The 120,690-nt window shown below is 68.1% G+C and overlaps 2 protein-coding genes across 2 annotated transcripts; one reads left to right on the forward strand and one right to left on the reverse strand.

Moving 5' to 3' along the window:
- Window positions 1–3,033: 3,033 nt before the first annotated feature.
- On the reverse strand, window positions 3,034–98,808 carry TAF1B (TATA-box binding protein associated factor, RNA polymerase I subunit B). Its single transcript, XM_054180187.1, has 17 exons — window positions 98,595–98,808; window positions 97,894–98,258; window positions 40,871–41,371; window positions 39,897–39,995; window positions 38,994–39,081; window positions 38,547–38,644; window positions 37,498–37,593; window positions 36,436–36,568; window positions 34,877–35,033; window positions 27,498–27,597; window positions 18,779–18,926; window positions 14,264–14,426; window positions 12,835–12,881; window positions 7,356–7,446; window positions 6,878–6,948; window positions 6,073–6,298; window positions 3,034–3,376 (listed from the first exon to the last, which is right to left on the reverse strand). The coding sequence occupies exons 1-17, from the start codon at window positions 98,806–98,808 to the stop codon at window positions 3,184–3,186; spliced, it is 2,790 nt and encodes a 929-aa protein (XP_054036162.1). The 3' UTR covers window positions 3,034–3,183.
- Window positions 98,809–100,006: 1,198 nt separating this feature from the next.
- Window positions 100,007–112,512, forward strand: YWHAQ (tyrosine 3-monooxygenase/tryptophan 5-monooxygenase activation protein theta). The gene is made up of 5 exons (XM_054178783.1): window positions 100,007–100,332; window positions 107,561–107,684; window positions 108,933–109,096; window positions 109,452–109,547; window positions 112,357–112,512. Exons 1-5 carry the CDS (start codon window positions 100,039–100,041, stop codon window positions 112,414–112,416), a joined length of 738 nt encoding a protein of 245 aa, XP_054034758.1. The 5' UTR covers window positions 100,007–100,038; the 3' UTR covers window positions 112,417–112,512.
- Window positions 112,513–120,690: the final 8,178 nt, after the last annotated feature.

Here is a 120,690-nt window from a genome sequence, read left to right on the forward strand (position 1 = left end):
AGATGCTGCCGGGGTGGCCGCAGCCGAGCCGCTGCCGGGGTGGCCGCAGTCAAGCCGCTGCCGGGGTGGCCGCAGCCGAGATGCTGCCGGGGTGGCCGCAGCCGAGCCGCTGCCGGGGTGGCCGCAGCCGAGCCGCTGCCGGGGTGGCCGCAGCCGAGATGCTGCCGGGGTGGCCGCAGCCGAGCCGCTGCCGGGGTGGCCGCAGCCGAGATGCTGCCGGGGTGGCCGCAGCCGAGCCGCTGCCGGGGTGGCCGCAGCCAAGGCAGTCACTGAGGGGCCGGGGTGGGAAAAGCTCTCCAGGCTCATCCAGCCCATCCCCACCACGGCTCGGGGCCATGCCCAGCGGTGCTCCTGGCGGGATGGTTCTGTCCCTGATCAGTGCCAGCTGCTGCCCCCTCAGAGGGGATGGCTGCTCAGCTCTGGGCACCACAGTCAGCTGCAGGCAGTGACACAAACAGGATTGTGACACCACCCTGCTGGGCACCACGCTGCCTGCCACCTCCTCTGGCTGCACCTCTCTGATGTCACCCAGTTGCATCAGCTCTGAAGAGAGGCAGGCACGAAGCACACAGGGGCTAGCAGAGCCCTGGCTTGGGCACAGCACGGTGCCAGCCTGCCGTGGCAGCGCCCTGCCCCGTGCTCACTGGGGTTCCCTACAGCCTCTTCCCTCTCCCAGACCTTCCACTGCTCTCCCCCACCTCTCCCTTTACCTTTAGAACCACTGAGTAGCTCGGGGTGGAGAAGCCCTTTAGGATCCTCCAGTCCAGGTCTTCTCTAACCCTGCCAGGGCTGGGGCTGAGCCATGGCCCTCAGCACCACAGCTCTGCTCTTTGAGCCACCTCCCTGGGCAGCCTGTGCCAGGCTTGGAGACCCCTTCCAGTCAGGAAGTTTCTTCTTCTCTCCCACCTGAACCTCCCCTGGGGCAACCTGAGGCCATTGCCTCTCCTGCTGTCACCCAGGTCCCTCAGCTGCTGCCCCCCAGCCCTGTTCTCCAGACCCTTCCCCAGCTTTGCTGCCCCTTTCTGGAGCTGTTCCAGCCCCTCACTGTCCTCCTTGGAGTGAGGGCCCCAAAACCGAGCCCAGCAGCCAAGCTGTGGCCTCAGCAGTGCTGAATGCAGGACAATCCCTGCCCTGCTCCACTATGGCTGACCCAGGCCAGGCTGCTGGTGGCCTTCTTGCCCCCCCGGGCACCCTTCCCTCTGCCTCAGTCCTGCTGTCACCATTCTTCCTTCACATCTTTGTGTCCTCCTCAGTGAATCCCACCCAAAGCCCAGGCGGCTTCTGCAAGCACCTGGCCAAGCCCTGCCCTGCCCTGCTGCCCCTCTGGCTCCTGGCACAGCTGTGCAGAGCAGCATCCTCTGGAGGAGGAGCTGCAGCTCTGCCTCACCTCAGCTGTCAAACCTCTGACCTGATCTCTCTCTCTGCTGCTCTGGCCACTCACACCTGGGAGCACACAACCAACCAGCTGCAGCAGGGCTCCTGAGCTCCCCCAGTCTGTGCTGCAGGAGTGCTCAGGGGCTGGCACAGCTGCCCAGGGAGGTGGTGGAGTCCCCATGGCTGGAGGGGCTCCAGAGCCCTGGGGCCATGGCACTGGGGCCAGGGCTGGGTGGCTGTGGTGGGGCTGGGTTGCACTCAGTGACCTCAGAGAGCTTTTGCAACCCAAACCATTCCATGGCTCTGTGACCCCAAGGTCAGGCTCCAGTGGCCTCTCAGCTTCTCCACCACCACCACAGCTGGGGACTGCTCACCCCGGGCAGGCCCAGCACCGAGTGCTGCAGGGGCACAGCCTCCCCTTCGGCCCCTGCAGCAGGCACAGGGCTCTGGCAGGCACCTGCCAGCCCCACTCCAGCTGAGTGCAGCAGAGCCTTCCCCTGCTGCAGGCTGAGGCAGCTCTGCTGCACTCCCAAGGATGCAGCAGAATCCCTTTCAGTGGCTGGAGCTCGGCTCCTCCTCTTGCAGTGCTTCTCTCTGCAAGCTGCAGCTGGAACTGAGGGCAGAAGTCTGTCAGGTGAAGTCTCCTGAGCTCAGTGGATCCTCTCTGCCTGCCAAGGTGTCCTTCAGAGACCTGCTGCAAGGCTTCTGACAGACATGAGAGCGTGGCCATGGCACCTGGGGCCAGGCTTTGGGGGCCAGGGTGGTGCTGGGCTGCCTGGTCTCAGAGGGCTCTACCACTGTGACTGCAGCAAGTCAGACACCTTCAGCTCTGCTGCTCTGTGCTTGGCCTTGAGCTTTGCCTGCCACAGACACTCAGGACAAGAAATCATCCTGCCAAGCAGCCACAGACTTTCTGAGCCCACTCAGGCAAACTTCAGAGCAGGAAGAGATTCTTGGCAGTGAGGGTGGGGAGGCACTGGAACAGCCTGCCCAGGGAGGCTGGATGGGGCCTGGAGCAACCTGGGCTGGTGGGAAGTTGAAGCTCAGCCACTTCCAAGCCCCTGCCATGGGCACAGCCATGGGCTGGGAGCTGGCTGAGCTTCAACCTCCCCTCTGCCCCAACCCCCCCTGGGTGTCCCTGCCCATGGCAGGGGCTGGGAGCTGGCTGAGCTTCAACCTCCCCTCTGCCCCAACCCCCCCTGGGTGTCCCTGCCCATGGCAGGGGCTGGGAGCTGCCTGAGCTTCAACCTCCCCTCTGCCCCAACCCCCCCTGGGTGTCCCTGCCCATGGCAGGGGCTGGGAGCTGGCTGAGCTTCAACCTCCCCTCTGCCCCAAGCCCCCCTGGGTGTCCCTGCCCATGGCAGGGGCTGGGAGCTGGCTGAGCTTCAACCTTCCCTCTGCCCCAACCCCCCCTGGGTGTCCCTGCCCATGGCAGGGGCTGGGAGCTGGCTGATCCTCAAGGTGCCTTCCATGCAGCTGCTCCTCAGCAGGTACAGACCCAGACACTTTTATTCTGCAGCCCTCCCAGAGTCAGCAGCTGCTGCTGTGCAGCACCCCCAAAGCACCTCCAGTTCTGCCCCCCCCTCCCCCCCAGATGGTGATTTTGTGGCTTCCTCTGCTGCAGGGTGAGGGAATGGAGCCTGCAAGTGGTCTCCATGCTGGGGAGCAGTGGGAGGGTGGCAGCCCAGCAGCAGGGCTCAGCACCCATGCAGGCAGAAGGCTCAGCACAGGCTGAGCTGCACACCGGGGGCTGGGACCCACACAGCTCCTGCCCACAGCCCTCCTCTCTCTCGCTCCCCTCAGGCCTTTTCACCTCCTCTGCCTCCTGCTGGCCCTTGGCTTCTTGCTGAGCCTCCTGTGGAAGAGCTTGTGCTCCAGCAGGCAGACCTCCTGGTGCAGGGAGCTGGGCTCCACCCGCAGCACGAAGGAGAAGAACCTCAGCACGAAGTGGTAGCTCTGGGGGAAGTCCACTCCTCGGTAGTGAGCCAGGCGGCCACACAGCCTGCAGGCAGGGGGCAGAGCGGCTCCTGAGCGCCCCGCAGCTGCTGCCGGCGGCTCGGCTGCGCTCAGAGGATGCCCTGCCCGGGGGAACCCCCTCCTGCCAAACCCTGAAGCAGAGGACAGGACCCCCCGGGCCTGAGCTGCGGTCAGAGCTGGTGAGGAGCAGCCTGCACGGCCCAGGGAGCCAGGGCCGGGCCCAAGCAGCAGTGCCCAGGGGCTTGCCCTGCAGACTAGAGCCAAAGGGGCTCTGCCTCCAGCCCTCAGCAGCTGGAGCAGGCTTGGGAATGGCAACCTTGGGCTCACCAACCAGGTGAAGCTTGGAGTCAGCTGCTGGGGAAGGAGCTGCAGCCTGGAATCAGAGTGCCTTGGGCTGGAGCAGCCCTCTGAGAGCATCCAGTCCAACCCCAACCCGAGCCCTCCATGGCCACCTCTCCTCTCCTGCTGTCCCCTGAGCCTGGGGAGCAGAGCCCAACCCCCCCTGGCCCCAGCCTCCTCCCAGGGAGCTGCAGAGAGCAAGGAGGTCTCCCTCAGCCTCCTCCACACTCAACACCCCCAGGGCCCTCAGCTGCTGCTCACAGCCCTGTTCCCCAGCCCCTTCCCCAGCTCTGTTGCCCTTCTCTGGCCCTGCTCTTTCCCAGCACTTCTCCCACCCTGTCCCAGCTCCTCCTGTACAGAACCAGAGAACATTTAGGCTGGAAAAGAGCTTTAGGATCCTTGGGCCCAACCAGGACCCTCCCATCCCATCCCCTGCAGCCTTCTGCACTCTGAGTGCTGCTCTGCAAGGAAACTCTGAGAGCTTTCCTCCCCCCCCGAGTGCTGCCAGCTCTGCCCACTGCAGTCACACTGCTGCCAGGGACAGCAGAGGAGATGGCCTGAGGTGTGCCAGGGGAGGCTGAGGCTGGAGAGGAGGCACAGTGTCTGTGCTGCAGGAGAGGTCAGGGCCTGGCAGAGGCTGCCCAGGGAGGTGGTGGAGTCCCCATGGCTGGAGGGGTTCCAGAGCCCTGTGGCCATGGCACTGGGGCCATGGGGGGGCTGGGCTGGGGCTGGAGTGGAGGATCTCAGAGGCCTTCTCCAGCCCAGAGCATTCTGTGGCTCTGAGCTTTACCTCTGGCCCAGGGGCCATGGAGGTGCTGGGTGGGAGGTAGGGCTGGATGGTCCCAGAGGCTTCTCCAGCCTGAATGGCTCTGGGCTGCACTTCAGCCTGGGCTGGCTCCTGGAGCCAGAGGAGCTGGGAGCTTGCTGGGAGCTCCACAGCCACTGGCAGAGCACAAACCCTCCCAGCTGGGGAGGAGATGTTGTTTTCCACTCTCAGATGTGGAATGAGCTACTTGCCTTGCAAATGAGCCAGTGGGAAAGAGCTGCAATTCAAATGGGGCCTGGTGGAGGCTCTGCCAGTTTGCCATTACCATCCTGATGTGCTCCCCCAGGGAATGCCAGCCCCCAGCCAGCCTCTGCATGGCTCCCAGCAGCACAGCCTGGCTGCCCAGGGCCCATGCAGAGCTGTGCTGCAGGAGCCTGGCCCTGCTCTTCAGCCTCAGCTCTGCCACACAGCCCTCTGCCTGCTCCTGCCCTGCTGCAGCAGGGAGAGGTGATGTGACCAGCAGCAGAGAGCAGCAAAGAGCCCTCTGGCAGAGGAGAGGGCACAGAGGTGAGAGCCAGCTGCTGCCAAGGGCTTCTGAGTGCCTGGAAGATCAGGCAGGCAGTGCCAGGGCTCCTGCAGATGCCATCCAGGAGCTTGTGCCAGGGAAGGTTCAGGATGGCATCCAGGGCCCCAACACATTCTGGTCTCATGTGCAGGTGTCCTGAGCCCCCTGCCAGCTGCAACAGGAGGAAGCCAGGAGCCAGGCCCCAGCACAGCTCAGGCCCTGCCCTGCTGCCAGCTGGGGGCTCAGGGAACCATTTCAGCTGGGATCCTCCAGCCCAAGCCTGCTGCAGCCCCAGGGCTGGGGCTGAGCCCTGGCCCTCAGCACCACAGCTCTGCCTCTGGGAACCCCTCCAGGGAAGGGCATTCAGCCACCCCCTGGGCAGCCTGGGCCAGGCTCTGAGACCCCTTCCAGTCAGGAAGTTCCTTCTCATCTCCCACCTGAACCTCCCCTGGGGCAACCTGAGGCCATTGCCTCTCCTGCTGCCCCCTGAGCCTGGGGAGCAGAGAGCAGCAGCCTCACACCAAGGAAGTTTCTCCTCCTGCTGAGGTGGAACCTCCTGGGCTCCAGTCTGTGTCCCTTGCTCCTTGTCCTGTCTCAGGACAGCTCTGAGCCCCTGGCCCCTTCCTGCCCCCCACCCCTCAGACCTGTACAGACACTGCTCAGATCCCCTCTCAGCCTTCTCCTCTCCAGGCTAACCACCCCCAGGGCTCAGCCTTCCCTCCTCACAGAGCTGCTCCAGGCCCTTCAGCATCCTCATGGCCTCCCCTGGCCTCTCTCCAGTATCTCTCAGGCCCTCTGGAGCTGGGGAGCCCAGAGCTGGACTCAGCACTGCAGGTGTGGTCTCAGCAGGGGCAGGAGAAGCTCCCCTGCCCTGCTGGCCACACTCCTAATGCCCCCCAGGAGCCCTTTGGCCTCCTTGCCCCCAGCTCCCCAGGGCCCTTCCCCAGGGAGCTGCCTTGGAGCAGCTGTGAGCAGAGCTGTGTGCAGGGCTCAGCTGCAGGGCAGCAGCCCTGGCAGTGCCCTGGCAGTGCCCCCCAGCCCCAGCACTCACCTCTGGGAGCAGAGCTTGCCTGTGCACAGCCAGTAGTGGGGGTTGAGGGGCCGGGGGGGGCTGCAGCCCTCCTGCACTGCTGCCTGCAGGCTGTGCCCATGGAAGCAGCTCCCAGCTGGGCTCTCCTCAGGCCACTGGAACTGGAAGCTGGCAGGTTTGGGCTTCTCAGCTGCTGCAACCCTGCCAGCCAGCTTCCCAAACTGATGCTGCAGCCTCACAGCTGTCTCTGCAAGCAGACCACAGGCAGGGGCCTCAGCCTCTGGGGGGATGCTTGCTGCTGACTGCAGGAAGGGCTGGGGCTGGGGCTGGGGTTGGGGCTGGGGGCTCCTCTCTTCTGAGAGTCCTTTGTGTCTCTGACTTGGTCTATGGAGCCCTGGGGGGCACAGAGAGGCCCTGCAGGGCTGCATGCATTAACCTAAGGCTGCTGGAGCCTGGAGCAGGCTGCCCAGGGAGCTGGTGGAGCCTCCTGCCCTGCAGAGCTCCCAACCCTCCTGGATGTGTCCCTGGGGGCCCTGCAGGGGCTGCAAGCAGATGGTGGTCACCAGCAGCTCCACACAGGCAGCTGCCAGAGCAGGGCTGGGGGGGAGCTCCCCCTGAGCTGGGCTCAGCAGCTCCCAGGCAGGGCTGCAAAGGCAGCCCCAGGTGCAGAGTGCTGTGGCACAGGCTGCGGTGCTCCAGCAGAGGCACCCAGGGATGGGAGGCAGCAGAGGGGGGAGATGCTGCATGGGCAGGGCTGCAGCCTGCCCAGGGTGGGGGAAGCTGCAGCAGAGGCCTGCAGTGCAGGGGAGAAGCAAGCTGCACTCACCCCTCCTCTTGAGCACCCTGCACTTCTTCTGGGCTGAGTAGGAGAGAGGCTTCTCACACCTCCACAGGCACCTGCAGAGAGAGCCCAGCTGCTGCAGCACCTGCAGCACCCCTGCCAGGCTGCAGCAGCTGCTGGCAGCACTGCAGGGCTCCCAGCAGAGGAGCCCAGGGCAGGGCTGTCAGAGGCCCCCAGGGCCCAGCCCTGCTGCAGTGCCAGCTGTGAGCTGCCGCTCCCTGCACACAGCCAGGAGCCCTCCCAGCAGCAGCACTGAGCCCCTGGGGGGAAGGGAGGAGGTGAGCAGCACCAGCAGTGGGGAGGGCTCCACTGCCTTCACTGCAGGGATCTGCTGCATGCAGGGGTATGGGTGCAGGGATCCAGCGCCTCGGTTGCAGGGACCCAGTGGCTCCATGCAGCCCAGCAGTGGGCAGCAGCTGTGGCAGGCCTGCCCCAGAGCACAGCCAGCCTCAGCCCCTCTTACTTGGCTCTCTCTTCCTCCAGCCTCTGCTGCTTGCTGTGCAGGGCACTGCTGACCACCCTGTACCACCTCTTCAGCTCAAAGCAGGGCCCAGCTGGGGACAGAGCAGGGCCTAGGCTGCGGCAGCGCTGCGCCAGGCCCCGCTCGGCTCGGAGGCTGCACAGCCCTGCAGCAGGCACCCAGGCAGGCTCTGCAGCCTCCCCTGCAGCAGGCACCCAGGCAGGCTCTGCAGCCTCCCCTGCAGCAGGCACCCAGGCAGGCTCTGCAGCCTCCCCTGCAGCAGGCACCCAGGGAGGCTCTGCAGCCTCCCCTGCAGCAGGCACCCAGGCAGGCTCTGCAGCCTCCCCTGCAGCAGGCACCCAGGCAGGCTCTGCAGCCTCCCCTGCAGCAGGCACCCAGGCAGGCTCTGCAGCCTCCCCTGCAGCAGGCACCCAGGCAGGCTCTGCAGCCTCCCCTGCAGCATTCCCAGGGGCAGGGCAAGGGCAGGGCAGGGGCAGGGCAGGGCAGGGCAGGGGCTGGGATGGGGCAGGGCAGGGCAGGGCAGGGCAGGGGCTGGGGCGGGGCAGGGGCAGGGCAGGGGCTGGGATGGGGCAGGGCAGGGCAGGGCAGGGCAGGGGCTGGGGCGGGGCAGGGGCAGGGCAGGGCAGGGGCAGGGGCAGGGCAGGGCGGGGCAGGGCAGGGCTGGGGCGGGGCAGGGCGGGGCAGGGCAGGGGCAGGGGCAGGGGCAGGGCTGGGGCAGGGCTGGGGCAGGGACGGGGCAGGGACGGGGCAGGGCAGGGGTAGGGTAGGGCAGGGGCAGGGCAGGGCGGGGCAGGGGCAGGGGCAGGGCAGGGCAGGGGCAGGGCAGGGGTGGGGCAGGGCAGGGGCTGGGGCAGGGCAGGGGCGGGGCTGGGGCAGGGGCGGGCAGGGGCAGGGCAGGGCAGGGCAGGGCAGGGGCTGGGGCAGGGCAGGGGCGGGGCAGGGCAGGGGTAGGGTAGGGGCAGGGCTGGGGCAGGGCTGGGGCAGGGGCAGGGCTGGGGCAGGGCTGGGGCAGGGACGGGGCAGGGACGGGGCAGGGGCAGGGCAAGGGCAGGGGCGGGGCAGGGGCGGGGCAGGGGAGGGGCAGGGCAGGGGCAGGGCAGGGGCGGGGCAGGGGCAGGGCAGGGGCGGGGCAGGGCAGGGGTAGGGTAGGGCAGGGGTAGGGTAGGGCAGGGGCAGGGCGGGGCAGGGGCAGGGCGGGGCAGGGGCAGGGCAGGGGCAGGGCAGGGGTGGGGCAGGGCAGGGGCGGGGCAGGGGCGGGGTAGGGTAGGGCAGGGCTGGGGCAGGGGCAGGGGCAGGGCAGGGGCAGGGGCAGGGCTGGGGCAGGGCAGGGGTAGGGTAGGGTAGGGCAGGGCAGGGCAGGGGCAGGGGCAGGGCAGGGGCAGGGCAGGGGTAGGGTAGGGTAGGGCAGGGCAGGGCAGGGGCAGGGCAGGGGCAGGGCAGGGGCAGGGGCAGGGGCTGGGGCAGGGCAGGGGCAGGGACGGGGCAGGGGCAGGGCAGGGCAGGGGTAGGGTAGGGCAGGGGCAGGGCAGGGCGGGGCAGGGGCAGGGGCAGGGCAGGGCAGGGGTAGGGTAGGGCAGGGGAAGGGCAGGGCGGGGCAGGGGCAGGGGCAGGGCAGGGCAGGGGCAGGGCAGGGGTGGGGCAGGGCAGGGGCTGGGGCAGGGCAGGGGCGGGGCTGGGGCAGGGCAGGGCAGGGGCGGGGCAGGGCAGGGGTAGGGTAGGGCAGGGCAGGGGCTGGGGCAGGGGCAGGGCAGGGGCAGGGGCAGGGCTGGGGCAGGGCTGGGGCAGGGCAGGGGTAGGGTAGGGTAGGGCAGGGCAGGGCAGGGGCTGGGGCAGGGGCAGGGCGGGGGCGGGGCAGGGCAGGGGTAGGGTAGGGCAGGGCAGGGCTGGGGCAGGGGCAGGGGCAGGGCAGGGGCAGGGGCAGGGCTGGGGCAGGGCTGGGGCAGGGCAGGGGTAGGGTAGGGTAGGGCAGGGCAGGGCAGGGGCAGGGGCGGGGGCTGGGGCAGGGCAGGGCAGGGGCAGGGCAGGGGCAGGGGCTGGGGCAGGGCAGGGGCAGGGGCAGGGGCTGGGGCAGGGCAGGGCAGGGGCAGGGCAGGGCAGGGCAGGGGCAGGGGCTGGGGCAGGGGCTGGCACTGGGGCTGGCACTGGGGCAGGGGCTGGGGCAAGGGCAGGGGCTGGCACTGGGGCAGGGGCAAGGGCAGGGGCTGGCACTGGGGCAGGGGTTGGCACTGGGGCAGGGGCAAGGGCAGGGGCTGGCACTGGGGCAGGGGCAGGGGCAAGGGCAGGGGCTGGCACTGGGGCAGGGGCAGGGGCAAGGGCAGGGGTTGGCACTGGGGCTGGGGCAAGGGCAGGGGCTGGCACTGGGGCAGGGGCAGGGGCAAGGGCAGGGGCTGGCACTGGGGCAGGGGCTGGGGCAAGGGCAGGGGTTGGCACTGGGGCAGGGGCTGGGGCAAGGGCAGGGGTTGGCACTGGGGCAGGGGCAAGGGCAGGGGCTGGCACTGGGGCAGGGGCTGGGGCAAGGGCAGGGGCTGGCACTGGGGCAGGGGCTGGCGCTGGGGCAGGGGCTGGCACTGGGGCAGGGGCTGGTGCTGGGGCAGGGGTTGGCACTGGGGCAGGGGCAAGGGCAGGGGCTGGCACTGGGGCAGGGGCTGGCGCTGGGGCAGGGGCTGGCACTGGGGCAGGGGCTGGCGCTGGGGCAGGGGTTGGCACTGGGGCAGGGGCTGGGGCAAGGGCAGGGGTTGGCACTGGGGCAGGGGCAAGGGCAGGGGCTGGCGCTGGGGCAGGGGCTGGTGCTGGGGCAGGGGTTGGCACTGGGGCAGGGGCAAGGGCAGGGGCTGGCACTGGGGCAGGGGCTGGCGCTGGGGCAGGGGCTGGCACTGGGGCAGGGGCTGGCGCTGGGGCAGGGGTTGGCACTGGGGCAGGGGCTGGGGCAAGGGCAGGGGTTGGCACTGGGGCAGGGGCAAGGGCAGGGGCTGGCACTGGGGCAGGGGCAGGGGCTGGGGCAGGGGCTGGCACTGGGGCAGGGGCTGGGGCAAGGGCAGGGGTTGGCACTGGGGCAGGGGCAAGGGCAGGGGCTGGCACTGGGGCAGGGGCTGGCGCTGGGGCAGGGGTTGGCACTGGGGCTGGCACTGGCTGGGATGGTAAGAAAGGTGCCAAAGGCTGAGCTGAGCCCCACAGGCCGCTGGCAGGCTGGAAGGGGAAGCACTGCAGGCCAGCTCTGAGCTCCTCTCAGCCGGGGTCTCAGCAGGCCCTGGAAGCCCTCCCTGGAGGTCTCTGAGCTCTGGCTTGGCCTTTCTGCCCCCACAGCACCACCCTCACACCACCTCCTCAGCTGAACTGCTGCCAGCTGCCCTCTCCCCCAGGCTGCTCGGCCTCAGCACCCAGCCCGGCTCTCAGCGAGCCCCAAGAAGCCTGGAGCTGGCCCCAGGGTGGTTGGGGGCCCCAGGAGCTGCTCCTCACCAGCAGTGCTCTGCAGCCAGCCGTCCCCACCCGGCACCCAGCGCCCGGCACCCGGCACCCAGCGCCCGGCACCCGGCGCCCAGCGCCCAGAGGCAGCCATGGAGGGCAAGCAGAAGGTCCCCAGCAGGGTCTGCACCACGTTCCCCTCCCCAGGACAGCAATGCTGCAGGGCTTGGAGGGACAGGAGGAGCTGGGGTGGCTCTGAGCTGGCAGAGGGCAGGCTGAGGCTGGGCAGGAGGAAGGAACTCTGTCCAGAGAGGCTGGGGAGAGCCCAGCGAGGCCGTGGCTGCCTCCTGCCTGGGGGTGCTGAGGGCCAGGCTGGAGGAGGCCCTGAGCAGCCTGGGCTGGGGGAGCTGTCCCTGCCCAGGGCAGGGGCTGGGGCTGGAGGGGCTGGAAGGTCCCTGCCAGCCCAACCCCTCCATGAGCTGTGGGACTGAGATGAGCAGGAGCTGCAGGAGGGCTCTGCCCCGCGACCAGCCCAGGCCTGGGCAGCTGGCCCCAAAGCGAGAGGTCACTGAGCCGTGGGAGGGGCTGCAAGGGACCTCCAAGGGACCTCCAAGCTCAGCCAGTGCCAGCCCCTGCCAGGGGCAGGGCCCCCAGGGTGGGCTGGGGCAGGAGGGATGGCGAAGGGCTGTGCCCCTGGCAGGGGGCTTGGAGCTGGATCATCTGCAGCCTCCCCCCAGCCCTGGCTGCTCCCCCCCAGCCCTGGCTGCTCCAACCTGAGCCCCCCCAGGCCTGGCTGCTCCAACCTGAGCCCCCCCAGGCCTGGCTGCTCCAACCTGAGCCCCCCCAGCCCTGGCTGCTCCAACCTGAGCCCCCCCAGGCCTGGCTGCTCCAACCTGAGCCCCCCCAGCCCTGGCTGCTCCAACCTGAGCCCCCCCAGGCCTGGCTGCGCCCACCTGAGCCCCCCCAGGCCTGGCTGCTCCCCCCCAGCCCTGGCTGCTCCAACCTGAGCCCCCCCAGGCCTGGCTGCTCCAACCTGAGCCCCCCCAGCCCTGGCTGCTCCGACCTGAGCCCCCCCAGCCCTGGCTGCTCCCCCCCAGCCCTGGCTGCTCCAACCTGAGCCCCCCCAGCCCTGGCTGCTCCAACCTGAGCCCCCCCAGCCCTGGCTGCTCCAACCTGAGCCCCCCCAGCCCTGGCTGCTCCCCCCCAGCCCTGGCTGCTCCGACCTGAGCCCCCCCAGCCCTGGCTGCTCCAACCTGAGCCCCCCCAGCCCTGGCTGCTCCAACCTGAGCCCCCCCAGGCCTGGCTGCTCCAACCTGAGCCCCCCCAGCCCTGGCTGCTCCAACCTGAGCCCCCCCAGCCCTGGCTGCTCCAACCTGAGCCCCCCCAGCCCTGGCTGCTCCGACCTGAGCCCCCCCAGCCCTGGCTGCTCCGACCTGAGCCCCCCCAGCCCTGGCTGCTCCAACCTGAGCCCCCCCCCAGCCCTGGCTGCTCCGACCTGAGCCCCCCCAGCCCTGGCTGCTCCAACCTGAGCCCCCCCAGCCCTGGCTGCTCCAACCTGAGCCCCCCCAGCCCTGGCTGCTCCGACCTGAGCCCCCCCAGGCCTGGCTGCTCCGACCTGAGCCCCCCCCGGCCTGGCTGCTCCGACCTGAGCCCCCCCCAGCCCTGGCTGCTCCAACCTGAGCCCCCCCAGCCCTGGCTGCTCCAACCTGAGCCCCCCCCAGCCCTGGCTGCTCCAACCTGAGCCCCCCCAGCCCTGGCTGCTCCAACCTGAGCCCCCCCAGCCCTGGCTGCTCCGACCTGAGCCCCCCCAGCCCTGGCTGCTCCGACCTGAGCCCCCCCAGCCCTGGCTGCTCCCCCCCAGCCCTGGCTGCTCCAACCTGAGCCCCCCCAGGCCTGGCTGCTCCGACCTGAGCCCCCCCAGCCCTGGCTGCTCCGACCTGAGCCCCCCCAGCCCTGGCTGCTCCCCCCCAGCCCTGGCTGCTCCAACCTGAGCCCCCCCAGGCCTGGCTGCTCCGACCTGAGCCCCCCCAGGCCTGCCCCGGCAGAGCTCCCCCTGTACCTTCTGGGCTGCTCTTGTTCCTTTCTTCGGCAAGGTCCGAGAGCAGCCTGCAGGAAGGCCAAAGGCAGAGGCAGTCAGAGGCTCCCTGCAGAGCCCAGCACGGCTCAGGCAGCCCCTGGGCACCAGGGCAGCCCAGCAGCAGCCCCCTGGCTGCCCCCCTGGCTGCCCCCCTGGCTGCCCCCTGGCTGCCCCCTGGCTGCCCCCTGGCTGCCCCCAGCGGTGCCTGGGCTGCAGGGAGCCCCCAGCTGGGTGCCTGCTGCCGAGCTTCAGCGCAGCTCAGGCACTCTGCATCCCACGGTGCCAGGGCAAGGAGGGCCCCGGGCAGGGCAGGCTCTGCCTGAGAGGCTTTGCCAGGCCCAGGCCGCCAGGGCGCTGCTGCGGCCCCGGGGCTGAGGGCCAGGGCTGGGGGGGCCCCGGCAGTGCCGGGCCGAGGGCCGGGCCCGAGGGTCCCGCAGGTCTCTCCCCGGCTGGACAGAGGCCTTCCAGGCAGGACAGCCACAGAGCCGTGCAGCGGCTGGGCTGGACCCCCGAGACCCTCCAGCTCCAGCCCCCCAGCCAGGGACCCCTCCCACCGGCCCGGGCTGCTCCGGCCTGCCCCAGCCCCCCCAGCAGCCCGTGCCAGGCTCTCCCCAGCCTCAGTGCCACAGCCTCGTGCCCGCCCTCAGCCTGCCCTCCGCAGCCCAAAGCCCCCTCCCCACCCTGCAGTGCCAGCCCCTGCCCCGGGCAGCCCAGCAGGGGCTGCGTGCAGGGCCCCTTACCGCTCATAGCGATGAGCACTGCAGCCTGCAGCCCCCTCCCCGCCCTGCAGTGCCAGCCCCTGCCCCGGGCAGCCCAGCAGGGGCTGCGTGCAGGGCCCCTTACCGCTCATAGTGATGAGCACCGCAGCCTGCAGCCCCCTCCCCACCCTGCAGCGCTGGGCAGGGGCTGCATGCAGGGCCCCTTACCGCTCATAGCGATGAGCACTGCAGCCTGCAGCCCCCTCCCCACCCTGCAGTGCCAGCCCCTGCCCCGGGCAGCCCGGCAGGGGCTGCATGCAGGGCCCCTTACCGCTCATAGCGATGAGTGCTGCGTCCTGCAGCCCCCTCCCCACCCTGCAGCGCCAGCCCCTGCCCCGGGCAGCCCGGCAGGGGCTGCGTGCAGGGCCCCTTACCGCTCATAGTGATGAGCACTGCAGCCTGCAGCCCCCTCCCCACCCTGCAGTGCCAGCCCCTGCCCCGGGCAGCCCAGCAGGGGCTGCATGCAGGGCCCCTTACTGCTCATAGCGATGAGCACTGCAGCCTGCAGCCCCCTCCCCACCCCGCAGCGCTGGGCAGGGGCTGCATGCAGGGCCCCTTACCGCTCATAGCGATGAGCACCGCAGCCTGCAGCCCCCTCCCCACCCCGCAGCGCCCGGGCAGCCCGGCAGGGGGCTGCGTGCAGGGCCCCTTACCACTCGTAGCGATCGTCCAGCAGGAAGAGCAGCTTGAGCGCCACCACGATGAGCGCGGCGGCCAGCAGGTCGTGCCGCAGCCGGCAGCCCGGCCCCGGCGTCAGCGCCGCCGCCCCCAGCCCCAGCTTGCGCACCAGCAGGCAGGTCCAGCCGTGCAGCTCGTCTGGGGGGCACAGGGCAGGCTGGCACCACCCCCTGCTGGGGCTGAGCGGTGCCCAGTGCCCCTGGCACCACCCCCTGCTGGGGCTGAGCGGTGCCCAGCGCCCCTGGCACCACCCCCTGCTGGGGCTGAGCGGTGCCCAGCGCCCCTGGCACCACCCCCTGCTGGGGCTGAGCGGTGCCCAGCGCCCCTGGCACCACCCCCTGCTGGGGCTGAGCGGTGCCCAGCGCCCCTGGCACCACCCCCTGCTGGGGCTGAGCGGTGCCCAGCGCCCCTGGCACCATCCCCTGCTGGGGCTCAGCACAGTGTCCAGCACCCCTGGCAGCTGGGGCTGGGCAGGACTGGGGCTGGGCAGGACTGGGGCTGGGCAGGACTGGGGCTGCTCTCACCAGCACCCCTGGCAGCTGGGGCTGGGCAGGATTGGGCCTGCTCTCACCAGCACCCCTGGCAGCACTGTGCTTGGTGGCAGCAGCCACAGAAGCCAGGGTGGCTCAGCCTGGGAGGGACCTCCCAGCTCAGCCTCCTGCCAGGGGCAGTGCCACCTCACCAGACCTGGCTGCTCAGGGCCCTGGGCCCTCAGGCTCAGGCTGGATGTGGTGCTGAGCAGCCTGCTGCAGCTGGGGCAGTCCCTGCTGGGCCAGGGCTGGGGCAGGATGGCCTCTGGGGTCCCTCCCAGGCCAGTGCACTCGGTGGCCCTGGGCCTCTGCGCCCAGGGAGGGAAGCAGAGCCCACTCCTGGCACAGGCTGATGTCCCTCCCATGGCCACAGCAGGGCTGGGCTGGAGGGGACCCCACAGAGCAGCCAGCACTGGATGAGCTTCGACCTCCCCCAGCCCAGGCTGCTCAGGGCCTCATCCAGCCTGGCCCTGAACCCCTCCAGGCAAGAGGCAGCCACAGCCTCCCTGGGCAGCCTGGGCCAGAGTCAGAATCACAGAGGGGTGGGGGCTGGAGGGGACCTCAGGAGGTCATTGAGTCCAAGCCCCCTGGCAGGGCAGGGCAGACAGAACACAGCCAGGAGGGTCTGGAATGACTCCAGAGATGGAGACTCCACCACCTCTCTGGGCAGCCTGCTCCAGGGCTCTGCCACCCTTCAGTCACACAAGTTCCTCCTCATGGTCAGAGGAACTTCTGCTGTTCCACTCTGTGCCCCTTACCCCTGGTGCTGTCCCTGGCCACCACTGAACACAGCCTGGTCCCAGCCTCCTGACCCCCACCCTTGGAGGATTGATCAGCATTGATCAGATCCCCCTGGGGCTGCTCTTCTGCAGGCTCTCAGCCCCAGGGCTCTCAGCAGCTCTGCAGCCCTCTGCTGCTGCCCAGCACGGTGGGGGAGCCTGTCTGAAACCCACACAAGCAGAGCCTAGACAGAGCCTGGGAAGCCCAAATCTTGCTGCCAAGGCTCCCCTGGGGCTGGCCTAGCCCTGGGCAGGCTGCACTCAGGGCTGTGAGTGCAACAGGAGCTGCCTCTAAAGGAGGAGCTGGGTGTGAGGAGCAGCCCGGCCCAGCAGGGCAGAGCTTGCTGCCACCCCCCCAGCCTGGCTGGGGGCCAGCCCGGGTCAGAGCTGCCCTGCAAAGCCCAGCCCAGGGCAGAGCTGCTCTGCAAAGCCCAGCCCTGCAAAGCCCAGCCCTGCAAAGCCCAGCCCTGCAAAGCCCAGCCCGGGTCAGAGCTGCCCTGCAAAGCCCAGCCCAGGGCAGAGCTGCTCTGCAAAGCCCAGCCCTGCAAAGCCCAGCCCTGCAAAGCCCAGCCCTGCAAAGCCCAGCCCGGGTCAGAGCTGCCCTGCAAAGCCCAGCCCAGGGCAGAGCTGCTCTGCAAAGCCCAGCCCTGCAAAGCCCAGCCCTGCAAAGCCCAGCCCTGCAAAGCCCAGCCCAGGGCAGAGCTGCCCCGCAAAGCCCAGCCCTGCAAAGCCCAGCCCAGGGCAGAGCTGCCCTGCAAAGCCCAGCCCTGCAAAGCCCAGCCCGGGTCAGAGCTGCCCTGCAAAGCCCAGCCCTGCAAAGCCCAGCCCAGGGCAGAGCTGCCCTGCAAAGCCCAGCCCTGCAAAGCCCAGCCCTGCAAAGCCCAGCCTGGGTCAGAGCTGCCCTGCAAAGCCCAGCCCTGCAAAGCCCAGCCCGGGTCAGAGCTGCCCTGCAAAGCCCAGCCCTGCAAAGCCCAGCCTGGGTCAGAGCTGCCCTGCAAAGCCCAGCCCTGCAAAGCCCAGCCCAGGTCAGAGCTGCCCTGCAAAGCCCAGCCTGCAAAGCTCAGCCTGGGTCAGAGCTGCCCTGCAAAGCCCAGCCCGGGTCAGAGCTGCCCCGCAAAGCCCAGCCCTGCAAAGCCCAGCCCAGGGCAGAGCTGCCCTGCAAAGCCCAGCCCTGCAAAGCCCAGCCCTGCAAAGCCCAGCCCTGCAAAGCCCAGCCCTGCAAAGCCCAGCCCGGGTCAGAGCTGCCCTGCAAAGCCCAGCCCTGCAAAGCCCAGCCCAGGGCAGAGCTGCCCTGCAAAGCCCAGTCCTGCAAAGCCCAGCCCTGCAAAGCCCAGCCCGGGTCAGAGCTGCCCCGCAAAGCCCAGCCCCGCAAAGCCCAGCCCTGCAAAGCCCAGCCCGGGTCAGAGCTGCCCTGCAAAGCCCAGCCCGGGTCAGAGCTGCCCTGCAAAGCCCAGCCCCGCAAAGCCCAGCCCGGGTCAGAGCTGCCCTGCAAAGCCCAGCCCAGGTCAGAGCTGCCCTGCAAAGCCCAGCCCTGCAAAGCCCAGCCCGGGTCAGAGCTGCCCTGCAAAGCCCAGCCTGCAAAGCCCAGCCCGGGTCAGAGCTGCCCTGCAAAGCCCAGCCCGGGTCAGAGCTGCCCCGCAAAGCCCAGCCCTGCAAAGCCCAGCCCAGGGCAGAGCTGCCCTGCAAAGCCCAGCCCTGCAAAGCCCAGCCCCGGTCAGAGCTGCCCTGCAAAGCCCAGCCCAGGTCAGAGCTGCCCTGCAAAGCCCAGCCCTGCAAAGCCCAGCCCAGGTCAGAGCTGCCCTGCAAAGCCCAGCCCTGCAAAGCCCAGCCCAGGTCAGAGCTGCCCTGCAAAGCCCAGCCCTGCAAAGCCCAGCCCAGGTCAGAGCTGCCCTGCAAAGCCCAGCCCTGCAAAGCCCAGCCCAGGTCAGAGCTGCCCTGCAAAGTCCAGCCCCGCAAAGCCCAGCCCTGCAAAGCCCAGCCCCGCAAAGCCCAGCCCGCAGCGGCTGGGGCAGGCCCGGCCCCGCAAAGCCCAGCCCCGCAAAGCCCAGCCTGCAAAGCCCAGCCCGGGTCAGAGCTGCCCTGCAAAGCCCAGCCCTGCAAAGCCCAGCCCAGGTCAGAGCTGCCCCGCAAAGCCCAGCCCCACAAAGCCCAGCCCTGCAAAGCCCAGCCCGCAGCGGCTGGGGCAGGCCCAGCCCCGCAAAGCCCAGCCCGCAGCGGCTGGGGCAGGCCCGGCCCCGCAGCTGCTCCCTGCCCGCCTGGGCACAGCTCTGCCCCGTGCTGCGGAGCCGGCCAGGCAGGGGCCGGCCGCTGGCCCCGCCGGCAGCTGCCCCCCCGGGCAGCCAGGGCTGAGCAGCACAGCAGGCAGGCTGCAGCTGAGCCCTGCCGCCCGGGCAGGCTGCAGCAGCTCAGCTCTAGGCCCCTGGCACACGGCAGGCAGGGAGGAGCCAGTGCCCACTGCTGGCTCCCTGTGTCCCAGGCCTGATTCCTGCCCCCCTCAGAGGTGTCCCAGACCCCTATCCCTCCCTGACCCCCTCCAAAGTCCCTCCCCAGCTTTCCTGCAGCCCCCTGCAGCTCCTGGAAGGCCACAATGAGGTCTCCTGGGAGCCTTCTCCTCTCCAGCCTGCACAGCCCCAACTCCCTCAGGCTGTGCTCACAGCAGCTCCAGCCCTCTGCTCCTCCTCCTGGCCCTGCTCTGGACACCTTCCAGCCCCTCCAGAGCCTTCCTGGCACAGAGGCTCCAGAGCTGGCCCCAGAGCTGCAGCTGTGGGCTCAGCAGAGTGGAGCAGAGGGGCAGAATCCCCTCCCTGCCCTGCTGGCCACACTTCTCTTGCTGCAGCCCAGGCTCTGCTTGGCTCTCTGGGCTGCAAGTGCTCCCTGCTGGCTCCTGCTGAGCTTCTCCTCCCCCAGCACCCCCAAGGCCTTTCCTCCAGGGCTGCTCTGCAGCCAGCCCCTACCCAGCCTGGATCAGGGCCTGGCACTGCCCTGAGCCAGTAACAGCCATGAAGAGCTCAACAAGCACAAAGTGCTCCCCAAGCACTGCTGAGGTGCTCCCAGAGCCTGCAGAGCAAGCCAGGGGGGGCAGCACTGGCAGCAGGCTGTGAGCCCCCCAGCTCCAGCACTGCCCCCGGGGAGGCACTGCAGCTGCAGGGCCCAGGGGGCTGCAGGCTGGGGCAGCACTCACCTGGCAGGTTGGCCTCCAGCAGGTACCTGATGCACAGCATGTCTGGGTGCAGGAAGCAGCTGGGGGTCACCTCTGGGAACTGAGGCAGCTCCAGGAAGGCTGCCAGCTCCAGCATCCTGCTGTGCACCTCCTCATAGCCAGGCCAGGACTGCAGGGAGAGAGGCAGGGGTCAGCTCAGCCAGCACAGGGGCAATGGCTGCACACAGCCCAGCACTGCCCTGCCTGGCACAGGGGCGGCAGGAGCAGGCTGGGCTTGCAGGAGGCCTTGAAGATCATCCTAGCTCCAAGCCCCTGCCATGGGCTGGAGTGGAACTGAGATGATCCTCAACCTCCCAGCAGCCCTGGCTGCTCCAGGCCTGACCCAACCTGGCCATCAACAGCTCCACAGCCTGCTCCAGGGGCTCCCCACCCTCCCTGCAGAGAGTTTCCCCCTCATGCCCAGTCCCAGTCTCCTCTCCCAGCTTCAGTTCACTGCCCCAGGTGCTGCCTGCCAGCTGCTCAGGCTTCAGAAGCAGCCCAAGCAGGGATGCTCTGCCTCAGCTGATGCTCCAGCTCAGCAGAGCTCTTCAGCAGGGCCCCACCAGCTCAGGCTGTCCACAGGGCCCCTTGCCCTGGGGAGCAACTGAGCTCCAGGCTGGCCCTGCCCAAGGGTGACCCCAGGCTGGCCCTGCCCAAGGTGACCCCAGGCTGGCCCTGCCCAAGGGTGACCCCAGGCTGGCCCTGCCCAAGGGTGACCCCAGGCTGGCCCTGCCCAAGGGTGACCCCAGGCTGGCCCTGCCCAAGGTGACCCCAGGCTGGCCCTGCCCAAGGGTGACCCCAGGCTGGCCCTGCCCAAGGGTGACCCCAGGCTGGCCCTGCCCAAGGGTGACCCCAGGCTGGCCCTGCCCAAGGTGACCCCAGGCTGGCCCTGCCCAAGGGTGACCCCAGGCTGGCCCTGCCCAAGGGTGACCCCAGGCTGGCCCTGCCCAAGGGTGACCCCAGGCTGGCCCTGCCCAAGGTGACCCCAGGCTGGCCCTGCCCAAGGTGACCCCAGGCTGGCCCTGCCCAAGGGTGACCCCAGGCTGGCCCTGCCCAAGGGTGACCCCAGGCTGGCCCTGCCCAAGGGTGACCCCAGGCTGGCCCTGCCCAAGGTGACCCCAGGCTGTGTGCTGCAGAGCAGGCTCAGAGCAGAGCTGGGATCAGGAGGCTTTGGGCAACCCTTGGGTCTCACCTGCTTTAAGGTCAGCTATGGATAGAGCCAGGGAATGGTTTGGGCTGGAGAAGGCCTCTGAGAGCATCCATCCAACCCAACCCCCCCCATGGCCACAGGGCTCTGGAGCCCCTCCATGGGGTCTCCACCACCTCCCTGGGCAGCCTCTGCCAGTGCTCTCCTCCTGCCCCAGGCTGCCTTGTGGCAAAGCTTCTGGCTGCAGTTTGCATCCAGTTCCCTTCCCCCAGGGCCAGAACAGGCTCTGCTCTGCAGCACTGCTGGGGATCCTCAGCTGAAGAGCAGAGCCAGGTGGTGCCAAAGCTGCAAGAGAGGGAGCCAGGGGCTGTGGCTGGGCTCCTGCCAAAGCAGCAGGGCAGAGGAAGCTGCTGGAGGCTGCTGAGGCTCTAGGGTGGGCACCCAGAGATCAACCACAGCAGCTGCTGCCCTCACAGAGTGCATCAGGCTGGGAGGCAGCCTCCAAGGGGCTCCTGGCCAAGCCCTGCAGCCACAGGCACAGCTCCAGCTGGAGCAGGCTGCCCAGGGACCCAGCCAGGCTGAGCTGGAGTGGCTCCAGGGATGGAGCCTCAGCCATCCCTGGGCAGCCTGATGCCCTGCTCCAGTTCCAAACCATTGTCCCTGTCCTGCCCCCCACAGCCCCCTCTGGACAGTGCCTGCCCTCCTGGGGGTCAGGCCCTGGCCCAGGAGCTGAGCACTGCTGCAGGGCACTGCTGAGTCAGGGTGAAGCCAGAGCTGAAGGCAGCAGCAGGCTGCCAGGAGCACGCAGTCAGCTGCAAACTGCAGGCATCAGCTGGATGCAGCAGCAGCTGCCACCTCAGCAGCACACAGCACAGCCCTCACAGGCTGAGGCTGCAGCCTGGCTGCAGGGACCCAGCACTGGCAGCTGCCACCAGGCCCCCTGTGCCCTGCTGCTGCAGGGCTGCCTGCAGGGGGCTGCAGCGGCGGCCTCGGAGGGGCCCTTCCCACCCAGGGTGCTGAGTGTGCTGCTGAGCTCTGCAGAGCTGAGTCCACACAGCACAGCTCTGAGCCTGCAGCTCCACAGCCCCAGGAGGGCTGGCACAGAACCACCCAAGCTGCACACAGCCAACAGAGCAGCTGGGGGCAAGGAGGCCAAAGGGCTCCTGGGGGGCATTAGGAGTGTGGCCAGCAGGGCAGGGGAGCTTCTCCTGCCCCTGCTGAGACCACACCTGCAGTGCTGAGTCCAGCTCTGGGCTCCCCAGCTCCAGAGGGCCTGAGAGATACTGGAGAGAGGCCAGGGGAGGCCATGAGGATGCTGAAGGGCCTGGAGCAGCTCTGTGAGGAGGGAAGGCTGAGCCCTGGGGGTGGTTAGCCTGGAGAGGAGAAGGCTGAGAGGGGATCTGAGCAGTGTCTGTACAGGTCTGAGGGGTGGGGGGCAGGAAGGGGCCAGGGGCTCAGAGCTGTCCTGGCACAGGACAAGGAGCAAGGGACACAGACTGGAGCCCAGGAGGTTCCACCTCAGCAGGAGGAGAAACTTCCTTGGTGTGAGGCTGCTGGAGCCTGGAGCAGGCTGCCCAGAGAGGTTGTGGAGCCTGCCCTGGAGCCTTTCCAGCCCCCCCTGGCTGTGTTCTGTGTGCCCTGCCCTGGCAGGGGCTGGACTGGCTGAGCCCTGGGGGTCCCTGCCACCCCCAGCCATTCTGTGCCAGCCCTGTGCAGTGGTGCCAGGCTGGAGGTGAGGAGGAAATTGTACAGAGAGCTTGGCCCTAGGGCTGTGCTGCCCAGGGAGGTGGTGGAGTCCCCAGCCCTGGAGGTGCTGAGCAGCAGACTGGCTGGGTGCTTGGTGCCATGGTTCAGTTGTCAGTGGTGCTGGACTGGATGAGCTTGAGGCTCTCTTCCAACCTGGTCTGTTCCATTCTATTTTAAGTGTGAAGGCACAGAGGAACCACTGCAGCTTGCTCCTAGAGGCCTTCCCCTTGGTGCCCTTCAGGGAGAGGAGAGCATGGAGCCTGCAGGCTGAGCTGGGGCCCAGGCAGCAGATGCACCTCCCCAGCCCCTGCTGCCCAGCTGAGGGGACAGCCAGGCTGTGCCTGCAGCTGCTAGGAGGGACCCAAGGGACAAGAGGAGCACAGCTGAGGCAGCCTCCTACAACTCCCCCTGGCTCTCTGCTAAGAGATCTGCAGCTCCTGAGGCTTCTGCCCCTGCAGGAGGCACCAGGGGAGACCAAGCACAGCATGGAGGCTGCCCTGAGCTGAAGGAGTACCTGGCCAGAGCCTGGCACAGGCTGCCCAGGGGGCTGTGCCCTGGCTGGAGGGGCTCAAGGCCAGGCTGGATGGAGCCTGGGCAGCTGGGGGGAGGCTGGAGGCCACTGAGGCTTTGGGTCTGGCTCAAAGCCATCCCTGCCTCACTCTGTGGATGCCTCCTGCCAGCAGGGCAAGAGGTTTGCTGCTGCCTCCCAGAGTGCTCAGCCTGCAGTGCTAAAGGCCTCCTGCAGCCAGGGCCTGGCTCTGGCACAGCTCCTTGCTCAGGACCTTTCCCCAGGCCTGGCTGCCATCTGCAGGAGCTTCACTGCTGAGGGCTCTGTGCTGGAGGCTTTGGTGCAGCTGGGTGAGGAGTGCAGATGAGGCAGAAGCTGGCAGCCTGCTTTGGCTGCACTCCAACCCCCCCAGAGCTGCCAGACTGCAGCTGCACACAGCCTGCTGCACCCTCCCAGGCCAGACTGCAGCTGCACACAGCCTGCTGCACCCTCCCAGGCCAGACTGCAGCTGCACACAGCCTGCTGCACCCTCCCAGGCCAGACTGCAGCTGCACACAGCCTGCTGCACCCTCCCAGGCCAGACTGCAGCTGCACACAGCCTGCTGCACCCTCCCAGGCCAGACTGCAGCTGCACACAGCCTGCTGCACCCTCCCAGGCCAGACTGCAGCTGCACACAGCCTGCTGCACCCTCCCAGGCCAGACTGCAGCTGCACACAGCCTGCTGCACCCTCCCAGACCAGCTCTGCTCAGGCTGGGCTGGGCTTTGGAGGTGGCTCTGGGAGCTTGGAGCCAGGGAAGGCTTTGGGCTGGAGAAGGCCTCTGAGAGCACCCATCCAACCCCAGCCCAGCCCCCCCATGGCCACCCAGCCCTGGCCCCAGCTGCCATGGCCACAGGGTTCTGGAGCCCCTCCAGCCATGGGGACTCCACCTGGGCAGCCTCTGCCAGGCCCTGACCTCTCCTGCAGCAAAGGCATTGTCCCTAACCTGCAGCCTGGGCCCCCCTGGCACAGCCATCCCCTGGGAGGCTCTCTGCTGTCTGTGGAAGTTTTTCCCTCTCTCTGTGGTTTCATAGTCCCAGAGTGGCTCAGGCTGGAAGGGAGCTCAGAGCTCCTCTGCTGCCAGCTCCCCACCATGCCCAGGGACACCTCTCAGCTACACTCAGCTGCTCAGGGCCTCATCCAGCCTGGCCTGCAGCACCCCCAGGCAGGAGGCAGCCACAGCCTCCCTGGGCAGCCTGGGCCAGAGGCTCAGCTCCCTCCTGCTGCAGAACTTCTTCCTCAGCTCCAGCCTGACCCTGCTCTGCCTCAGCTCCAAACCCTTCCCCCTTGGCCTGGCTCCAGACCCCCTCAGGAGAAGTCTCTCTGCAGCCTTCCTGCAGGCTGCCTTCAGGTGCTGTGCATGGAGCAGGTGCCTGCAGCAGCCCTGCAGAGCAGAGGCTGGGGAGCAGCAGGGCTGAGGCTCTCACTCAGAAGAGCTGAGGAGGAAGCTGCCTGCTGCAGGCTTCCTGTAATCTGCTCCTCCATGGAGCTTGAGGTTGTGCAACAGAAACTGCAGCTTGCCCAAACCTGTCCTGAAGCATGACTGCATGGAGGCAGCCAGCAGCAGCCACCAAGGCAGGGGTGGAAGGCCACAAAGGCTGGTCCCAGACTCTGAGATCTCAGTGCAGGAGGGAAAGAGTTCAGCTGCCTGCTGCCCCCCCTGCCCTGCACCTGAGAGCAGCCTGAGAGGAAGCTGGGACAGGGGCTGGGGGTGCCAGGACAGGAGGCAATGGCCTGGAGCTGGCACAGGGGAGGCTGAGACTGGAGAGGGGGAAGAGATTCCTGGCAGTGAGGCTGGGGAGAGCCTGGCACAGGCTGCCCAGGGAGGCTGCCTCCTGCCTGGAGGGGTTCCAGGCCAGGCTGGCTGAGGCCCTGAGCAGCCTGGGCTGGGGGGAGGTTGAAGATCATCTGGTGCCAAGGGCCCTGCTGTGGAGCTCTCAGTGCAGGAAGGATGTTGAGGGCTGGAGCAGGGCCAGGGAAGGGCAACAGAGCTGGGGAAGGGTCTGGAGGAGCAGCTGAGGGCCCTGGGGGTGTTGAGTGTGGAGCAGAGGAGGCTGAGGGAGACCTCACTGCAGCTCCCTGGGAGGAGGCTGCAGGGAGCTGGGGCTGGGCTCTGCTCACATGCAACAAGTGACAGAAGGAGAGGAACTGGCCCCAGGCTGCCCCAGGGGAGGTTTGGGTTGGACATGAGAAGAAACTTCCTGGCTGGAAAGGTTCTCCCAGCCTGGCACAGGCTGCCCAGGGGTGGCTGAGGCTCCATCCCTGCAGCCATCCAAGCTCAGCCTGGCTGTGTCCCTGGGCAGCCTGCTCCAGCTGGAGCTGTCCCTGGGGCTGCAGAGCTTGGCCAGGATGCCCTGGGGGGTCCCTCCCAGCCCAGTGCAGCTGTGGCTCACCAGCACCAGTGACAGCAACAAGCTGTGAGCCTGGGCTGGCCTCAGGGGCTCAGTGCAGCCAGGGCTGGAGGAAGGTTGAAGCTCAGCCAGTGCCAAGCCCCTGCCATGGGCACAGCCATGGGCTGGGAGCTGGCTGAGCTTCAACCTCCCCTCTGCCCCAACCCCCCCTGGGTGTCCCTGCCCATGGCAGGGGCTGGGAGCTGGCTGAGCTTCAACCTCCCCTCTGCCCCAACCCCCCCTGGGTGTCCCTGCCCATGGCAGGGGCTGGGAGCTGCCTGAGCTTCAACCTCCCCTCTGCCCCAACCCCCCCTGGGTGTCCCTGCCCATGGCAGGGGCTGGGAGCTGGCTGAGCTTCGAGGTCCCTTCCAGGCCAGCCCAGAGGCAGTGACTGAGCAGCAGGGCACAAGAGCCACATCCAAAGCTTGGGCAGGGAATGAGACAGGAATGTGCAGCTCCCAGAGAGGAGAGAGCTCTCCACAGGCAGGCCTGGGAGGCCACCACCCTCCAGGGGAGGCTGCCACATCCCTCCTGGATCATGGGATGAAGGGAAAGCCACAGGAGAAGAGATGTCCATCCCCATAGCATCCCAGGTCAGGAGGGGACAGCCTGGGAGGGCCCCAGAGCCCTTGGTGGGGCCAGCAAAACTGCCAGCAGAATGGTTTTGCCTGTGCAGATCCACCAGAGGCATGGCCCAGGCTGGCACCCCAGAGCTCCTCTGCTGCCAGCTCCCCACCATGCCCAGGGACACCTCTCAGCTGCACTCAGCTGCTCAGGGCCTCATCCTGCTGGCCTGCAGCACCCCCAGGCAGGAGGCAGCCACAGCCTCCCTGGGCAGCCTGGGCCACCCTGGGACTGAAGAGCAGCAGAGGAAGTGGCCCTGGCACCTGGGGGCCGTGGTGGTGCTGGGTGGGTGCTCTGGGAAGGCTTTTCCAACCCACAGCACTCTGTGGCTCCCTGACCAAAGTCCCAACCTCACCCTGCTGCCCACCCAGGAGGCCTTTCCAGCCAGGCAGGCCTGGGGCTCTGAGTGCACAGTGCCCAGGGACCAGGAGAGGCAAGAAACAGCACAGCTCTGCGAAGAGGGAAGGGAGGCTGAGCAGCAGGGAGGCCAAAGGAAGCCAGCCCAGCCCCTGCAGTGCCACAGGGGACTGGCAAAGGGCTGCCTGAGGGCAGCAGCAGCAGCAGCAGCATTGCTGTGGGGCTGCAGCTGCTTAGAATCACACCAAGGAGGAGAAACCTTCTGTCTGGCAGGAAGCAGAGGCTGGGCTGAGGAGGGGCCCAGGTCATTTACACACCAGAGGCTTCAAGGAAGTGGCTGAGCAGCTCTGTGCCACAAGGCTGGTTTGTTAGCTCCTCTGAGGAGGCTGCAGCCATCAAAGCCTCCCCACACTCACCTGGGGGATGTAAGGAGCTGCTGAAAGGGAGCTGGGGGAAGGCTGGAATGAGGAGCCTGGCAGGGATCCTCAGCACTGCTGCAGTGGGAATGGGGAAATGGGAGCTAAAAATACCCTGGCAGCCAAGCAACCCTCCCCAGGTCAGGAGAGCAGAGCAGAGAGCTGCCTGCAGCCCCCCAGGAGGCTGCCCTGAGCCCCTCTAGAAGGACAGCCAGAGGGGGAGGAAATCCAGGCCCCCCCCCCCAGCCCCACTGCAACCCAGAAGTACCCTCAGAACCCAAGAGCTGCTCTGCTGGGGAGCACAGAGTGCAGCAGAGGGGGCAGGCAGCAGCAGCCCTGAGAGCAGAGAGGGCTCTGGGCAAGTCCTCAGCAATCAGCTGCCCACAGAGCAGGGAGGGCTGGCAGCAGGGTGGCAGCAGGGGCAGAGCTGCCCTGGGCCAGAGCAGCTGGCAGGGGTCAGCTCAAACAGCCCTGACAGAGGGGAGAGAGGGGCAGGAGAGGAGGGAAAGGAAAGCTGGGAAGCCTCTTGGCCACATCTGCAGCCCCTGGCAGCCCCAGCTGCCTGCTGCTGGCAGCCAGCTTCCCAGCCCAGGCCCCAGGCAGCCCTGCAGGGAGCAGCCAGCAGAGCAGGGGGCAGGCTGCAGCCTCACAAGCTGACCTCCTGCTCCTCTGCTGGGCCTGCCAAGGCTGGCAGCCAGCAAGCTGAGGGGCTGGGGAGGCAGGGCTCAGCAGCTCTCAGCTCAGGGAGCTGCTCCAGAACCGCCCCAGCTGGGCCTGCACTGCCAGGGCAGGACTGAAGGCACAGCTGGCAGCAGCTGCCCTGGGCAGGGGGAGCCCCAGGGGGCCTGCAGGGCACAGGGCACAGGGCTGGCCTGGCTGCCCTGCTGCACAGGGAGCTGGGGGTGGGCAGCCAGCACAGCCTGCAGCTGAGGGTGCAGCAGCCAGCAGGGAGCCAAGGGCTGCCCAGGCTCAGCTGCTCCCTGTGAGCCAGGCAGCAAACCACCCCAGGCACAGCCTCCCCTCAGGCACCACCACCAGCTGCAGGCCTTCAGGCTGGCCAGGGGCCTGGGCCAGCTGCTCTGGCTGGGCATGTCCCTGCTGCCTGCAGGGGGATGCCCTGGGGAGCTCCAGAGGTCCCCTCCCCCCCAGGGCACTCCATGATTCCCCTGGCTGTGGGCAGAGGCAATGCAGGACCCAGCCCTGAACCTCAGCCCCCTGAGCCAGCCTGGCCAGGGCCCCCTGCAGGCCCTCCCTGCCCTCCAGCAGACCTCCACTGCCACCCAGCTCAGTGCCCTCTGCAGCCTCCCTGGGGGAGCCTCCCTGCCCTCAGCCAGGCCCCTGATGGAGACACTGCAGAGGCCTAGGGGACATCCTGCTGCCCAGCCCCCCCTGGGCTGAGCTCCAGGGCCCACCCCTGCGGGGGGCTGGCCCCCTGCCCCCCCAGCAGCCCCTCCTGGCCCCAGGAACACCTCACCTCCACACTGAAGATCTTCAGATCCAGGCCACACAGCTTCATCCTCTCTGGGAAGTGCTGGAAAACGTTCAGGTATGGGATGTGGCCCTCAGCAACAAACCTGCAGGGAGCAGAGCACAGCAACCTGCAGCAGCCCTGCCAGGGGCACCCATGGAAGCCTGCAGCTGGGAGCAGCCTGGGCTGAGCACAGCCACCCCTGCTGCCTGCTGCCTGCAGCTGGAGCCAGCCTGGGCTGAGCACAGCCACCCCTGCTGCCTGCTGCCTGCAGCTGGAGCCAGCCTGGGCTGAGCACAGCCACTCCTGCTGCCTGCTGCCTGCAGCTGGAGCCAGCCTGGGCTGAGCACAGCCACCCCTGCTGCCTGCTGCCTGCAGCTGGAGCCAGCCTGGGCTGAGCACAGCCACCCCTGCTGCCTGCAGCTGGAGCCAGCCTGGGCTGAGCACAGCCACCCCTGCTGCCTGCTGCCTGCAGCTGGGAGCAGCCTGGGCTGAGCACAGCCACCCCTGCTGCCTGCTGCCTGCAGCTGGAGCCAGCCTGGGCTGAGCACAGCCACCCCTGCTGCCTGCTGCCTGCAGCTGGGAGCAGCCTGGGCTGAGCACAGCCACCCCTGCTGCCTGCTGCCTGCAGCTGGAGCCAGCCTGGGCTGAGCACAGCCACCCCTGCTGCCTGCTGCCTGCAGCTGGAGCCAGCCTGGGCTGAGCACAGCCACCCCTGCTGCCTGCTGCCTGCAGCTGGAGCAGCCTGGGCTGAGCACAGCCACCCCTGCTGCCTGCTGCCTGCAGCTGGAGCCAGCCTGGGCTGAGCACAGCCACCCCTGCTGCCTGCAGCTGGAGCCAGCCTGGGCTGAGCACAGCCACCCCTGCTGCCTGCTGCCTGCAGCTGGAGCCAGCCTGGGCTGAGCACAGCCACCCCTGCTGCCTGCTGCCTGCAGCTGGAGCCAGCCTGGGCTGAGCACAGCCACCCCTGCTGCCTGCTGCCTGCAGCTGGAGCAGCCTGGGCTGAGCACAGCCACCCCTGCTGCCTGCTGCCTGCAGCTGGGAGCAGCCTGGACTGAGCACAGCCACCCCTGCTGCCTGCTGCCTGCAGCTGGAGCCAGCCTGGGCTGAGCACAGCCACCCCTGCTGCCTGCTGCCTGCAGCTGGAGCCAGCCTGGGCTGAGCACAGCCACCCCTGCTGCCTGCTGCCTGCAGCTGGGAGCAGCCTGGGCTGAGCACAGCCACCCCTGCTGCCTGCTGCCTGCAGCTGGAGCCAGCCTGGGCTGAGCACAGCCACCCCTGCTGCCTGCTGCCTGCAGCTGGGAGCAGCCTGGGCTGAGCACAGCCACCCCTGCTGCCTGCTGCCTGCAGCTGGGAGCAGCCTGGGCTGAGCACAGCCACCCCTGCTGCCTGCTGCCTGCAGCTGGAGCCAGCCTGGGCTGAGCACAGCCACCCCTGCTGCCTGCTGCCTGCAGCTGGAGCCAGCCTGGGCTGAGCACAGCCACCCCTGCTGCCTGCTGCCTGCAGCTGGAGCCAGCCTGGGCTGAGCACAGCCACCCCTGCTGCCTGCTGCCTGCAGCTGGAGCCAGCCTGGGCTGAGCACAGCCACCCCTGCTGCCTGCTGCCTGCAGCTGGAGCCAGCCTGGGCTGAGCACAGCCACCCCTGCTGCCTGCAGCTGGAGCCAGCCTGGGCTGAGCACAGCCACCCCTGCTGCCTGCTGCCTGCAGCTGGGAGCAGCCTGGGCTGAGCACAGCCACCCCTGCTGCCTGCTGCCTGCAGCTGGAGCCAGCCTGGGCTGAGCACAGCCACCCCTGCTGCCTGCAGCTGGAGCCAGCCTGGGCTGAGCACAGCCACCCCTGCTGCCTGCTGCCTGCAGCTGGAGCCAGCCTGGGCTGAGCACAGCCACCCCTGCTGCCTGCTGCCTGCAGCTGGAGCCAGCCTGGGCTGAGCACAGCCACCCCTGCTGCCTGCTGCCTGCAGCTGGAGCAGCCTGGGCTGAGCACAGCCACCCCTGCTGCCTGCTGCCTGCAGCTGGAGCCAGCCTGGGCTGAGCACAGCCACCCCTGCTGCCTGCTGCCTGCAGCTGGGAGCAGCCTGGACTGAGCACAGCCACCCCTGCTGCCTGCTGCCTGCAGCTGGAGCCAGCCTGGGCTGAGCACAGCCACCCCTGCTGCCTGCTGCCTGCAGCTGGAGCCAGCCTGGGCTGAGCACAGCCACCCCTGCTGCCTGCTGCCTGCAGCTGGAGCCAGCCTGGGCTGAGCACAGCCACCCCTGCTGCCTGCTGCCTGCAGCTGGAGCCAGCCTGGGCTGAGCACAGCCACCCCTGCTGCCTGCTGCCTGCAGCTGGGAGCAGCCTGGGCTGAGCACAGCCACCCCTGCTGCCTGCTGCCTGCAGCTGGAGCCAGCCTGGGCTGAGCACAGCCACCCCTGCTGCCTGCTGCCTGCAGCTGGGAGCAGCCTGGGCTGAGCACAGCCACCCCTGCTGCCTGCTGCCTGCAGCTGGAGCCAGCCTGGGCTGAGCACAGCCACCCCTGCTGCCTGCTGCCTGCAGCTGGAGCCAGCCTGGGCTGAGCACAGCCACCCCTGCTGCCTGCTGCCTGCAGCTGGAGCCAGCCTGGGCTGAGCACAGCCACCCCTGCTGCCTGCTGCCTGCAGCTGGGAGCAGCCTGGGCTGAGCACAGCCACCCCTGCTGCCTGCTGCCTGCAGCTGGAGCCAGCCTGGGCTGAGCACAGCCACCCCTGCTGCCTGCTGCCTGCAGCTGGAGCCAGCCTGGGCTGAGCACAGCCACCCCTGCTGCCTGCTGCCTGCAGCTGGAGCCAGCCTGGGCTGAGCACAGCCACCCCTGCTGCCTGCTGCCTGCAGCTGGAGCCAGCCTGGGCTGAGCACAGCCACCCCTGCTGCCTGCTGCCTGCAGCTGGAGCCAGCCTGGGCTGAGCACAGCCACCCCTGCTGCCTGCTGCCTGCAGCTGGAGCCAGCCTGGGCTGAGCACAGCCACCCCTGCTGCCTGCTGCCTGCAGCTGGAGCCAGCCTGGGCTGAGCACAGCCACCCCTGCTGCCTGCTGCCTGCCTGCTGCCTGCAGCTGGAGCCAGCCTGGGCTGAGCACAGCCACCCCTGCTGCCTGCTGCCTGCAGCTGGAGCCAGCCTGGGCTGAGCACAGCCACCCCTGCTGCCTGCTGCCTGCAGCTGGAGCAGCCTGGGCTGAGCACAGCCACCCCTGCTGCCTGCTGCCTGCAGCTGGGAGCAGCCTGGGCTGAGCACAGCCACCCCTGCTGCCTGCAGCTGGAGCCAGCCTGGGCTGAGCACAGCCACCCCTGCTGCCTGCTGCCTGCAGCTGGGAGCAGCCTGGGCTGAGCACAGCCACCCCTGCTGCCTGCTGCCTGCAGCTGGAGCCAGCCTGGGCTGAGCACAGGCACCCCTGCTGCCTGCAGCTGGAGCCAGCCTGGGCTGAGCACAGCCACCCCTGCTGCCTGCTGCCTGCAGCTGGAGCCAGCCTGGGCTGAGCACAGCCACCCCTGCTGCCTGCTGCCTGCAGCTGGAGCCAGCCTGGGCTGAGCACAGCCACCCCTGCTGCCTGCTGCCTGCAGCTGGAGCCAGCCTGGGCTGAGCACAGCCACCCCTGCTGCCTGCTGCCTGCAGCTGGAGCCAGCCTGGGCTGAGCACAGCCACCCCTGCTGCCTGCTGCCTGCAGCTGGAGCCAGCCTGGGCTGAGCACAGCCACCCCTGCTGCCTGCTGCCTGCAGCTGGAGCCAGCCTGGGCTGAGCACAGCCACCCCTGCTGCCTGCTGCCTGCAGCTGGGAGCAGCCTGGGCTGAGCACAGCCACCCCTGCTGCCTGCTGCCTGCAGCTGGAGCCAGCCTGGGCTGAGCACAGCCACCCCTGCTGCCTGCTGCCTGCCTGGGGCCCTGCTGCCTGCTCCAGCTGCCTGCTCCAGCTGCAGGGCCCTGCTGCCTGCTCCAGCTGCCTGCTCCAGCTGCAGGGCCCTGCTGCCTGCTCCAGCTGCCTGCTCCAGCTGCAGGGCCCTGCTGCCTGCTCCAGCTGCCTGCTCCAGCTGCAGGGCCCTGCTGCCTGCTCCAGCTGCCTGCTCCAGCTGCAGGGCCCTGCTGCCTGCAGGGAGGCTGCACAGGATGCCCTTGCTGGCTGCAGAGCTCAGGAGCCTCCCCCCAGCCCCTGCTGTGCAGCTGCAGGGTGTGCAGCCTGGGCTCTGCCCCTGCTCCCCCCCAGGCCAGCAGCCCCTCACTCAGCACAGCCTCCCAGCCCCACTCAGCTGCCCCTGCAGGGGGGACAGGGGCAGAGCAAACCCAGGGCAGAGCACTGCAGCTCCAGGGCAGAGGAAGGGACCCTGAGGACCATCCAGCTCCAACCTCCCTGCCAGGGGCTCCCTGCCTGCAGCCTGCCCCCGGCCCAGGCTGCTCAAGGCCTCATCCAGCCTGGCCTGGAGCCCCTGCAGGGAGGGCACAGCCACAGCTGCCCTGTGCCAGTGTGCCCTGTGGCACTGCACTGAGCCTGCTCCTCCCCTCCAGCCTGGCTCTGCTGCAGGAGAGCAGCAGCAGCCCCCAGCAGAGCTTCCCCTTGGCTGGAGCAGAGCCTGCAGCTCACCAGCTCCAGCCCTCAGCCCAGGCCACTACCAACCCCTGGCCCCCAGCACCACATCTCCACAGCTCTCACCCCCCCAGGGATGGGGGCTCCATGGACCACTGCCCTGGGCAGCCTGGGCCAGGCCTTGATAAGCCAGAAGGGGAAGAAATTGTTCCCCATGGCCAACCTAAACCTCCCCAGGGGCACCTTGAGGCCATCTCCTGTCTCCTGCTCCTTGGGAGAGGAGCCCAAGCTCCACCTCACCCTAACCTCCTTCCAGGGAGCAACGAGGCCAAGGTGCTCAGGGCCAGGCTGGATGAGGCCTTGAGCAACCAGGGCTGGTGGGAGGTTGAAGCTCAGCCAGCTCCAAGCCCCCTGCCAGGGGCTGTGCCCATGGAACTGGGTGATCTGCCCCAGCCCATCCTGGCTGCCCCTGGCCCTGGCAGGGGGCTGGCACTGGGTGCCCTTCCAGGCCCCTTCTGCCCCAGCCCATCCTGGCTGCCCCTGGCAGGGGGCTGGCACTGGGTGCCCTTCCAGGTCCCTTCTGCCCCAACCCATCTTGGCTGCCCCTGGCAGGGGGCTGGCACTGGGTGCCCTTCCAGGCCCCTTCTGCCCCAGCCCATCCTGGGTGCCCCTGGCAGGGGGCTGGCACTGGGTACCCTTCCAGGCCCCTTCTGCCCCAGCCCATCCTGGCTGCCCCTGGCAGGGAGCTGGCACTGGGTGCCCTTCCAGGCCCTTTCTGCCCCAGCCCATCCTGGCTGCCCCTGGCAGGGGGCTGGCACTGGGTGCCCTTCCAGGCCCCTTCTGCCCCAGCCCATCCTGGCTGCCCCTGGCAGGGGGCTGGCACTGGGTGCCCTTCCAGGCCCCTTCTGCCCCAGCCCATCCTGGCTGCCCCTGGCAGGGGGCTGGCACTGGGTGCCCTTCCAGGCCCCTTCTGCCCCAGCCCATCCTGGCTGCCCCTGGCAGGGGGCTGGCACTGGGTGCCCTTCCAGGCCCCTTCTGCCCCAAGCCCTTCTGTGACTCCATGAAGCCTCCTCCCTCCCCAGGCCAGCCATGGGCTCCTCCTCAGCTGGCCTGCAGCACATGGAGGCCTCCCAGGGTGCCAAGGGGCTGCCTGTGCTGCACAGCCCCTGGTGCCAGTGCTCCCTGGGCCCTGCAGAGGGGGTGGCTGCAGTGTTGGGCTGCTAAGTGTGTCAGGCAGCAGGAGGAGGAGCAGAGTGGGGCTGTGGTGTTGTGAAAGCCTCTGCAAGCTGGCAGGGGCCCAGCAGGGCTCCTCAGCAGGCACCAGGAGGGAGGAGCAGCACTCAGCTGCCTTCAGGGCTGGGAGCAGAGCAAGGTGAGCAGCAAGGCAGAGCTCTCAGCACGGCTCTGAGGGAAGCTGCTTTAAAGGCAGGCATTTGCCTAGGGCTGGCCCAGGCCAAGCTGAGCCCTTGGGGGGTGCCTCTGGTTTGCTCTGGGTGCATGCAAACAGCTCAGCAGCCTCTGCTCCCCCAGCTGGCAGAGCAGCAGCTGGTGGGAGCTGATGCAGCCTGCAGCTCTTTCCCCCTCCTCAGCCAGGCTGTGGAAGGCAGAGGCCTGGAGGGGAGGGAGGGCAGCCCTGCTCCTGTAATGATGGCCTGGATAGCTCTGGCAGCAGGGCCCAGCTTTGCAAGCCAAATGGCAGCCTTTGAAGCACCCCTCTGCAGCTCAGCCCTGTCTGCACTGCACCCAGCCCTGAGTGCTGCTCACTGCCCACCCAGGCCACAGCCAGCCCACAGCTGCTGCTTCCCCAGCTCCTCTCAGCTCCCAGCCTTGGGATGCCCTTCTGGGCTCTCCCTGGGCCCTGAGGGCTTTCCCCTCTCCTTTCCCAGCCCTTTGCCACTGCTCTCATGTTCCCTGGAAGGCTCTTCAAGCACTGCTCCTCCCCCAGGGGCCTCAGGACAGAGTGGGCTCAGGTTTGGGGCAGCAGTGGTGTGGGCAGCAGGAGCAGGGCAGGGATTGTGCCCCTGGGTCAGACCTGGGGAGGCCACAGCTTGAGTCTGGGGTCAGGTTTGGAGCCCTCACTCCCAGGGGGACATGGAGGGCTGGAGCAGGGCAACAGAGCAGGGCTGGGGAGGAGCAGCTCCCTGAGCCTGCAGAGAACATCCTCCCTCAGCAGCTGCATGGAGCTTCAGCCCCACCAGCACCTGGGGAGCTTGGCCTGGGGGGTGCCAGGGGGCCCTTCCAGCCTGGCTGCCTGTGCTGAGCAGGGCAGCACTGCACAGCAGGCCCAGACAGCCCCCCCTGCACACAGGGGGCAGGGGCAGCAGCAGCACAGGGGCAGGGGCAGCAGCAGCACAGGGGCAGCAGCAGCACAGGGGCAGGGGCAGCAGCAGCACAGGGGCAGCAGCAGCACAGGGGCAGCAGCAGCACAGGGGCAGGGGCAGCAGCAGCACAGGGGCAGCAGCAGCACAGGGGCAGCAGCACAGGGGGCAGGGGCAGAGGGGCAGCAGCACAGGGGGCAGCAGCACAGGGGGCAGGGGCAGCAGCACAGGGGGCAGCAGCACAGGGGGCAGGGGCAGGGGCAGCAGCACAGGGGGCAGCAGCACAGGGGGCAGGGGCAGCAGCACAGGGGGCAGGGGCAGGGGCAGCAGCACAGGGGGCAGGGGCAGGGGCAGCAGCACAGGGGGCAGGGGCAGCAGCACAGGGGGCAGGGGCAGAGGGGCAGCAGCACAGGGGGCAGGGGCAGCAGCACAGGGGGCAGGGGCAGAGGGGCTGCAGCACAGGGGGCAGGGGCAGGGGCAGCAGCACAGGGGGCAGCAGCACAGGGGGCAGCACAGCCCCAGCAGCTGCCCAGGGCCCCTCTCACCTCAGCAGGTCGGACAGCGTCAGCGGCTCCCGCAGCCACAGCAGTGCCAGGTAGCAGAAGGCCAGGGTCGTGGGCATGGTCATCCTCAGCTTCTCCCTGCTCCTCTCCCTCAGGTACAGGCTGCCATCCACAGAGCCAGAGCAGGCAGAGGTGCTCCCTGGGCGGGGGGCAAAGCAGGGCAGCGAGGGGAGCCGGTGAGGGGGGCAGGGAGCCCGGGGGCAGGAGCGGCCTGGGGCTGCCCAGCAGCTGCCTCAGCCACTGCTCCTGCTTGGGATCTGTGAGGCCACAGCAAGCAGCTGCTGCAGAGGCTCCAGGGGAGGACACCAAGAGGAGCTGCACAACCTCCCCTGTGGGCACAGGCTGGGAGAGCTGGGGCTGTGCAGCCTGCAGAGCAGAAGGCTCCAGGGAGACCTCAGAGCAGCTTCCAGCAGCTGAAGGGCTGCAGGAGAGCTGGGGAGGGACTTGGGACAAGGGCTGGGGGTGACAGGAGCAGGGCAATGGCTTGGAGCTGGGAGAGGGGAGACTGAGGCTGGAGAGGAGGAAGAGATTGTTGAGAGTGAGGCTGGGGAGAGCCTGGCAGAGGCTGCCCAGGGAGGTGGTGGAGTCCCCATGGCTGGAGGGGCTGCAGAGCCCTGTGGCCATGGCACTGGGGCCAGGGCTGGGTGGCCATGGGGGGCTGGGCTGGGGCTGGCTGGATGCTTTCAGAGGCCTTTTGCATCCCAAAGCATTCTGTGGTTCCACACATCCTCTCAGCTGGCAAGCAGCACCCCAAGGTGCCAGCCCAGCCTGCAGGGTGCCACAGCGCTGCCAGCAGAGCCCCTGGGCTGGCACGGCTGGGCTGGCACGGCTGGGCTGGCACGGCTGGGCTGGCACGGCTGGGCTGGGCTGCCCCCTGCTGGTGCTGCACTGGTGGCCAGGAGCACTGCAGCCATGGCAGCTGGTTAGAACCAGCTGGAACACAGAGCTGGGACTCAGCAACCAGGCTGTGGGTTGGCCTGGAGGGCACCTCCAAGCTCAGCCAGCTCCAGCCCCTGCCATGCCCAGGGACCCCTCCCCCCAGCCCAGGCTGCTCAGGGCCTCAACCAGCCTGGCCCTGAACCCCTCCAGGCAGGAGGCAGCCACAGCCTCCCTGGGCAGCCTGTGCCAGGCTCTCCCCAGTCTCTCTGGGAAGAATTGCTTCCTCCTCTCCAGCCTCAGTCTGCTCTCTTCATGGGAGGCAAGGTCTAGGGCACCTGAGGTGTAGCTGAGCACCCTCTGAGGGATAGCTGACAGCACCCTGAGGTGTCCCAGGCCAGGGGACAGCAGCAGGCCCTTCAGCCTTGAGCCAAGAGCTGGAGCCCTGTGCTGGGAGCAGCTGCATCCTTGGCTTCCCCTTCAGCTCCTCCTGAAGCAGCCCTGCTGCATGTGTGGCCCTGGTGCTGGCAGCCAGCACCTCCTCTTCTCTCTCCCTGCTTGGGCAAGGTGTGACAGCACCAAGCTGCACACAGCTCAGCACCCAGCCTGTAAGGTCCCCCCCAGCAACAGCCCAGGGCAAGCTGCTGTGGTCCCACTGCTCCTACCTGAGAGCCTGGTGGCTGAGGAGGCCAAGCTGCAGTCAGTCTGCAGGTCCCCCTCACTCTCAGACTGAGACAGCAGCTGCAGGATGCTGGCAGTGCCTGGGTCACTGTCCACATCAGTGCTGCTCTCACAGGCCTGCAGCATGGAGAGAGTCACAGTCAGCCTCTGCCACCTGAGCACACCAAGGGCAGCTGCCAGCAAAAGAGCAAAGGAAGCCTGGGCCCAGGCTGCTCCCACCCTGGCTGCTCTGTGCCCCACCAGCAGGTGCAGAAACCCTGCAGGAGGATGGGAGAGGACACAGGCTGGGGCCCAGGAGGCTCCACCTCAGCAGGAGGAGAAACTTCCTTGGTGTGAGGCTGCTGGAGCCTGGAGCAGGCTGCCCAGAGAGGTTGTGGAGCCTGCCCTGGAGCCTTTCCAGCCCCCCCTGGATGTGTTCTGGGTGCCCTGCTCTGGGTGCCCTGCCCTGGCTGCCCTGCCCTGGCAGGGGCTGGACTGGTGAGCCCCAGAGGTCTCTTCCAACACCACTCTGTGAGCCATGATCCCAGGCAGAGCTCCCAGGCCACTGTGCTGCTGAGCAGGTCAGCAGGCTCCAGAGCACACACAGAGGTCACAGCCAGAGAGTTTCCCCTCCCAGAGCAGCCTCTGCCTGTGAGCTCCTCCCCTGTGCCTGCAGCCAGCCCTGGCTGAGTGCCCACCACAGGAGACTGCTGCTGTGGCACAGCCAGGGCTGAAGCTGGAAGGAGCCTGTGGCAGCACAGTGTGCCAGGGCAGGGCTAGGTTGAGAGGAGGAAGCAAAAGCCTGCCTGGCTGTGCTCTGGGTGCCCTGCCCTGGGCGCCCTGCTCTGCCAGGGGCTGCACTGGGTGAGCCCCAGAGCTCCCTGCTGTGATTGTTTTGGACCAAGAACTTTTCCACACTGGGAGAAACCTTCTGTCTTGAGGCAGAAAAAGCACCAAGAGGACTCAGCCTGCTGGAGCCCTGTGCAGGACACCCTCCCTGCTGAGCTGGCTTCAGGGCAAGCCAGAGAGGAGTCTCCACAGCCCTGGGGTTTGGGCTCTGCACTTACTGAGGAGGCCCTGGCAGGAGCCCCAGCTGGCCTGCTGCAGTAGGCCTGCTTGCTCTTCTGCAGGTAGCACCTCCAAAACCTGCCCAGGACTTCATCCTGCCAATGGAGAGAGAGCAGCACAGAGTTTACAAGACAGGAACCCCTGAGAGCACAGAGCATCCAACCCAGACTCCTGCACAGGGCCCAGCTCTGAGCCAACTAACTGTGCTGCAACCCCACAGGCTGGGGGGAGAGTGGCAGGAAAGCTGCCCAGCAGAGACCAACAGCCAGCTGAGTATGAGCCCAGGAGGTCCCCAGCAGCCTGGCCTGGGGCAGCAGTGGTGCAACAAACAGGAGCAGGGAAGTGAGCACCCCCTGTGCTCAGCACTGCTGAGGCACAGCTGCAGGGCTGCAGTCAGCTCTGGGCTCCTCACCCCAAGGACTTTGAGGGCTGGTGCAGGGCCAGGGAAGGGCAACAGAGCTGGGGAAGGGGCTGGGGAAGAGGGCTGGGGAGGAGCAGCTGAGGGCCCTGGGGGTGTTGAGCCTGGAGCAGAGGAGGCTGAGGGAGACCTCACTGCTCTCTGCAGCTCCCTGGGAGGAGGCTGCAGGGAGCTGGGCTTGGGCTCTGCTCCCCAGGAGCAATGACAGGAGGAGAGGCAATGGCCTCAGGCTGCTCCAGGGCAGGTCCAGGCTGGGCATGAGAAGAAAATTATTGACTGGCAGGGGTCTCAGAGCCTGGCCCAGGCTGCCCAGGGGTGGCTGAATGCCCTTCCCTGGAGGGGTTGCCCAGAGGCAGAGCTGTGGTGCTGAGGGCCAGGGCTCAGCCCCAGCCCTGGCAGAGCTGCAGCAGGCTTGGCCTGGGTGAGCCTCAAGGCCCTTCCAGCCCAACTGCTTCACAGAATGCTTTGGGCTGGAAGGGACCTTGAAGACCACCCAGTCCCAGCCCCCTGGGCAAGGCCTCCTCCCACTTCACTCAGGGGCAACTGGGCCAAATCCACCTTGGCAAGGAGACAAAGAGCACTGGGAGTGCCAGCCCAGAGCCCCTGCAGCCCACACTGGCAGCTCCATACCTTCATCTGAGGACTCACTCCCAGAGCTGCCAGGGCCTCAGCCTGCTTCTTGAGTACAAGCTGAAAGCCTTCACAGATGTACCACTCAGAGCCCCCACCTGAGGGGAAGGGAGGGGAAAGAGGAGCAGTTAGGGCTGGGCTTGGGGTTTTTAACCTCTGCCACATTTACCTCCACTTAATGTTCTGCCCCCTCGGCAGCAGGCCAGGGGCAGGGCTCTGGTTAGCAGCCTGAGCCCCTGCAGCATGCACCAGCTACAGTGAACACCTCAGGAGCCTCCAGAGAGGCACTCTGAAGGCTCAAGAAAACTCCTCAAGGAGGTGGCAGCCCCTGGGGGTGCATTTTGCTCCTGCTCTCCCCCAGCTCTCCCCTCTTGGCCACCACCAGACACAGCCAGGGCCAGGCCAGCCCTGGCTGCAGCTCTCCTGTGCAGAGCAGCTGCCACCTACCCTTCTCCTTCCTGTGTCTGGAGCCTTTGGTGAGGGTCTGCACTCTGGAGTTGCAAACAAACTCAGTGCTCACAGCTTCCCTGGTTGTCTGCAGAACAGAAACAGAGCTCAGCAGGAGGGAAAGCCAGGCCTGGCCTGCACAGAGCAGCAGCAAACACAGCAGCAGGGACTGGCTCCAGCTCCTCAGGCTGAAGGGAGGCAGAGCATCATCTGGGAGCTTTTCACTTGGAAACCTCCACAGCATTCAGAGTCCTGTGCAACAGGCAACATTGAACAGCAACAAGAAAAGCATCACAAGAGGAAAAATCCCAACAGTGACTTCAGCTCCTCAGGGCAGGGAGAAAAAGCTATCATCTACTGCCTGCAGCTCTGGGGTCCCCAGCAGCAGGAGGACACAGAGCTGTGGAGAGAGCCCAGAGGAGGCCACAAGGATGCTGCCAGGGCTGGAGCAGCTCTGCTGGGAGCACAGGCTGAGGGAGCTGGGGCTGTGCAGCCTGCAGAGGAGAAGGCTCCAGGGGCACCTCAGAGCTGCTGCCAGGGCCTGAAGGCAGCCTGCAGGAAGGCTGCAGAGAGACTTCTCCTGAGGGGGTCTGGAGCCAGGCCAAGGGGGAATGGTCTGGAGCTGAGGCAGAGCAGGGTCAGGCTGGAGCTGAGGAAGAAGTTCTGCAGCAGGAGGGAGCTGAGCCTCTGGCCCAGGCTGCCCAGGGAGGCTGTGGCTGCCTCCTGCCTGGGGGTGCTGCAGGCCAGGCTGGATGAGGCCCTGAGCAGCTGAGTGTAGCTGAGAGGTGTCCCTGGGCATGGTGGGGAGCTGGCAGCAGAGGAGCTCTGAGGTGCCAGCCTGAGCCATCCCAGCAGTCTATGACATGAACCTTTCCAAGGCCAGGGGCTGAGGTTGGTTTTTACCTCAATGACATTGTGACAGGATCTGCAGTAGAATCCTCCTCCATCTGTGAGCCCCCAGTTCACCTCTGAGCACTGGGCACAGCGCTCCTTGAACTCACTCTAGAGGGAAAACAAAGAGAGAGAGCTGACAGCTGAGCAGGAACAGCAGCTCCACTGCTGCCAGGGCTGCACTGCACAGCTCCTGAGCCTGGGCACAAGCAGCATTTGTGTCCTCCCTGCCACCTCGAGGGGATACCAAGAAGCCACAAAGAGCTTTTAGTGTCTATGACAACTTCCACAGGAGGCTGCAGGGAGCTGGGCTTGGGCTCTGCTCCCCAGGCTCAGGGGACAGCAGGAGAGGCAATGGCCTGGAGTGTGCCAGGGGAGGGCTGGGCTGGAGAGGAGGAAAAGTTTCTTTGGTGCAGGAGAGGTCAGGGCCTGGCAGAGGCTGCCCAGGGAGGTGGTGGAGTCCCCATGGCTGGAGGGGCTCCAGAGCCCTGTGGCCATGGCACTGGAGCCAGGGCTGGGTGGCCATAGGGGGGCTGGGCTGGGGTTGGATGGATGCTCTGAGGCCTTTTGCATCCCAAACCATTCTGTGGTCCCACAAATCACTGCAGCTGGAAGCAGCAGCTCTCGCGTAGGGAGCATCAGCACCAGGGAACAGCAGCCCCCGGCTAGGGCACAGACGGAGCGGCCTGGAGGAGCCCCCACCGGGAACGGCAGCAGGGAGGGGGAGCGGGGAGACAGAGAGGAGCCGGCGGGGGAGCGGCGGCAGCAGCAGGCAGGGAGCCGTGCGGGAGGCGGCGGGGGAGGAAGGAAGGAGCAAGCAGAGGGAGCCGCAGGATGGAGCTTTCGGAGGAGCCCCCCGGCCCTGCCCGCCCGGGACGAAGCGCTCCGCAGCGCCGCGGGCCCCGGGCCTGGCCTGCCGCCGCATCCCCCCCGCAGCCGGCAGGGAACGGCCTCCCCCCCGGCCCCGGCCCCGGCCCCGGCCCCACCGTGTCCTCCTCCTCCTCGTCCATGCCGCAGCCGCGCGGGGCCGCGGCGCTGCCGCCCGGCCCGGAAACCGCAGCCTGGCACTTGGGTTCCGGGCCCGACGCCGCCCCGAGCCCCCGGCCCGCGACCCCCGGCCTGCCCCCCGGGGCGCTGGGTGCGGCGAGCCTCGGGGCAGCGCGGAGCTGCCCTGCCCGCGGGGGGGCCGCCGGGGGCCAGCTCCGGCACCGCTCGAGGGGGCGCCGGGGGTGTGCGCGGCCCGGCCGGGGGCATGGCCCGGGGGGGACAGCAGCAGCAGCGCACCGGGGGCCGGCCACGACCCCGGCGGGGCAGGGGCGGCGGAGTGCGGGGGGCACGGGGCTCGGGGGCACGGGGCTCGGGGGGCACGGGGCTCGGGGGGCACAGGGCACGGGGGGCATAGGGCTCCGAGGGGCACAGGGCTCGGGGGGCACGGGGCTCCGGGGGCACGGGGCTCGGGGGGCATAGGGCTCGGGGGGCACAGGGCTCTGATGGCACAGGGCTCCGAGGGGCACAGGGCTCGGGGGGCACAGGGCTCGGGGGGCACAGGGCTCAGGGGCACAGGGCTCGGGGGGCACAGGGCTCGGGGGCACAGGGCTCTGATGGCACAGGGCTCTGATGGCACAGGGCTCGGGGGCACAGGGCTCGGGGGGGCACAGGGCTCGGGGGCACAGGGCTCGGGGGGCACAGGGCTCTGATGGCACAGGGCTCCGAGGGGCACAGGGCTCGGGGGGCACAGGGCTCCGAGGGGCACAGGGCTCGGGGGGCACAGGGCTCGGGGGGCACAGGGCTCGGGGGCACAGGGCTCTGATGGCACAGGGCTCCGAGGGGCACAGGGCTCGGGGGGCACAGGGCTCGGGGGGCACAGGGCTCCGAGGGGCACAGGGCTCTGATGGCACAGGGCTCGGGGGCACAGGGCTCGGGGGTACAGGGCTCTGATGGCACAGGGCTCGGGGGGGCACAGGGCTCGGGGGTACAGGGCTCTGATGGCACAGGGCTCGGGGGGGCACAGGGCTCCGAGGGGCACAGGGCTCGGGGGGCACAGGGCTCGGGGGGCACAGGGCTCTGATGGCACAGGGCTCCGAGGGGCACAGGGCTCGGGGGGCACAGGGCTCGGGGGGCACGGGGCTCGGGGGGCACAGGGCTCGGGGGCACAGGGCTCTGATGGCACAGGGCTCGGGGGCACAGGGCTCGGGGGGGCACAGGGCTCGGGGGGCACAGGGCTCGGGGGCACAGGGCTCTGATGGCACAGAGCTCGGGGGCACAGGACTCAGGGGCACAGGGCTCGGCACAGGGCTCGGGGGGCACAGGGCTCGGGGGCACAGGGCTCAGGGGGGCACAGGGCTCGGGGGGTACAGGGCTCGGGGGGCACAGGGCTTGGGGGGCACAGGGCTCGGGGGCACAGGGCTCTGATGGCACAGAGCTCGGGGGCACAGGACTCAGGGGCACAGGGCTCGGCACAGGGCTCGGGGGGCACAGGGCTCGGGGGGCACAGGGCTCGGGGGCACAGGGCTCAGGGGGGCACAGGGCTCGGGGGCACAGGGCTCAGGGGGGCACAGGGCTCGGGGGTACAGGGCTCGGGGGGCACAGGGCTCGGGGGGCACAGGGCTCGGGGGCACAGGGCTCGGGGGGCACAGGGCTCTGATGGCACAGAGCTCGGGGGCACAGGGCTCGTGGGGCACAGGGCTCGAGGGGCACAGGACTCGTGGGGCACAGGGCTCTGATGGCACAGGGCTCGGGGGCACAGGGCTCGGGGGGCACAGGGCTCGGGGACACAGGGCTCAGGGGGGCACAGGGCTCGGGGGCACAGGGCTCGGGGGGCACGGGGCTCGGGGGCACAGGGCTCTGATGGCACAGAGCTCGGGGGGCACAGGGCTCTGAGGGGCACAGGGCTCGGGGGGCACAGGGCTCAGGGGGCACAGGGCTCGGGGGTACAGGGCTCAGGGGGCACAGGGCTCGGGGGCACAGGGCTCGGGGGGCACAGGGCTCTGAGGGGCACAGGGCTCGGGGGGCACAGGGCTCAGGGGGCACAGGGCTCGGGGGCACAGGGCTCGGGGGCACAGGGCTCGGGGGGCACAGGGCTCTGATGGCACAGGGCTCGGCACAGGGCTCGGGGGGCACAGGGCTCAGGGGGGCACAGGGCTCGGGGGGTACAGGGCTCGGGGGGCACAGGGCTCGGGGGGCACAGGGCTCGGGGGCACAGGGCTCTGATGGCACAGGGCTCGGCACAGGGCTCGGGGGGCACAGGGCTCGGGGGGCACAGGGCTCGGGGGGTACAGGGCTCGGGGGGGCACAGGGCTCGGGGGCACAGGGCTCAGGGGGGCACAGGGCTCGGGGGGCACAGGGCTCGGGGGCACAGGGCTCGGGGGGCACAGGGCTCGGGGGGGCACAGGGCTCGGGGGCACAGGGCTCAGGGGGGCACAGGGCTCGGGGGGTACAGGGCTCGGGGGCACAGGGCTCAGGGGGGCACAGGGCTCGGGGGCACAGGGCTCGGGGGCACAGGGCTCAGGGGGGCACAGGGCTCGGGGGGTACAGGGCTCGGGGGGCACAGGGCTCGGGGGGCACAGGGCTCGGGGGCACAGGGCTCGGGGGGCACAGGGCTCTGATGGCACAGAGCTCGGGGGCACAGGACTCAGGGGCACAGGGCTCGGGGGGCACAGGGCTCTGATGGCACAGGGCTCGGGGGGCACAGGGCTCGGGGGGCACAGGGCTCGGGGACACAGGGCTCAGGGGGGCACAGGGCTCGGGGGGCACAGGGCTCGTGGGGCACAGGGCTCTGATGGCACAGGGCTCGGGGGCACAGGGCTCGGGGGGCACAGGGCTCGGGGACACAGGGCTCAGGGGGGCACAGGGCTCGGGGGCACAGGGCTCGGGGGGCACGGGGCTCGGGGGCACGGGGCTCGGGGGGCACAGGGCTCTGATGGCACGGGGCTTGGGGGCACAGGGCTCTGATGGCACAGGGTTCGGGGGGCACAGGGCTCTGATGGCACAGGGTTCGGGGGGCACAGGGCTCTGATGGCACAGGGCTCGGGGGGCACAGGGCTCGGGGGGCACAGGGCTCGGGGGGCACAGGGCTCGGGGGGCACAGGGCTCTGATGGCACAGGGCTCTGATGGCACAGGGCTCGGGGGGCACAGGGCTCGGGGGGCACAGGGCTCAGGGGGCACAGGGCTCTGATGGCACAGGGCTCGGGGGCACAGGGCTCGGGGGTACAGGGCTCTGATGGCACAGGGCTCTGATGGCACAGGGCTCCGAGGGGCCCAGGGCTCGGGGGGCACAGGGCTCAGGGGGCACAGGGCTCGGGGGGCACAGGGCTCGGGGGGCACAGGGCTCGGGGGCACAGGGCTCTGATGGCACAGGGCTTGGGGGGCACAGGGCTCGGGGGGCACAGGGCTCGGGGGCACAGGGCTGGGGGGTACAGGGCTCTGATGTCACAGGGCTCGGGGGGCACAGGGCTCGGGGGCACAGGGCTCGGGGGGCACAGGGCTCGGGGGCACAGGGCTCGTGGGGCACAGGGCTCTGATGGCACAGGGCTCGGGGGCACAGGGCTCGGGGGGCACAGGGCTCGGGGACACAGGGCTCAGGGGGGCACAGGGCTCGGGGGCACAGGGCTCGGGGGGCACGGGGCTCGGGGGCACAGGGCTCGGGGGGCACGGGGCTCGGGGGGCACGGGGCTCGGGGGCACAGGGCTCTGATGGCACAGGGTTCGGGGGGCACAGGGCTCTGATGGCACAGGGTTCGGGGGGCACAGGGCTCTGATGGCACAGGGCTCGGGGGGCACAGGGCTCGGGAGGCACAGGGCTCGGGGGGCACAGGGCTCGGGGGGCACAGGGCTCTGATGGCACGGGGCTCGGGGGCACAGGGCTCTGATGGCACAGGGTTCGGGGGCACAGGGCTCTGATGGCACAGGGTTCGGGGGGCACAGGGCTCTGATGGCACAGGGCTCGGGGGGCACAGGGCTCGGGAGGCACAGGGCTCGGGGGGCACAGGGCTCGGGGGGCACAGGGCTCGGGGGGCACAGGGCTCTGATGGCACAGGGCTCTGATGGCACAGGGCTCGGGGGGTACAGGGCTCGGGGGCACAGGGCTCAGGGGGCACAGGGCTCTGATGGCACAGGGCTCGGGGGCACAGGGCTCGGGGGTACAGGGCTCTGATGGCACAGGGCTCTGATGGCACAGGGCTCCGAGGGGCACAGGGCTCGGGGGGCACAGGGCTCAGGGGGCACAGGGCTCGGGGGGCACAGGGCTCGGGGGGCACAGGGCTCGGGGGCACAGGGCTCTGATGGCACAGGGCTTGGGGGGCACAGGGCTCGGGGGGCACAGGGCTCGGGGGCACAGGGCTGGGGGGTACAGGGCTCTGATGTCACAGGGCTCGGGGGGCACAGGGCTCGGGGGCACAGGGCTCGGGGGGCACAGGGCTCGGGGGCACAGGGCTGGGGGGTACAGGGCTCTGATGGCACAGGGCTCGGGGGCACAGGGCTCGGGGGGCACAGGGCTCGGGGGCACAGGGCTTGGGGGGCACAGGGCTCCAAGGCACAGGGCTCGGGGGCACAGGGCTCGGGGGGCACAGGGCTCTGATGGCACAGGGCTCCGAGGGGCACAGGGCTCGGGGGGCACAGGGCTCAGGGGCACAGGGCTCGGGGGTACAGGGCTCGGGGGTACAGGGCTCGGGGGGGCACAGGGCTCAGGGGCACAGGGCTCGGGGGGCACAGGGCTCAGGGGCACAGGGCTCGGGGGTACAGGGCTCGGGGGGGCACAGGGCTCAGGGGCACAGGGCTCGGGGGCACAGGGCTCGGGGGCACAGGGCTCAGGGGGGCACAGGGCTCGGGGGTACAGGGCTCTGATGGCACAGGGCTCTGATGGCACAGGGCTCGGGGGGCACAGGGCTCAGGGGCACAGGGCTCGGGGGCACAGGGCTCTGATGGCACAGGGCTCTGATGGCACAGGGCTCGGGGGGGCACAGGGCTCAGGGGCACAGGGCTCGGGGGCACAGGGCTCGGGGGGCACAGGGCTCAGGGGGGCACAGGGCTCCGGGGGCACAGGGCTTGGGGGGCACAGGGATCAGGGGTACAGGGCTCGGGGGGGCACAGGGCTCGGGGGGTACAGGGCTCGGGGGGCACAGGGCTCGGGGGCACAGGGCTCGGGGGGCACAGGGCTCGGGGGGGCACAGGGCTCGGGGGCACAGGGCTCAGGGGGGCACAGGGCTCGGGGGGTACAGGGCTCGGGGGCACAGGGCTCAGGGGGGCACAGGGCTCGGGGGCACAGGGCTCGGGGGCACAGGGCTCAGGGGGGCACAGGGCTCGGGGGGCACAGGGCTCGGGGGCACAGGGCTCGGGGGGCACAGGGCTCTGATGGCACAGAGCTCGGGGGCACAGGACTCAGGGGCACAGGGCTCTGATGGCACAGGGCTCGGGGGGCACAGGGCTCGTGGGGCACAGGGCTGTGATGGCACAGGGCTCGGGGGCACAGGGCTCGGGGGGCACAGGGCTCGGGGACACAGGGCTCAGGGGGGCACAGGGCTCGGGGGCACAGGGCTCGGGGGGCACGGGGCTCGGGGGCACGGGGCTCGGGGGGCACAGGGCTCTGATGGCACGGGGCTCGGGGGGCACAGGGCTCTGATGGCACAGGGCTCGGGGGTACAGGGCTCTGATGGCACAGGGCTCCGGGGGCACAGGGCTCGGGGGGCACGGGGCTCGGTGGGCACGGGGCTCGGGGGGCACAGGGCTCGGGGGGCACGGGGCTCGGGGGGCACAGGGCTCGGGGGCACAGGGCTCTGATGGCACAGGGTTCGGGGGGCACAGGGCTCTGATGGCACAGGGCTCGGGGGGCACAGGGCTCGGGGGCACAGGGCTCCGAGGGGCACAGGGCTCGGGAGGCATAGGGCTCGGGGGGCACAGGGCTCTGATGGCACAGGGCTCGGGGGGCACAGGGCTCGGGGGGCACAGGGCTCGGGGGCACAGGGCTCGGGGGTACAGGGCTCTGATGGCACAGGGCTCGGGGGGCACAGGGCTCGGGGGCACAGGGCTCGGGGGGCACAGGGCTCTGATGGCACAGGGCTCGGGGGGCACAGGGCTCGGGGGGCACAGGGCTCGGGGGCACAGGGCTCTGATGGCACTGGGCTTGGGGGGCACAGGGCTCGGGGGGCACAGGGCTCGGGGGCACAGGGCTGGGGGGTACAGGGCTCTGATGTCACAGGGCTCGGGGGGCACAGGGCTCGGGGGCACAGGGCTCGGGGGGCACAGGGCTCGGGGGCACAGGGCTGGGGGGTACAGGGCTCTGATGGCACAGGGCTCGGGGGGCACAGGGCTCGGGGGCACAGGGCTTGGGGGGCACAGGGCTCCAAGGCACAGGGCTCGGGGGCACAGGGCTCGGGGGGCACAGGGCTCTGATGGCACAGGGCTCCGAGGGGCACAGGGCTCGGGGGGCACAGGGCTCAGGGGCACAGGGCTCGGGGGTACAGGGCTCGGGGGTACAGGGCTCGGGGGGGCACAGGGCTCAGGGGCACAGGGCTCGGGGGGCACAGGGCTCAGGGGCACAGGGCTCGGGGGTACAGGGCTCGGGGGTACAGGGCTCGGGGGGGCACAGGGCTCAGGGGCACAGGGCTCGGGGGCACAGGGCTCGGGGGGTACAGGGCTCAGGGGGGCACAGGGCTCGGGGGAACAGGGCTCTGATGGCACAGGGCTCTGATGGCACAGGGCTCGGGGGGCACAGGGCTCAGGGGCACAGGGCTCGGGGGCACAGGGCTCTGATGGCACAGGGCTCTGATGGCACAGGGCTCGGGGGGGCACAGGGCTCAGGGGCACAGGGCTCGGGGGCACAGGGCTCGGGGGGCACAGGGCTCAGGGGGGCACAGGGCTCCGGGGGCACGGGGCTCTGGGGGCACAGGGCTCTGATGGCACATGGTTTGGGGGGCACAGGGCTCGGGGGGCACAGGGCTCGGGGGCACAGGGCTCTGATGGCACAGGGCTCTGATGGCACAGGGCTCGGGGGCACAGGGCTCGGGGGTACAGGGCTCTGATGGCACAGGGCTCTGATGGCACAGGGCTTGGGGGGCACAGGGCTCGGGGGGCACAGGGCTCGGGGGCACAGGGCTCTGATGGCACAGGGCTCTGATGGCACAAGGCTCGGGGGCACAGGGCTCGGGGGTACAGGGCTCTGATGGCACAGGGCTCTGATGTCACAGGGCTCGGGGGGCACAGGGCTCGGGGGCACAGGGCTCGGGGGGCACAGGGCTCGGGGGCACAGGGCTCGGGGGGCACAGGGCTCCAAGGCACAGGGCTCGGGGGCCCAGGGCTCGGGGGGCACAGGGCTCTGATGGCACAGGGCTCCGAGGGGCACGGGGCTCGGGGGGCACAGGGCTCAGGGGCACAGGGCTCAGGGGCACAGGGCTCGGGGGTACAGGGCTTGGGGGTACAGGGCTCGGGGGGGCACAGGGCTCAGGGGCACAGGGCTCGGGGGCACAGGGCTCGGGGGGTACAGGGCTCAGGGGGGCACAGGGCTCGGGGGTACAGGGCTCTGATGGCACAGGGCTCTGATGGCACAGGGCTCGGGGGGGCACAGGGCTCGGGGGGGACAGGGCTCGGGGGGCACAGGGCTCTGATGGCACAGGGCTCTGATGGCACAGGGCTCGGGGGGCACAGGGCTCTGATGGCACAGGGCTCGGGGGGCACAGGGCTCGGGGGGCACAGGGCTCAGGGGCACAGGGCTCGGGGGCACAGGGCTCTGATGGCACAGGGCTCGGGGGCACAGGGCTCAGGGGCACAGGGCTTGGGGGGCACAGGGCTCAGGGGTACAGGGCTCCGAGGGGCACAGGTCTCGGGGGGCACAGGGCTCGGGGGGCACAGGGCTCGGGGGTACAGGGCTCAGGGGCACAGGGCTCGGGGGGCACAGGGCTCAGGGGCACAGGGCTCGGGGGGCACAGGGCTCTGATGGCACAGGGCTCTGATGGCACAGGGCTCCGGGGGGCACAGGGCTCGGGGGGCACAGGGCTCAGGGGCACAGGGCTCGGGGGCACAGGGCTCGGGGGTACAGGGCTCGGGGGGCACAGGGCTCAGGGGCACAGGGCTCGGGGGCACAGGGCTCAGGGGCACAGGGCTGCTCCAGGGGTGTTTGCCCCCCGCGGGTCGGGGCTGCACCAGGGCCCCGTGGGACGCTTTGCTGGGGGCCGTGGGTGGCTTCCCCGCAGCACTGTCCCGGGGCACGGCGGGCACCGTGCCCCTGCCCGGCGCTGTGCCCGCTCCGTGCCCCTGCAGGCGGCTGCAGGGGGCAGGGCACAGCGGGAGGAGGAGAGAGGAACACGCGGAGGTGTCTGCGGCCGGGCTGGGGGGGGCTGCGAGCAGCCTGCTGCGCTGTGAGGCTCCCTGCCCGTGGCAGGGGCTTGGCTGGCTGGGCCTTGGGGTCTGTGATTCCATGAGGCCACAGGAATGGAATGGAATAGAACAGACCAGGTTGGAAGAGACCTCAGAGCTCATCCAGTCCAACCCAGCACCCAGCACCATCTGACCAGCTCAGCCACGGCACCCAGGGCCTCATCCAGGCTCTTCCTGAACACCTCCAGGGCTGGGGACTCCGCCACCCCCCTGGGCAGCACATCCCCAGGGCCAATCTCTCTTGCTGGGAATTATTTCTTCCTAACATCCAGCCTGAACCTCCCCTGGCACAGCTTGAGACTGTGTCCTCTTGTTCTGCTACTGGGTGCCTGGGAGCAGAGCCCAACCCCCACCTGGCTACAACCTCCCTGCAGGGAGCTGCAGAGAGCAAGAAGGTCTCCCCTGAGCCTCCTCTCCTGCAGGCTCCAACCCCAGCTCCCTCAGCCTCTCCTCCCAGGGCTGTGCCCCAGACCCCTCCCCAGCTCTGTTGCCCTTCTCTGGACACCTTCCAGCAGCTCAACCTCTTTCCTGACCTGAGGGGCCCAGAACTGGACACAGGACTCAAGGTGTGGCCTGAGCAGTGCTGAGCACAGGGCAGGATGAGCTCCCTGCTCCTGCTGGCCACACTGTGTCTGATGCAGGCCAGGCTGCCCTTGGCCTTCTTGCCCCCTGGGCACACTGCTGGCTCCTGTTCAGAAGAGCCTAAGGAAGCCACAGGGACACCAGGAGAACCTGAGGAGGCCACGAGAAGAGGCAGGGGGCTTGGAACTGGATGGTCTTGAAGGTCCCTTCCATCCCAACCCCTTCTGTGGCTCTGTGAACCTCCCTCAGCTCCTTGAGGTGCCTGGAGATGCCTGGCTGAGGCAGCCCACGGCCTGAGATGTCCCTCTGGACTGCACCCCCAGCCTCCAGCGCGGGATGCAGCTCTCTCATTGCACTCTCACAGTGCTGTGCTTAGGAGCAGGTCTGAAACACCCAGAGCTGCTCTGCACTCATCTGCCCACAGCTCTGGAGAGCAGGTTCAGGCCCTTGGAAACAGCAAATCCCCGGAGTGGGAGCCTGGGCAGGAAGCAGGCTCCAGTCTCCGTGGCAGGAGGGGAGGCTGGCTCCAGAGCTGTGCTTCCATTGGTGTTGGAGAGGGGCAGGGGGGCTGGGGGGGCTGCAGCAGCTGCTCCTCAGAGCGGCTGTGAGCTCTGCCTGCAGTGTGGGATGCACATTTGCCAGGCTCATTCATTACCCAGCTGGGCCCTGCCAGCTCGCCCAGGGGCTCAGCAGCCTCCCAGGGAGCAGCCAGTGCCCTTCGGAGGGAGCAGCTCCTGCCTGGGAGCTTCACTTCCATGTGTGCTGTGTTCCTTGTGGAAGTGCTGCCCTGGGAGCAGCTGCTGGAGAGGGGCCAGAGCAGGGCACAAAGATGATCCAAGGGCTGGAGAGCCTCTGCAGGGCCAGGCTGGGAGAGCTGGGGCTGCTCAGCATGGAGAAGGCTCCAGGCAGACCTCAGAGCAGCCTGACAGTGCCTGAGGGGCTCCAGGAGAGCTGGGGAGGGACTTGGGACAAGGGCTGGGAGTGCCAGGAGCAGGGACAATGGCTTGGAGCTGGGAGAGGGGAGACTGAGGCTGGAGATGGGGAGGAGAGTCTTGGCAGTCAGAGTGAGGAGAGCCTGGCACAGGCTGCCCAGGGAGGCTGTGGCTGCCCCCTCCCTGGAGGGGTTCCAGGCCAGGCTGGATGAGGCCCTGGGCAGCCTGGGCTGGGGGGAGGGGTCCCTGCCCGTGGCAGGGGCTGGAGCTGGAGGACCTCTGAGTTCCTTCCCAACCCCTCCTGTGACCCTGGGGTGCATTCTCCCTGCAGGTGCAGCAGAGGGGAAGCTGCCCCAAGCCTGTGCCCAGCGTTCCTCACTGCCCAGCAGGCTGTGCAGGAGCACAGAGCTGCTGCTGGTGCCTGTGGGGACCACCAGGTGATGAGTGCAGAGCAGTGCTGCAGCAGCAGGGCCTGGGGGGCCTCTGCCCCTCCTGCCTGCCCTGCCCAAACCGGTTTGTCCGCTGCAGGAGGAGCTGCAGCCCTGCTCCCTAACGACAGCTTCCCCAGGCCTGCTGAGAGGGGCAGGGGAGCTCCAGAGGCAGCAGCCAGGCAGTGCATGCACAGCAGCCAGGCTGCCTCCCTGCAGCCCCCTGTGCCAGGGCAGTGCATGCACAGCAGCCAGGCTGCCTCCCTGCAGCCCCCTGTGCCAGGGCAGTGCATGCACAGCAGCCAGGCTGCCTCCCTGCAGCCCCCTGTGCCAGGGCAGTGCATGCACAGCAGCCAGGCTGCCTCCCTGCAGCCCCCTGTGCCAGGGCAGTGCATGCACAGCAGCCAGGCTGCCTCCCTGCAGCCCCCTGTGCCAGGGCAGTGCATGCACAGCAGCCAGGCTGCCTCCCTGCAGCCTCCTGTGCCAGGGCAGTGCATGCACAGCAGCCAGGCTGCCTCCCTGCAGCCCCCTGTGCCAGGGCAGTGCATGCACAGCAGCCAGGCTGACTCCCTGCAGCCTCCTGTGCCAGGGCAGTGCATGCACAGCAGCCAGGCTGCCTCCCTGCAGCCTCCTGTGCCAGGGCAGTGCATGCACAGCAGCCAGGCTGACTCCCTGCAGCCTCCTGTGCCAGGGCAGTGCATGCACAGCAGCCAGGCTGACTCCCTGCAGCCCCCTGTGCCAGGGCAGTGCATGCACAGCAGCCAGGCTGCCTCCCTGCAGCCCCCTGTGCCAGGGCAGTGCATGCACAGCAGCCAGGCTGACTCCCTGCAGCCTCCTGTGCCAGGGCAGTGCATGCACAGCAGCCAGGCTGCCTCCCTGCAGCCCCCTGTGCCAGGGCAGTGCATGCACAGCAGCCAGGCTGCCTCCCTGCAGCCCCCTGTGCCAGGGCAGTGCATGCACAGCAGCCAGGCTGCCTCTCTGCAGCCCCCTGTGCCAGGGCAGTGCATGCACAGCAGCCAGGCTGACTCCCTGCAGCCCCCTGTGCCAGGGCAGTGCATGCACAGCAGCCAGGCTGACTCCCTGCAGCCCCCTGTGCCAGGGCAGTGCATGCACAGCAGCCAGGCTGCCTCCCTGCAGCCCCCTGTGCCAGGGCAGTGCATGCACAGCAGCCAGGCTGCCTCCCTGCAGCCCCCTGTGCCAGGGCAGTGCATGCACAGCAGCCAGGCTGACTCCCTGCAGCCTCCTGTGCCAGGGCAGTGCATGCACAGCAGCCAGGCTGCCTCCCTGCAGCCCCCTGTGCCAGGGCAGTGCATGCACAGCAGCCAGGCTGCCTCCCTGCAGCCCCCTGTGCCAGGGCAGTGCATGCACAGCAGCCAGGCTGCCTCCCTGCAGCCCCCTGTGCCAGGGCAGTGCATGCACAGCAGCCAGGCTGATGGGAGGCTCAGGTGAAGGCCATGACCCCTCTTTGCATCCAGTTGAATCTGGGATCCCTCACTGAGGCCATGAATCTGGCTCTTGGCTGCTGGCTCTCTGCACCTGGAGAGGTAAAAATGACCTCCTGGGCTGAAAGACACAGCCCATGGGCTGAGGGCACGTCCCTTGGGCTGAGGGCACGTCCCTTGGGCTGAGGGCACAGCCCATGGGCTGAGGGCACGTCCCTTGGGCTGAGGGCACAGCCCTTGGGCTGAGGGCACTTCCCTTGGGCTGAGGGCACTTCCCTTGGGCTGAGGGCACAGCCCATGGGCTGAGGGCACTTCCCTTGGGCTGAGGGCACGTCCCTTGGGCTGAGGGCACTTCCCTTGGGCTGAGGGCACAGCCCTTGGGCTGAGGGCACTTCCCTTGGGCTGAGGGCACAGCCCTTGGGCTGAGGGCACGTCCCTTGGGCTGAGGGCACTTCCCTTGGGCTGAGGGCACAGCCCTTGGGCTGAGGGCACTTCCCTTGGGCTGAGGGCACAGCCCATGGGCTGAGGGCACTTCCCTTGGGCTGAGGGCACTTCCCTTGGGCTGAGGGCACGTCCCTTGGGCTGAGGGCACTTCCCTTGGGCTGAGGGCACGTCCCTTGGGCTGAGGGCACAGCCCTTGGGCTGAGGGCACGTCCCTTGGGCTGAGGGCACTTCCCTTGGGCTGAGGGCACAGCCCTTGGGCTGAGGGCACTTCCCTTGGGCTGAGGGCACAGCCCTTGGGCTGAGGGCACTTCCCTTGGGCTGAGGGCACTTCCCTTGGGCTGAGGGCACAGCCCTTGGGCTGAGGGCACAGCCCATGGGCTGAGGGCACTTCCCTTGGGCTGAGGGCACAGCCCATGGGCTGAGGGCACGTCCCTTGGGCTGAGGGCACAGCCCTTGGGCTGAGGGCACGTCCCTTGGGCTGAGGGCACTTCCCTTGGGCTGAGGGCACAGCCCTTGGGCTGAGGGCACAGCCCTTGGGCTGAGGGCACAGCCCTTGGGCTGAGGGCACTTCCCTTGGGCTGAGGGCACTTCCCTTGGGCTGAGGGCACGTCCCTTGGGCTGAGGGCACGTCCCTTGGGCTGAGGGCACAGCCCTTGGGCTGAGGGCACTTCCCTTGGGCTGAGGGCACAGCCCTTGGGCTGAGGGCACGTCCCTTGGGCTGAGGGCACGTCCCTTGGGCTGAGGGCACAGCCCTTGGGCTGAGGGCACTTCCCTTGGGCTGAGGGCACAGCCCATGGGCTGAGGGCACAGCCCATGGGCTGAGGGCACTTCCCTTGGGCTGAGGGCACAGCCCATGGGCTGAGGGCACTTCCCTTGGGCTGAGGGCACTTCCCTTGGGCTGAGGGCACAGCCCTTGGGCTGAGGGCACGTCCCTTGGGCTGAGGGCACTTCCCTTGGGCTGAGGGCACAGCCCATGGGCTGAGGGCACTTCCCTTGGGCTGAGGGCACTTCCCTTGGGCTGAGGGCACAGCCCATGGGCTGAGGGCACTTCCCTTGGGCTGAGGGCACTTCCCTTGGGCTGAGGGCACAGCCCATGGGCTGAGGGCACAGCCCTTGGGCTGAGGGCACTTCCCTTGGGCTGAGGGCACAGCCCTTGGGCTGAGGGCACTTCCCTTGGGCTGAGGGCACTTCCCTTGGGCTGAGGGCACAGCCCTTGGGCTGAGGGCACTTCCCTTGGGCTGAGGGCACAGCCCTTGGGCTGAGGGCACTTCCCTTGGGCTGAGGGCACTTCCCTTGGGCTGAGGGCACAGCCCTTGGGCTGAGGGCACTTCCCTTGGGCTGAGGGCACTTCCCTTGGGCTGAGGGCACGTCCCTTGGGCTGAGGGCACTTCCCTTGGGCTGAGGGCACAGCCCTTGGGCTGAGGGCACGTCCCTTGGGCTGAATGCACGTCCCTTGGGCTGAGGGCACAGCCCTTGGGCTGAGGGCACTTCCCCTGGGCTGAGGGCACAGCCCATGGGCTGAGGGCACTTCCCTTGGGCTGAGGGCACGTCCCTTGGGCTGAGGGCACGTCCCTTGGGCTGGCCTTGGGGATGTGGCTCAGCAAAGTGCTGCCCCAGGACGCAAACCTCCCCAGCAGGGCTTCCCCAGGGAGCCTTCCCCCACTGCCAGGCAGCCAGCCCCGAGGGGCAGAGCAGCCTCAGCCACTCCAGAGGCTGTGCCCCAGGGCCAGCAGTGGCTTCACACTGCAGGAAGCTAGCTCTAGAGGAGACCTGAGGAAGAGATTCTTTACCAGGGGGTGGTGAGGTGCTGGAACAGGTTGCCCAGAGAAGCTGTGCATCCTGGAAGTGCTCAGAGCTGCTGTGGATGTGCCTGGAGCAGCCTGGGCTGGGGGGGGGGTCCATGGCCAGGGCAGGAGGGCTGGACCTGGATGATCCCTGAGGTCCCTTCCAGCCCAAGCCAATCTGTGACTGCCAGCCTCGGGCCTGCAGGAGGCACATGGGCAGCAGCTCTGCACCAGAGAGAGCTCAGCCTGAAAGGCAGGCAGGGCACCAAAGGCAGGTGAGGAGCAGTGCAGGCAGATGGCTTCACTGCCAGGCACTGAGCAGTGCAGGCTGCAGAGGCAGGGAATGGTTTGGGTGGGCAAAGGCCACAGCACTCCCTCAGTGTCCCACCTGGACAGGCTCAGGCTTGCTCCAGCTCCAGCTTCGCTGCAAGCAAACCACAGCACAGTGCAGGGGCCCTGGGGGTGGTTCTCAAGGTCACTCAGCTGCAGAGGAGCTGCAGAGGAGCCCAGAGCCACCTTGGTGGGGCTTGGAGCCTGGAGGGGCTCCAGGGCACTCTGCAGGGAGCAGCTGCTCAGTGCTGGGCACCCAGAGCCCAGGTTGGCTGGCACCAGGCTCACGCTGTGGGTGCACAGCCAGAGGGTCACAGAAGGGTTTGGGCTGGAAGGGACCTTCAAGATCCTCCAGCTCCAGCCCCCTGCCACGGGCAGGGACCCCTCCCCCCAGCCCAGGCTGCTCCAGGCCTCATCCAGCCTGGCCTGGAACACCTCCAGGGAGGAGGCAGCCACAGCCTCCCTGGGCAGCCTGTGCCAGGCTCTCCCCAGCCTCACTGCAAAGGATTTCTTCCTCATCTCCAGCCTAGATCAGATCAGATCTAGATTAGATCTAGTCTCACATCCAGTCCAGAGCATCCCAGCCTCTGCTGACTAAAAGTGGGTGGCAGAGCAATGCAGCTGTGGGCAGCGGCAGGCAGGAAGGGAGGGCTGGGAGAAGTGCAGCAGTCAGCAGAGCCAGGGCAGCAAAGGAATGTCCTCAGAGTGGCCCCCCCAGCCTCCCCAGCTCCCCCAGCCTCCCCAGCCCCCCAGCTTCCCCAGCACCCCAGCCTCCCCAGCCCCCCAGCCTCCCCAGCTCCCCCAGCCCCCCAGCCTCCCCAGCCCCCCAGCCTCCCCTGTTCCCCCAGCCCCCCAGCCTCCCCAGCCCCCCAGCTCCCCCAGCACCCCAGCCTCCCCAGCCCCCCAGCCTCCCCAGCTCCCCCAGCCCCCCAGCCTCCCCAGCCCCCCAGCTCCCCAGCACCCCAGCCTCCCCAGCCCCCCAGCCCCCCCAGCCTCCCCAGCCCCCCAGCCTCCCCAGCTCCCCCAGCACCCCAGCCTCCCCAGCCTCCCCAGCCCCCCCAGCCCCCCAGCCTCCCCAGCTCCCCCAGCCCCCCAGCCTCCCCAGCCCCCCAGCCCCCCCAACCCCCCCAGCCCCCCAGCCTCCCCAGCTCCCCCAGCCCCCCAGCCTCCCCAGCCCCCCAGCCTCCCCTGTCCCCCCAGCCCCCCAGCCTCCCCGTCCCCCCAGCCTCCCCAGCCCCCCAGCCTCCCCTGTTCCCCCAGCCCCCCAGCCTCCCCAGCCCCCCAGCACCCCAGCCTCCCCAGCCCCCCAGCCTCCCCAGCCCCCCAGCACCCCAGCCTCCCCAGCCCCCCAGCCTCCCCAGCCCCCCAGCCTCCCCTGTTCCCCCAGCCCCCCAGCCTCCCCAGCCCCCCAGCACCCCAGCCCCCCCAGCCCCCCAGCCCCCCAGCCTCCCCAGCCCCCCAGCACCCCAGCCCCCCCAGCCTCCCCAGCCCCCCAGCCTCCCCAGCCCCCCAGCCTCCCCAGCTCCCCCAGCACCCCAGCCTCCCCAGCCCCCCCAGCCCCCCAGCCTCCCCAGCCCCCCAGCCTCCCCTGTTCCCCCAGCCTCCCCAGCCTCCCCAGCCCCCCAGCCTCCCCTGTTCCCCCAGCCCCCCCCAGCCTCCCCAGCCTCCCCAGCCCCCCAGCCTCCCCAGCCCCAGCCTCCCCAGCCTGGCAGCAGGGCTGCTGCTGGTCAGGGCCATTTCTCCACCCCATCATTAATGAGGGCCTCCAAGGTGCTGCTTGGCTTTGGAGCCACCAGGGGAGGTTTGTGTCAGAGGCTCCTCTGCTCCTGCAGTCCCTCCTTAGCCTCCACAGCTGGGACCCCCAGAGCGTGCCCCAGGCCCCATCAGCAGGGGAGCAGCAAGGCTGGGACCCCTGATGGGCACAAGCCAGAGCTGTGGGCACTCAGCAGGCACTGCCCAGAGGAGCCTTGGTCCTGAGGCAGGCAACAAGGGCTTGGTTACCACTGCTGTGCCACCCCTCCTCCTGGTGGGCTCCGAGCTGCTTCTCAGGACCAGCATCAACCCAAGGGGGGGTGGTGTGGGGGGGGTCTGCAGCAGCAACCTCAGCTGCAGCACAGACTGACAGCCACCAGGGCTGAAAGGCCTGGCTTGGACCAGCACAGCCTGCAAGGGCTCTGCAGGGTCAAGGACCCAGAGCCAGGAGGGATTGTGGTGCTGGAGGCATTCCCACAGGAGAGGACCATGGAGTCAGCAAGGTAGGAGAAGACCTTCAAGGCCAGGTCCAGCCAGAACCCAGCTGCTGCTCCAGGGGCTGGAGAAGGACCCCACTGAGCTACAGAGCAAGGGAAGGACCTCTCCAGGACAGAAGATGACCTTAGCAGGCAGGGGGAGGCTGAGTGTGGCCCTGGCTGCCTCAGAGAGTGCCTGGCCTTGACCCTGAAGCCTTCTCCAGCCACAGAGATGGATTCTGTGCCTCTGCAAGGGGCTGCTGAGCTGCTGGTGACCAGCCAGGCTGCTGCGCTGTGGCACAGCTGAGCCTGGAGCAGGGCTGGCACACAGCACCCTGCCACACTCCCATCCATCACCTGGGGAGCCAGGGGGGTTGTGGATGCCCCCCCCGGAGGTGCTCAAGGCCAGGCTGGATGAGGCCTTCAGCAGCCTGGTGGATGGTTGAAGGTCATCAGCCCATGGCAGGGGGCTTGGAGCTGGATGATCTTCAGCATCTCTGCTACCCCAACCCATGCTGGATGGTCTTGAAGGTCCCTTCCAGCCCAACCCATTCCAGGAGTCTCTGAATCTCTCTCTGATCATTGCAGCCCCCCTGATCCTGCCAGCTGCCCCCCTGAGGCAGGGGGTTGGACCTGGACGAGCTTCCAGCTGCCCTCCAACCCAGCCCCCTGCCTGGATCTGTGACCTCCAGCCCACGGAGCCATTCTCTGCAGGCCAAGCCCCAGGAGCCAAGCCCAGGACATCCTTTGTGCTCGGCAGGGCTGAGCTCTCCCTTTTGTTCAGGCATTGTTCTGGCAGGCAGCAGATAGCTGCCGGTGGCCTCGGTGCTTGCCTCGGAGCGGCTCAGTGCTTCCCCCCAGGATCTGAATGCAGCCACATGTGAGCTGCCACGGGGCAGTGGCTGAAACGTCATTAAAGACACCCCAGGGCTGTTGCAAGCAGCCAGCAGCCTCCATCCTGCTCTCAAAATGTCCAAACCCCAACCCCCTGCAGCTTCTCCTGGGCTCTCCCTGAGCTCAGCACTGCTGAGGCACAGCTGCAGGGCTGGAGGCACTTTTGGGCTCCTCACTGCAAGGAGGACATTGAGGGCTGGAGCAGGGCCAGAGAAGGGCAACAGAGCTGGGGAAGGGGCTGGGGAACAGGGCTGGGGAGGAGCAGCTGAGGGCCCTGGGGGTGTTGAGTGTGGAGCAGAGGAGGCTGAGGGAGACCTCACTGCAGCTCCCTGGGAGGAGGCTGCAGGGAGCTGGGCTTGGGCTCTGCTCCCCAGGCTCAGGGGACAGCAGGAGAGGCGATGGCCTGGAGTGTGCCAGGGGAGGGCTGGGCTGGAGAGGAGGCAAAATGTCTTTGGTGCAGGAGAGGTCAGGGCCTGGCAGAGGCTGCCCAGGGAGGTGGTGGAGTCCCCATGGCTGGAGGGGCTCCAGAGCCCTGTGGCCATGGCAGCTGGGGCCAGGGCTGGGTGGCCATGGGGGCTGGGCTGGGGCTGGATGGATGCTCTCAGAGGCCTTCTCCAGCCCAGACCATTCCATGACTCTATGATCTCCAAGGTCCCTTCCAGCCCAAGCCATTCCCTGGTTCTGTGAGCCTCAGGACAAGGGCAAGGCACAAACAGCATCCACCCAGCCCCAGCATTGCTCACAGCACTGAGGCAACCCAGAGCAGTAAACAAAGATAAGAGATCTGCAGAGGAGCAGCTTTGGGTGACCACAAATGGGTCCTGCCGGCCATCCCAGCCCTCCTCCCTCACCTAAACAAGTTTGTTTGCTCAGCCCTGTTTGTTTGCACTAGGGAAAACCCTCCCTGCTCCTCCTCCTCCTCCTCAGCTGCTTCCAGGTCAGGAGCATCCAGCCCTGCCCCAGCCTGGGACCGAGTCCCTCCCCAGCACCCTCTGGCTGCCAGCCCCTGCTGCCCGCCGGGGGCTGCACCCTGTGCCTCAGCACTGGGCTGGGGCTGGGGCTGCTCTCCTCAAGGGGAGAAGCCCCAAGGTGCTCAGGCCAGGAGGGGAAGCCTTCAGGTCAGCATTTCTGGCTCAAGGGAGTGGGGGAAGGACAGAGAAGGCAGAGCAGAGGTCACAGAGGGACAGAACAGTTTGGGTTGGAGAAGCCCTCTGAGAGCATCCATCCACCTCCCTGGGCAGCCCTCCCTGGGCAGCCTCTGCCAGGCCCTGACCTCTCCTGCACCAAAGACATTTTGCCTCCTCTCCAGCCCAGCCCTCCCCTGGCACACTCCAGGCCATTGCCTCTCCTGCTGTCCCCTGAGCCTGGGGAGCAGAGCCCAAGCCCAGCTCCCTGCAGCCTCCTCTCAGGGAGCTGCAGAGAGCAGCGAGGTCTCCCTCAGCCTCCTCTGCTCCACACTCAACACCCCCAGGGCCCTCAGCTGCTCCTCCCCAGCCCCTTCCCCAGCCCCTTCCCCAGCTCTGTTGCCCTTCTCTGGCCCTGCTGCAGCCCCTCCAAGCCCCTCCTGGAGCCAGGACACTGCTCACAGAGCAGCAGCCCAGCAGTGGCCTTTGGCTGCCTGCTGTCAGCTCAGGAGCTGCCATGCAGGGTGCCTGTGGCAGGAGCAGGACTCCCAATCCCCTGCAGGCAGTGCAGGGCTCCGTGTTCACTGCTCCAGTACAAATCCTCCTGCAGGATTGATTGGGGAGGCTAATTAGGGTGATCCATCCCCTGGGAGAGTGGGCTGTGGGCAGCACAGCTTGATGAGATAATTTGCAAGTGGATTGATGAGCCTTAGCTTTCCCTCCAGCACTGAGCTGCCCCTCACAAACCCTCACAAGGCAGAACCTGGCAGCCATGGCACAGGCAGGGGCACAGGCAGGGGCCCAGGGCTGTGCCATGGTGTGGCCTGGGAGAGGCCTCTGGAAGCATCCAGCCCAACCCTTCCCCCAGCAGCAGCACAGCCCCAGGTGCCATGGGCACCCAGCTCCTGAGCACCCTCAGCACACCACAGTGCAGAGCCAGACCTCTCCAGGGGCTGCTGCAGCCTGGTGGCTGGGCCCAGGGGGACTTCATTTCACAGTGTCAAAGGGACCCCCAGGGCTCAGCCACTCCAGCCCATGCCAGGGCAGAGCCAGGGGGGGCTGGAAAGCCTCCAGAGGAGGCTCCACAACCTCTCTGGGCAGCCTGCTCCAGGCTCCAGCAGCCTCACAGCAAGGAAGCTTCTCCTCCTGTGGAGCTGAAACCTTCCCTGTTGCAGTTTGTGTCCCTGGCTCCTTGGCTCGTTGCTGTGCAGCCCCCAGCAGAGCCTGGCCCCCTCCCCTCGCCCCCCAGCCCTCAGCTATTGACAGACATTGCTCAGATCGCTCTCAGCCTCCTCCTCTCCAGGCTAACCGCCCCAGGGCTCTCCCAGGGGAGATGCTCAAGCTCCTGAGCATCCCCTGGCTCTGCCTGGGCCTCTCTCCAGCAGCTCTCTGCCTCTCCCCGGGCTCTGTGCTTTGGCTGTGCCACCTGGGGCCGCGTTCTGGTGGCGCTGGCGGTGTGGGGCTGCTGCCTGGACTGGATGCTCTCAGAGGGCATCCCGTGACCCCCGAGCTCCCCAGGCACGGCTGCCCTGGATGCCCTGCAGCCCATCTGCGGCGTGTGTCCCTGCCGCCGCCCCGCGCCCCCGCCCGGGCCGGCAGCTGCCCCCTTGCCCCCCGGGGGTGGCATTGCAGAGCAGCAGGACCCCAGGCCCGGCTGCTGCTGCTGGCGGCGCAGGGGGAAGCGTTTGCGGCGCAGCCCGGCAGCTGCTGCCGGCCTGAGTCACCGCAGTCGTCCCCGGGAAGCAGCTCTGCGGGCAGGTCTCCACCCACGGCAGCGCTCTGCAGGGCTGAGCTCACCTCCACCTCCAGCACCTCCTGCGAGAGGCAAGCTGCAGGGGCAGGGCGACGCCGGGGCTGAGACACTGTCCTCTCACAGCTAATGGGCGCTGCAGGAACTGGCTCTGGCAGCCTCACCTCCTGGGAACGGCTCCCAGGGGAGGCAGCACCACGCGGGACGAGACAGGGCACAGGATGGCTCAGGGAGGTGCAGCCAGCCCGGCCTGGGACATCCCAGCCCACAGACTTTGGCTAAGAGCAGTAAATCACCCGAGGAGATGGCCTGGGGTGTGCCGGGGGCGGCTGGGCGGGACAGGAGGAGAGATGTCTTGGTGCAGGAGAGGTCAGGGCCTGGCACAGGCTGCCCAGGGAGGTGGTGGAGTCCCCATGGCTGGAGGGGTTCCAGAGCCCTGTGGCCATGGGGGGCTTGGTGGCCATGGGGGGACCAGGGCTGGGTGGCCATGGGGGAACCAGGGCTTGGTGGCCATGGGGGGACCAGGGCTGGGTGGCCATGGGGGGACCAGGGCTTGGTGGCCATGGGGGGCCAGGGCTTGGTGGCCATGGGGGGACCAGGGCTTGGTGGGCATGGGGGGACCAGGGCTGGGTGGCCATGGGGTGGCCAGGGCTGGGTGGCCATGGGGTGGCCAGGGCTGGGTGGCCATGGGGTGGCCAGGGCTGGGTGGCCATGGGGGGCTGTCTCTGTCTGGCAAAGATGAGAACCCAAAACCCCCAAATTTGTTTATTTGCCTCTTCACTTTAACCAACATCCTCCAGCATCTGCTTCACCAGGGCTGCTTTCTCCAGCCCCCCCTGCTCCAGCACCCTCACTGGCTCAGGACCAGCCCTGGCTCCTGCAGGCTCCATCAGCACCTTCTTGGGAGAAGAGCTGTCAGCAGCCCAGGGCCAGCACCACCTCAGCTCTGCCCTCACCCAGCCCAGGGCCAGCACCACCTCAGCTCTGCCCTCACCCAGCCCAGGGCCAGCACCACCTCAGCTCTGCCCTCACCCAGCCCAGGCCAGCAGCACCTCAGCTCTGCCCTCACCCAGCCCAGGCCAGCACCACCTCAGCTCTGCCCTCACCCAGCCCAGGCCAGCAGCACCTCAGCTCTGCCCTCACCCAGCCCAGGCCAGCACCACCTCAGCTCTGCCCTCACCCAGCCCAGGGCCAGCACCACCTCAGCTCTGCCCTCACCCAGCCCAGGGCCAGCAGCACCTCAGCTCTGCCCTCACCCAGCCCAGGGCCAGCACCACCTCAGCTCTGCCCTCACCCAGCCCAGGGCCAGCACCACCTCAGCTCTGCCCTCACCCAGCCCAGGGCCAGCACCACCTCAGCTCTGCCCTCACCCAGCCCAGGGCCAGCAGCACCTCAGCTCTGCCCTCACCCAGCCCAGGGCCAGCAGCACCTCAGCTCTGCCCTCACCCAGCCCAGGGCCAGCAGCACCTCAGCTCTGCCCTCACCCAGCCCAGGCCAGCAGCACCTCAGCTCTGCCCTCACCCAGCCCAGGCCAGCACCACCTCAGCTCTCCATCAGCCCTGGCCTCACTGTGTCATTGGGGTCACTCTGCTCTGCTCCATGCCTGGGAGCAGGGCTCCCACAGCTCCTCTTAGCTCTGTGCTGCTCTTCCACTGCTCCATAGCCACAGTCAGAGCTTATCTGGAGGACCTTTGTTGGATCTGAGCTGCTGCTGTGATAAGAGAGCCACAGAGTGTGCTGGGTGAGAAGGGACTCTCCAAGAGATCCTGTCCAAGCCCCTGCAGGCACAGGGACACTCCAGCTGGAGCAGGCTGCCCAGGGACACAGCAGGCTTGGCCTTGCATGGCTGCAGGCATGGAGCCTCCCCACTGCTGGTCAAGAAGCAAGGGACCTTGGCTCAGTTACTCTCAGATGCTTTCCCTCCTGTGCACGCTGCCTGCAGCTGTCCCCTCCCTGGAGGTGCTCAGGGCCAGGCTGGATGAGGCCCTGAGCAGCCTGTGCTGGTGGGAGGGGTCCCTGCCCGTGGCAGGGGCTGGAGCTGGATGGTCTCTGAGGTCCCTTCCAAGCCAACCCCTGCATGGCTGCAGCACAGCAGTGCAGAGTGCTGCTGGGCACTGCCCTGCTCCCCATGCCTGTGCTGCAGCCTCAAAGGGACATCCCCTGCTGCCAGCCTTGCCCCTGCCTGGCTGTGTGCCCACAGCTCCCAGCAGCTGTGTGCTGTGCAGGGCAGCAGCTCCTGCTGCAGGGGCAGCTGCTCCCTGCTGCAAGGGCAACAGCTCGCCGCTGCAAGGGCAACAGCTCCCTGCTGCAAGGGCAACAGCTCCTGCTGCAAGGGCAGCAGATCCCCGCTGCAAGGGCAACAGCTCCTGCTGCAAGGGCAACAGCTCCCTGCTGCAAGGGCAGCAGATCCCCGCTGCAAGGGCAACAGCTCCCCGCTGCAAGGGCAACAGCTCCCCGCTGCAAGGGCAGCAGATCCCCGCTGCAAGGGCAACAGCTCCCCGCTGCAAGGGCAACAGCTCGCCGCTGCAAGGGCAACAGCTCCCCGCTGCAAGGGCAAAAGCTCCCCGCTGCAAGGGCAACAGCTCCCTGCTGCAAGGGCAACAGCTCCCCGCTGCAAGGGCAGCAGATCCCCGCTGCAAGGGCAACAGCTCCTGCTGCAAGGGCAACAGCTCCCCGCTGCAAGGGCAGCAGATCCCCGCTGCAAGGGCAGCTGCTCCCGCTGCAAGGGCAACAGCTCCCCGCTGCAAGGGCAACAGCTCCCCGCTGCAAGGGCAACAGCTCCTGCTGCAAGGACAGCTGCTCCTGCTGCAAGGGCAACAGATCCCCGCTGCAAGGGCAACAGCTCCCTGCTGCAAGGGCAACAGCTCCCTGCTGCAAGGGCAGCAGCTCCCCGCTGCAAGGGCAACAGCTCCCCGCTGCAAGGGCAGCAGATCCCCGCTGCAAGGGCAACAGCTCCTGCTGCAAGGGCAGCAGATCCCCGCTGCAAGGGCAGCTGCTCCCGCTGCAAGGGCAACAGCTCCCCGCTGCAAGGGCAACAGCTCCCCGCTGCAAGGGCAACAGCTCCCCGCTGCAAGGGCAACAGCTCGCCGCTGCAAGGGCAACAGCTCCTGCTGCAAGGGCAACAGCTCCCTGCTGCAAGGGCAACAGCTCCTGCTGCAAGGGCAGCAGATCCCCGCTGCAAGGGCAACAGCTCCTGCTGCAAGGGCAACAGCTCCCCGCTGCAAGGGCAGCAGATCCCCGCTGCAAGGGCAACAGCTCCTGCTGCAAGGGCAGCAGATCCCCGCTGCAAGGGCAGCTGCTCCCGCTGCAAGGGCAACAGCTCCCCGCTGCAAGGGCAACAGCTCCTGCTGCAAGGGCAACAGCTCCCCGCTGCAAGGGCAACAGCTCCCCGCTGCAAGGGCAACAGCTCCTGCTGCAAGGACAGCTGCTCCTGCTGCAAGGGCAACAGATCCCCGCTGCAAGGGCAACAGCTCCCTGCTGCAAGGGCAACAGCTCCCTGCTGCAAGGGCAACAGCTCCCTGCTGCAAGGGCAGCAGCTCCCCGCTGCAAGGGCAACAGCTCCCCGCTGCAAGGGCAGCAGATCCCCGCTGCAAGGGCAACAGCTCCTGCTGCAAGGGCAGCAGATCCCCGCTGCAAGGGCAGCTGCTCCCGCTGCAAGGGCAACAGCTCCCCGCTGCAAGGGCAACAGCTCCCCGCTGCAAGGGCAACAGCTCCCCGCTGCAAGGGCAACAGCTCCCCGCTGCAAGGGCAACAGCTCCCTGCTGCAAGGGCAACAGCTCCCTGCTGCAAGGGCAGCTGCTCCCCGCTGCAAGGGCAACAGCTCCCTGCTGCAAGGGCAGCTGCTCCCCGCTGCAAGGGCAACAGCTCCCTGCTGCAAGGGCAACAGCTCCTGCTGCAAGGGCAGCAGCTCCCTGCTGCAAGGGCAACAGCTCCCCGCTGCAAGGGCAACAGCTCCCTGCTGCAAGGGCAGCAGCTCCCTGCTGCAAGGGCAACAGCTCCCCGCTGCAAGGGCAGCTGCTCCTGCTGCAAGGGCAACAGCTCCCCGCTGCAAGGGCAACAGCTCCCTGCTGCAAGGGCAGCAGCTCCCTGCTGCAAGGGCAACAGCTCCCTGCTGCAAGGGCAGCAGCTCCCCGCTGCAAGGGCAACAGCTCCCCGCTGCAAGGGCAGCAGATCCCCGCTGCAAGGGCAACAGCTCCTGCTGCAAGGGCAGCTGCTCCCCGCTGCAAGGGCAACAGCTCCCCGCTGCAAGGGCAGCAGATCCCCGCTGCAAGGGCAACAGCTCCCTGCTGCAAGGGCAACAGCTCCTGCTGCAAGGGCAACAGCTCCCTGCTGCAAGGGCAGCAGATCCCCGCTGCAAGGGCAGCAGCTCCCCGCTGCAAGGGCAACAGCTCCCCGCTGCAAGGGCAACAGCTTCCTGCTGCAAGGGCAACAGCTCCTGCTGCAAGGGCAGCAGATCCCCGCTGCAAGGGCAACAGCTCCTGCTGCAAGGACAGCTGCTCCTGCTGCAAGGGCAACAGCTCCTGCTGCAAGGGCAACAGCTCCTGCTGCAAGGGCAGCTGCTCCCCACTGCAAGGGCAACAGCTCCTGCTGCAAGGGCAACAGCTCCTGCTGCAAGGGCAGCTGCTCCCCGCTGCAAGGGCAACAGCTCCTGCTGCAAGGGCAACAGCTCCCTGCTGCAAGGGCAGCTGCTCCCCGCTGCAAGGGCAACAGCTCCTGCTGCAAGGGCAACAGCTCCCTGCTGCAAGGGCAGCTGCTCCCCGCTGCAAGGGCAACAGCTCCTGCTGCAAGGGCAACAGCTCCCCGCTGCAAGGGCAACAGCTCCTGCTGCAAGGGCAACAGCTCCCCGCTGCAAGGGCAGCTGCTCCCCGCTGCAAGGGCAGCAGATCCCCGCTGCAAGGGCAACAGCTCCCCGCTGCAAGGGCAACAGCTCCCCGCTGCAAGGGCAGCTGCTCCCCGCTGCAAGGGCAGCTGCTCCTGCTGCAAGGGCAACAGCTCCCTGCTGCAAGGGCAGCAGATCCCCGCTGCAAGGGCAACAGCTCCCCGCTGCAAGGGCAGCTGCTCCCCACTGCAAGGGCAACAGCTCCCTGCTGCAAGGGCAACAGCTCCCTGCTGCAAGGGCAACAGCTCCCCACTGCAAGGGCAGCTGCTCCCCACTGCAAGGGCAACAGCTCCCTGCTGCAAGGGCAACAGCTCCCTGCTGCAAGGGCAACAGTTCCCCGCTGCAAGGGCAACAGCTCCTGCTGCAAGGACAGCTGCTCCTGCTGCAAGGGCAACAGCTCCTGCTGCAAGGGCAACAGCTCCCTGCTGCAAGGGCAACAGTTCCCCGCTGCAAGGGCAACAGCTCCCTGCTGCAAGGGCAGCTGCTCCCTGCTGCAAGGGCAGCAGATCCCCGCTGCAAGGGCAGCAGATCCCCGCTGCAAGGGCAGCTGCTCCCCGCTGCAAGGGCAACAGCTCCTGCTGCAAGGACAGCTGCTCCTGCTGCAAGGGCAGCTGCTCCCTGCTGCTGTGGCCACAGGCTGGGGGCAGTGGAGGCCTTTCTCCTTGCTTGCAGATTGCTATCTCAGCTCTCAGCTTTCACTGCTTCCTCCCTGGGCCCAGTTTGGGTTCCCTGCACCTTGCTGAGACCTGGAGTCTGTCCCAGCCTCAGCCCCAGCACTGTGATCCTGCACACACAAAGGCAGCTCAGCCCCTGGAGACAATTCCCCTCCCCCGAGAGCTCTGCAGTAATGAAGGTGCTGGAGCCAGCCCCAGCCCTGCCCTGGGGCTGTTGCTTTGCTCTGCTGCCAGAGTGGTCAGGGCCTGGCCCAGGCTGCCCAGGGGGGGCTGAATGCCCTTCCCTGGAGGGGTTCCCAGAGGCAGAGCTGTGGTGCTGAGGGCCAGGGCTCAGCCCCAGCCTGGGCAGGGTGAGGGGGGCTTGGCCTGGGTGAGCTGTGAGGGCTTCTCCAAGCCCATGAGCCTCTGAAGCTGGGACTTGCTGCACCCAGGGAGCTCTTCCCTTGAGGCTCTTGCTGTGGCATTTGCTCTGGGGGTGCTCCAGGGAGGAAAGCTGGCCCTGAATGCCTGCCTGGGACGGTGTGAGGCTCAGCATTGGGCAGCCACAGGGTGCTCCCAGCCACAGGGTGCTCCCAGCCAGGAGGGTGCTCCCAGGCAGGAGCTGCTGCAGGCAGCTCAGCTGCAGGCAGCACCCAGACTCCTTCAGCTTCCTCTTGAGCAGCCCAGGAGGTTGCAGGCAGCACTTGGCTGAGCAGAGCTTCCTGCAGGGAGGAATTCTCCAGGGCTCCAGAGGGCTGCCCAGGAGTCAGCACCTCTGTGCCACACTGCCCTGCTCTGCCTGAGAACAGCTCAGCCCTTCCCAGGGCCGCATTTGCATCTTTAATTGGGCTCTGGCACTGCAAGCTGCTTGCAAGCAGGGCTGCAGGAAGCCTCAAGCTCAGCCAGTGCCAAGGCCCTGCCGTGGGCACAGCCAGGGGCTGGGAGCTGCAGCAGCCTCAACCTCCTTCCACCCCAGCACACCCTGGGAGGCCCTGCCCGTGGCCAGCGTGGAGCTGCAACAGCTGCCAGGTCCCTTCCGAGTCAGGCCAGGGCTCTGCAGGGAAGGGCTGTGCTGGGCTGGGCTGGGCTGGGCTGGGCTGGGCTGGGCTGACCTGGGCTGGGCTGGGCTGAGCTGGGCTGGGCTGGGCTGGGCTGGGCTGGGCTGAGCTGAGCTGGGCTGGGCTGAGCTGGGCTGAGCTGGGCTGGGCTGGGCTGGGCTGGGCTGGGCTGAGCTGGGCTGGGCTGGGCTGGGCTGGGCTGAGCTGAGCTGGGCTGGGCTGGGCTGGGCTGGGCTGAGCTGAGCTGAGCTGGGCTGGGCTGGGCTGGGCTGGGCTGAGCTGGGCTGGGCTGGGCTGGGCTGGGCTGGGCTGAGCTGAGCTGGGCTGGGCTGAGCTGGGCTGAGCTGGGCTGGGCTGGGCTGGGCTGGGCTGGGCTGAGCTGGGCTGGGCTGGGCTGAGCTGAGCTGAGCTGAGCTGGGCTGGGCTGGGCTGGGCTGGGCTGAGCTGAGCTGAGCTGGGCTGGGCTGGGCTGGGCTGGGCTGGGCTGAGCTGGGCTGGGCTGGGCTGGGCTGGGCTGGGCTGAGCTGAGCTGGGCTGGGCTGGGCTGGGCTGGGCTGAGCTGAGCTGGGCTGGGCTGGGCTGGGCTGGGCTGGGCTGAGCTGAGCTGGGCTGGGCTGGGCTGGGCTGGGCTGAGCTGGGCTGGGCTGGGCTGGGCTGGGCTGGGCTCAGCTGGGCTGGGCTGGGCTGGGCTGAGCTGGGCTGGGCTGGGCTGGGCTGGGCTGGGCTGGGCTGAGCTGAGCTGAGCTGGGCTGGGCTGGGCTGGGCTGGGCTGAGCTGAGCTGGGCTGGGCTGGGCTGGGCTGGGCTGGGCTGGGCTGAGCTGGGCTGGGCTGGGCTGGGCTGGGCTGAGCTGAGCTGGGCTGGGCTGGGCTGGGCTGGGCTGAGCTGGGCTGGGCTGGGCTGAGCTGGGCTGGGTTGGGCTGGGCTGAGCTGGGCTGGGCTGGGCTGGGCTGGGCTGAGCTGAGCTGGGCTGGGCTGAGCTGGGCTGGGCTGGGCTGGGCTGGGCTGGGCTGGGCTGAGCTGAGCTGAGCTGGGCTGGGCTGGGCTGGGCTGGGCTGGGCTGGGCTGAGCTGAGCTGGGCTGGGCTGAGCTGGGCTGGGCTGGGCTGAGCTGGGCTGGGCTGGGCTGAGCTGGGCTGAGCTGAGCTGGACTGAACTGAGCTGAGTTGAGCTGGGCTGAGCTGAGCTTTGCTGAGCTGTGCTGAGCTGAGCTGTGCTGAGCTGTGCTGAGCTTTGCTGAGCTGAGCTGAGCTGTGCTGAGCTGTGCTGAGCTGTGCTGAGCTTTGCTGAGCTGTGCTGAGCTGAGCTGTGCTGAGCTGTGCTGAGCTTTGCTGAGCTGTGCTGAGCTGAGCTGTGCTGAGCTGAGCTTTGCTGAGCTGCCCTCAGTGGGGTTTCAAGCAAAGGCAGCAGGGCAGGGCCAGGTCCTGCCAGGCTTCAGTCAAGCAGCTCAGAGTGGTCTGGGGCTGGAGCAGGCCTCTGAGAGCATCCATCCAGCCTCTGCCCAGCCCCCCATGGCCACAGGGCTCTGGGACCCCCCCAGGCACGGGGACTCCACCAGCCCCCTGGCAGCCTGTGCCAGGCCCTGGGCACCCCCCAGGATGTTCCTCAGGGCTGCATTGGTGAGCAGGAGCCAGGGGCAAGCCTGGGCCTTGGATGCTCTCAGCTTGCTGCCCAGCAGCTCCTGCCCTGTTCAGCTGTGCCACAGGTGGGGCAGAGGCTCCCTCTGCAGGTGCTGGTGGCTGCAGGGTGCACAGAGACAGCCTGGGCACGGCCTGGGCACACACCTGCAGCACCCAGCCTGGGCACCCAGCCTGGCACACAGCAGCCTCCAGCCTGGCTGCTCAGTGCTGGTCTCCATGGGAGCAGCCCATGCCAGGCTCTCCCCCCCTGCCCCTTGTTTCTGGTGCTGCCAGCTGGAGGCCCTGTATCAGCAGCTCCTGTGGGTCTCTGTGGCCAGGCCTGGCACTGGCAGGGTGAGCTGTGCCCAGGGGCAGCTTCCTGCCTGCAGCAGGCCACTTCCTCCCCTGGCAGTGCCTCTGTGCCCATCAGGAGGTGCCTGGTGCAGCTCTGCAGGGCTCCCTCTGCTCCCAGCCCTGGCTCTAAGGATTGCTGGTGGTGCCCAGGGGCAGCAGCTGCTGGGCTCTGGGGCTCCCTGCATGGTGAACTTCCTGCCTCAGCCTTGCTGCCTGCCCCTCCAGCCCCCAACAGCAAATGCAGCTGAGGTGGCAGCTGGAGCTGAGCCTGGCAGGGCCAAAGCCAGGGGGGCACTGATGTGAGCTCCTCCAGGCAGTGACCTGGCATGGGCTGGGCACGGCCTTTGCGAAGCCAGGGGGGATGCCCAGAGCAGCTCTGGGCACCAGGCACCAAGTGAGGAAGAAACTCCTGACAGGGAGGTCCTGAGGGAGTGGAAGCTCCAAGCCCCTGCCATGGGCTCAGGGATGCCCCCAGAGCAGCTGTGCCCTGCTGCTGCCACCTCCAGAGCAGCTGTGCCCTGCTGCTGCCACCTCCAGCACAGCTGTGCCCTGCTGCTGCCACCTCCAGAGCAGCTCTGCCCTGCTGCTGCCACCTCCAGCACAGCTGTGCCCTGCTGCTGCCACCTCCAGCACAGCTCTGCCCTGCTGCTGCCACCTCCAGCACAGCTGTGCCCTGCTGCTGCCACCTCCAGCACAGCTCTGCCCTGCTGCTGCCACCTCCAGCACAGCTGTGCCCTGCTGCTGCCACCTCCAGCACAGCTCTGCCCTGCTGCTGCCACCTCCAGAGCAGCTGTGCCTTGCTGCTGCCACCTCCAGCACAGCTGTGCCCTGCTGCTGCCACCTCCAGCGCAGCTGTGCCCTGCTGCTGCCACCTCCAGCACAGCTGTGCCTTGCTGCTGCCACCTCCAGCACAGCTCTGCCCTGCTGCTGCCACCTCCAGCACAGCTCTGCCCTGCTGCTGCCACCTCCAGCGCAGCTGTGCCCTGCTGCTGCCACCTCCAGCACAGCTGTGCCCTGCTGCTGCCACCTCCAGAGCAGCTGTGCCCTGCTGCTGCCACCTCCAGCACAGCTGTGCCCTGCTGCTGCCACCTCCAGCGCAGCTGTGCCCTGCTGCTGCCACCTCCAGAGCAGCTGTGCCCTGCTGCTGCCACCTCCAGCACAGCTGTGCCCTGCTGCTGCCACCTCCAGCACAGCTGTGCCCTGCTGCTGCCACCTCCAGCACAGCTGTGCCCTGCTGCTGCCACCTCCAGAGCAGCTGTGCCCTGCTGCTGCCACCTCCAGCACAGCTGTGCCCTGCTGCTGCCACCTCCAGCACAGCTGTGCCCTGCTGCTGCCACCTCCAGCACAGCTCTGCCCTGCTGCTGCCACCTCCAGCACAGCTGTGCCTTGCTGCTGCCACCTCCAGCACAGCTCTGCCCTGCTGCTGCCACCTCCAGCACAGCTGTGCCCTGCTGCTGCCACCTCCAGCACAGCTCTGCCCTGCTGCTGCCACCTCCAGCACAGCTCTGCCCTGCTGCTGCCACCTCCAGAGCAGCTGTGCCCTGCTGCTGCCACCTCCAGAGCAGCTGTGCCTTGCTGCTGCCACCTCCAGTGCAGCTGTGCCCTGCTGCTGCCACCTCCAGAGCAGCTGTGCCCTGCTGCTGCCACCTCCAGCACAGCTGTGCCCTGCTGCTGCCACCTCCAGAGCAGCTCTGCCCTGCTGCTGCCACCTCCAGCACAGCTGTGCCCTGCTGCTGCCACCTCCAGCACAGCTGTGCCCTGCTGCTGCCACCTCCAGAGCAGCTCTGCCCTGCTGCTGCCACCTCCAGCACAGCTGTGCCCTGCTGCTGCCACCTCCAGCACAGCTGTGCCCTGCTGCTGCCACCTCCAGAGCAGCTGTGCCTTGCTGCTGCCACCTCCAGCACAGCTGTGCCCTGCTGCTGCCACCTCCAGCACAGCTGTGCCCTGCTGCTGCCACCTCCAGAGCAGCTGTGCCCTGCTGCTGCCACCTCCAGAGCAGCTGTGCCCTGCTGCTGCCACCTCCAGCACAGCTGTGCCCTGCTGCTGCCACCTCCAGCGCAGCTGTGCCCTGCTGCTGCCACCTCCAGAGCAGCTGTGCCCTGCTGCTGCCACCTCCAGCACAGCTCTGCCCTGCTGCTGCCACCTCCAGAGCAGCTGTGCCCTGCTGCTGCCACCTCCAGCACAGCTGTGCCCTGCTGCTGCCACCTCCAGAGCAGCTGTGCCCTGCTGCTGCCACCTCCAGCACAGCTGTGCCCTGCTGCTGCCACCTCCAGCACAGCTGTGCCCTGCTGCTGCCACCTCCAGCACAGCTCTGCCCTGCTGCTGCCACCTCCAGCACAGCTGTGCCCTGCTGCTGCCACCTCCAGCACAGCTCTGCCCTGCTGCTGCCACCTCCAGCACAGCTCTGCCCTGCTGCTGCCACCTCCAGCACAGCTCTGCCCTGCTGCTGCCACCTCCAGCACAGCTGTGCCCTGCTGCTGCCACCTCCAGCACAGCTCTGCCCTGCTGCTGCCACCTCCAGCACAGCTCTGCCCTGCTGCTGCCACCTCCAGAGCAGCTGTGCCCTGCTGCTGCCACCTCCAGAGCAGCTGTGCCTTGCTGCTGCCACCTCCAGTGCAGCTGTGCCCTGCTGCTGCCACCTCCAGAGCAGCTGTGCCCTGCTGCTGCCACCTCCAGCACAGCTGTGCCCTGCTGCTGCCACCTCCAGAGCAGCTCTGCCCTGCTGCTGCCACCTCCAGCACAGCTGTGCCCTGCTGCTGCCACCTCCAGCACAGCTGTGCCCTGCTGCTGCCACCTCCAGAGCAGCTCTGCCCTGCTGCTGCCACCTCCAGCACAGCTGTGCCCTGCTGCTGCCACCTCCAGCACAGCTGTGCCCTGCTGCTGCCACCTCCAGAGCAGCTGTGCCTTGCTGCTGCCACCTCCAGCACAGCTGTGCCCTGCTGCTGCCACCTCCAGAGCAGCTGTGCCCTGCTGCTGCCACCTCCAGCACAGCTCTGCCCTGCTGCTGCCACCTCCAGAGCAGCTGTGCCCTGCTGCTGCCACCTCCAGAGCAGCTGTGCCCTGCTGCTGCCACCTCCAGCACAGCTGTGCCCTGCTGCTGCCACCTCCAGAGCAGCTGTGCCCTGCTGCTGCCACCTCCAGCACAGCTCTGCCCTGCTGCTGCCACCTCCAGAGCAGCTGTGCCCTGCTGCTGCCACCTCCAGCACAGCTGTGCCCTGCTGCTGCCACCTCCAGAGCAGCTGTGCCCTGCTGCTGCCACCTCCAGCACAGCTCTGCCCTGCTGCTGCCACCTCCAGTGCAGCTGTGCCCTGCTGCTGCCACCTCCAGCACAGCTGTGCCCTGCTGCTGCCACCTCCAGCGCAGCTGTGCCCTGCTGCTGCCACCTCCAGCACAGCTGTGCCCTGCTGCTGCCACCTCCAGCGCAGCTCTGCCTCTCTGCTCTCCATCCCCATGGAGCCTTGGTGCCATCCCTGCTGCCCTGTGCTTCATCAGTCTGCCCTGCAGCCCCAGTGCTGCTGCCAGCTGCTGCTGCAGGTGCCCCTGGCAGGCCACATGCATGGCAGGAGCAGGCTGCAGGGAGTGTGGAGGGAGAGGCTTTGGCTGTGCCCCCCTCGGGCAGCCAAGGGCAGGCTGTGCCTTGCCACCACCTGCCTCAGGAGCGTTAGTATGGCCCTGGGCTGCCCCCCAGGGCAGCAGGGGGCTCAGAGGCACTGCTGAGGATTGCTTTGCCTCTCCTCTCTCCTCTCTTCCCTCCCGAGCAAGCTGGCTCCTGGCACAGGACCCTGCTCACAGCTCACAGAATCAACCACCCTGGAGTGTGCTGGCCCCCCACATCCCCGGGGACAGCACATGCCCAGGGCCAGCACATGCCCAGGGCCACCTCATGCCCAGGGCCAGCACATGCCCAGGGCCACCTCATGCCCAGGGCCAGCACATGCCCAGGGCCAGCAGCATGCCCAGGGCCACCTCATGCCCAGGGCCAGCAGCATGCCCAGGGCCAGCAGCATGCCCAGGGCCACCTCATGCCCAGGGCCAGCACATGCCCAGGGCCACCTCATGCCCAGGGCCAGCACATGCCCAGGGCCAGCAGCATGCCCAGGGCCACCTCATGCCCAGGGCCACCTCATGCCCAGGGCCAGCAGCATGCCCAGGGCCACCTCATGCCCAGGGCCAGCACATGCCCAGGGCCAGCACATGCCCAGGGCCAGCACATGTCCAGGGCCACCACATGCCCAGGGCCAGCACATGTCCAGGGCCACCACATGCCCAGGGCCAGCACATGTCCAGGGCCAGCAGCATGCCCAGGGCCAGCACATGCCCAGGGCCACCTCATGCCCAGGGCCAGCACATGCCCAGGGCCAGCACATGTCCAGGGCCAGCACATGCCCAGGGCCACCTCATGCCCAGGGCCAGCACATGCCCAGGGCCAGCACATGTCCAGGGCCAGCACATGCCCAGGGCCACCTCATGCCCAGGGCCAGCACATGCCCAGGGCCAGCACATGTCCAGGGCCAGCACATGCCCAGGGCCACCTCATGCCCAGGGCCACCACATGCCCAGGGCCAGCACATGCCCAGGGCCAGCAGCATGCCCAGGGCCACCTCATGCCCAGGGCCAGCACATGCCCAGGGCCACCTCATGCCCAGGGCCACCTCATGCCCAGGGCCAGCACATGCCCAGGGCCAGCACATGTCCAGGGCCAGCAGCATGCCCAGGGCCAGCACATGCCCAGGGCCAGCACATGTCCAGGGCCAGCACATGCCCAGGGCCACCTCATGCCCAGGGCCAGCACATGCCCAGGGCCACCTCATGCCCAGGGCCACCTCATGCCCAGGGCCAGCACATGCCCAGGGCCACCACATGCCCAGGGCCACCTCATGCCCAGGGCCAGCACATGCCCAGGGCCAGCACATGCCCAGGGCCACCTCATGCCCAGGGCCAGCACATGCCCAGGGCCAGCAGCATGCCCAGGGCCACCTCATGCCCAGGGCCACCTCATGCCCAGGGCCAGCACATGCCCAGGGCCACCTCATGCCCAGGGCCAGCACATGCCCAGGGCCAGCACATGCCCAGGGCCACCTCATGCCCAGGGCCAGCAGCATGCCCAGGGCCAGCACATGCCCAGGGCCAGCAGCATGCCCAGGGCCACCTCATGCCCAGGGCCACCTCATGCCCAGGGCCAGCACATGCCCAGGGCCAGCACATGCCCAGGGCCACCTCATGCCCAGGGCCAGCACATGCCCAGGGCCAGCACATGCCCAGGGCCACCTCATGCCCAGGGCCACCACATGCCCAGGGCCACCTCATGCCCAGGGCCAGCACATGCCCAGGGCCAGCAGCATGCCCAGGGCCACCTCATGCCCAGGGCCAGCACATGCCCAGGGCCAGCACATGCCCAGGGCCAGCACATACCCAGGGCCAGCAGCATGCCCAGGGCCAGCAGCATGCCCAGGGCCAGCACATGCCCAGGGCCAGCACATACCCAGGGCCAGCACATGCCCAGGGCCACCTCATGCCCAGGCCAGCGCTGGCAGCTCCGTGCCAGCTGTGCCGCTGCGGCAGGCGGGGGGCAGCAGCAGCAGGCAGCCCTGGCTGGGAAGCCTCTGGAGCAGGAGCCGCTTGCTGCCCAGGGAAGCATCAGGGAATCGCAGGCGGGGGGGGACGGAAGGAGCCTCCGGAGCCCCTCCAGCCCAGCCCTGCTGCAGGCAGCAGGCAGCTGCCCCCTGCCCACATCACCTCCCAGCCTCTCCTCGCCCCGGCCGCAGCGGGGCCTGGCTCCTCCCTTCGCCCCTGCCCGTCCCCGGGCTCCGCTCCAGCCGGAGGCTCCTGGGCTCAGCCTCCCTCTCCCTCCCCACCCCGGTGTGCTAAACCTCGCCCTGGAGGCTCTCCCTCTCTCCACACCGGGATGAAAACCTTCCCGTGGTGAGGAGGTGAAGCCAGAGCTGCTCTCTGGGCTGCTGCTGCTGCGCTCCTCAGCGCCGCGGGAGCTCTCTGCGCTGCATCAGCCCCAGCCCGCTCTGTGCTCCCCTGCTGCAGCCGCTGCCGCTGGCAGCCGCGGTGCAGCTCCTCGGCAGGAGGCTTCAGGAACCCTTCTGCTGCCGCCCCGAGAGCTGCCCAGCGCTGCAGGAGCGGAGCTGGAGCTGCGGATCCTGCGGGAGCTGACCGCACAAACCACTGCCAAGCCCCTGCCAAGCCCCTGCCAAGCCCCTGCCAAGTCGCTGCCAAGCCCCTGCCAAGCCCCTGCCAAGCCCCTGCCAAGCCGCTGCCAAGCCCCTGCCAAGCCCCTGCCAAGCCGCTGCCAAGCCCCTGCCAAGCCCCTGCCAAGTCGCTGCCAAGCCCCTGCCAAGTCGCTGCCAAGCCCCTGCCAAGCCGTTGCCAAGCCCCTGCCAAGTCGCTGCCAAGCCCCTGCCAAGCCCCTGCCAAGCCCCTGCCAAGCCGTTGCCAAGCCCCTGCCAAGCCCCTGCCAAGTCGCTGCCAAGCCCCTGCCAAGCCCCTGCCAAGCCCCTGCCAAGCCTTTGCCAAGCCCCTGCCAAGCCGTTGCCAAGCCCCTGCCAAGCCCCTGCCAAGACCCTGCCAAGTCGCTGCCAAGCCCCAGCCAAGCCCCTGCCAAGCCCCTGCCAAGTCACTGCCAAGCCGCTGCCAAGTCGCTGCCAAGCCCCTGCCAAGCCCCTGCCAAGCCCCAGCCAAGCCCCTGCCAAGCCCCTGCCAAGCCGCTGCCAAGCCCCTCCCAAGCCCCTCCCAAGCCCCTGCCAAGCTGCAGCCAAGCTGCTGCCAAGCCGCTGCCAAGCCCCTGCCAAGCCCCTGCCAAGCCCCTGCCACGCCCCTGCCAAGCCCCTGCCAAGCCCCTGCCAAGCCCCTGCCACGCCCCTGCCAAGCCCCTCCAAGTCACTGCCAAGCCCCTGCCAAGACACTGCCTCTCTTCAGCTCCACAGGGTGGCTGGAGAGATGCTGGCAGCCCTCAGGCAGCTGTGCCGGCAGCCCTCAGGCAGCTGTGCCGGCAGCTCTGAGGCAGCTGTGCCGGCAGCTCTGAGGCAGCTGTGCCGGCAGCCCTCAGGCGGCTGTGCCGGCAGCCCTCAGGCAGCTGTGGCGGCAGCCCTCAGGCAGCTGTGCCGGCAGCCCTCAGGCAGCTGTGCCGGCAGCTCTGAGGCAGCTGTGCCGGCAGCCCTGAGGCAGCTGTGCCGGCAGCTCTGAGGCAGCTGTGCCGGCAGCCCTCAGGCAGCTGTGCCGGCAGCTCTGAGGCAGCTGTGCCGGCAGCCCTGAGGCAGCTGTGCCGGCAGCTCTGAGGCAGCTGTGCCGGCAGCCCTCAGGCAGCTGTGCCGGCAGCCCTCAGGCGGCTGTGCCGGCAGCCCTCAGGCAGCTGTGCCGGCAGCTCTGAGGCAGCTGTGCCGGCAGCCCTCAGGCAGCTGTGCCGGCAGCCCTCAGGCGGCTGTGCCGGCAGCCCTCAGGCAGCTGTGCCGGCAGCCCTCAGGCAGCTGTGCCGGCAGCCCTCAGGCAGCTGTGCCGGCAGCTCTGAGGCAGCTGTGCCGGCAGCCCTGAGGCAGCTGTGCCGGCAGCCCTCAGGCGGCTGTGCCGGCAGCCCTCAGGCAGCTGTGGCGGCAGCCCTCAGGCAGCTGTGCCGGCAGCCCTCAGGCAGCTGTGCCGGCAGCCCTCAGGCAGCTGTGCCGGCAGCTCTGAGGCAGCTGTGCCGGCAGCCCTGAGGCAGCTGTGCCGGCAGCCCTCAGGCAGCTGTGCCGGCAGCTCTCAGGCAGCTGTGCCGGCAGCCCTCAGGCAGCTGTGCCGGCAGCCCTCAGGCGGCTGTGCCGGCAGCCCTCAGGCAGCTGTGCCGGCAGCTCTGAGGCAGCTGTGCCGGCAGCCCTCAGGCAGCTGTGCCGGCAGCCCTCAGGCAGCTGTGCCTGCAGCCCTCAGGCAGCTGTGCCGGCAGACCTCAGGCAGCTGTGCCGGCAGCTCTCAGGCAGCTGTGCCGGCAGCTCTGAGGCAGCTGTGCCGGCAGCCCTCAGGCAGCTGTGCCGGCAGCTCTGAGGCAGCTGTGCCGGCAGCCCTCAGGCGGCTGTGCCGGCAGCCCTCAGGCAGCTGTGCCGGCAGCTCTCAGGCAGCTGTGCCGGCAGCCCTCAGGCAGCTGTGCCGGCAGCCCTCAGGCAGCTGTGCCGGCAGCCCTCAGGCGGCTGTGCCGGCAGCCCTCAGGTAGCTGTGCCGGCAGCCCTCAGGCAGCTGTGCCGGCAGCCCTCAGGCGGCTGTGCCGGCAGCCCTCAGGCAGCTGTGCCGGCAGCTCTGAGGCAGCTGTGCCGGCAGCCCTCAGGCAGCTGTGCCGGCAGCCCTCAGGCGGCTGTGCCGGCAGCTCTGAGGCAGCTGTGCCGGCAGCCCTCAGGCGGCTGTGCCGGCAGCCCTCAGGCAGCTGTGCCGGCAGCTCTGAGGCAGCTGTGCCGGCAGCCCTCAGGCAGCTGTGCCGGCAGCCCTCAGGCGGCTGTGCCGGCAGCCCTCAGGCAGCTGTGCCGGCAGCTCTGAGGCAGCTGTGCCGGCAGCCCTCAGGCAGCTGTGCCGGCAGCCCTCAGGCAGCTGTGCCGGCAGCTCTCAGGCAGCTGTGCCGGCAGCCCTCAGGCAGCTGTGCCGGCAGCTCTGAGGCAGCTGTGCCGGCAGCCCTCAGGCGGCTGTGCCGGCAGCTCTGAGGCAGCTGTGCCGGCAGCCCTCAGGCAGCTGTGCCGGCAGCCCTCAGGCGGCTGTGCCGGCAGCCCGGAGCCTGGCAGCCGGGCAGGAGAGCACAGCTGGGCACCCGGCCAGCACTGCCAGGCAGCTCAGCTGGGGGAGAACCTCCCGGAGCCAGGGCTGGGCTGGCACAAACCCAGGAACAGGAACCTGACTGCCTGAGCTCAGCCTTGGCCAGGACTGCTCTCACTGGCTGCAGGCAGCAGTGGGCAGCCTGGGTGGGCAGCCTGGATGGGCAGCCTGGGTGGGCAGCCTGGGTGGGCAGTTTGGGTGGGCAGCATTGGCTCTGCAGGGGATGCAGGCAGCAGCACTGGCTCTGCAGGGGGTGCAGGCAGCAGCATTGGCTCTGCAGGGGGTGCAGGCAGCAGCATTGGCTCTGCAGGGGATGCAGGCAGCAGCATTGGCTCTGCAGGGGATGCAGGCAGCAGCACTGGCTCTGCAGGGGATGCAGGCAGCAGCACTGGCTCTGCAGGGGGTGCAGGCAGCAGCATTGGCTCTGCAGGGGGTGCAGGCAGCAGCATTGGCTCTGCAGGGGATGCAGGCAGCAGCATTGGCTCTGCAGGGGATGCAGGCAGCAGCACTGGCTCTGCAGGGGGTGCAGGCAGCAGCACTGGCTCTGCAGGGGATGCAGGCAGCTGCACTGGCTCTGCAGGGGATGCAGGCAGCAGCATTGGCTCTGCAGGGGATGCAGGCAGCAGCATTGGCTCTGCAGGGGATGCAGGCAGCTGCACTGGCTCTGCAGGGGATGCAGGCAGCAGCACTGGCTCTGCAGGGGATGCAGGCAGCAGCACTGGCTCTGCAGGGGATGCAGGCAGCTGCACTGGCTCTGCAGGGGATGCAGGCAGCAGCATTGGCTCTGCAGGGGATGCAGGCAGCAGCATTGGCTCTGCAGGGGATGCAGGCAGCAGCACTGGCTCTGCAGGGGATGCAGGCAGCTGCACTGGCTCTGCAGGGGATGCAGGCAGCAGCATTGGCTCTGCAGGGGATGCAGGCAGCAGCATTGGTTCTGCAGGGGATGCAGGCAGCAGCATTGGCTCTGCAGGGGATGCAGGCAGCAGCATTGGCTCTGCAGGGGATGCAGGCAGCAGCTCTGGCTCTGCAGGGGATGCAGGCAGCAGCATTGGTTCTGCAGGGGATGCAGGCAGCAGCATTGGCTCTGCAGGGGATGCAGGCAGCTGCACTGGCTCTGCAGGGGATGCAGGCAGCAGCACTGGCTCTGCAGGGGATGCAGGCAGCAGAATTGGCTCTGCAGGGGATGCAGGCAGCAGCTCTGGCTGTGCAGGGGATGCAGGCAGCAGCACTGGCTCTGCAGGGGATGCAGGCAGCAGAATTGGCCTCTGCAGGGGGTGCAGGCAGCAGCACTGGCTCTGCAGGGGGTGCAGGCAGCAGCACTGGCTCTGCAGGGGATGCAGGCAGCTGCACTGGCTCTGCAGGGGGTGCAGGCAGCAGAATTGCCTCTGCAGGGGATGCAGGCAGCAGCATTGGCTCTGCAGGGGATGCAGGCAGCAGAATTGCCTCTGCAGTGGATGCAGGCAGCAGCACTGGCTCTGCAGGGGATGCAGGCAGCTGCACTGGCTCTGCAGGGGATGCAGGCAGCAGCATTGGCTCTGCAGGGGATGCAGGCAGCAGCATTGGCTCTGCAGGGGATGCAGGCAGCATTGGCTCTGCAGGGGATGCAGGCAGCAGCACTGGCTCTGCAGGGGATGCAGGCAGCTGCACTGGCTCTGCAGGGGATGCAGGCAGCAGCATTGGCTCTGCAGGGGATGCAGGCAGCAGCATTGGCTCTGCAGGGGATGCAGGCAGCAGCACTGGCTCTGCAGGGGATGCAGGCAGCTGCACTGGCTCTGCAGGGGGTGCAGGCAGCAGCACTGGCTCTGCAGGGGGTGCAGGCAGCAGCATTGGCTCTGCAGGGGATGCAGGCAGCAGCATTGGCTCTGCAGGGGATGCAGGCAGCAGCATTGGCTCTGCAGGGGATGCAGGCAGCAGCACTGGCTCTGCAGGGGATGCAGGCAGCAGCATTGGCTCTGCAGGGGATGCAGGCAGCAGCATTGGTTCTGCAGGGGATGCAGGCAGCAGCATTGGCTCTGCAGGGGATGCAGGCAGCAGCACTGGCTCTGCAGGGGGTGCAGGCAGCAGCATTGGCTCTGCAGGGGATGCAGGCAGCAGCACTGGCTCTGCAGGGGATGCAGGCAGCAGCACTGGCTCTGCAGGGGATGCAGGCAGCAGCATTGCTTCTGCAGGGGATGCAGGCAGCAGCATTGGCTCTGCAGGGGATGCAGGCAGCTGCACTGGCTCTGCAGGGGATGCAGGCAGCAGCACTGGCTCTGCAGGGGATGCAGGCAGCAGCATTGGCTCTGCAGGGGATGCAGGCAGCAGCATTGGTTCTGCAGGGGATGCAGGCAGCAGCATTGGCTCTGCAGGGGATGCAGGCAGCAGCACTGGCTCTGCAGGGGATGCAGGCAGCAGCATTGGCTCTGCAGGGGATGCAGGCAGCAGCATTGGTTCTGCAGGGGATGCAGGCAGCAGCATTGGCTCTGCAGGGGATGCAGGCAGCAGCACTGGCTCTGCAGGGGATGCAGGCAGCAGCATTGGCTCTGCAGGGGATGCAGGCAGCAGCATTGGCTCTGCAGGGGATGCAGGCAGCAGCACTGGCTCTGCAGGGGATGCAGGCAGCAGCACTGGCTCTGCAGGGGATGCAGGCAGCAGCATTGCTTCTGCAGGGGATGCAGGCAGCAGCATTGGCTCTGCAGGGGATGCAGGCAGCTGCACTGGCTCTGCAGGGGATGCAGGCAGCAGCACTGGCTCTGCAGGGGATGCAGGCAGCAGAATTGGCTCTGCAGGGGATGCAGGCAGCAGCTCTGGCTGTGCAGGGGATGCAGGCAGCAGCACTGGCTCTGCAGGGGATGCAGGCAGCAGAATTGGCTCTGCAGGGGGTGCAGGCAGCAGCACTGGCTCTGCAGGGGGTGCAGGCAGCAGCACTGGCTCTGCAGGGGATGCAGGCAGCTGCACTGGCTCTGCAGGGGGTGCAGGCAGCAGAATTGCCTCTGCAGGGGATGCAGGCAGCAGCATTGGCTCTGCAGGGGATGCAGGCAGCAGCACTGGCTCTGCAGGGATTGCAGGCAGCAGAATTGCCTCTGCAGTGGATGCAGGCAGCAGCACTGGCTCTGCAGTGGATGCAGGCAACAGCATTGGCTCTGCAGGGGATACAGGCAGCAGCACTGGCTCTGCAGGGGGTGCAGGCAGCAGCACTGGCTCTGCAGGGGATGCAGGCAGCAGCACTGGCTCTGCAGGGGATGCAGGCAGCAGCACTGGCTCTGCAGGGGGTGCAGGCAGCAGCATTGGCTCTGCAGGGGATGCAGGCAGCAGCACTGGCTCTGCAGGGGGTGCAGGCAGCAGCACTGGCTCTGCAGGGGATGCAGGCAGCAGCATTGGCTCTGCAGGGGATGCAGGCAGCAGCACTGGCTCTGCAGGGGATGCAGGCAGCAGCACTGGCTCTGCAGGGGATGCAGGCAGCAGCACTGGCTCTGCAGGGGGTGCAGGCAGCAGCACTGGCTCTGCAGGGGATGCAGGCAGCAGAATTGGCTCTGCAGGGGATGCAGGCAGCAGCACTGGCTCTGCAGGGGATGCAGGCAGCATTGGCTCTGCAGGGGGTGCAGGCAGCAGCATTGGCTGTGCAGGGGGTGCAGGCAGCATTGGCTCTGCATGGGGTGCAGGCAGCAGCACTGGCTCTGCAGGGGATGCAGGCAGCAGCACTGGCTCTGCAGGGGGTGCAGGCAGCAGCATTGGCTGTGCAGGGGGTGCAGGCAGCATTGGCTCTGCATGGGGTGCAGGCAGCTGCACTGGCTCTGCAGGGGATGCAGGCAGCAGCACTGGCTCTGCATGGGGTGCAGGCAGCAGCACTGGCTCTGCAGGGGATGCAGGCCGCAGCATTGGCTCTGCAGGGGATGCAGGCAGCAGCATTGGCTCTGCAGGGGGTGCAGGCAGCATTGGCTCTGCAGGGGATGCAGGCAGCAGCATTGGCTCTGCAGGGGATGCAGGCAGCAGCACTGGCTCTGCAGGGGGTGCAGGCAGTAGCATTGGCTCTGCAGGGTATGCAGGCAGCAGCACTGGCTCTGCAGGGGATGCAGGCAGCAGCACTGGCTCTGCAGGGGGTGCAGGCAGCAGCACTGGCTCTGCAGGGGGTGCAGGCAGCATTTTCTCTGCAGGGGATGCAGGCAGCAGCACTGGCTCTGCAGGGGATGCAGGCAGCAGCACTGGCTCTGCAGGGGATGCAGGCAGCAGCACTGGCTCTGCAGGGGGTGCAGGCAGCAGCATTGGCTCTGCAGGGGATCCAGGCAGCAGCATTGGCTCTGCAGGGGGTGCAGGCAGCAGAATTGGCTCTGCAGGGGATGCAGGCAGCAGCACTGGCTATGCAGGGGGTGCAGGCAGCTGCACTGGCTCTGCAGGGGGTGCAGGCAGCAGCACTGGCTCTGCAGGGGGTGCAGGCAGCAGCACTGGCTCTGCAGGGGGTGCAGGCAGCAGCACTGGCTCTGCAGGGGTTGCAGGCAGCAGCACTGGCTCTGCAGGGGGTGCAGGCAGCAGCACTGGCTCTGCAGGGATTGCAGGCAGCAGAATTGGCTCTGCAGGGGGTGCAGGCAGCAGCACTGGCTCTGCAGGGGGTGCAGGCAGCAGCATTGGCTCTGCAGGGGATGCAGGCAGCTGCACTGGCTCTGCAGGGATTGCAGGCAGCAGAATTGGCTCTGCAGGGGATGCAGGCAGCACAATTGGCTCTGCAGGGGATGCAGGCAGCAGCACTGGCTCTGCAGGGGATGCAGGCAGCAGCACTGGCTCTGCAGGGGGTGCAGGCAGCAGTATTGGCTCTGCAGGGGATGCAGGCAGCAGCACTGGCTCTGCAGGGGATGCAGGCAGCAGCACTGGCTCTGCAGGGGGTGCAGGCAGCAGTATTGGCTCTGCAGGGGATGCAGGCAGCAGCACTGGCTCTGCAGGGGGTGCAGGCAGCAGCATTGGCTCTGCAGGGGATGCAGGCAGCAGCACTGGCTCTGCAGGGGGTGCAGGCAGCTGCACTGGCTCTGCAGGGGGTGCAGGCAGCAGCATTGGCTCTGCAGGGGATGCAGGCAGCAGCACTGGCTCTGCAGGGGGTGCAGGCAGCAGCATTGGCTCTGCAGGGGATGCAGGCAGCAGCACTGGCTCTGCAGGGGGTGCAGGCAGCTGCACTGGCTCTGCAGGGGGTGCAGGCAGCAGCACTGGGTCTGCAGGGGGTGCAGGCAGCAGCACTGGCTCTGCAGGGGGTGCAGGCAGCAGCACTGGCTCTGCAGGGGATGCAGGCAGCAGCACTGGCTCTGCAGGGGATGCAGGCAGCAGCATTGGCTCTGCAGGGGGTGCAGGCAGCAGAATTGGCTCTGCAGGGGATGCAGGCAGCACATTTGGCTCTGCAGAGGATGCAGGCAGCAGCACTGGCTCTGCAGGGGATGCAGGCAGCAGCACTGGCTCTGCAGGGGGTGCAGGCAGCAGAATTGGCTCTGCAAGGGATGCAGGCAGCAGCATTGGCTCTGCAGGGGGTGCAGGCAGCGGCATTGGCTCTGCAGGGGATGCAGGCAGCAGCACTGGCTTTGCAGGGGATGCAGGCAGCTGCACTGGCTCTGCAGGGGGTGCAGGCAGCAGCACTGGCTCTGCAGGGGATGCAGGCAGCAGCACTGGCTCTGCAGGGGATGCAGGCAGCAGAATTGGCTCTGCAGGGGATGCAGGCAGCAGCACTGTCTCTGCAGGGGATGCAGGCAGCAGCACTGGCTTTGCAGGGGATGCAGGCAGCAGCATTGGCTCTGCAGGGGATGCAGGCATCAGCACTGGCTTTGCAGGGGATGCAGGCAGCTGCACTGGCTCTGCAGGGGGTGCAGGCAGCTGCACTGGCTCTGCAGGGGATGCAGGCAGCTGCACTGGCTCTGCAGGGGGTGCAGGCAGCTGCACTGGCTCTGCAGGGGGTGCAGGCAGCTGCACTGGCTCTGCAGGGGGTGCAGGCAGCAGCATTGGCTCTGCAGGGGATGCAGGCAGCAGCATTGGCTCTGCAGGGGATGCAGGCAGCAGCACTGTCTCTGCAGGGGATGCAGGCAGCACTGGCTCTGCAGGGGGTGCAGGCAGCTGCACTGGCTCTGCAGGGGATGCAGGCAGCAGCACTGGCTCTGCAGGGGATGCAGGCAGCATTGGCTCTGCAGGGGATGCAGGCAGCAGCACTGGCTCTGCAGGGGATGCAGGCAGCAGCACTGGCTCTGCAGGGGGTGCAGGCAGCAGCACTGGCTCTGCAGGGGATGCAGGCAGCATTGGCTCTGCAGGGGATGCAGGCAGCTGCACTGGCTCTGCAGGGGGTGCAGGCAGCAGCACTGGCTCTGCAGGGGGTGCAGGCAGCAGCACTGGCTCTGCAGGGGATGCAGGCAACAGCACTGGCTCTGCAGGGGATGCAGGCAGCAGCACTGGCTCTGCAGGGGATGCAGGCAGCAGCACTGGCTCTGCAGTGGATGCAGGCAACAGCACTGGCTCTGCAGGGGATGCAGGCAGCAGCACTGGCTCTGCAGGGGGTGCAGGCAGCAGCACTGGCTCTGCAGTGGATGCAGGCAACAGCACTGGCTCTGCAGGGGATGCAGGCAGCAGCACTGGCTCTGCAGGGGATGCAGGCAGCAGCACTGGCTCTGCAGGGGATGCAGGCAGCAGCACTGGCTCTGCAGGGGATGCAGGCAGCAGCACTGGCTCTGCAGGGGATGCAGGCAGCAGCACTGGCTCTGCAGGGGGTGCAGGCCAGGAGGAGCTTGAGCAGGAGCTGCCTGCAGCCCAGGCAGTGTCTCTCTCATGGAACCACAGAGCTGTTCCTGCTGGAGACCTCCTGGGCTGAGTCCAACCTTCAGCCTAAGCCCGTGGCCACCACCCCTGTGCTGAAGTGCCCCCAGAGCCAGCCCCAGTGCAGTGAAAGCCAGCCCCACAGCCAGCCCCACAGCACTTAGCTCCTCCAGCCCCCAGGCAGCATCCTGCTGAGCACCTCGAGGCCCTTCTCCCCCTTGCAGCTCCCCTGGCACCGCAGGAAGTGTTTCCCCACCGTCAGAAGGTGGTGAGGCAGGGGGTCTGGGGCTGGCACAAGCACTGCCTGGCACAGGGCACTGAGGAAAAGCTCTCAGGACTTGTCCTCCACCATGCAGCTGACACCTGCCTGGGTGCCTGCAGCCTCTGGGGCCTGTTTGCCAGCTGCAGGGGATGCAGGGAGGAGGAGGAGGAGCTGCAGGGGATGCAGGAAGGAGGAGCTGCAGGGGATGCAGGGAGGAGGAGCAGGAGCTGCAGGGGGATGCAGGGAGGAGGAGGAGGAGCTGCAGGGGATGCAGGGAGGAGGAGCAGGAGCTGCAGGGGGATGCAGGGAGGAGGAGGAGGAGCTGCAGGGGATGCAGGGAGGAGGAGCAGGAGCTGCAGGGGGATGCAGGGAGGAGGAGGAGGAGCTGCAGGGGATGCAGGAAGGAGGAGCTGCAGGGGATGCAGGGAGGAGGAGGAGCTGCTGTCCCAGCCAAGCCACACAAGTGCTGTGCCTCACAGGGACATCTCCCTGGCCTCAGCCTCTCAGCAGAGAGCTTCCTGCTCCTGCTGCTCTGACTCAGCAGCCTGCTCAGAGCAACAGGAAGACAGAGAGGAAGAGGCGAGGGAGGAAGGCGAGGGTGGGAGCCCAGCACTTAGCCCTGCTCTGCTGCCAGTGCTGCAGCAGCAGGCACAGCCCCCTGCTCCTGCACAGCCCTCTGTGGCCTCCCCACGCAGCTGCAGGGCTCCTGGCTCCCCCCCCCGGACTCCCTGCCCCACCAAAAGCTTCGGGTGGGGGTGGCAGGAGGCTGTGTGGTTGTGCCAGCTGCTGAGCACACCGGGACCTCAGCAGGCCCCTGCAGGTCCCTGCCCTGCCCACGGAGGAGCTAAAGCTCCTGCAGGCCAGGGCAAAGGGGGCTCAGCAGGCACGGGGGGAAGGGACAGCCGTGGCTGCTCCCTGTGCTGTGCCCCAGAGGAGCTCAGCAAGGCTGCAAGCAGCAAGGCAGCAGCTGCCCTGCTCCCCTGCTCCCCTGCATGTGGCTCTCCTACCACCTCTGCTGCTGCAGTCAGCTCCCCCCTGCTTGAGAGCAGCTGGAGATGAGCAGGAGCAGAGCAGGCTCGGGGGGGGCTCTGAGTGCAGGGCAGCCACAGCTCCCTGGGCAGCCTCTTCCCATCCCTCAGCTCTCCTGCAGGCAAGAAGCTGTTCCTCACCTCCAGCCTGTAACAAGGGATAGGCTGAGAGCAAACAGCCTCAGGCTGCCCAGGGGAGGGCTGGGCTGGGGAGGAGGCAAAATGTCTTTGGTGCAGGAGAGGTCAGGGCCTGGCAGAGGCTGCCCAGGGAGGTGGTGGAGTCCCCATGGCTGGAGGGGCTCCAGAGCCCTGTGGCCATGGCAGCTGGGGCCAGGGCTGGGTGGCCATGGGGGGCTGGGCTGGGGCTGGGCTGGAGGATCTGGGAGGCCTTTTGCATCCCAAAGCCTTCCATGGCTGTGTGTGTGCAGGGCTGAGCTGTGCTCAGTGCTCACTCCCACAAGCCCTGGGGCAACCCAGAGCAGATCTCTGTCTCTCTGCCTGTCCCTGGCTGCTTCTGTCACAGCCAGCTCCAGCTGCACACAGCCCAACAGCTCCCAGTGCTCAGCAGCCCTTTGGGTGCTGCTGCAGGGCAGGGAGCTCAGCAGCCTGCCCTGCATCCCAGCTGGGGGTGCAGCAGGAGCCTGGCAGCTGCCTTGCAGCCCTGCAGCTCGCTCCCTCCCCAGGTGCAGGTGGCAGCAGATCTCCATCCTCTGAGCAAATCCCAGCCCTGCCCAGCTCCTCCTGGGAGTGGCTGCTCCTGCAGGATGAAACTTGAGTGCACTGCCTGGGGACACCCCGAGGAGAGGGCACAGGACAGAGGGACAGAGGGACAGCCATCCCCTAGCAGACAGGGCACTGGGTGGGTGGTCAGGGGGGCAGCTGGCAGGATCAGGGGGGCTGCAATGATCAGAGAGGGATTCATAGACTCCTGGGATGGGTTGGGCTGGAAGGGACCTTCAAGTCCACCCAGGATGGGTTGGGGCAGAAGGGAGGTGAAGAAGGATTGGCTGCTCAGGAGGAAAAAGGAGTCCTGGCTCTGCCCCTGCCTGCCCCTGCCTGGCTCTGCCCCTGCCTGGCTCTGCCCCTGCCTGCCCCTGCCTGGCTCTGCCCCTGCCTGGCTCTGCCCCTGCCTGGCTCTGCCTCTGCCTGGCTCTGCCCCTGCCTGCCCCTGCCTGGCTCTGCCCCTGCCTGGCTCTGCCCCTGCCTGGCTCTGCCTCTGCCTAGCTCTGCCCCTGCCTGCCTCTGCCCCTGCCTGCCTCTGCCTGGCTCTGCCCCTGCCTGGCTCTGCCCCTGCCTGCCTCTGCCCCTGCCTGCCTCTGCCTGGCTCTGCCCCTGCCTGGCTCTGCCCCTGCCTGCCCCTGCCTGGCTCTGCCTCTGCCTGGCTCTGCCTGGCTCTGCCCCTGCCTGCCCCTGCCTGGCTCTGCCTCTGCCTGGCTCTGCCTGGCTCTGCCCCTGCCTGGCTCTGCCTCTCCCTGCCTCTGCCTCTCCCTGCCTCTGCCTCTCCCAGGCTTTGTCTCTCCCTGCCTCTGCCTCTGCTTCTGCCTCTGCCTGCCTCTGCCTCTCCCTGGCTCTGCCTCTGCCTCTGCCTCTCCCTGCCTCTGCCTGCCTCTGCCTCTGCCTCTCCCTCTCCCTGCCTCTGCCTCTGCCTCTGCCTCTGCCTCTCCCTGCCTCTGCCTGGCTCTGCCTCTCCCTGCCTCTACCTCTCCCTGCCTCTGCCTCTGCCTCTCCCTCTCCCTGCCTCTGCCTCTGCCTCTGCCTCTGCCTCTCCCTGCCTCTGCCTGGCTCTGCCTCTCCCTGCCTCTACCTCTCCCTGCCTCTACCTCTCCCTGACTCTGCCTCTGCCTCTGCCTCTCCCTGCCTCTGCCTCTCCCTGCCTCTACCTCTCCCTGCCTCTACCTCTCCCTGACTCTGCCTCTGCCTCTCCCTCACCCTGCCTCTACCTCTCCCTGACTCTGCCTCTGCCTCTGCCTCTCCCTGCCTCTGCCTGCCTCTGCCTCTGCCTCTCCCTGCCTCTGCCTCTGCCTCTGCCTCTGCCTCTCCCTCACCCTGCCTCTACCTCTCCCTGACTCTGCCTCTGCCTCTGCCTCTCCCTGCCTCTGCCTGGCTCTGCCTCTGCCTGGCTCTGCCTGGCTCTGCCCCTGCCTGGCTCTGCCCCTGCCTGGCTCTGCCTGCCTCTGCCTCTCCCTGCCTCTGCCTGCCTCTGCCTCTGCCTGGCTCTGCCTCTCCTTGCCTCTGCCTCTCCCTGCCTCTGCCTGCCTCTGCCTCTCCCTGCCTCTGCCTGGCTCTCCCTGGCTCTGCCTCTGCCTGGCTCTGCCCCTGCCTGCTTCTGCCTGGCTCTGCCTGGCTCTGCCCCTGCCTGGCTCTGCCTGGCTCTGCCCCTGCCTGGTTCTGCCTCTCCCTGGCTCTGCCTACCCCTGCCTCTGCCTCTGCCTGCCTCTGCCTCTCCCTGCCTCTGCCTCTGCCTGCCTCTGCCTGGCTCTGCCCCTGCCTGGCTCTGCCTCTCCCTGGCTCTGCCTCTCCCTGCCTCTGCCTCTGCCTCTGCCTCTCCCTGGCTCTGCCTCTCCCTGCCTCTGCCTCTCCCTGCCTCTGCCTCTCCCTGGCTCTGCCTCTCCCTGCCTCTGCCTCTGCCTGGCTCTGCCTCTCCTTGGGTCTGCCTCTCCCTGCCTCTGCCTGGCTCTGCCTCTCCTTGGGTCTGCCTCTCCCTGCCCCTGCCTGGCTCTGCCTCTGCCTGGCTCTCCCTGGCTCTGCCCCTGCCTGGTTCTGCCTCTCCCTGGCTCTGCCTACCCCTGCCTCTGCCTCTCCCTGCCTCTGCCTCTCCCTGGCTCTGCCTCTCCCTGCCTCTGCCTCTGCCTCTCCCTGCCTCTGCCTCTGCCTGGCTCTACCTCTGCCTGCCTCTGCCTCTGCCTGCCTCTGCCTGCCTCTGCCTCTGCCTCTCCCTGCCTCTGCCTCTCCCTGCCTCTGCCTCTCCTTGCCTCTGCCTGCCTCTGCCTCTGCCTGGCTCTGCCCCTGCCTGGTTCTGCCTCTCCCTGGCTCTGCCTACCCCTGCCTCTGCCTCTGCCTGCCTCTGCCTCTCCCTGCCTCTGCCTGCCTCTGCCTCTGCCTCTGCCTCTGCCTCTGCCTGCCTCTGCCTCTGCCTCTGCCTGCCTCTGCCTCTGCCTCTGCCTCTGCCTCTCCCTGCCTCTGCCTGCCTCTGCCTCTGCCTCTGCCTCTCCCTGCCTCTGCCTCTGCCTCTCCCTGCCTCTGCCTCTGCCTGGCTCTGCCTCTGCCTGCCTCTGCCTCTCCCTGCCTCTGCCTCAGCCTCTGCCTCTCCCTGCCTCTGCCTCTCCCTGCCTCTGCCTCTCCCTGCCTCTGCCTGGCTCTACCTCTGCCTGGCTCTACCTCTGCCTGGCTCTGCCTCTGCCTGGCTCTGCCTGGCTCTGCCCCTGCCTGGCTCTGGCTCTGCCTCTGCCTGCCTCTGCCTGCCTCTGCCTCTTCCTGCCTCTGCCTCTGCCTCTCCCTGCCTCTGCCCCTGCCTGGCTCTGCCTCTGCCTGCCTCTGCCTGCCTCTGCCTCTCCCTGCCTCTGCCTCTGCCTCTGCCTCTGCCTGCCTCTGCCTCTGCCTCTCCCTGCCTCTGCCTCTCCCTGCCTCTGCTTCTGCCTCTCCCTGCCTCTGCCTCTGCCTGGCTCTGCCTCTCCTTGGCTCTGCCTCTCCCTGCCCCTGCCTGGCTCTGCCTCTGCCTGGCTCTCCCTGGCTCTGCCCCTGCCTGGCTCTGCCCCTGCCTGGCTCTGCCTGGCTCTGCCCCTGCCTGGCTCTGCCTGGCTCTGCCCCTGCCTGGCTCTGCCTCTCCCTGCCTCTGCCTCTCCCTGGCTCTGCCTCTGCCTCTGCCTCTCCCTGCCTCTGCCTCTGCCTCTGCCTGCCTCTGCCTCTGCCTCTCCCTGCCTCTGCCTCTCCCTGCCTCTGCCTCTGCCTGCCTCTGCCTCTCCCTGCCTCTGCCTGGCTCTGCCTCTCCCTGCCTCTGCCCCTGCCTGGCTCTGCCCCTGCCTCTCCCTGGCTCTGCCCCTGCCTGGCTCTGCCCCTGCCTCTCCCTGGCTCTGCTCCTGCCTGGCTCTGCCCCTGCCTGGCTCTGCCTCTCCCTGGCTCTGCCTACCCCTGCCTCTGCCTCTCCCTGCCTCTGCCTCTGCCTCTGCCTGGCTCTGCCCCTGCCTGGCTCTGCCTCTGCCTCTGCCTGGCTCTCCCCCTGCCTGCCTCTGCCTCTCCCTGCCTCTGCCTCTCCCTGCCTCTGCCTCTCCTTGGTTCTGCCTCTCCCTGGCTCTGCCTGGCTCTTCCTCTCCCTGGCTCTGCCTCTGCCTGGCTCTTGCTCTCCCTGCCTCTGCCTCTCCCTGCCTCTGCCTCTGCCTGGCTCTTGCTCTCCCTGCCTCTGCCTCTCCCTGCCTCTGCCTCTCCCTGGCTCTGCCTCTGCCTGGCTCTGCCTCTCCCTGCCTCTTCCTCTCCCTGCCTCTGCCTCTCCCTGGCTCTGCCTCTCCCTGCCTCTGCCTCTCCCTGCCTCTGCCTCTCCCTGGCTCTGCCTCTCCCTGCCTCTTCCTCTCCCTGGCTCTGCCTCTGCCTGGCTCTGCCTCTCCCTGGCTCTTGTCACCCTGGATCCCAGCTGACCTCCCTGCTCAGGTGCACAGAGCTCATCAGAGGAAGTCTCCCTGAACAGGACAGCAAAAAGCTTTGCAGAGGTGACCCTGTGGAGCCCATCCCTTTGCCATGGTGGCATCAGAAGGCTGGGAGCCACAGCACAGCCCCTGTGCAGCTCTGCAGCAAAGCTGAGCCTGCAGAGCCTTGCACCAGGCAGCTGAGTCAGGAGATCAAGCAGGAGAGCTGGGGGGGCAGCCAGAAAATCCACATTCCTGGCCTGGAGACACACAGAGCAGTGCTGCTGCCCTCCCTGCCTGCTCCCAGGGCTCTGCAGGTGAGCAACCAGCAGGAAGAAGCTTGTGTGGCAGGGACCCCCTGAGCCAGGACAGCTCTCCCCTGGAGAGCTCTGGGGGCCCTGAGCAAACCTGCTCAGAGCAGCCCCAGGCAGTCAGCAGGAGCTGGGGGCAGCTCTGCAGCTGCTGCTGGCCCCTTGCCCTCTGCCCTGGCTGCTCAGAGGCTTTCTCCCCCTGCTGTGGCTGAGGCACACCAGGGCTGGGGGCTGAGCTGGGGGCACCTCCTGACTCTCCACAGACAGGGCTCTCCCAGGTGGGGGTCAGGGTTTGCTGCCCCCTTTTCCAGCCCAAAGCATTCTGTGGCTCTGTCTCAGCACTAACTGAAGTCTTTAATCGATGAAGGGAGGCTGAAGGTGTCTGGGGAGGCCTCAGCAGCTCTGGGTGCCCCAGGGGAGGCTGAGGGCAAACCCTGCTGGGAAGGGCAGATGCAGTCCTGCCCCATCCTCCTTTGGGGCATCCTTGCTGCAGCCTCTTGGCCTTCCTGTTGAGGCTCCTCTGAGGTGCTGCACAGAGCCCTTGTGCCTTGCAGAGCTTCCCAGTGCCCTTGCCCCTGCATGGAGGCTGCACCCCAGCAGCTGCACCCCCCCAGCCCTGGCTGTGCTGCAGCATCCAAGAGCCAGGCCATGAGCTCAGCACCACAGCACCAGGGAAGGGTTTGGGTTGGAGAAGCCCTCTGAGATCCTCCAGTCCAACATCACCCCAGCCCCACCATGGCCACCAAACCCTGGCCCCAAGTGCCATGGGCACAGGGTTCTGGAGCCCCCCCAGGGCTGGGGACTCCACCACCTCCCTGGGCAGCCTCTGCCAGAGGTTTGGCTTTTTCCTTTGGTTATTTTCCAGCCTCATTTCTGTGGGGACCTGCAGGAGAGGCCAAAGCTCTGCTGTGAGACCTGCACCCAGAGAAGGCCTTGCAGGGCCAGCTGCTGCTGGGTGCTGCTCCCCTTCCCCTGCCACCCTCCTGGGCTGATGGCTCCAGGAGCTGCCTGCTTGGAGCAGCCACAGTTTGTGGTGCAGGATAAATGGGAAGGGAGAAGGCAGCAGCAGCAGCAGGGTTGCCATGGCAATTGTTGGTTGGAGAAGAGAAAGCTCAGCAGCCAAGCCCTGGCGAGCCTGGCACCGGGGCTCTGCCTGGCACACCCGCTCTGCCCGGGCTTGGGACAGGGCACAGGAGGCCTGGCCTGCCCTCTGCTCCTCAGCAGGAGTCTGGGGAAGCTCCAGGCTGAGCTTTCAGCCAGTGCCACCCTGGCACACACAGGCTGAGGCAGCAGGGGGTCCCACACGGTGCCAGGCAGCTGCCTGCTGCCAGCTCACAGCCCAGAGAGGAGGCAGCAGGCTGCCTCTGAGCCACAGAGTGACAACCACCAGGGCTGGCTCGGGGCAGCAACTGGCAAGCAAGGTCAGTGCCCCATGGAGCTCTACCCAGTGCCCTGTGGGAGCTGAGGGCCCTGGGGGTGTTGAGTGTGGGGAGGAGGAGGCAGAGGGAGACCTCATTGCTCTCTGCAGCTCCCTGAGGGAGGCTGGAGCCAGGTGGGGGCTGAGCTCTGCCCCTCTGCAGCAAGTGAGAGGACAAGAATTGGCCTCAAGCTGTGCCAAGGGAGGCTCAGGTTGGCTCTCAGGAACAATCTTCCCAGCAAAGGTGCCCAGGCTCTGGCCCAGGCTGCCCAGGGAGGTGCTGGAGTGCCCATGCCTGGGCTGTTTGAGAGCTGTGTAGATGTGGTGCTGAGGGCTGTGGCTCATGGCAGCGGTGAGCCTGAGCTCCAGGTGAGGGCTTGGACCTGAGGAGCTCAGGGCTCTCCCCCAGCCTCAGCAGCCCTGTGCTGCTCTGATCCCCCAGCTGCAGCCTGGCACAGCTCAGCCTCCCTCCCCCCCAGCACTCCCAAAGGAGCCTCCCAGACAGGGGCTGGAGCCAGGGTCCCTCTCTGTGCCTCAGCCTCCCTCTCCCTTTCTCGCCAGGGGAATTGTTTCTCTGCAGGCCATTGTTGGCTCCTTCCTGCCTGGCTTCCCTCCTGACCCCAGCACTGCCTCCTGGCCCTCTGCACCTCCAGAGAGCAGCCAGAGCTGAGTGAGGAAAGCCAGAGGGACACCAACCCGAGCCAGCCACACGCAGCACAGCTGGGGAGGTTCTGCCCCTGCCTGCCAGCTGCTGGGCATCAAAGCACAGCCAGGTCCTGCTGGCAGGGAGCTGCAGTGCCCAGCCAGGCCGGGGGCAGGCTGGGCAAGGCAAACTCCCCCAGCTTTGGGCTCTCCCTTTGTCTCCAAGTAATCAGCCATGGAGAACCCCAGGGGGGTGCCCTCAGCCCTGGAGGCAGCAGTGGCAGGAGGCTTCACCAGCCCTCTGCTCCTCCCTTGCTGCAGGCTGGCAGCAAGCTGGCAGCAGCCTCTCCAGGTTTTCCCCAGCAAAGTGCCAAGGCAGGGGGGAGGCTCAGGGTGCTGCCTCTGGCCAGAGTGAGGACTGCTCACAGCCTGGGGAGGGGAAGGAAGCTGCTGGACCTGGCTCCTGGTTGGTGACCTCAGCAAGTGATGTGAGGGCAGATCCCAGGCAGCTGCAGGAGACTCCTGCCTGGCTGTTCCCAGATCCCAGGCAGCTGCAGGAGACTCCTGCCTGGCTGTTCCCAGATCCCAGGCAGCTGCAGGAGACTCCTGCCTGGCTGTTCCCAGATCCCAGGCAGCTCCAGGAGACTCCTGCCTGGCTGTTCCCAGATCCCAGGCAGCTGCAGGAGACTCCTGCCTGGCTGTTCCCAGATCCCAGGCAGCTGCAGGAGACTCCTGCCTGGCTGTTCCCAGATCCCAGGCAGCTCCAGGAGACTCCTGCCTGGCTGTTCCCAGATCCCAGGCAGCTCCTGGGAGACTCCTGCCTGGCTGTTCCCAGATCCCAGGCAGCTGCAGGAGACTCCTGCCTGGCTGTTCCCAGATCCCAGGCAGCTGCAGGAGACTCCTGCCTGGCTGTTCCCAGATCCCAGGCAGCTGCAGGAGACTCCTGCCTGGCTGTTCCCAGATCCCAGGCAGCTGCAGGAGACTCCTGCCTGGCTGTTCCCAGATCCCAGGCAGCTGCAGGAGACTCCTGCCTGGCTGTTCCCAGATCCCAGGCAGCTCTTGGGAGACTCCTGCCTGGCTGTTCCCAGATCCCAGGCAGCTGCAGGAGACTCCTGCCTGGCTGTTCCCAGATCCCAGGCAGCTCCAGGAGACTCCTGCCTGGCTGTTCCCAGATCCCAGGCAGCTCCTGGGAGACTCCTGCCTGGCTGTTCCCAGATCCCAGGCAGCTGCAGGAGACTCCTGCCTGGCTGTTCCCAGATCCCAGGCAGCTCTTGGGAGACTCCTGCCTGGCTGTTCCCAGATCCCAGGCAGCTGCAGGAGACTCCTGCCTGGCTGTTCCCAGATCCCAGGCAGCTCCTGGGAGACTCCTGCCTGGCTGTTCCCAGATCCCAGGCAGCTGCAGGAGACTCCTGCCTGGCTGTTCCCAGATCCCAGGCAGCTGCAGGAGACTCCTGCCTGGCTGTTCCCAGATCCCAGGCAGCTCCAGGAGACTCCTGCCTGGCTGTTCCCAGATCCCAGGCAGCTCCTGGGAGACTCCTGCCTGGCTGTTCCCAGATCCCAGGCAGCTGCAGGAGACTCCTGCCTGGCTGTTCCCAGATCCCAGGCAGCTGCAGGAGACTCCTGCCTGGCTGTTCCCAGATCCCAGGCAGCTGCAGGAGACTCCTGCCTGGCTGTTCCCAGATCCCAGGCAGCTGCAGGAGACTCCTGCCTGGCTGTTCCCAGATCCCAGGCAGCTCTTGGGAGACTCCTGCCTGGCTGTTCCCAGATCCCAGGCAGCTGCAGGAGACTCCTGCCTGGCTGTTCCCAGATCCCAGGCAGCTCCAGGAGAGTCCTGCCTGGCTGTTCCCAGATCCCAGGCAGCTCCAGGAGAGTCCTGCCTGGCTTCTCTGGACCTGCTCCAGCCCTCAGTGTCCTTCTTGGACCTGACCCCAGCACTCAGGCTGTGACCTCACCAGAGCCAAGCAGAGGTGGACCTTGGTCTGCAGAGTGGGGAACACTTGCAGCCCTTCACTTCCAGCCTGCTAAATGCTTTATGCTCCTCAGCATGTGCTGAAAGTCCACCTCCCCCTGCCTTCAGCTGCCACCTCCCCCTGCCTTCAGCTGCCACCTCCCCCTGCCTTCAGCTGCCACCTCCCCCTGCCTTCAGCTGCCACCTCCCCCTGCCTTCAGCTGCACCTACTCAGGCTCAGCATGCTGGCAGCCCACCCCCCAGGCCCCTCAGCTGGAGTCTGGGAGAGCACCCAGGAGCACAGGCGATGCACAGCCTCTGCACAGCCTCTGCAGGGACATCTCAGCCTCCAGCAGAGTTACAGCCCAGGGTCAGGGGCTCAGAGTGACAGGAGACAGCCTGGGGAGGAGAAGGCTGAGGGGAGACCTTACTACCATGGACCAGAACCTAAATGATGGCCACCAGGAGGATGGAGACTCCCTTGGTACAGGAGTCCCATGGCAAAGGCCAGGAGTCCCTGGGGGTCCTGTGCCACCAGACTGAGGTCTGCTCAGTCAGCAGCCAGAGAAGGGATTTTATGTCCATAAGGCATCTTCCTTCTGGTGGTGAAGGACTTCCCTCCCCTGCTCCCCTGCTGCTTCCTGCCCTCTTTGCCTGCCTCTCTGCCCCTACTTTACCTTGAGCCCCATCCCCTCCCCTCGCACCTCAGCTCCTCCCTGCTCTCATCCTCTCTGCAGCTGTACCCTCAGCCCTCCTTCCCTTGCTCTCACTTCTGTCTCCTCACCTCAGCTGTCCTGCTGCTGGCCTGGAGGGAGGCTGCTGGCTGAGCAGCATGGCAAAAGCACTTGGATCAGGCTGCACTTGCCAGGCTCCTGCCCTCAGCGCTGGGCAGCTCTTCCACAGCCTCATCCCTCTGCAACCTCCACATCTCAGCCCCAGCTTAAATTCATAGGCTCCCAGCGTGGCTCAGGCTGGAAGGGACCCCAGAGCTCCTCTGCTCCAAGCTCATGGCAGGGACACCTCTCAGCTAGACTCAGCTGCTCAAGGCCTCATCCAGCCTGGCCCAGGCAGGAGGCAGGCAGAGGTTTGCTCATGCCCATTGTGCACCTATCGACTTCCAGAGCTGACAGCTCTGCATCCCTGCCCCTCACCCTGCTCAGGAAACATCAGCTCTCCTCCTAACCTTTATTGATCTTCACACAGCAGACCCCTGCCTTCTCACCAGGGCTCCCCAGCATCACTGCTGCTGGGTGGTGGGGGTCCCCTGGGGAAACAGCTGACACCTGCCTGATGCCAGCCCCACAGAGTGGTGGGCACTGGAGCTCAGCCCAGGGGGGGCTGGGCAGCAGGATGTCCCCCAGGCCTCTGCAGTGTCTCCATCAGGGGCCTGGCTGAGGGCAGGGAGGCTCCCCCAGGGAGGCTGCAGAGGGCACTGAGCTGGGTGGCAGTGGGGGTCTGCTGGAGGGCAGGGAGGGTCTGCAAGGGGATGAAATCCTCCCCCCTGTGCCTTACAGGTTGGGTTTCTGTCTGCTGGGGATGGATGATCACCACAAAAGGCTTTGCTGCACAACTGCTCCACTCCTGGCCTCTGCCTCCTGTGCCATGGAGACAACCACCAGGGACCGTGGTGGAAGGGAGGGGACCCAAGGAGGAGACAAGAGCCCAGAGGAAGACTAAGAGCCGTAGTAAGTGTCCAAGGCAGCAGCGTCTGGGGGCGGCACATTCCCGCGCTGCTGTCTGCAGGGCTGAGTAGGAAAGGTGCTCTCAGGAGGTCCTCGAGGCTGCAGGGTGCCTCCCAAACCCAGCCAGCAGCAGAGTGCCTCCTTCCCAGCTCCCAGCCATAATCCCAGCCCCAGGCCCAACAGGGATCCGGAGCCCTGCGAGTTGAGACAACAGCATCCTGGGGCTGATTCAGAGCGTTCATCACCGCAGCTGGCGCTGAGCTCCTGGGCATGACTATATTAGGTGATGCTGAAACCCCAGGTGAGACTCTCACCACGGCAGGCAGGAGGACGCTGCTGGGTCCCAGAGGCTCTGGAGCCACACCAGGGCTGCCTGTGATGGATGCAGAGGCGGCACAAACCCGGCCTGGCCTGGCCGCGTCCTGCGAGGCGAGGGCAGGGGCTGCGGGGCTGCAGGGGAGGAGGGCAGCAGGGGAGGAGGGCAGCAGGGGAGGAAGGCTGCAGGGGAGGATGGCTGCAGGGGAGGAGGGCTGCAGGGGAGGAGGGCAGCAGGGGAGGAGGGCTGCAGGGGAGGAGGGCTGCAGGGGAGGAGGGCTGCAGGGGAGGAGGGCTGCAGGACGTGCCCCGTGCTCGCCCATCCCCACACGGCTGACGTTTTACTGTTCAGATGTTCCAGCAGGGACCTGAGCCTGCAGCCTGTGCTCATCGCGCACCTGACCCACGGGAAACGAAGGTGCGGTTCGGAGGTGAATCTGTCGAGAGCGAAACGACTGCCAAGCCCTGCGCAGGCCCTGGGCGATGGGCACTCCCCGGGGACCCCAGTGGCCCGAGAATGGCTTTAGAGCGGCTGCCAGCGGGGAGGGAGCCTGGTCCGGCACAGCAGCTCGGGGCAAGCCCCGGGGCACGGCCCGGCAGCGCCAGCCGCTGGACTTTGTCCCGGCACGGCCGCTCCCGCCGGCGACGGCCCCGCGGCAGTCCGCAGCCGTGTCCGCCCCTCCCGGCCCCGCTGCAGAGCCGCCCCGCACCAGACCCCCCGGGGCCGCCGGGCAAGGCCGGGCCGGGCTCGCCGCCAGCGCTGCTGCCGAGCGGAGAGCCGCGGCCAGAGGAGCAGCGGCCGCCAAACGCCGGCGGGGGGCGGGGGGCGGGGTGCGGGGTGCGGGGTGCGGGGCGCGGCCGCTCGCAGCACCGGGGCCGAGCCGAGCCGGGCCGAGCCGAGCCGAGCCGAGCCGGGCCGAGCCGAGCCGGGCCGGGCCGAGCCGAGCCGGGCCGGGCCGAGCCGAGCCCGGAGGAGGGACGGGATGGGCGGGGGGAGAGGTTGTAGCAGCATCACCATGGCGACAGTGACGTCACCTCACCCTGGATCTAATTGGAGGAGACCCCGTGGCCCCAGCCGCAGCCCACGAGCCAACCCAGCTTGCGCCCTGCCTGCGCTCGCCCCCGCGGCGGCGCGCTCGGCTCCCATTGGCTGCCGGGGCGCGGAAGGGCGGAGCCGGTCTGGAAAGCCGGGCTGCGATTGGCGGCGTGGGCGCGGGCCGGGCTCGGCCGTGGCGACGCCCCTGAGCGCTGGCTGTGGCCGGAGTCGGGAGCGGCTCTTTCTCTCCGCCACAGCCCCGAGGCAGGCAGCGCATCGGGTGCCGCCCGGCCTAGCGCAGCGGACTCAGGTGAGCGCCGTGCCGCGTCCCGCCGGCCGCCCCGGGCCGACCCCTGCCGCCGCGTCCTCCATTTTGCGTCGGCGGCGTGCAGCGCTGGGCGGCCGCGGGCGGCGGGAGGCGCAGGAGGCCGGCGCCGCCATTTCGCACCCGCCGGGGCCGCCGCTTCCTCTCTGCGCCCTGCCGCCCGCGGAGCAGCCCCGCCCGCCGCCGCCCCGAGAGCCGCCCCCGGCCGCGCCGCCGCCCCGCGCCCCAGCTAGCAGCTGCGGGCGGGGAAGGCCTGGGGAAGGCCTGGGCCCCGCCGCACCGGCAGGAGGCTCCTCCGGGCCCGGGCGCCGCGCGGAGCCCCCGCCGCGCCCCGGGGAACGCCGCGCGCGGAGCCCTGCCCTGCGCCGCCCGTACCGGGACCGGCTCCGGGCACGGCCGGCACAGGCTCCGCGGCCTCCTCCCGTGCTGCCGGGCACGGCGCCGACCCGCGCGGGAGCGGCAGGCAGAGAGGCAGCGAGGGCAGAGCCCCGGCCCCGGCTGCGCCCCGCCGGCACCGGCGCCGCGGCTCACCCAGCGGCCCCTGGGGTGGCGCCGGGGGAGGAAGGCTGCGGCCTGAGCCCTGCGGAAGGGAAGGACTCTGCGGGCTGTGCCTCCGCGACAGGCTGCTGCAGATGGGGAGGGGAAGCAGGGGCTCAGCCGGACCCTGCGGCTGGGGAGCTTCGGAGCAGCAAGGGGAGATGGTGCCGAGCCGCGGGGTGGCAGGGGCCGGGGCCGAGCCGCTGTGGCAGCGCCGTGCCCCTGGCCGCTGTGGCTGGAGATGTGCTGAAACCATGCTGAGTGGGGATGGTGCTTGAGGTGGTGCTGTGCCCGGTGCCCGCGGTGGCAGCGCCGTGCCCGCGGTGCCCCCGGCCGCGGTGGCAGCGCCGTGCCCGCGGTGCCCCCGGCCGCGGTGGCAGCGCCGTGCCCGCGGTGCCCCCGGCCGCGGTGGCAGCGCCGTGCCCGCGGTGCCCCCGGCCGCCGTGGCAGCGCCGTGCCCGCGGTGCCCCCGGCCGCCGTGGCAGCGCCGTGCCCGCGGTGCCCCCGGCCGCGGTGGCAGCGCCGTGCCCGCGGTGCCCCCGGCCGCCGTGGCAGCGCCGTGCCCGCGGTGCCCCCGGCCGCCGTGGCAGCGCCGTGCCCGCCGCCCCCGCAGGTGTGCCGTGCCCCGTGCCCGGCGCCGGCAGCATGGACAAGACGGAGCTGATCCAGAAGGCGAAGCTGGCGGAGCAGGCGGAGCGCTACGACGACATGGCCTCCTGCATGAAGGCGGTGACCGAGCAGGGCGCGGAGCTGTCCAACGAGGAGCGCAACCTGCTCTCCGTCGCCTACAAGAACGTGGTGGGCGGGCGGCGCTCCGCCTGGAGGGTGATCAGCAGCATCGAGCAGAAGACCGACGCCGGCGACAAGAAGCTGCAGCTCATCAAGGACTACCGCGAGAAGGTGGAGGCCGAGCTCAGGTCCATCTGCACCACCGTGCTGGTGAGTGGGGGGGGGGGCTGCCCCTGGGGGGCTGGGGGAGAGGGGCCAGGGGCCGCACTGCTCAGCTGCCCCAGCCTGGGCAGGCCCAGCCCCAGCCTGGCCTGGGCAGGGGCACCTCAGCCCCAGCCTGGCCTGGGCAGGGGCACCTCAGCCCCAGCCTGGCCTGGGCAGGGGCACCTCAGCCCCAGCCTGGCCTGGGCAGGGGCACCTCAGCCCCAGGGAGGAGGCAGCCACAGCCCCAGTGTAACTCTGGCACCTCGAGTGGGCAGTAGTGTGCAGGGGGGGGTGGGGGTGCCCCCCTCGGGGGTGGGGGTGATGGCAGTGCCCCCCTCGGGGGTGGAGCCCCCCTCAGGCTGTGGCTGGTCGCTCTCAAGCAGCTGGAGGGTCTCCCCCGGCCTGCAGGAGGCTGTGCTGGGGCAGGGCAGTCGGTGCAGGAGGCGCTGCAGCTGCAGCTGCCGCTGGGGGAGGCTGAGCTGCGCCCTGCCCCGGGCCTGCAGAGGGGCTGGGGCAGCCCAGCTGCAGTGCTTGGGGTGTGGATGGGGCAGGGGTCAGTGTGTGCTGTGCACCGAGCGGGGCAGCTCAGCCCCTGCCTGCCTGTGGGCACTGAGTGTGTCCCCAGGGGAGCAGCTGGAGCTGAGCCCCCTCTGCTCAGGGCCTGCAGGCTGCTGCAGGCACCTCAGGGAGCTGGCTCTGCACCTCCCCTGCTTCCCAGGCAGGAAAGAACTCTCCAGAGGGCCTCTGGAGGTGGTTGGCTGGTTCATTGTTTGCAGTACAGAATACTGCTGGCTGAAGCAGGGATGGGAGATGAGGAGAGGGCTGAGGGTGGCCTGGGCAGGCTCCAGCTGCCTGCTCAGGGCAGCCCTTCAGGAGCACTCTGCAGTGCCTGTGGCACAGCACCGGGGTGAAGGCTGCCAGGGCAGCCCAGCACGGGGCAGAGCCCCAGGCAGCAGGCCCCAGCTACTGTGGGCAGCAGAGCTGCTCTGCTGGCAGCTGAGGAGGCTGCAGGCTGCTGGGCCCCATCTCAGAGCCTGGAGTGTGCCAGGGGAGGCTCAGCTTGGAGAGGAGGAACAATTTCTGTGCTGCAGGAGAGGTCAGGGCCTGGCAGAGGCTGCCCAGGGAGGTGGTGGAGTCCCCATGGCTGGAGGGGTTCCAGAGCCCTGTGGCCATGGCAGCTGGGGCCAGGGCTGGGTGGCCATGGGGGGGCTGGGCTGGGGGGCTGGGAGGCCTCTTCCACCCAAGGCATTCCATGAGGGTGAGGTGGTGAGGGAGCTGTGGCTGCAGGGGGCTGTGTGGTGCCTGTGTGGCAGAGGCTCTCGAGTGTTCCTTGCCCCTCTGAGCTGCCCTCTGATGAGGCTCTGCCCTCTGATGAGGCTCTGCTGCTGGCAGGGGGAGCAGCTGTGGAGGGAAGCAGGTCTGAGGCACCTGCACTGACAGCTGAGTGCCAGGGGCTGCTCTGGGGGGGCTGGGGACCCCTCTGTGCTGGCTTGGGTGCTGCCCCCAGGCCTGCTGGCCCCTGGGGCTCCCTGAGGCAGTGCAGATGAGCTGCCTTGGGCTGCAGGGTTGGGGCTCATGGGCTGCAGGAGCCAGCTGAGCTAAGCCCTTAGCACACTCCCAGGCTGCATCAGGTTGGAAGGGACCCTCCAGGCTCATCTTGTCCCAAGCCCCTGAGCCTCCTCCCTCCAGAGCAGGCTGCCCAGGCCCCGTGGCAGAGGCCCCAGCTTGCAGAGGAGCTGCAGCTGCAGTGGGGCTGGCAGAGCACCCCCCTGGGGACAAGGCTGTGGCTGCTGCAAGGCAGGGATCCTCCTCTCCTGTGGCAGGAGCTTCTCTGGCTCCTGTGGGACTGGCTGCCAGCAGCCCTCCTGGTAGCCTCTGCTCACTGCTCTGCTTCAGAGCTGTGCCCTGGGCACGAAGCTCCCTCCTCAGGCTCTTCATCTTCTGCCCTCCTGCCAGGCCTGGCCCTGCAGAAGGTTATGCAGCAGATCTCCTGGCTGCTGTGCCCTCTTGCCAAGGAGCTGCTGCCTGCACAGGCAGCCTGAGGAGCCCTGCATGGGCTGAGCCACCTCCCCCTGCTGCAGGGTCTGCAGCTGCTGCACTGGCAGCTCCCCATGGCTGCACAGGCAGCCTGAGGAGCCCTGCATGGGCTGAGCCACCTCCCCCTGCTGCAGGGCCTGCAGCCCCAGCACTGGTGGGCAGCAGTGCTGAGGCAGCTGTGCTTCCACTCTCCTGTGGGGCTGGCAAGCTCTGCCTGTGCCAGCTGAGTGCCCCCTTGCCCCCAGGCTCTCCCTGCCCTCAGCTGGGCCTCTCCTCCCCCTCTCCCCTGGCAGGCAGCAGAGAGCAGTGGAGACCTCAGCCCCCAGCTGTGCCTCCTGTGCTGCCCTGCTGGCCCAGAGCCTTCCTGGGGAGGAGATGCAGCTCCCCAGTGCCAGCCTGGGGGCTCTCCCTCCCCTCTCTGGGGGCCCTGCTCTCCTCCCCTGCCCATCTGCCACTGCTCTGGTCTGTGAGTCAGCATCCCAGGGGCTGGGGCTCGCTGCACACAGAGCTGCCTGCCAGGGCTGGGCCACAGGCTGGCTTTGGCTCCTCTGGAGGGTCACTGCTGCTGCTGGCAGGTCCCAGGGATCTGTTAGGTCTCTTCAGCTGATGCTCAGAGCTGCTTCTGGAGCCCTGGGAGGGCAGCTGGGGTGCAGCAGGTGGCAGGGAGGTGGAAGGGCTGCCTGGCAGCTGGGGGGCCTGAGCTGAGCAGGCTGCAGGGGGGCTGCCCCCAGCAGCCTCTGGGGGGGCTCTGGGGTGGCTCTTTCCCTGCTCTCACTCTGGCACCTCCCAGTGAGGTGCCTGCTGCTGAGGAGCCCTCCTGGCCACATCCTGCTGGCCACATCCTCCTGGCCACATCCTTCTGCCCCCTCTGCAGCCTGCTGCTGCTGCCTGGCCTGGAGAGGCTCTGGCCCTGCCCAGGCTGCTGGGCCAGCTCCTGCAGCCCCACCAGCACCTGGCAGGCTTGGGCCAGGGGAGCCTGGGGAGGCTGCCAGGGCTGGGGCTGGGTGAGCAGTGCCTGCAGCTGGGGGGGAGGGCACTGGGGCAGGGCTGGGCTCTGGGCAGGGGCTGCAGTTTGATCACCACCAGAGTGCAAACATCCAAAGTGGTGCTGGGAGATGTGCAGAGAGCTCCAGAGCCTGGGGAGACTGAGCACAGAGAAGGCTCCAGGGGCACCTCAGAGCTGCTGCCAGGGCCTGAAGGCAGCCTGCAGGAAGGCTGCAGAGAGACTTCTCCTGAGGGGGTCTGGAGCCAGGCCAAGAGGGAATGGTTTGGAGCTGAGGCAGAGCAGGGTCAGGCTGGAGCTGAGGAAGAAGTTCTTCAGTCCCAGGGAGCTGAGCCTCTGGCCCAGGCTGCCCAGGGAGGCTGTGGCTGCCTCCTGCCTGGGGGTGCTGCAGGCCAGGCTGGATGAGAGCAGCTGGGAGGTGTCCCTGGGCATGGCAGGGGCTGGGAGCAGAGGAGCTCTGAGCTCCCTGCCAGCCTGAGCCACTCTGGGCTCTGATCTCCTGGGTGGCCACAGGAAGGTTCTGCACTTGCTGCCAGCCTTGAAGACATTTCTGTAGCTGCCCTGGCACAGGAGCCCTCTGCAGGGGCTGCCTGAGCCACTTCCAGTGCAGGCTGGCTCTGGGGCAGAGCTGATGTGCTCAGGCAAGGCTCTGAGCTGCAGGGCACTCCGGGAGGCCTCCTTGAGTAATGCCCTGGCAATGCAGAGAGCTGCTCCTGAAGCATTGCTTCTGAGTCACAGCCCAGGCTCCTGCTGGGGCTCTGCTCAGCCTCTTGCTCACAGGCTGGGAGGCAGCCCAGGAGCCCCAGGGCACAGGCAGCACCCAAGCTCCTCTGCTGGGGAGGGGGCAGCAGCCCTTGCCTGGGGGCAGCTCAGCTCCCCCTGCCCCTCCGGGCTTCCCCTGTGTGCGGTGCTGCTCCCGGGTCCCGCTGTGGGAGGAGCTCCTCGTGGAGCAGTGGGAGCTGGGAGCAGCTTGCCCAGGGTGGGCAACCGGGGAAGCCCTGGCTGAGCCCAGCAGGGCCCGGGAGCAGCTCGGTGCTGCCGGCTCCACGCTGCCCCTGGCTCCAGCTGGGGCCGCAGGCTGCTTCCCCGTGCCCTGTGGCCTGGCACAGCGAGTGCTGAGGCTGCGCCGCTGCCCCCCGGCAGCCCTGCTGGCACAGGCGGCGGTGCCCAGCCACAGGCTGGTGAGGAGCGGAGCAGGGCCCCCTGAGCCTCCCCTGCTGCTCCTCTGCCAGTGCCCACCCTGCCCCGGCGGCGGTGCCCAGCCACAGGCCGGTGAGGAGCGGAGCAGGGCCCCCTGAGCCTCCCCTGCTGCTCCTCTGCCAGTGCCCACCCTGCCCCGGCGGCGGTGCCCAGCCACAGGCCGGTGAGGAGCGGAGCAGGGCCCCCTGAGCCTCCCCTGCTGCTCCTCTGCCAGTGCCCACCCTGCCCCGGCGGCGGTGCCCAGCCACAGGCCGGTGAGGAGCAGAGCAGGGCCCCCTGAGCCTCCCCTGCTGCTCCTCTGCCAGTGCCCACCCTGCCCCGGCGGCGGTGCCCGCGGTGCCCCTGCCCTGCCCCCGGCGGCGGTGCCCGCGGTGCCCCTGCCCTGCCCCCGGCGGCGGTGCCCGCGGTGCCCCTGCCCTGCCCCCGGCGGCGGTGCCCGCGGTGCCCCTGCCCTGCCCCCGGCGGCGGTGCCCGCGGTGCCCCTGCCCTGCCCCCGGCGGCGGTGCCCGCGGTGCCCCTGCCCTGCCCCCGGCGGCGGTGCCCGCGGTGCCCCTGCCCTGCCCCGGCGGCGGTGCCCGCGGTGCCCCTGCCCTGCCCCCGGCGGCGGTGCCCACGGTGCCGCTCTGTCCCCTTCTGATCTCCATCCCTCCTGTCCCACCAGGGGCTGCGGCGGCGGGCTGCAGTGGCAGCAGCTGAAGGCCAGCTCCCCGGCAGGGCAGGGCAGGGCAGTGCTGCTCCTGCCAGCAGCAGGCAGATGCTGGAGCAGCCTTCAGCTCAGCCCTCCCTGCTGGTTCCCAACCTCCCTGCTGCTCCCTTTGGCCTGCAGGAGAGTGGAGGCTGAGGGTTTGTTGCAGCTGCTGCAGGCTGACAGCTTGGTGCTGCTGCAGCAGAGCTCTTGTCTGGGGCAGCCTCTCCCTCTGCTTGAGGGCATGGGCAGAGGTGCTGTGGGGTGAGGCTGGCACCTGAGCCAAGGGGCACTGCAGTCCCTGCCCCTGGGAGCCCTGCAGTGAGGCTGCTGGAGGCTCAGCACACCAACCCCTGGGGTAATGCTGCCCCAGGAGTGCTGGGGCGGTGCTGCAGGCATTGCCTTGCTTAGCCTCTGGCAGGCTGCAGCAAAGGCTGCTGGCTCACAGCACTGCCTGCTGCATGGCTCAGCCAGCCCTGGGGCTGGGAGCCTCACCTGTGGCACAGGGAGGAGAAACCACAGGCCACAGACTGCTGGGATGGCTCAGGCTGGCACCTCAGAGCTCCTCTGCTGCCAGCTCCCCACCATGCCCAGGGACACCTCTCAGCTACACTCAGCTGCTCAGGGCCTCATCCAGCCTGGCCTGCAGCACCCCCAGGCAGGAGGCAGCCACAGCCTCCCTGGGCAGCCTGGGCCAGAGGCTCAGCTCCCTCCTGCTGCAGAACTTCTTCCTCAGCTCCAGCCTGACCCTGCTCTGCCTCAGCTCCAAACCCTTCCCTCTTGGCCTGGCTCCAGACCCCCTCAGGAGAAGTCTCTCTGCAGCCTTCCTGCAGGCTGCCTTCAGGCCCTGGCAGCAGCTCTGAGGTGCCCCTGGAGCCTTCTCCTCTGCAGGCTGCACAGCCCCAGCTCCCTCAGCCTGTGCTCCCAGCAGAGCTGCTCCAGCCCTGGCAGCATCCTTGTGGCCTCCTCTGGCCTCTCTCCACAGCTCTGTGTCCTCCTGCTGGGGACCCCAGAGCTGGGATGATGGAGCCAAGGTCTGAACAAGGGCAGCAAAGCTGGGGAGGGGTCTGGAGTACAGCCCTGTGAGGAGAGGCTGAGGGAGCTGGGGTTGCTTAGCCTGCAGAAGAGGAGGCTCAGGGGAGACCTTCTTGCTCTCAACAACTTCCTGCAGGGAGGTTGCAGCCAGCTGGGGGTTGGTCTCTTCTCCCAGGCCTCCAGCAGCAGAACAAGAGGACACAGCCTCAAGCTGTGCCAGGGGAGGTTCAGGCTGGAGGTGAGGAAGAAATTCTTCCCAGCAAGAGAGATTGGCCCTGGGGATGTGCTGCCCAGGGGGGTGGCGGAGTCCCCAGCCCTGGAGGTGTTTAGGCAGAGCCTGGCTGAGGCCCTTGGTGCCGTGGTCTGGCTGGTCAGATGGTGCTGGGGGAGGGGCTGGACTGGATGAGCTCTGAGGTCTCTTCCATCCTGGTCAGTTCTGCTCTGGTCTTTGTCTCTGTGCTGGGAGCTGATCTCTCAGCCCCCTGTCTGGGCTCAGCTCACTCTTGCCTGTGCCTCTCCTCCTCTGGTAGCTTCTGTCCTTGAGAGGCTGCCCCTGCAGGGCTGCACTTCGGTGTGGGGGCAATCCTCTGCTGCTCCCCTTTGCCTTCTCCCTCCCTTTGGAGGGGCTGGGAGGCCCTGCAGCCTTGAGGAGGACTTGGCTGCTCTTGCTGCAGCCCCTGAGCCCTGCCCTGGCCTGCTGAGCTGCAGCAGCAGCGCTGGCAGCAGCTGAGCGGGGATGGAGAGCGCGCTGGGGCTGGAAGGCTGGGGAGGCTGCTGGCTGCCCAGGAGCAGCTCTTGGCTTGCTGTGGGGCTGGGCTGGAGAGGTCTGAGGAGCGCAGCTGGCAGCAGAGGCAGCAGGGGCTGGGCTCTGCCCCTGCTTGCTGGGGGGCAGGAGTCGGTTCTCGGCTGCAGGCAGCTCCCGGCGTCGCCCTCCCGCCTGCCCTCCCTGGCCCTGCTCCAGCGCCACAGGAAGGAGCTGCCGGGGGGGAGGCTGAGCCCCAGCCCTGGGGTGCTCCAGAGGCAGAGCTGTGGTGCTGAGGGCCGTGGCTCAGCCCCAGCAGAGCATGGCTGGGCTGGCTGCAGAGGCCTCCTCCTGCCAGCACAGCCTGCTGGTCTCTCCAGCACCAGCTCCCTGCCCTGGCAGCGGAGGAGCTGGGCTGGCCCGGGGGGGCCCCGGCTGGGAAGGCTGCTCCTGGGCCTGCCAGGGGGGCCTCCCGGGGGGCAGGGGGCTGTGCCCTGCCCCCTGTGACCCCTGGCTGGCTGTGTGCCCCCAGGAGCTGCTGGACAAGTTCCTGATAGCCAACGCCAGCAGCCCCGAGAGCAAAGTCTTCTACCTGAAGATGAAGGGAGACTACTTCCGGTACCTGGCCGAGGTGGCCTGCGGGGACGACAGGAAGCGTGAGTGCGGGGGGCTGGGGCAGGGGCTGGGGTGCCAGCAGCTCGCCCCCGGTGTGCACAAGGCCCCAGCAGGAGGAGGCTGCTGCAGGCCTGCAGCTGGCTGCCCGCAGCAGGACCTCCTCCCCGCCCGGGCAAGCTGCTGCGGCCGCCCCGCTGCAGCTGGGTGACCCCCAGCGGCCCCCTGCCACCCCCAGCCTGCTGCCAGCTGAGGGGGAGCAGTCGTGGCTCAGCTGGGCCCCTGCAGGCAGACTGCAGGCAGACTGCAGGCAGAGCGGCCCTGGGCGCAGCAGGCAGCTGCAGCGGCCGGGACGCAGCTCCGGGCAGGCTGCGCTGCTGCACCTCCCGTGGGGAGCTGGCCGCAGCAGAGCTGCCGAGGGAGGCTGAACACATCCCTGCCGCATTCTGCCTCCCTGCTGGCATCCTGCTGCCCTTCAGCCCTGCCCGTGCCGGGCTGAAGCATCCCCTGAGGGCTTCTCCCTGCAGCTGGGAGGAGCGGTGAGGCAGGCTGCCTGCAGGCAGCGGTGCATGGCTGCAGGGGGCTGGACCTCAGCTCCCAGGGCCTTTGAAGCACTGCAGACACCTCAGGGTCTGTGTCTGCTGCTTCTGGGTGTGCAGCTGCCTCCTGAGCTCCTCTGCTCCCTGTGTCCTGTCAGTGTGGCAGCTGCACTGCAGGGAGGGCATGGAGGGGCTGCAGCAGGGCCAGAGAAGGGCAAACAGAGCTGGGGAAGGGGCTGGGGAAGAGGGCTGGGGAGGAGCAGCTGAGGGCCCTGGGGGTGTTGAGTGTGGAGCAGAGGAGGCTGAGGGAGACCTCACTGCAGCTCCCTGGGAGGAGGCTGCAGGGAGCTGGGCTTGGGCTCTGCTCCCCAGGCTCAGGGGACAGCAGGAGAGGCAATGGCCTGGAGTGTGCCAGGGGAGGGCTGGGCTGGAGAGGAGGCAAAATGTCTTTGGTGCAGGAGAGGTCAGGGCCTGGCAGAGGCTGCCCAGGGAGGTGGTGGAGTCCCCATGGCTGGAGGGGTTCCAGAGCTCTGTGGCCATGGCGCTGGGGCCAGGGCTGGGTGGCCATGGGGGGCTGGGCTGGGGCTGGCTGGATGCTCCCAGAGGGCTTCTCCAGCCCAGGCTGCTGCTGCCTGCCCTGCGTTCCAGCGCAGCCGGCACTGCCCTGGCCGGGGCAGCCCCGGGCCGGCACGGGGGGCAGTGGGGGCAGCTCTGCAGCCAGCCCTGAGGGCCTGCCCTGTGCTCCCTGCACAGAGACCATCGAGAGCTCGCAGGGAGCCTACCAGGAGGCCTTTGACATCAGCAAGAAGGAGATGCAGCCCACGCACCCCATCCGCCTGGGGCTGGCCCTCAACTTCTCCGTCTTCTACTACGAGATCCTCAACAACCCCGAGCTGGCCTGCACCCTGGCCAAGACAGTCAGTGCTGGGGCTGCAGGGGGGCTGCAGGGGGGGAGGGGCTGCAGGGGGGGCTGCTGCTTTCTGGGATGGGCTGCCTGGGAGGTGCCGGGGGGGGCTGCCTGGGGAGGTACATGGGGGGCTGCCTGGGGTCCTGTGCCAGGCCCCAGGGTCAGGCCTGGGCTCATGCAGGAAGGAGCCCCCTGCAGGGCTCCCATGGGTGCTGCTGATGGGGGATGAAGGGCCCTGAGCAGGAGGTGCTCCCAGCCTGGCTGCAGGGCCTGGCCAGGCCTTGCCTGTGCCCTGTGAGAGATGTTCAGCTGGGGGCAGCAGCTGCTGCTGCAGGAGCTGCAGGGCTGAGGCAGGGCTGTTGCAGGCGTTCGATGAGGCCATCGCAGAGCTGGATACACTGAATGAAGACTCCTACAAAGACAGCACTCTCATCATGCAGCTGCTTAGGGACAACCTCACAGTGAGTGCCCCCTGGCCCCTGCCCCTGCCCCCTGCCCCTGCCCTGGAGCCTGCCCTCGGCCTGCTCACACTGCTCCTGGGGTGGCTGCAGGGCACAGCACTGACCCTGCCCTGGGCCTCCCCGGCTGACTCTGAGCCCAGCTTACACCACTGGGTGCTGCAGCCTGCAGCAGCAGCCTGGGCAGCTCCCTGCTGGCCTTGGCTGTGCAGCTGGAGCAGCAGCAGGCAGCAGCTTAGAGCCAGAGAGAGGTCTGTGGGCAGTGATTCCTCCCCAGGCTCTTGGCTGCCCTGCTCCCTGCCCTGCTCACAGCAGAGCAGCTCAGCAGCTTCAGGGCTTTGAGGACAGAACTGAGCTGCTGTTTGAGTCTGGTGGTTGACCCTTGCAGGGAAGTGCCCACTGGACCCCCAGGGTCTCTAGGGCAGCTCCCAGGGAATGCAGCAGTGTCTGGTGCTGTGCAGCACTCCTGCCATGCAATTGCCCTTGCTCAGCACCACCAAACACTTAGCTTCAGCACCCAGAGAGCTGATCCTCACTCCCAGCTTTCCAGCTGCTGCTTTGGGAACTGCTGCTGCTCCTGAGCGAGGCCTGGGGCAGCCTGGGCTGGTGGGAGGTGTCCCTGCCTGTGGCAGGGGGTTGGAACTGGAGGAGCTTCAAGGTGCCCTCCAACCCAACCCATTCTGTGAAGCTGCCACCCAGCTGGAGAGGTGTGGGGCTGGTGCTGACAGCTGGGCACAGCAGCCTGGAGCTGCCCAGGGCACTGCCCAGCCAGCTGGGCCCTGCCTCCAGTTACAGCTCCTGCTGCTCTGGGGGCAGCAGGGCACTTTGGGACGTGGCTTGATGGCCTTGGTGGTGTGGGGCTGAAGCTTGGACTTGATCCTGGAGAGCTTTCCCACCCAGACAGCTGTGGGATTGTGTTCCCAAGCCAGAGTCCTGCAGTGGCTTGGGTTGGAGGGCACCCTGAAGGCCATCTGGCTCCAGGGGATGGGTTGGAAGGGACCCTGAAGGTCATCTGGCTCCAGGGGATGGGTTGGAGGGCACCCTGAAGGCCATCTGGCTCCAGGGGATGGGTTGGAAGGGACCCTGAAGGCCATCTGGCTCCAGGGATGGGTTGGAGGGCACCCTGAAGGCCATCTGGCTCCAGGGGATGGGTTGGAGGGCACCCTGAAGGCCATCTGGCTCCAGGGGATGGGTTGGAGGGCACCCTGAAGGCCATCTGGCTCCAGGGGATGGGTTGGAAGGGACCCTGAAGGCCATCTGGCTCCAGGGGATGGGTTGGAGGGCACCCTGAAGGCCATCTGGCTCCAGGGGATGGGTTGGAGGGCACCCTGAAGGTCATCTGGCTCCAGGGGATGGGTTGGAGGGCACCCTGAAGGCCATCTGGCTCCAGGGGATGGGTTGGAGGGCACCCTGAAGGTCATCTGGCTCCAGGGGATGGGTTGGAGGGCACCCTGAAGGTCATCTGGCTCCAGGGGATGGGTTGGAGGGCACCCTGAAGGCCATCTGGCTCCAGGGGATAGGTTGGAGGGCACCCTGAAGGTCATCTGGCTCCAGGGGATGGGTTGGAGGGCACCCTGAAGGTCATCTGGCTCCAGGGGATGGGTTGGAAGGGACCCTGAAGGCCATCTGGCTCCAGGGGATGGGTTGGAAGGGACCCTGAAGGCCATCTGGCTCCAGGGGATGGGTTGGAGGGCACCCTGAAGGTCATCTGGCTCCAGGGGATGGGTTGGAGGGCACCCTGAAGGCCATCTGGCTCCAGGGGATGGGTTGGAGGGCACCCTGAAGGCCATCTGGCTCCAGGGGATGGGTTGGAGGGCACCCTGAAGGCCATCTGGCTCCAGGGGATGGGTTGGAGGGCACCCTGAAGGCCATCTGGCTCCAGGGGATGGGTTGGAAGGGACCCTGAAGGCCATCTGGCTCCAGGGGATGGGTTGGAGGGCACCCTGAAGGCCATCTGGCTCCAGGGGATGGGTTGGAGGGCACCCTGAAGGTCATCTGGCTCCAGGGGATGGGTTGGAGGGCACCCTGAAGGCCATCTGGCTCCAGGGGATGGGTTGGAGGGCACCCTGAAGGTCATCTGGCTCCAGGGGATGGGTTGGAGGGCACCCTGAAGGTCATCTGGCTCCAGGGGATGGGTTGGAGGGCACCCTGAAGGCCATCTGGCTCCAGGGGATAGGTTGGAGGGCACCCTGAAGGTCATCTGGCTCCAGGGGATGGGTTGGAGGGCACCCTGAAGGTCATCTGGCTCCAGGGGATGGGTTGGAAGGGACCCTGAAGGCCATCTGGCTCCAGGGGATGGGTTGGAAGGGACCCTGAAGGCCATCTGGCTCCAGGGGATGGGTTGGAGGGCACCCTGAAGGTCATCTGGCTCCAGGGGATGGGTTGGAGGGCACCCTGCAGGCCATCTGGCTCCAGGGGATGGGTTGGAGGGCACCCTGAAGGCCATCTGGCTCCAGGGGATGGGTTGGAGGGCACCCTGAAGGCCATCTGGCTCCAGGGGATGGGTTGGAGGGCACCCTGAAGGCCATCTGGCTCCAGGGGATGGGTTGGAGGGCACCCTGAAGGCCATCTGGCTCCAGGGGATGGGTTGGAGGGCACCCTGAAGGCCATCTGGCTCCAGGGGATGGGTTGGAGGGCACCCTGAAGGCCATCTGGCTCCAAGCCCCCTGCCCTGGGCTCCGCCAGGGGCTTGGTGGTCTTGCAGCTTCCCCCAGCCCAGGCTCGTGAGTGCCCCAGGGCTGCTGAGGGGCAGGCTGGCTGGGAAGGGCCCTGGGCGTGCTGTGAGCTGACTCTGCTCCTGCTCTCTCGGCAGCTATGGACATCAGACAGCGCAGGGGAAGAATGTGACGCTGCAGAGGGTGCAGAGAACTGAAGGCTGCACGTGGGGCATCATCTCCCCTCCCCTCCCTCCCCTCCCCCTCCTCCAGAAGCCTTTTTACACTCTCCATTCCTCCCAGCTCCCCTGGGGGTTCCTCTAGCAGACAGAACAGACCCCATCCACGTGTCTGGAAAGTCGATTTGTAGTCTTCTCCCACTGCAGCTTTGGGAAACACAGCAACCACCACAGCCAGCCCCAGCTCCACTCCCTGGGCTCTGGGCTGGCCTCTGTCCTGGCCTTCCTGGTGTGCAGTCTCTGCTGTAGGAAAGTGTTGGTAGCCTCATTTCACATCAGCCCCCTCCAGCCCCTGCTGCAGAGAGGACTCCCAGCTCCTCCTGCTCCGGAGAGGATCCAGGCTGCTCCGGTCCCGCCTGTGGGCTGTGCTGTGCTGCAGTGAGCTGTGGCAAGGGGGTGCAGCGCAGCTCCAGAGTGTTTCCACCCAGCTTCTCCTCCTCCTCCCTGCTGCCCCGGGCCCTCCCCGGCTCCCCTGGGCTGTGTCAGGGGGGCTGTGGAGGCTCTGGGCCGGCCCTGCCCCTGGGGGAGCCAGCAGCTGCCTCGCCCCCTGCAGCTCTGCGTGCTCCCGGCGGGGCCTCCCCCCGGGTGTCGCCGGCAGGCTGCGGGCTGGGGGCGGGCTGGGGGGGCAGGGCAGCTCTTCAGGCCCCGAGGGCAGCCCCCGGGGGGGTCCCGGGGCCCAGCCCCCCAGCTTCGGGCTCTGTGGGCTCTTTCGGTCGGTACTCCCGGCGCAGGGTGGGGCAGGCGGGAGGGGGGTCCCGGGCGAGCCTGGAGCTCTGTTGTGTTGCTAATCATTGACTGTAGTGAAGATGTCCTGCCCTCTGTGACAGCCCCCGGCGGCCAATAAAGTACCTTTTATAAACCACCCCCTGCCCCCCCGGGGCCTCACTGCCTGCCCCCTGCCCCCCCGGGGCCTCGCTGCCTGCCCCCGGGGCCTCGCTGCCTGCCCCCAGGGCCTCACTGCCTGCCCCCTGCCCCCCCGGGGCCTCACTGCCTGCCCCCAGGGCCTCACTGCCTGCCCCCTCCCCCCCCCGGGGCCTCGCTGCCTGCCCCCCCCGGGCCTCGCTGCCTGCCCCCCCCGGGCCTCGCTGCCTGCCCCCCCGGGGCCTCTGCCTGCCCCCTGCCCCCCCGGGGCCTCTGCCTGCCTGGCCTCTGTCTCCAGCTGAGTGCTGCTCCCGGGGCAGTGTCCTGGGCTGGCAGTGTCCTGGGCAGCCTGGCAGGTGGGCTCCTGGCAGCCAGACCTGGTCCAGCCCCTGGCTGTGCCTTGGGCAGAGTGGGGAGGGGAGCCTGGCACAGCTGCCCCTGCTCTGGCAGGGCTTGGGCTGGGTGAGCTCTCGAGGTCCCTCCCAGCCCCTGACTGTGACCCTGCAGATCCTCTGCTCCAAGGGGAAAGTGCCAGGCCCTTGGCACTCCTCCAGGCCTGGCAAACCTGCCCTGCACTTGGCATCTCCTGCTAATCCCCTGGGCTCCTCTCCCCTGTCCCTCTGTTCCTCCACAGCTGGCAGCGGCTTGCTCCCGGCCCCGCTGGGCAGCGCTCCCTGCCGAGGGCATCGCCACCCCCCCTGCCCACCCTCACCCCACAGCTGCCGGCCCCCAGGCTGCCCTCGCTGCAGAGCACGCAGCTGGCACTGCCCAGGAGCTGCTTGGCCGCCAGGGGGCTGGGGCCGTGCCCAAGGGCACCTGGGGCCTGCTCTGAAGGCAGCTGCCAGCCTCTGCCCGGAGCAAGCAGCGCAGCTCCAGCCTCCCCCTGCTCCCCTCCGTGGGGGGCAGCAGGAGGGCCAAGAGCCAGCAAGTGTTCTGCTGCCTGCAGGGCTGCAGGGGGCTGCAGGGCTGCAGGGGGCTGCAGGGCTGCGCAGGGGGCTGCAGGGCTGCAGAGGGGGCTGCAGGGGGCTGCAGGGCTGCAGAGGGGGCTGCAGGGCTGCAGGGGGCTGCAGGGCTGCAGAGGGGGCTGCAGGGCTGCGCAGGGGGCTGCAGGGCTGCAGGGGGCTGCAGGGCTGCAGAGGGGGCTGCAGGGCTGCGCAGGGGGCTGCAGGGCTGCAGGGGGCTGCAGGGCTGCGCAGAGGGATGGTTGGGTGGCAGAGCTCTGGTCCAGCCCCAGCAGCAGTTGGAGCTCAGAGGTAGGTCCTGGTCCTGCACATCCTTTTGCTTGAGGTTTAGTGAGGATTCTGTTCTAGATGGGGGCTGCAGCAGACTTCTGTCTTGCCCCTGACTGAGCTGGGGCTGGGGTTTGCCCCTGATCAGTCTGGTCTGGGGCTGGGGTTTGCCCCTGATCAATGTGATCTGGGGCTGGGGTTTGCCCCTGATCAGTCTGGTCTGGGGCTGGGGTTTGCCCCTGATCAATGTGATCTGGGGCTGGGGATTGCCCCTGATCAGTCTGGTCTGGGGCTGGGGTTTCTCTGACCATCTGATCAGGCAGGGGGGAGGGCATCTTGTTGGGTGTGTGTCAGTCTCTAGTGCCAAGGGAAGGGCAGCAGAGGAAGGAGGGATGCAGAAGGTCTGCTGTGTGCTGTGTAGCAGCAGGGCCCTTGGAAGGGTTTTGCTTTCATTTCCCAGGCTGCTCACAGCCTCTCCTCGGCCACAGAGGATGGAAGCTGTGAGGTGGTGACAGGAAAGGTGGCTGCAATCTGCCTGCAGTGCTGGGGCCATGCAAGTGTGCCCTGAGAAGCAGAGGAGAAAGGGAAGCTCCTCCTTGTCCAGGGCCCTGACAGCTGCTGGAGCCCTCCAGGTGGAGCAAAGCTTCTCTGCCCTCCAGGCAGCTACAAACCTGAGCTCAGCAGCAGCCTCCCCTTGCCTCTCTCCCCACTGGTCAGGACCCCCACTGGGGCTGAGCACTGCAGGGGGAAGAGCAATGGGAAAGAAGAGAGGGTGACTGCTCCCCGGGGCTGCAGCCCTGGGATGCTTCTGGCTTCTCCCTGGCAGCAGCAAACTGCCACAGCCACAGAGCTCTGCAGCTGCCTGGGCTCTTCACACCCCCCTCAGCAAGTGGAGCCTGGAAACCTGCAAGGGAACAGCTCCTGCAAGGAGCCAGGGAAGGGCTTGGGCTCTGCTCCCCAGTAGCAGGAGATGATAGAAGGAGAGGGAAGGGCCAGGGGAGGGCTGGGCTGGAGAGGAGAAATGTCTTTGGTGCAGGAGAGGTCAGGGCCTGGCAGAGGCTGCCCAGGGAGGTGGTGGAGTCCCCATGGCTGGAGGGGCTCCAGAGCCCTGTGGCCATGGCAGCTGGGGCCAGGGCTGGGTGGCCATGGGGGGCTGGGCTGGGGCTGGATGGATGCTCTCAGAGGGCTTCTCCAGCCCAACCCATTCCCTGATCCTGAGTTCTGCTGAGGGAGCCAAGCACTGAGGGCTCTGCCAAGGCACCTGGAGCACCCCCAGTGCCCTGCTGAGAGCCTGCCCGGGCTGTGGCAGCCTGCAGCAGGACGGCAGAGCTGAGTCAGAGCAGCACTTCCTGCTGCATGCAGACAGCCCTCGGCCCTCCCCCGGATTGCACAACTGCTGCTGAAACCTCTGCTGAGCATCAGCCTCCCAGGGCTGGCTGCCAGGGGAGCCCTGCAGCTCCCTTGAGCTGTGCTCCCAGCCCCTCCCCAGGCAGCTGTGTCCTGAGGTCCTCTGAGGCTCTGCTGGGCACAGCCCAAGGGGCTGAGGGCTGCAGCCCCACCCTGCAGAGGGCAGCTGGAGAGCTGCTGGTGTGGGAGGGGAAGCCCTGCAGGAGCAGCCCTGGCAGCTGGCATGCAGCAGGTGACCTCATTGCTGTGCTCCATGAGGGCTGTCCCTGAGTGCCCAGCTGGGCCTGCCAGCACCACTGACCACAGGCATCGGGCACCCTGAGCTGCCAGAGCAGCACAGCTGGCCTGGGGCTCCTGGGGCCACCACTGCCAGCACTGCTCAGCTGGACACCAGAGCCTGGCACCTCCAGAGCTTCCCTGCATCTGCTCCACCTGCATCTCACAGCTGCCTCCTCAGCTGCAGGAGAATCTCATTCTCCTGAGACCCCACCTGGAGTCCTGTGCCCACTTCTGGGGGCCCCAGCACAGGGAGGATCTGGAGCTGAGGGAGAGGCTCCAGAGGAGGCCACCAAGATGATCAGATGCTGCACAACCTCCCCTGTGGGCACAGGCTGGGAGAGCTGGGGCTGTGCAGCCTGGAGAGGAGAAAGCTCCAGGGAGACCTCAGAGCTGCATTTCAGTAGCTGAAGGGCTGCAGGAGAGCTGGGGAGGGACTTGGGACAAGGGCTGGGGGTGACAGGAGGAGGACAATGGCTTGGAGCTGGGAGAGGGGAGACTGAGGCTGGAGAGGAGGAAGAAATTGTTGGCAGTGAGGGTGGGGAGAGCCTGGCACAGGCTGCCCAGGGAGTGGGCAGTGCCCAACCTCTCCTGACCTCCTCTTGTGGCCTTGAGTCTTCCCCAGGGCTGGTTTTGTGTCACAGGATGTTGAAGCCCTGCTCTGTAGCCCAGCTCTAGGGACTCCATGCTCTGTGGAGCCTTCTGAAGTAGATGCCTGGCACATGCTTGGCTGGAGAGGCTTAGCCCTGCCCTGGGCTCCCCTAGCAAGCAGCTCTTGACTCCTCCTGCTCTGGCTGAAGCTGTCCCTGCTCACTGCAGGGCTGGGGCCAGGTGGCCTTTAAAGGTCTCTGCCATCCCCAAGCACTCAGGGAGGCTCCACCTTGCCCCCCGTGGGGCCAGGCACCAAGGCACCTCAGCTGGTGCCCTGCAGTCCTCTTCCCAGAGGAGTTTCCTGTGCAGTGATCCCAACTTCCACAGCAGTGAGGGAAAGATCCTCAGGCTTGGAGGAGCAGAAATGGCTCCCTGGGGGTTATCAGCTGAGGCTGTCCTGGGGATGAAGGAAGCTTCTGACTGAGCAGTGGGGGAGGGCTGGGTGCTGGGGGCCCTGGGTGGAAGCAGTGAGTGAGGACTCCCCAGCCTGCCCTGAACGAGCTCTTTCCTGCCCTTGCTGCTTGGTTTGCCCTTGGCTCATGAAGTTTCCATGTGCTCCTTCTCCAGATGGAAGGGAGAGGTGGTTGCTGCTCAGGGACACCCCAGAGAGATCCAAGTCACCAGCAGATGTGGTTTGATGTCTCTGCCCAGACCTCACCTCCAAGCCTGCCTCCAGCAGGTCCCCAGCAGCAGAAGGACACAGAGCTGTGGAGAGAGCCCAGAGGAGGCCACAAGGATGCTGCCAGGGCTGGAGCAGCTCTGCTGGGAGCACAGGCTGAGGGAGCTGGGGCTGTGCAGCCTGCAGAGGAGAAGGCTCCAGGGGCACCTCAGAGCTGCTGCCAGGGCCTGAAGGCAGCCTGCAGGAAGGCTGCAGAGAGACTTCTGCTGAGGGGGTCTGGAGGAGATAGGAGGAGAGGAAATGGCCTGGAAGGGAGGCTTAGGTTGAAGAGGAGGAACAGTTTCTGTGCTGCAGGAGAGGTCAGGGCCTGGCAGAGGCTGCCCAGGGAGGTGGTGGAGTCCCCATGGCTGGAGGGGTTCCAGAGCCCTGTGGCCATGGCTCCTGGGCCCAGGGTTTGGTGGCCATGGGGGGGCTGGGTTGGGGCTGGACTGGATGCTCTTGGAGGCCTTTCCCACCCCAGACCATTCTCTCCTCCCCAGACAGGTCCCCCAGCCCCTTCAGCACCTTCACAGCTTCTCTTGGGCTCTCTCCAGCATCTCCCTGATCTCCCCAGATCCCAGTGGGTGCAAATCTAATCACTTAAAGTCCTCTGCAGCTCAGCTGCCGCTCAGCTGTCCAGCTGCCAAGGCTTGCTTGGGCTGCTGGAGCCTGCTGGCAACCAAACACCCAAAGAGTGCAGCTGGAGCCCTGCCCACGTTTCATTCCTTCCCAGAAGCTCCACACTCGCTGCCTGGACATCCAACATCCTCCCTGCAGGCAGAGCAGCCTGCTGGAAAATATTGTGCCTGGCTGAGGCCTGGGAGAGGCTCTTCTGTGCTCCTCTCTGTCACATCAGAGCTGCTGCTGCTTCCTGGGAGAGAAAAGAGACCTCACAAACCCCTCTGGAAAGCAGGAGGGTGGCACCACAGGGGTAAGTGCCACCAGCTCTCAGGCTGTTTGTCACCAGGATCTCTGCTGGAGCCAGGGCACCACAGGGCCTGGGCAGCACAGCCAGAGCTTCATTTTCTTTGCCTTTTGGTGTCTTGCCCTGCAGCCAGCAGTGTCAGCAAACAATTCCAGCGGGGAGAAGCCAACCTGGGGGCAAACAGAGCTAAGGACTGGAGCTGTTGAACTCCTGAGGAAGCAAATCTGCTCTGGGAGCTCCACTGCACAGTGCTGACCAGGACAGAATCATACAACCATAGATTGGTGGGGAAGGGACCCCCAGGGCTCAGCCAGGGCAGGGCAGCCAGGGCAGGGCACACAGAACACATCCAGGGGGGGCTGGAAAGGCTCCAGGGCAGGCTCCACAACCTCTCTGGGCAGCCTGCTCCAGGCTCCAGCAGCCTCACACCAAGGAAGTTTCTCCTCCTGCTGAGGTGGAGCCTCCTGGGCTCCAGTCTGTGTCCCTTGCTCCTTGTCCTGTCTCAGGACAGCTCTGAGCCCCTGGCCCCTTCCTGCCCCCCACCCCTCAGACCTGTACAGACACTGCTCAGATCCCCTCTCAGCCTCTCCTCTCCAGGCTAACCACCCCCAGGGCTCAGCCTTCCCTCCTCACAGAGCTGCTCCAGGCCCTTCAGCATCCTCATGGCCTCCCCTGGCCTCTCTCCCTAGCTCCTGTCCCTCTGGGAGCCCAGAGCTGGTAGAGGCAAATGTGAAGTGTGCAGGGGGGAAGCAGAGGCCACAGGGCTGCTCCCCTCGGAGCTGCCTTGGGTGCTTTGAGCTGAGACTTTAACCCCATCCTGCCCCTCTGCAGCGGTGCCACAGCTTCTGCCCACGCTGGGGGCTGGAACTGGCTCATCTGCAAGGTCCCTTCCAGCCCAAGCCCTTGCAGGGCTGTGTGAGTGTGGGCAGGGAGCAGGCTGCCAGCACCATCTCCTGGCAAGCACAAGGAGCTGGGGGCACTTGGTGCCAGAGGAAGGTCATTTCCCTGGGCAGTGCCCAAAGCCTGCAGCAGGAAGCAACCTCCCAGGAGCATCTCTGCTGTGCTTCAGGGAAGAGAAGCATCCTCTGCTCCTGCAGGGCTGGGGAACACTCCCAGCCAGGAGGAACACAGTCAGCTGTCTCCTGTTGGCCTTTCCTGCAGCAAAGAATCTTCTCCTCATCTCCAGCCTGGCCCTGGGGGTTTGAGGCCTGTCAGTGCCTTTCTTCTCTGTCCTTTGCTGTGGCAGCAGAGGTTGGGATGACCACAGAGGCACAGGGTTGTGTGGGTTGGAAAAGGCCTCTGAGCTCACCCAGTCCAACCCCAGCCCAGCTCCAACATGCCCCAGCTGCCATGGCCACAGGGCTCTGGAGCCCCTCCAGCCATGGGGACTCCACCACCTCCCTGGGCAGCCTCTGCCAGGCCCTGACCTCTCCTGCACCAAAGACATTTTGCCTCCTCTCCAGCCCAGCCCTCCCCTGGCACACTCCAGGCCATTGCCTCTCCTGCTGTCCCCTGAGCCTGGGGAGCAGAGCCCAAGCCCAGCTCCCTGCAGCCTCCTCTCAGGGAGCTGCAGAGAGCAGGGAGGTCTCCCTCAGCCTCCTCCAGGCTGAACACCCCCAGGGCCCTCAGCTGCTCCTCAGAAGACTTTCAAGCAGATTTTTTTCCATGGAAGTGGAATACTTCTGAGCTCCTTGCTCCCAGCCTGCTCCCTGAGGAACATTCCTTAGGAGCCTCTGCACTTCCCAGGGCTTCACCCAGCTTCAGCTCCAAGCTCCCTGCAGTTCCCATGGGAAAGGCTGCAGCTTGGCCTCCCCCCCAGGGCTGGGTGGGAGCTTATCTCTGCAGCTCAGCACCCAGAGCAGCCTCTCCTCGGGGCCTCCCTTCCCAGTCAGACACTCACACAACAGAGGCAGTGCTGCATCCTCCTGCCAGGGCATCTCCCTCCTGCCTGGCACAGTTCCTGAGCTGGGGATGTTGGGGATTGCTGGGTGGTGGCCTGGCCTCTTGGGGCAACCACTGCTTCTTAAGGCAGCTCTCCTGGAGAAGCTGAGCTGGCTCTGCCCCTCTCCAGCTCCTCCTCGCAGAGCAAAACCTCCTCCTGGCTGTGTGCAATGAACTGCTCCAGTCTGTGCTCTGTGCTGGGTCCCCACCAGGCACACCACAAGCTGCTGCCCCTTCGTTTCTCATCAGGACCATCTGGGCTGGAGAAGACCTTCAGGATCATGGAGTCCAACCACTCTCTGACT

The sequence above is a fragment of the Dryobates pubescens genome, chromosome 3 (assembly GCF_014839835.1).
Source record: "Dryobates pubescens isolate bDryPub1 chromosome 3, bDryPub1.pri, whole genome shotgun sequence".
Classification (NCBI taxonomy): Eukaryota; Metazoa; Chordata; class Aves; order Piciformes; family Picidae; genus Dryobates; species Dryobates pubescens.

Coding starts and splice junctions, on each gene's coding strand:
- TAF1B (XM_054180187.1), bottom strand. CDS start 98,808: ATGCGCTGCCTGCCTCGGGGCTGTGGCGGAGAGAAAGAGCCGCTCCCG. Junction 18,927..27,497: donor TGAAGATCTTCAGTGTGGAG/GTGAGGTGTTCC, acceptor CTCTCCCTGCAG/TCCTGGCCTGGCTATGAGGA. Junction 3,377..6,072: donor GGCAAGCTCTGCTCCCAGAG/GTGAGTGCTGGG, acceptor CCCTGCCTGCAG/GCTGTGTGGCCGCCTGGCTC.
- YWHAQ (XM_054178783.1), top strand. CDS start 100,039: ATGGACAAGACGGAGCTGATCCAGAAGGCGAAGCTGGCGGAGCAGGCG. Junction 100,333..107,560: donor CCATCTGCACCACCGTGCTG/GTGAGTGGGGGG, acceptor GTGTGCCCCCAG/GAGCTGCTGGACAAGTTCCT. Junction 109,548..112,356: donor TGCTTAGGGACAACCTCACA/GTGAGTGCCCCC, acceptor CTCTCTCGGCAG/CTATGGACATCAGACAGCGC.